General features: G+C 45.7%; 5 protein-coding genes and 2 long non-coding RNA genes across 8 annotated transcripts in view; 4 read left to right on the top strand and 3 right to left on the bottom strand.

The window, feature by feature from the left end:
* Positions 1-1,416: 1,416 nt before the first annotated feature.
* CPLX3 (complexin 3) lies at positions 1,417-9,141 on the bottom strand. The gene is made up of 3 exons (XM_007435590.3): positions 8,981-9,141; positions 4,166-4,253; positions 1,417-1,641 (listed from the first exon to the last, which is right to left on the bottom strand). The coding sequence occupies exons 1-3, from the start codon at positions 9,139-9,141 to the stop codon at positions 1,417-1,419; spliced, it is 474 nt and encodes a 157-aa protein (XP_007435652.1).
* A 16,711-nt stretch (positions 9,142-25,852) lies between these two features.
* Positions 25,853-66,595, bottom strand: CSK (C-terminal Src kinase). The gene is made up of 13 exons (XM_007435589.4): positions 66,048-66,595; positions 43,836-43,914; positions 41,679-41,792; positions 39,442-39,554; positions 38,202-38,421; positions 34,140-34,233; positions 33,955-34,020; positions 32,476-32,575; positions 31,847-31,937; positions 29,700-29,773; positions 28,297-28,492; positions 27,708-27,794; positions 25,853-27,141 (listed from the first exon to the last, which is right to left on the bottom strand). The coding sequence occupies exons 2-13, from the start codon at positions 43,848-43,850 to the stop codon at positions 26,959-26,961; spliced, it is 1,353 nt and encodes a 450-aa protein (XP_007435651.1). The 5' UTR covers positions 43,851-43,914; positions 66,048-66,595; the 3' UTR covers positions 25,853-26,958.
* Positions 40,047-47,197, top strand: LOC112541538 (uncharacterized). The gene is made up of 3 exons (XR_015797481.1): positions 40,047-40,134; positions 42,196-42,930; positions 46,105-47,197. It is a non-coding gene; the product is annotated as an uncharacterized LOC112541538 (long non-coding RNA).
* On the top strand, positions 65,860-74,538 carry LOC148214784 (uncharacterized). 2 transcript variants are annotated; one of them, XR_015797480.1, is made up of 4 exons: positions 65,860-65,995; positions 67,882-68,006; positions 69,556-69,645; positions 72,313-74,538. It is a non-coding gene; the product is annotated as an uncharacterized LOC148214784 (long non-coding RNA). The 2 variants fall into 2 exon arrangements; XR_015797479.1 differs by lacking the exon at positions 65,860-65,995 and having other exon boundaries at positions 67,367-68,006.
* A 97-nt stretch (positions 74,539-74,635) lies between these two features.
* LOC103062077 (cytochrome P450 1A5) lies at positions 74,636-81,729 on the bottom strand. The gene is made up of 7 exons (XM_015889350.3): positions 81,577-81,729; positions 79,610-80,474; positions 79,177-79,291; positions 78,083-78,172; positions 77,357-77,480; positions 75,848-75,934; positions 74,636-75,680 (listed from the first exon to the last, which is right to left on the bottom strand). Exons 2-7 carry the CDS (start codon positions 80,441-80,443, stop codon positions 75,377-75,379), a joined length of 1,554 nt encoding a protein of 517 aa, XP_015744836.2. The 5' UTR covers positions 80,444-80,474; positions 81,577-81,729; the 3' UTR covers positions 74,636-75,376.
* Positions 81,730-99,793: 18,064 nt separating this feature from the next.
* Positions 99,794-107,936, top strand: LOC103051520 (cytochrome P450 1A5-like). The gene is made up of 7 exons (XM_007436856.4): positions 99,794-99,932; positions 101,539-102,393; positions 102,968-103,094; positions 103,723-103,812; positions 103,908-104,031; positions 105,304-105,390; positions 106,602-107,936. Exons 2-7 carry the CDS (start codon positions 101,560-101,562, stop codon positions 106,888-106,890), a joined length of 1,551 nt encoding a protein of 516 aa, XP_007436918.1. The 5' UTR covers positions 99,794-99,932; positions 101,539-101,559; the 3' UTR covers positions 106,891-107,936.
* Positions 107,937-108,896: 960 nt separating this feature from the next.
* The window catches only part of EDC3 (enhancer of mRNA decapping 3), a 13,954-nt gene continuing 9,005 nt past the window's right edge, over positions 108,897-113,845 (top strand). The window contains exons 1-3 of the mRNA XM_007436857.4: positions 108,897-108,996; positions 109,883-110,060; positions 111,786-112,096. Of these exons, the coding sequence (XP_007436919.1) occupies positions 109,897-110,060; positions 111,786-112,096 (475 nt within the window). The 5' untranslated portion in view covers positions 108,897-108,996; positions 109,883-109,896. The remainder of the gene's footprint in view (positions 108,997-109,882; positions 110,061-111,785; positions 112,097-113,845) is intronic.

Genomic DNA, 113,845 nt, shown 5'->3' with positions numbered 1-113,845 from the left:
CTACGTGTGTCTTGCACACACCAAACTTTTCAGCAGGGAGGGAATTCTTTAAAAAAAAATGCTAGGGCGTGAATCAGCACTGTAATGCAAATGGAAGTGGAGATAGATTTTTTGAGTGTTTTGTTTGTACTTGTGTGTATTAATTGGACTTAAAAAAAAAACTTCATAACTTGCTTCACTTTGAAGATGCAGTTAGAAATTGCACAATTGTGACTTAGAATTTGTGTGTGTGTGTGTGAGATTCTTGGTTAATGTACAGTGATGGTGGCATTTGTCTTAGCCCTTAAGAGAAGAAACAGCCTGTGTTTAGACTCCAGAAACGCAACACAGTTTATCTTTCTGGGAGAGAATGACAGGACAAAGGAATGCATAGAGAAGCCTTGGTATTTATTCCACCAAATTTAACAGTACCATGGAAAAAAGGGAAGTATAGAAGGTCAGGGTTCATAGAAGAATACTGCATAGTCACATTACAACATACAGACTGCCACGTTTGTAACACAGGTAATTATACCCCTTTGTTCGAAGCCCGGCAGTGAGAGGTCCCAGGATGTATTGTTAGACATTGAAACAGAGCACAGAACGCCTACAGGACTTTGCCTACGGTTGATTAAGCACCCACCAATGTGACTTTCCTTGTTGCACGGCTTCAGGGGTAGGATGGGTGGGCAACCTGTGTTTTCTCCACCTGTAAAATGGGGATCGTGCAACTGGGCTTTCGGTGGTTCTGTAACTTCTGTTTAATAGTAGGAAACTACTGCAGCAGGAGGTGGGGGTGGGATTTCCCCTCCCCTCCCCACCCCACCCCCCCCAAGCCTTGGCCTGGAAGACGCGTAAGGGGCCAAACCACCTCTTTTTCAAGAATCAGAGCATCTCTTTACAATTATTCCCTTGCTTCTTCATCGTACTTCTAAAAAAAGACCGCTCCCAAAGATGTGTTTCTGTGTAAGAGGGGTATACGTGTGTGTACGTTCATTTCAGTACACAGCTAGGACTTCTCCTGGAATAATAAATGGCTCTTATCCTTCTCCACCAAGAGGTTGATAGAAGATATACTCGTGTGTGTGTGTGTGTATGTGTAAGAAAAGGAAAAAGGTTGAAGAAAGGTAGCACTTCAGGTTGGATCGTCATAAGGGAAGGGGTAAAAAATGATGGTTCTAACCTGAGACAGTTCAACACACCTCATGTTCACTGAACAGGGATGGAATAAGTAAGACGTGTTACAAGGGAGGGAAGTTTGGCTGCAAAGAAAATACTCAGCTCACACACACACACACACACACACACAAGCAAGGAAGACAAATTCATTGGGAGTCTGTTGGACCACTCTCATACGCTAGTGTCAACCTTGCACCCCACAGACCCCACCCCCCTCACACATGTCCCGAGTTGAGCCAGTCAAGAGACAGCATTGGGTCACATGACGGTGCATTTCTCAGCGGACTGCTTCAGATCATCTATGGTGGCTTGGGCTTTATCCTTCAAGGAATCTAGGTCTATGTTCTGGATGTTGGTCAGCTGTCCGATAACAGAGTCCTTCTCCTCTTCCTCCTCGTTGTCTTGCTCTATCATTTTGGCCAGCTCCTTAGGGAGCTCCACTTCACCCCCAGCTAGTTGGATCTGGTTGTCATCCATTTCATTCTAAAGAGAATAGGGTTAATTGACCATGCCAACTCAGGAGAAGCAAATCCCATTGATTTCAGTGGGTGGTAAGTCTCAGCAGAGGGCTATGGCTTTCTGAATCGGTCTGGGTTCGGAAGCTAAGCAGGGTTGGGCTTGGTTAGTATTTGGATGAGAGACCACCAGAGAATTCTTGGCCAATAGTCTAGGTGGAGTTTGGGAGGAAATTTCCCCCTCCTCCCAAAATCCCCAACAATGACAATGACAAACCACTTCTCTACTGTAGCCAAGAAAATTGCATGTATGAGTCCATACTAACCTCAGCTTTACCTCTACTTACAAATAAGTGAGAATGGGAAAGCAGCCTTGAAGGAGGTACATATGAGGTTCAGGATGAGATGCTGGAGTCTGGATTATCTAGTGAGATTCCTATTAGCTACATTCCCACAACAGTGTTCACCAGGTCAGCTAAAGGTCTAATGGCAGCATTCATACAACATGCTAAGTTGGTCAGGCTTCATCTTCTTTGTGGCTTAGTACCCTGTGCAAATCCAGGATATGGGTCAGTTCCATGATCAGATTAAGCCTGCTGCCACCACAGAAGAAGGACCAGATCGGCATGGAATAAATAATCATCTCCCTGATCTAAGATATGCTTACAAATGTCAAATGTAGGGTTGCACACAAATGACTAAATGCCAGGTATAAAAATAGCCCATTTTGTCAAATCTCAGCCTCAGGGTACCATCCAATAAATACTGTTAACTGTGTCCCAATGAAAGCAATGGAGTGGAACCAGCTGCATTTAACATAAGCTCCACTGATTTCAATAGGGCCAGTTAGGAACACAATGATGAACGTATCTGGCCTATCCTATTTATGTCTGGTCTTTAAAAAGCACCGTGGCAGCAGACAGGCAGAATGCTGGATTTCAAGTTCAACTGGAAAGGATTCAACTGGATTCAACTGGAGGCAACCAAATACGTGGTAGTATATTGCAGGTCTCTGGAGGGCCCAACTATGATCACCATCATTTTTCCTCGCAAAGCCATTGGGTAGCACCTGGTTATCTTGTATTATCTGATGAATAACTCACCAGATCAGTTCAGCCAAAAGGATTCCCTAGAGCAGTGTTTCTCACACTTGGCCACTTTAAGACATGTGGACTTCAACTCCCAGAATCCCCCAGCCAGCATGACCCAGAATCCCCAGACCCAGGCATGCTGGCTGGGGAATTCTGGGAGTTGAAGTCCATACGTCTTAAAGTGGCCAAGTTTGAGAAACCTGCCCTATATGTTATTTCCCAGAATTCCCAGCCAGGTCCCAACACATTTGTGGCCACCATCTTGACTTTTTTTAACCCTCCCTTTGCAGACTCCTCTGCGGTTGCCTTTATTCTTTATTACTCTATTCGTCTTGCAAGTGGCAACTGCTCTGAGGAATGGGGTTGACATTGTAAGGCTGAAGATCTGTTCCTAACTCTCGTCCTCTTTCTGTCGTCAACTGACAGTAGAAGACGCCCACATCAGGTTACTTTTGGAAACGGGGAAGTTATGTTTATTTCTGTTTATTTATTTCTAATATTTGCAGAGTTCCCAAGGATGGCCTTCTCCCGGTGCTCTACAGTATAAATTAAAACCATGTAATCTCCAAATAAAAATCAAGCAGGAAAAAAAAAAAATTGAAGGACACCCGCAGAATTAAATCAAAACAAACCAGACAAGGAATTGTAATAGCGGGAAACTTGTAAACAGGAGACACATGAATGCTTCAGTTTGAAGATTTGATTCAATGGCAATTTGGTTGAATTATCTCTTCAATTTAAATTGTCGAATAGAATCAGGTGCCTTTGAATCAGTCCCAATAGTCGATAAATTTTTGCACACAGGCCTGCATACAGACACACACAATATCACATACTCTTGCCCAACTGAATTGGTTAATTGTTCTGATTCGGCTAGCCAAATTGCAAATTGAACTGATTCTACCCTTTGAGTCAAATCACAAATTCAGATCAAATTGATTCAGCACTTCGAATCGAATCGTCCATTTCAAGCATATCTTGGCTGAGTCTCAGACACTTACTAAAAAGTATTAAGGCTGCAATCTTAGAGTCCTTGGAAAGATGTCCCAGCATGATATCTTCTGGGCTCACATAAATATACAAACTCACCCCGTTTCCCTCTTCAGCTCCCTAGATCCCCACTTCTCCAGGGGAAAGAAGTGCAGAGAGAGAGAGAAGCAGCTGGCTAGGGAAATGACAAGATTTCTCTAAACTTTTAAAAAGAAACGATGGGCATGTGGATTAACTGGAGGCCTTGGTAGGCTCTGGAGCCTGGCTTGCACCCATGGTTCCCCATAACCAACCACACCCTGGGTGTTATTGTTATCATCTTGGCATACCTGCTGGGAACCTAGTCTACTGTAGCATAAAACAGCATGATTTCTTCCTTCATTTGGATTGCTAAGCTTCAGTACAGTAGAGTCGTGTAGAAAAGCTCCCTAAAGGAACCAAAGCAGGATCCATTAAGGCCCCATGCCATACCTTGGGTAGTTTGTATTTGTCTCGGAAGTGGGTCCGCAGCGTAGCACGCTCCGCCTTCCGCTGGGCAAACTGGGCATCTCGCTCCATCCTGCAAATGGCATTGGGGGAAAGAAATGGATTTAAACAATGAATAGGGCCACACATCTCCCCAAAATGACCCTGGGCAACCTATAAGGGTGAAAACCACAACCATAGCTTGACAGAACCCAACCCCCAAGGCCATAAACTCAATTCAACTGATGGAATAACACAACCAGCAGAGCTCCCCTGAACACATGGCCTAAATGCTTGAAGGAACAGCCAGGTCTTCAATGCCTTATGAACGGCTAAGAGGGTCAGGGCTGTCCTACTGTCTAGAGGACAGGCACTGCCACAGAGAAGGCAGGATGCCAAGATACAACAAGATGGCATTGTTTGATGGAAGAGACCTGGAGCGTGCCCTCCCTGCTAGATCTGGTGGGGCAAGCAGAAACAAAGGGGGACAGGCAGTCCTGTAATAGCCTGGCCCTATTATTAGCGAATGTCCCCCACTTGGCAAGCTAACCTAAAACTGCCAGAGGATAACCACATGGGAACAGAAAGTCAGAAGATTTCCCAAAGCAGAACTCTCCTCCACCCATCAGCGTGTTATCCAGTCCAGCGTGAAGTTAATCAAAAGATATGGGAAAAGCCACATTAATTAAGCCACAAAACTTTGCCTAATTACTGTGAAATAATTGCTTTCTCTACTCATATTCAAACATCGTTAAAGTAAAGCTGCCATGTTGCGTGTTCCATACATATAAAAATGTGTGTGTGTGTGTGATCCAACCTGGCTTGTAAAACAGCTTCTTGTTATCATTTTACATAATCTTTACTCTACTGATATTGTGAGTATTATTTCATGTTATATATGCACAGGATTGAATCCCAGTTTCTGTGTTATTTATTCATTTATCAAATTTATTTAGCCGCCCATCTCACCAGAAGTGACTCTGGGCAATGTACGACAATCAGATAAAAGAATAATATAAAACAGTCATTATAAAAACAATCATTATAAAAAGATGATTAACAATTAAAATATTATTAAAAAGTTATATAATGCAGAGGGCCTAACCCCACATGAGGTTCATTCGTCACCCTGGACTCTTATACGTTACAATGACCACTTCCCTGACAAACCTTCATAGAAATTGTGAGCAAAATCCCAAGTTTGTAGAACCAAACAATGAAGAAATAAGAGACAAGACTCAGCCTTAGCCAGATTTAAAGAAGTTAAGTGAATCCTTAAGTGAAATTTTAATAAACTTTGTTAGTCAGAAGAGGCGCCACCAGATTCCTGATTTTTTTGCCACCATAGACTAATCTAGCTGTCTTGCTACAATGTCTAAATGAATCCTTATAACTTACATCCTGCTGATTTCCTTGAATCTGCTATGACTAAGATGGCTTTGATCCAAGATGTTAAGAAGCCAATGGCTTTGTTTACACAACGTTCTCAACCTAGTCAGGATAAAAATCTAGCAGTTGCAGTCATACACCCTAATGACCTTGATTAACCTTGATTAGATTTGTGTGTGTGTGTGTCTTTACACACCAAGTTGGTGTGATAAATTTACTGTGCAAATACTAGACAAATCCAGAAAATGACTTAATTTAGTACACAAGTTGAGCATGCTAGGTGAACACAACCATTCAAGATCTGGAGTTAGGATTCTGCCTCTAGTCCTCCAGTGGTGTATAAGACAGAAAAGCTTTAATTTTCTATATTGTCCCCCCACCCCAACATCAAAATAATCTTAATTGGTTCTGTTATGTCTCCTTTCAGTTGTATAACTCTCATTCCAAGTCCTATGGCTCAATTAATTCTCCATCCTGGAAACATTTAACAAAAGCCACTGATGACACAAGCTGTTAGACAGCAGGACTGACTAAAGAAATAATGGCTTCTTCTTTGTTGGAGGGTATTTAAGCAGAGGCTGGATAGCCATCTGTCAGGCTTCACCCAGCCAAGGCTAAAACGGAATGCTTCACAGGCAGAGATTCAAGGACGCCACTCTCACATAAATACGTTTATTGCAAAACTAAGAACAAATCCAGCAACTGCCAAGTGCAAAATGCAAGCTCTATTTATAATAGAAGCAGGGTTTAATTCTTGTGCTTCTTTCTCTTGTTCATGTAGGTCGATGTAACATGTCTTGGGGCAGAGAGCCATTGATAGATGTTACTGTAATGGACTAGTTTGGTTCCAGGCTGTTTGTTCCTAACCTTGTTGGATCTAGGTCTCACACCATCTTTCAAAGATAATGCAGTCTGGGCTAGATGGCTAGATGATCTCTAAGTCCCCTTTCAACTGTATAATTCTACAGTTCTGTGATTTAGTTTAGATGAGTCTGAGGGGCAGGACAGCACTGGTAGATTTCATGGGGAGGAGAATTAAGTACTGGCAAGCAAAACAGGAACTGCTCCACTTTATTCAATTAAATTGTTTTTATAGGTCAAAGAAGAAAGTGATAAGAAATGAGATTTTGGCCCTCTGTTAGTTCTTCAACTAAAAAGGTAAGATTAAGGGCCATTTCTAACCAATTTTGTAATGTTTATGTATCTGAGCTTATTTCTTATGCCAGCAACATTCTTACATTTATGTGAAAAAGATGTTATCAAAATTGCTTCTGTGCAAAACTCTTCAGTAACCAGTTCTCTCTCTGTGACCCAGTTTCCTAATAAAAATCACATGGAAATCTATCCAAAATTCTTCATCTACCTTCGGCCAACTTTTAGCCTAAGTGACTATTTTTTCAATATAGGCTGTAGCTTCTCCATGCGTTCTGCAAGGATAACAGGAGACAGCCATAGGCGTTTGTTCAAGTTAAAGATTGGGAGTGATGTAGTGTGAAAATGAATAGTTAAGGTATTATAAAACTCTGAGTGCTTACTGCAGAAAGTGAGTAATTCCAAAGAAGAACAATGTATTATGTGCGAAAGCAGCTTTAAATAATGTTTGTATTTCTCTTCTGCCTCCCCTTCAAAATTAGAAATAATGCAGAATATAAATAAATCTGTAGTGAGAGGTAATTTTTTCCTGAGAAAACAATCCATCTCTTGAAGGCAAAAGAGGATTAAAAGATTAGGGGTTCATGAAAATACATTACTGACATTCCCTGCTTTCTGCAACAAATGGAATATCCTGGGTTAATTTCCTTGTTTCCTCCTCTGCATATTGGAAACAACTAAAACAGGTGCAGAATCATGTTAGCTCAGTCACTGTTTAAATGGAATATCAGCTTCTACAATCTGTGTTCTACAGCCCTGTGTTCTACAGCCCTGATGCTTCCATCTGCATTTAAAGAGAGGAGGATTTGGGCTTGAACTTTGCATAAAAACTGCTTAGAGCAAGGGATTTATTTCTGCACAGATATTCCTGTGAGCTATTTTTAATTTAGCTTCAAAATTTGCTCTATTTTTGTGGTAGGCTCAGCCCTTTCCAACATCTTGTTAGAATCCATCTAACCATTCTGATCAGAAGCTTCCGAGTAACTTCCTCTCTCTGTATTTCAACTTATTTTACTTGCCTATGAAGGTGCGGATCTCAGAATCTGTTTCTGATTGGATGAGCAAGTTCAATATTTTATTCAACATAGAATATTACAGGGGAAAGATCTTCACTTCTGCGCATGTATGCATCTTCCCATTGATTCAGTCATTCTGAGCCAATAAGTCATGTTAGAGTTGGGCCAACTGACATATCCATATTCAGACTGGGCAAAACATTTGGTTCTTTCCCTGAGGTGTTCATTTAGACCATGAATGTCATGTGCCTCAACTGCCTGAGTCAAGTTCCTGATAGCTGGCTGAATCAGAATTGTTATACAGTGAACTATAGATCATATTAAGTAAAGTGAAATCATCATATCTTATTTATTTGATTATTGTGTTTAAAAGAGGAGTGAAGGGGGTTTTTTTCTCCTGCTCCTTCCTATTAATCTTCCAGAGATGCGTAGGCCTGTGATGGAGGCATTCAGAAGACTAATAGTGGCAAGATATGTCTAGTTCAAATAATGAAATGGACTCTCATCCAACAATGCTTATGCTACAATGCACCTGTCAACCTATAACCAAACTTTTCTAGACTGGTCCCCATCAGATGTATTGGAATTCACCTTTCATCCTCCATCACGGGAACGTAGCAGTAGCAAAACACAGTTCTGAGCAATTGATATTTTGCAAAATTATTATTACTCTCTATAATGGAAGGTATAGGTTGAACAATTGATATTTTGCGATCCTATGACAAGACTTCCCCAATTTGGTGTTCCTCATCATGCAAGGTATGTTTCTGAGCAATTGGTATTTATGATATTACTATTATTATTATTATCGAATATACTCTTAACTGCAAGAATGAAAATCTGTTCCCATATTATTTTTGAACTGCAAGAAGGAATGAGACTACATAGCAAGTGAGTATCTGGAGGCATCAGCAGTGAGGGCAAAAATAGTGGGGAAACTTGAGTCAGGTCACCAAGTTTTTTCAAGGATGTTCCCATTTCTGTCTCAGATATACAACATGGCAACCTTCCTCCGGATAGCCTCCTAACATGCTGGATTGCAAAACCACATCAGGATGGCCAGTCAGGTTTTCTGAGCTATGATGTCATCATTCTCAGCCAGCATATGATGACACTGTAGGTCAGAACACCTGGAGAGCACCAAATTGGGGAAGTCTAGCCTGGTGACATACTACAAGGATTGTATTTATCATAATACACACTGAAAGGGAAAGAAGGAGGAGGAGGGGAGAAGGAGGTCTCCCTTCCAATATCAGATACTTACTTTTCTTCTACCAGCTGCTTCTGATATTCTTCATATTCTTCCCTCGTCATTCCTTGGGCTTCTGCTGGGGATTTCTCCCCTTCTCCTTTGTCTTCTCCTCCTAATCCGCCAGTGAGATTCTTCAGTTGTCCACCTACCACAGACTTCACCATGAAAGCCATGGTTAGGCAAAACTAAGAGTGGCAGAAGATACAGGAGCAGAGTTAGTACCAGCGGAAGATGACAGGAAGAAGCTCAGGTGGGCCCCAGAGGAGGCTGGCTTCTTAAGCTCAGCTGCTGAACTCGGCTTAAAGCATCATAGTCTCTCGCTGTGGATGCGCCTCCTCGTTGTTCCCCATCGAGGCTAAACCGGGCTCCGGAGAGAATAGTCCAGGCTCGGCGAAACTTCAGCACCTGGAGTCCGTGGACAGCTCCGAAGATGCTCGCCCGAGTCCGACTCGCCGCCTTGCGGACTGGAGAGCTCAGTTCAGCACCGCGACGCGCGGACAGCGACCGCCGTCGATGGGCGTCTGTGAGCCGGCGTGGGGACGGGGCTCCTCCGGGAGAAAGACCCGCCCGCCCCGCAGCGGAGGGTTGTCCTTCGCCGCCCCAACCCTCTAAGTTGGTCTAACCTCGACTCCCCAAGCATGGCAGGTTTACTCCGCCCCCTGAGCCCGCCCTTCTGGCTTCCCAGCCCCACCTTCCTCCTTACTTTTATTTTTAAAAACATTAGAACATGGACGTGCCAGGATGCGGCGCGCGCCCCCCGTTGCCTCCTTCCAGCCTTTGGCAGGAAAGTAACCTCGACGTTGCCTCACCTTTTCGAAAGAGACAGATCTGGGGCTGAAACAGCTGTCCTAGGTAGCAGCCTGAGTTCATCCGACGTCTGGGTAGGTACCTACGGTTTTCACCAGCCTTGCCCAGTCTGGCACCCAATGTGCCGGATTGAAACTCCTATAATTCCCTTGGCTCAGAGTTCTGGGCATTGTCATCCAACACATCTGGAGGAGCTCGGGATGAAGAAGACGACTGATGTATGCCCACAAAAACAGATATAATGGAGAGAAAAGTGTGAAGCAATAAGGGAAAATGCCTGTGAAACCAAGCCATCGTTTGATAACACCACACAGTTGAACTTCGGCTGACTTTTCTTAAAAAAAAAAAAAAAGTAGGTGACAAATTTGATATATAAATAAAATAAATAGGTCAAAAAGATTAATTTCTGCCTCTTTAGCTGACATGCTTTTCACTTCTTTTGTTCTTTGTCTATTAAGGAATCTTTATCTAGAGTCACTAAGTTTCTAGAATAAAGAGTTTCCGGGCATCTTAAAGGCTGAGTGAGGTATTAGCTTCCATATTATAGCTGTGTTTCCACTACATGCTTACCCATAGTTAACTGTGAGTTTACTCCATTAATCCAATTTTCTGGATCTGCATGGGCACGTGGCCCATAAACTAACCTCACAAGTTGGATTTGCACAACATAGTTGGGCAAAGTGTAGTTGCTAGCTTGAGGTTCACAGCTGATACAAACACACCCACCCACCAAAACCAAGTCTCACTGGATCTAATTCTTTATTTACCCTCCTGCTTTTCAGCAAGGTTTCACTCCCAAAAGTGACTTGTAGAGCAATTAAAATCAAACACCATAGCATTAGCAAGTTTGTGATTGCAAAGCTATTTTGGATCTTGGTAATAATGGCCGGAACATTAACGTTTCTAATTTCTGGCATTCGGAAGGGAGGGAGGGAGAGAGAGAGAAGGAGAAAAGGAAGAGGAACAGGAACAAGCAGAAAGAGGAGAGGAAGGGGAGAAGGAGAAGGGGAAGGGGAAGGAGGGGAAGTTGATGCAAGGAGGTTGGCTAATAATAAACATGAATATTCACAGAAACAGGACATTCCATGGAAACACAGAAGATAGCCTCCTAGCCCCTGATTTGGTAGAGAATGATGTTATCTGACATTTCATTTCTACCACGTGTGTGTGTTGTGTTATATGCATACGTACACCAATGCTTAAGAATGATTTCCACATCTTCACCATAATAATGATGTTCCCTGTCATAAGCAGAAAGTGCTCCTCTTTGGGTCTCTGAGATGTCACCATCATTTGCTTATGAGACATCCACTGGAGAACATGCTAGAAATGAAGAGGAGGAGGAGGAGGAGGAGGAGAAGGAGAAGGAGAAGGAGAAGGAGAAGGAGAAGGAGAAGGAGAAGGAGAAGGAGAAGGAGAAGGAGAAGGAGAAGGAGAAGGAGAAAAAATGGAGAAATCCCATGTATCTGGCATAGTATAAAGTCAACTTTTGTCTTTACCAAAGCAGAAGCAAAGCAAAATCTACCAAGAGAAAAAAGCAAATCTGAGAGTGCATTTTCTAAAACAGAGTAATCTCACTAGACCCCAGCTCTTTATTTTCTCAATGGGGGGCAGGTCAGCTTTCAGATGAAATCAACCATCTTTGACAAAACTTGTCCTCTCATGTGAAATTGCATCTATGCCATGACTTTAATCCTCATGAATTCACACAGTTGATGGGTTTTTAAAAGTTGGAGAGGAATCCCTGAGAAATCACAGTGGGAATGGAGGCAGGGTGGGGGATGCAAAATAGACGAAAAGAGCATAGGAAAAGCTTAGTTGCAAAGAAGCTGAGCTTCTGGTTTAAATGGATAGTGCCCATTAGGAGCAGCTAAGCTCCTGATGTAAGGATATAATGTACTAGAATAGACATCACTATGGCAAATGAACAAATGCATTAAAAAAACCCCTATTTTTGTATGTGAATGATGTAAGTGGAGACTCTTAATGGAGACTGTTCCTACTGGCCACCTAACTGATACCACCCAAGTTCCTTATGTTCTGATGGGAAATGAATTCTGATGGGAGTCATTGGTTAGGTTCACACAATACATTAGATTAGGTTAAAACAGAGTCAGGTAATTTGTGGTTCAGCACGTTGTAGGAACCGAGCCATGGTCTTATTTATTTGTTTGTTTGTTTGTTTAATTCAATTTCTATAGCCACCTATCTCAGACAAGTGACTCTTGGTTCTTCAACCACGCCAACCCATCCTGCCATAAGACCATTTATTTGAGTGGGCATAGCATGTTGTGTGAATACAGTACATCCATTGTTGTTACCCTGGATTTATTTATTTATTTACTCATTTATTTATCGAATTTGTCGCCACCCATCTTGTTAAAAAAAAACAACTCTGTTTTTAGCTTGTTGTGTGAATGTAACCACTAAGGGCTTTTAATTATCTACGATCTGAGGATTTTAAAGGAATTGCCTTTTTAACGTAGATAAAGATAACCCAACCTGTATCCCCAGTTAGACGAATAAAGTCTCGAGTGTGCCTGAAATCATTGACCCAATGATCTATTCACCTGTAAAATGGAGGTGATGGTTATGTATTTTGTTTAGAAGGAACTAAATAGATAACAATTATCTATTTCAGAAGACTGCTAAGAATGGCTGGGGCAAGCCACAATGGCAAACTTCAAGCCTCAGTGAAAAATAATAAAAGTGAAAGGCATCACACCCCAAATTGTGGACATCATCTTTAATAGCCTTCATTCTTCTCGCTCCCTTCCAGTCCATTATTTTAATGACAGCAGTGGAAAGGAATCCATTTCTATGGGTTTGGGTCTTTCAGGGCTATGAGAGCCCCAAGAGCTGAAGCACAAGCTGGCATACAAAACCATTTGCACCCGTAGCCACTGGAAACTACTTTTCAGGTCAACAGCAAGACTCGGTTTGCTTAAGAAATGGTTTGTGTCTGAAAGGTGATTCCTTTCAAGCAGGATGTCTCTCAGCTGCTTCATCTGAATCTGCCTGATTTTTACCTCCAATTCCAATTCAAACCTTTATTGGCATTACAAACATTAAAATTCAAGGAATTAGCATATCATAAGGATAACAACAAGAAAACAATACTCAAAGGAGAGCTTGACTACATTTCCTTTTAAGGTTTTTACCTAAGTAAGGACTTCTTATGAATGTTAGCACAATTCAGCGCTACTCCTTCACTTCACCTACACTCCATCACGTGCACGCCCAGCTCTCCACATTTAGTCTCCATGGGAAGGCCAGAACTGGGGACTTTTTTGTGGCAGGGGTGTCTGCAGGGAGGAAGTCAAAAAAGTCAAGATGGCAGCCCCAACCATGCGATTGCAATGCACATACCATGAGAAAGGATGGGGCTTCGCATACATGGGTTGTGGCTGACATGTGGCTTTTTTGACTCCTCTGAGAACACCCCTGGCCTTTGGTAATATTTCCCAGGGTCATTGTTTACTTGTTGTCGTCTTATTACAATTTTGCTTCTTCCCTGAAATAGGAAGATGGGCTTCATACTTTGCATTAAGCCAGGATATGTCCCACCTTGGCTGCTTGACTGAACCAAACTTGGCTTAGTCCAGAGCGTGAATTTCCCCAATTTGTGTGCTCTTGCCATGATTGGCTCAGTCCTTTTTTGGACTATTTGGAGGGATATTTGTGCCCATTAGATGTTTATGTTCTGAAAGGTTTTGTCCTCCCACAAAACTAGAACGTCTTCTGAGCTGTTGACTTCTCCCTCTTCTCCAGATCAAATGCCTGCTTGGGAATATGATTATTGGTTCTCACCTCTGAACGTGGCTTAGAAGGAAATACAGTATGATAAAATAATGGTGCTGGTAGGTTTTTTCCCCCAATATCCCTGAATTCCTCCCTACACACACAAAAATTTCATCATCGTCATCACTGAGCCTCTTTTAGCACCCCAAAAGTTCTTCTAGGTCTCTAAGCTTAACGCATAGTTCCTCAAGAACGTGCCAGATTTTAGCTACGTAAAAGGAGGGAGAGGACATCTTTGCCCAATGCTGTGCTTTGGCGTAGAGAAGACTTGAGTTCAAATCCTGAACCCAGGAAACTCCGTTGGCTACCTTGATCAACCGTTCTTGGAAGATCTCTTGTGTTATTTTGAAATCAGTCATTCTTTCGGCATTTTCACTGCCATTTGCATATGCAAATGAACTGCGATGCATTCTCCTCCTTTCTCATCTCTTGGGTGCTGCCTAAGTGACCCTTTCAGCTTGGTCTTTAGGCCACCCCTGCCTTGACTTAGGCAAAATTGGTTGGGATTCAAGACTAGAAACATTCTTCTCCTTGGAGTGAGTACCCAGGCAGATGTATCTCAACACCCTTCCCTGGTTTGGCAATCTCCTCTCTGTTTTACTTAGCCCAGAGCATCAAGGCTTTCCCCACATCCCCCATTCCTGTGTACAAAAGGTTGTTTGTCAATCAGCTGCCCTGGCCCCTGGCTATTCCCCACGCCAGGCATTTTAGCCCCTCCTCCAAGAAGGAATCTGTTAATCGGGGCAGCTAATTACGCTTCGAGAGGTGCTCCTCTGCTCTCTGTGACCACTTGCCATGCGCCAGGCTTGCCTCTCTGTGAACACTCAGCCTTCAGGGATCTTTTCAAGTGCACTAGACAAGCTGTCATGGCGGGGGGCAGAGGGAGGAAAACATAAATCCCTCTAAGCAGGCTTGGATGAAGTCACCGCTGCCTCTTGTCATAAGCTTAGAAATGTGCATACTTCATCCCCCAACACATGGAGCAGAGAGGAAATGCAGGTCTCTACAGTGACACAAACAGGCATGGACAGACCCACAGCCCTGCAGAGCAAGTCATGTTAATAAGCACATGGAGGGGACATGTGCCTTTCCGTTGCCCATGGCTGGGAACAATTCTGAAACAGAGGCCCATGTGTGCAAACAAACTCATCAGTGCTTCTAGGTACGTTCCCAAGGCCTCCTCCTCCTCCTCCTTCAGAGGGTTATTCGGTACTTGTTCTCCTAGAAATTTAGGAAAGGAAGGTGGACACGATAACCTGGAGAAGATAGATGCCTTAGCCCATCACCGTGCCACCCAAAAACCGCAGAAGGAGGCGGGAAGATGCAGGCATCCAGGATCAGGGCACAAAGTTCTCAACTGTCAGGCAGATTGGCCTCACTCAACGTGAAGAACTAGGAAGCCCAACTGCCAAAGGAGAAAAGACAGTGGTTGATCATTTCCCCTGGCTTCCAGCAGGATGGTCCTGGTTGAACCCGGGTGCAGTGATGCCTGGCCAAGAGCTCCTCTGTGCTTTGGGGTGTTATAAGAAGGCATCGCTGTCTAAAACAAAGAGGATATGTGGCCTTCCTCTGGCTGAGCTCCTGCACACCCATCTTGCCTGGTGCTTGTCACATCCCTGGGCTTACCCATCATCTTTGCAGAAGGCAAGACCTATCTTGCTCTGCCTTCAGATGTCACAAGACAGGTTTGAACTTGGGCATCCAGGATCTAAATTGGGATGGGAAGGAATGTGGTGATGCAGACACTGGAGACTCGCAACGGGCACAGCCCCCCTCTTAGGGAACCATCATCCCACCCAGGAAATCCAGTCTTTCCTGGCTGCAACTGTGCTCCTCACCCAAGAGAAGAGAAATCATTTCTCCTTCCCAGCCATTTCTTCCAATGTTTTCCTCCTGCTTCTGCTTTGCTGAGATGATCCCAAAGGCAACAGGGCCTTCTCCTCTGCTGGGGCCAGAGTGGCAGCCTTTCAATGCCCGGAAGAAAACTTCTCCACTGCTTCTGCATCTCCAGTTCTCATCGCTTCTTAAGCCAGGCCATGGAGGGATCTATGGTTCCTGTTGTTGCTGTGATCTCAAATAAGCAGGCAGCCCCAAGACTACACCAACAATGTTGCAGCAGACCAATCACGCCGTGCAACTGGGCTGGATTTCTCAGCTGAGGTCAATGTGCTGGCCGAGCTGTGCCTGTTCTGGGGCCTCCCTTCTGCCTCGCCCTTCGCTGAGGATTAAATTCCCATTTCCTCCTTGATAAACAATCCCCATGACTTTGTCAGGAGCGGAAGAATTAATATAGCTTTTGCCACCCAGTCTCAAAGAACACAGTGCTAGTTATTTTTATAGAGTTTTGCTATCTTAGCCCAAGGCTTGGGCACAACCTGTCTGTATCTTATTTTAGATTATTCCTGTTGACAACAGTGTTTCCTTCTTGTATTTTAATCCTTACCTTCTTCCAAAGACCTTAAGGCAAAGTTCTTTTCCTCCACTGTCATGTCCCCTGCCCCACAGCCCATCTTGCAAGAGGGCAATGCCTGTCAGAGCCTCTTTTTCATCCCAAAACTGAAGTTCAAGACCAAAATCCATCAGTCACTTTGGTGTAGCGCTGGACAAGAAACCGGGAGACTGGGAGTTTTAGTTCTCACTTAGGTACCAAAGCTGGATGGGTGACTCTCTCGTTCAGCCCGATCCACCGCACGAGTTTGTTGTTGTGGGGAACGTAGGAGGAGATACTCTCCTTTGAGTTGTACAGATCAAGTAGATTTGCTTTATTTTGTTTGGCTTTTCTGAAGCCTGGGTACACGTTTGATTTGTTCACTGGTTAATTTTTTCCCCCTGTGACTTCATTGCTCCCTCTCTCCGAGGTCATAGTCTTCAGAGTAGCGCGACATGAGAATGCAGCTACTTGGAGAGAGGAAAATGGGAGGGGGGCTGCACACCCATGCCTTCACCTCAAATCTGCAAGGTAGTTTAGCCAAGAGATAGCCCCCAGCGGTGGGAAAGTGAGTGCCGTCCTTCTCTGGGCATTTGAAAGCAGGTCAAAAGTTTGAGCTTGATAATTTAACTCAGACAAGGGGCACCCTGCAACCTGGCAGATGCAATGGGGAGCTGAAACAGCAGATTGGAGACATTTCTGTAACTGAACAATTCAGTTCTGTGAGTGGAAATAATCAGATCAGGCCCCCTCCCCCATTCTGTGTGCGAGTGGGTTTGTGTGTGTCTGTGTGTCTGTGTGTGTGTAGTAATGATGGTTGTGAGGGTTTTGAACTGAGACAGAGAGCACATATATAGTCCATGGACAGGAGAAAGGGAAAGGAGAAAACTGAAAGAGATTTAAAAAAAAATAATGGGAGGAAGCATTCATGGAAAGGGAACGGATGCTGTAGAACAGGGTTCCTCAACCTTGGCAACTTTAAGATGGGTGGACTTCAAGGCTGGCTGGGGAATTCTGGGAGTTGAAGTCCACCCATCTTAAAGTTGCCAAGGTTGAGGAACCCTGCTGTAGAAGACATGGATCTGAGAGGTATAAATACAGCTCTGCATTTTGGCTGAAGAGGCATCCAGGATGTTGAATGCGGCTCATGGAAAAATCAGCACACCTCCAGTTTGGGTTTTCCACTTTCCTTCTGCCAGAAGAACGCTGCATGTACAAACCGAGTCATAGAGGGGAAAGGGGGCCTGCAGAAAGTAAGGCCTGTTTTCAGTAATGATTACAGTAGTTTATTTATAAAAGATCCACGTGGAGCAGGTGTTATGGGGGTGCAGCAGCAAATGCAGAGAGAGGCAATGCTCATTCCAAAGAAGTCTCATTAGAGTTCTTCAGAAACAATTTTTAGGGGCGGGTCACGGGCCGCTTTGCAAAACATGCTGTTGACTGTGTGCCCAGCTTGGATTCTTCAAGACCATTCTACAATATGCCTCAACTGACTTGCTCCATTAACCATCCATGCTTGTTCCGTGAACCATCCATCTATCTTTGGAATCCATTGAAACTTCCAAAGTTCTTCAAGGGCAGCCCCGGGCAGGATACATTTCAGGTAATGCAAGTGCCTGGTCTTGACATACACAAGTTTCCAAATAGACTGTGGTTGGCTTGGGTGGATGCTTGGCACACTGAACTAGTGTTGACTATACTTTGATCTGCTTTGACCCTTCTCCCCCCCCCCAAGAAAGAATGAAAGAGCAGAGGTTGACCAACCAGAAGAAGGGTCATTCTGGTCTGTTTTTATGCATTAGACTCCTAGCTGCCTTTCCTTTAATTTCTGCAGCTCCTGAAGCCGAAGGTCAGTTGAACGTTCAAGGTGTCACATGCTTATGAATTCATGAAACATTTTTAGCAATCCTTGAACTGTTGGCTCCAGCAGCGTGAAAGAGGAAAAAGGAGAGATGCCTACCTTCCACACCGGGTTGTAGTGCTACTATTGATTTTCTCTGTCCTGAAGCCAAAAGAGTTGAAGTCCTTGAAGGTCTTCAAAATCCTGGCTTCAAACCCATCTTGAACTTAAGCCCTGTCCCCACTGTGGGTAGAAACGTTGGAGGTTCTCCGGAGGGGACAGCCCAGCCCTGAGGTGAAGCCTCCATTCTGGGTGGGGCTCCAAGCCAAGTGATGTCCCCTGACTCCTGCAAGCACCAATTTGATAAACCACACATGGGTGAGTGAGACTCCTTGGTTTCATTCAGGTGCCCAAACTTTCCATATAGCACTAAAAAGGACTGGAACTTCATTTTGGTTGCTTTTTATTTTTACCTACTATAGTGCTTTTAAAAAAACAAACAATTACCTGACTGCTGAGTTTGACACTCCACCCCACCCCATTCCACTTAACCACAGAATAATCAAGGCAATGCTTATTTTTCTCCTTATTTCCACAGGCTCATCTTCATCTTGTTTCCAGCCCATGAATGAGATGGCCTTAGGTTGCCCTTAGCTATATGAGTATTATGTGTTTCCCTCCTTCTTCTGATACCATCCAAAGGCATTTTCAAGGTGTGTAAAATCTGTAGGGTTTTATTTTTTGGGGGTTAAGTGAGCCGATTGGGAAGAAGGGTGAAAAAGCGGGGCTGGAATCCACAATGGGACTGTCAAAATCATGTTGGTAGAGTTTTCTGTTGACTCAAGGAATGGAGGAGAACATTCAACTCAGCAGTGGGAAAAGACTTACGGAGCAGCCTTAGATATATATCCATAACCCTCAGTTCTTTACTGGGGAAATCCACTGCAGGTTTCTATATCTGTCAAAAGGTCTCAGCCTTGGCACAAACAGAATAATGGAGAGGACCGCTCTAGCACTCATCTTTCTCCCATCAAAAATCTGTTCCAAAAGGTGTTTCTCAAAGATAGGTCCAACCTTCCCCCACCCCCAAAACAGGTTTGGAGCTTTCCATTTTTCAAAAATATGAAGGGCAGTTCCTTTGGGCAAAAAGAGGACTTGCGTTATATAAGGGAAATTGCATCCATTTGCTGGTAAGCTGGGATGAAATGAAGCAGTTCTGTATGAATCTGTACTTTCTCCTGTATTTGGAAGCCTCTGAGAGGCAGTTCCACCTCTCCTTTGCAAATTAAACTTGGTGGGTTTCAATGTCATAATTCTCCCTGGTTTGATCCAATTCTTGCCCTGGGTTGCCTTCTTCTTGTAGAGATAAGTGGGAAAACTGAGCATCCCTGATGCTCTTGCATTGAACAGAGATGTGATCAGTCAAGGCCATCTGGAGTCTCCTGGAATGTGTCTAATCAGGGGGCAGAAACCATCACATCTGACTCAGAGGCTGTTGACAGTCACTTCCAAAAATTTCAGTGATGGCTGGGAGGCAAGATTGGGGTTGGAGAACCCCTTTAGGAGCTGCAGAACGAGATGTGGCTTATCCGTTGACCAAGAACTGAAAAATAATAAGGAAGAACCAGGACGGTGGTTTCATCTTCACGATGGGAGAAGGAAGCCTTGATTCAATTGCTCATCCTCAATAGTCCCAAATTTTGTTCTGTCATTTGCTAATAAACCCAGGTTGAATATGCTCCACCTGTATTTGCAACCCAGTTTCGCCCAAAGGCCAAATGAAACAGGTAGGCATTGTGCCCAATCCAGCAGGGTTTTTGTGACAATCCCAAGTTTAGCATTAAATTGGAAAAAGCAATTTCCCCTTACTTGACTTCATCCCTCTTGTTATAAATTTATGTTGCATCAGAGTGGTTAATAGAAAGGAAAACATACATTCATGTGACAGTACTAAAGTATATAACTTCAAAATTGATAGCAAAAGAGGGAGATAGACAGAGGGGCAGATAGGAGAGAGAAAGACCAATGGCCAGAAAACTTCAAGAAATTTGATTGGGTTGCTTGAAAACCTTTCTTGACCCTGGATCGAAAACACATATTCAAATGTTGTCGGAGCACATCTACCAATATACCATTGCTCCAAATCAGAATAGATTTCTTTTTCAAAGTGGCCTCTTCTGCTGTCTTCCATTGCACAAAATGTCCATATTTCTTGATGTCTTGATAGGTTCCAAATACTGGGGATACAGCCCTGGAAGCATACCAAGGGCACACCTAGGGCGACTGATTTAAATACAAGTCCTTGAGCATGGATGTGAATTTCTCCCAGTTTCTGAAATATTTTCCAGACTTACTTCCAGTAAATGGGATGATTAGCACAGATTAGAACAGATGCCAAAAGCATGAGAGATATGCAGGAAAAAAAACATTAGACAGCATTGAAGAAGCCTGGGGGTGGGAACCAACATTGCTGCTTGTCTTATTTTTAATCCCCCCCCAGCAAAATGTCAGTCCGATATTTTGCATCTTAAACATTTAAATCCTTGCTTGCGTGCTATTGACTGCAACTTTGAAAAATCTTCCTAATCCACTAGAGAAAGGCTGCTAAATCTTCTTCTGAGCAAGAATCACAGGGGAAGCGTTCAGATGGAATTCCTGCAGGCCCTGGACACAGGGTTGGTTCTGTGTTTTAAGAAGGGGGTGGGGGGTGGTCAACATTAAAAAAATATATGGGAAGGGTGTCACCTTAATGGTGTCAGCTCCTGGTGACAACATGGACATATTCCCACTCTCTTTATTGAAAACCTCCTCGGCTGCTCAAAAATCTGTGAATCTCTTGCTTGCTTTTTTTTATTACACTCACTATGTCACTAAGCTGTAGGTCTTGTCCAACTTCCCCTTGACCGTGGCACAATCATGTTCTGACAATGTACATCGTCCCCCTTGATCCTATGACATTAGGAACTTGAGGCCGAGTGAAACTGCATTAAGTCACCATGAGTTTGCTTTAAAGTGGCATTTTCCCCTTTAAGCCAACGCTGCTACACCACAGCTTTGAAGTGTGAGAAATCTAAAATGCTATGCCACCTATTATCTCAGAGGTGAGGTCAGCTGACCTGTTGTGCAAGTGATTGAAGGTGTGTTTTGAGAGTGTGGGAACGGAAAAACGGAACCAACCAGCTGGGCCATTTCTGTAATATTATTTGCTTTCTTAGCGAGCACTTAATTTTCTGGTTGCTTTCATACCCACCACCTTTCTCCCAAGCTTTGACACCATCTTCTCTCCAAGCATCTCACAAAGTAGAGAAGACGACCACAAATCTCTACTATTTTATTTAGGGAAGAAGAAGGAGCATAAGGGGGGTTCTCCCTCTTTAATAAAATCCTGAAATCTCCAGTATTCTGTTTAGAGACGAAGAGGGTGTGTTTGTGCGTGTATGTGTTAACCTGCTTCAATGGTATTTTGAAATGTGTTTCTACTTTCAGGGGCTGCACTGTTAGGGGTTCACCAGGCGAGGTCCAGAATGTAATGAGGAATGTTGAACCAGGCTTTTGCTGCGTATCTGCCAATTTCCCTGTACTTGTCAGTTTCAATCCACTTCCCCTTCAACAGTTAACACCACTCAAGAGGACCAAGCTAATTGTACAGGCATGTCGGGCCCTGCTTCCCTCCTCTCTGAGCCTATTTCTACATCTAGTCTTCCCATATAGTTCCTTATTCTGCATAAACTTAAGTTGGGAAAGGCCCAAAGCGTTGTTGAAGAAGGAGTCAATAGACCAGTCTAGAGAAGATCAGGCAGAGTCCTGAAGACAGGCCTTCTGCGTTCCTGCTGCTTGCCCTAGCTGGGGGACATTTCCCCCACACTGGTTGGTGGCCTGCTGAAAGGTGGGCATAACCATATCCACAAAAATCCAGATGCAGCCAAGACATTTGGGAAACTCCAGATTTATGCAGTCCAAGATGCTTATGATCTGGGACCTTCAAATCATTCTGCCTGAACAAGTCACTGTACTTTTCTTGGCAAGATTTTTGGAAGTGGTTTGCCTTCTTCTTCCTAGGGCTGAGAGAGAAGGACTGGCTCAAGGTCATCCAGTTGGTTTCGTGCCTAAGACAGGGCCAGGACTCAGTCTCCTGGTTTCTAGCCTGGTGCCTTCACTACTACACCAACAGGAATATCTACCCAACAAGATATTTCCTTGGGTTTAAACAGGCTTATTTTCAGCCAAGGAAAACTTCAGACAAATAATGTGCTGCTTCCCTAAGCTGCATTCATGTGACTGCTTGCCCACCGTGAACAGAAGAACAATTCACTCAATTATCCTTGTTTTCTGGGATCAGCCAGCACACTGAACCATAAACTCATCAAATAGACGGGGTTGCACAGATTTATGGCTCAGAGCATCACACAGACAGACTTACTCCCCGCAGCAAGTAAGCCTTGGACCTCCAGCCCAGTCATCTCAATCCAGCCAGTGGGTCTGGCTGTCCTTTCTGGAAGAAGCCAAGCGCATGCTGGCTTACATCTTGCCTCTCCAAAATGCCTGGATGCCCTACCGATTCTCACCAGGCTTAGAGGTATCCCACACCTCCGTCTGCATGGTCTCCATACAAAGAGCCCAGTCTCCCTGCGGTGTATCCAGTCAGATCCAGGAGCCCCTTGGGAAGAGGGAAACTAACAAGCAGAGAGGAAAAAGCTTCAGGTCACTGGCCATTTGATTAGCGCTGAATAATTCTCTCTAGTGGAAAGGGAGCTATTTTAATCTTCTCGGGTGGCTTGTGAGAGACGTCCTTTTGCAGAGGCAAATGAAGGTATCTTTAGAAAAAAGGCAGCCGATGCTAGCTGACATTCAGCCTCCCACTTCTCTCCTCTTTCAGTCAGCCCAATAACCTATCTGAGTCTGCAATCCTATAACCATTTGCCCTAGAGCGGTGTTTCTCAACCTTGGCCACTTTAAGCTGTGTGGACTTCAACTCCCAGAATTCCCCAGCCAGCCTGCTGGCTGGGGAATTCTGGGAGTTGAAGTCCACACAGCTTAAAGTGGCCAAGGTTGAGAAACACGGCCATAGACAATGTCTCACCTTATGTGTGAATTCTTTCTCCAACAGGAGAGAGAGAATTGTACTGTAGAATTCGTTCACAAGCAAAACTAAAACATTTCCCCAACCCCCAGAAGATGTCGGAGCAATATTTGCATCCAAGCATTGATGACTGAGTGATTGATGGTCAGCTGATTCCCTTCCATTAACAGCTAACATGTGAATCACCTGGAGGATATCCAGTAAAGTTATCCCATTTGCTACACAGGTTGACTTTCCCTCCTTCCCATTGCCCCATAAAATTGCAAGGCATGAAGATATCACCAGTGGCCTCCCTTTCAACTGCTGGAGGAAGATTTCCATTCCTTTAAGTAGCTGTAAAACTCTGTTTCATTTTACTGAAAATCAAGACAGCAAGTCTGGACTTCTCTCTCCTTTTTAATTTTTTTAAAAATAAATACACACTATGGGAAGCTAAAGTTGATTTAATTCTTTGGCCTCACCTGAGTATGATCTAACTCAGCCGTTGGGGAAAAACAATTGTAAAGTATATGCTAGTTAATGACAACACATAAAATATTAGTAGTAATAAATAAATAAGGGCAGCTCCCCCATGCTGAGCAAAGTTCCTGGGGAGTTAATAAAAATGTCCATATCTGGACTATTAATTTCATTCTTTCCTGAGGAGCAGGATGTGGAAGGCTGATTTACTGTCTGTTTGATAAGCCAAGCTCTTGGCAGGTGATTTGTCTCATAAAATGCTACTTGAGATCCTTTAAAAGGAGTTGTTGCGGGGGGGGGGGGCTCAAAAAAGCCGAGATGGGAGTCACAGTTGTGCAATTGAAGCCCCGTCCCTTTGTATAGGTGCAGAACATCCATACAGATGCAAAAGGGGTGTGTAATGGAATGTGAGAATAACCTTGAGGAACAGGACAAAGAGCCTTGACCAAAACAACGGTCAGATAAAAGAAATCTGGGTCCGGGGCAGAGATGTAATTTGAGAAAGAGACTCAGACTTGACCCTCCCTAGTTCCCTTGAAGATAAAGGGAGGGAGGGGGCAAGCACATTCAGTCTTGTAAGATTCTGTTATTGTAACCCTATAATAAAAGTAGTATTAGCATTCTTAACTTTGGTTTCCTAGTCTGGTCTACCTCAAAGGGTTGACAGGTTGGGGCCTCACTTGTGTAGTTGCAACCGCCATCTTGATTTTTTGACCTTCCTCACAGATGCCTTGAACTATTTCATGTAAGTGCCTTTAGAGGCCCTGAAGGTCCTCCTAAATTTCCCCTCCATGTTATTCTTGGCAAAAGCAGAGCTTCAGCACTCAGCTCAACTAAGTCTAAATATTGAAATGTAAGGATGACCATTCAGCCAACTCAAAAGCCTTTTTTGAACCCGTTGCATTCCAAATGCTGCTGAGTAGGCTGGTCTATGCAAATTCATACACCCCATTTATACCCCATGTATTAAAAAGTATTTAAGAAACATGTACCCATATTCCTCTTTATTTTCCCTTTGACGAGACACAACTCACAGGTTTCTTGAAAAGTTTAAATGTTGACCTTATCTACTTGATCAGCAGAACCCATGTAGGGCTTTAGGCAGAAATGTGAACCTTTTTCCTAATATCTGCAGCTTGAGTCTTTGTATCTGGAAATAGCTGGATTTGCAGTCTTCTGCAAGACACAGAAGTGTTTTACTTTTATAGACTCTTTCCCAAATGTTTTTGTACCAAATCAAACGATTGGTCTGTCTAGCTCTGTATCCACAGCCTTTCCTCACCGGCCACCCGCTGGATATGTTGGACTTAGAGCCATGAATCGTTTCCAGCAGGCTGGCTGGGGCTTATGTGAGCTGTAGTCCGACTCATTGGGAAGACACAATTAGGAAAAATTGCTGTGAAAAAATGAACCAGGATAGCAGGGGGTTTACTAGTCTGGAGGCAGAGAGCCATCTAGTGGTGCTAAGCTGAATTACAGATCGTGATCATGGTCCAGTTAATCAGGAGATTGATAGCCCCTTTTCCGACTAACAAATTTTATTAAAAGGTGTAAGCTTTGTGAACTACACCTCACTTCCATCTGGTGGGTCAGCTAAAGCCCCTCCATGCATATGATGAACTGCAGCTCATGAAAGCTGGTGCCTTTTTACAAAAGTTGTCAGAAAAGGGGCTACTGGACTCCTGATTTTTAGCCACCATCGACTAACAGGGCTCTCCTCCTCCATGGTCCATTCACATGACTCTCTTACAGGCCGAAGTGCTTGTGTGAACTGCCCAAGAGGGTGGCTTAGGACTCATGCTCACAGTCTTTTCTTAGCTGGAGAGAGAGCCGTTTTTTTTCTTTATCCTTGAATGTTAAGTATAATCAGCTTCTTCCTTCTCTGTGAACTACCCACCCTCTCAAACCTGCAAGGGTTCTGAGACATGAACAACAGAAGAGGCTGAGGCTTTATGAACAGAACTCGCCATCTATTTCAGGAGATGTCTCGATAATTATAAAAGGCTCATCTGGTCAGGCAAATTCTTAAAAAACAAAAAACGACTAACGTAGATACATAATTGAGCAATCTACAAAAAAGCAAGCATGAGCCAGCAGGGTGACGCAGCTCTGAAAAAGACAAATGTGATTGTTAGGTCACAAGAATCATTCCATTTTATTCCAGATTGTCAAACTTTGTGGGAGCTCCAGTTCTAGCTGCTGTATCTCAGTGAAACAGGATTAAGAGGAGGACCACAGAGACGGTTTTACGTCTAGAAAATGAACCCCACGGGAGGAAGACCGATGGATCTGGGGGAGAGCCCACAGAAGCGCACGGTAGCTTTCCTTAGGGCTGTATTTAGTCCCTCCCGTTTCCACACACATCCAGGCTGTGGCTTAAATAAAACCAAATGGAAAAAAGCCTCCGTATTTTTCACGAACCCGAAAAAAAAAGGTTGAGCGTCGAGACAACGAAGTTACATCTTCATATGGAATGGTTTTCTTTTCCTTTAATACAGTTTAATCTCACAGTTGGCAGCATAATATGAGCATAGAGACATGACTGGAAAGGGGTTCTGGAGGCAGCATGCAAACACTGTTTTAAGCAAGAACTAGAGAAAAGCAGCCACCCACGCTTCTGGGTGGCTCTGCATTTTTGAGGACAACCTCTGCCTTGGTTGGTCAAGACCTGGGTCAGGTTGGCACGGTTCCCTGGGCATGCAGATGTTTCATTTTTTCTTCTTTTTTTTTAAAAAAAAACCATTTTATTCATTACATTAAAAATAAGATCTGTAACTTGAGTAAAACCCAGCCAAACAGCTGATTTCTGGTGCAGTTTGAAATAATAATAGTTAAAAAAAACCCTGAAAACTAAAAAAAAAAAGGAAACAAAACCCAATTATTATTATTATTGTTTTTTTTTTTTTAAAAAAGCATATTTAGAAGGAAGAGGACGCTGGACTGTGGACTGTGGATTCCAGCACTCGTGGGTGTTTTGAGAAAGTTAAGAAAGTCGCTTCCTTTCCCCAAGAAAGCTTGCGCCTTTGCTCTCTGTCCTACCACTGTTTTGGCCTGGTGCGCCCTTCTTCTTTCTCCCTACGAGGCCAGAAAATGCACGTTGGGTTCCAGAGGGAAGCTGAAAAGGGTGGGAAGGAGGAGGCAGGGGGAGGTAAAGGAAGGGGGTCCCATGAGAAGGAAGAGGAAGCCAAAAACGTTGGAGAACATGCCACTAAAATATTGTACGATTCTCCCTCCCGGTGAAGCGGATTTTTAAGGGGCAAGGAGGGAGGCTGAGCGCCGGCGGGTTTGTTCGCACTTGTGCATCTTCCGGCGGTTCGGCTGAGAAAGATACAAGTCTTCCTTGGGAGAAAGAAACTACATTCCCCACCCACCCACTGGGCATGTGTGGGTATGTCCAATGTCCAATACGTTTCTCTAAGTACAGTCCCTTGAGTGGAGAAATTTGGGTTCCTGAACAAAAATCGGCTTCGCTCCGGGCCTCGCCCAGCCCAGCCCCGCCCCACCCCCTGAGGTCTGTGCACAGGGGAGATGGAGGCGAGGGCGTGTCCGGAAGAAGCCCCGCCCTCCTGTCGACTTCACAGGTAGAGCTCACTGGTTTTGATATGCTCTAGCTGTTCCCGTAGTTGGTGGAAGGACGGTCGGTGGGTGGGATCCAAAGTCCAGCATTTTTTCATCACCTCGTAGACAATCTGGGGGCAACCGTCGGGAGCATCCATCTTGTACCCCTTTTCCACACGAGGAACCACGTCCTTCAGAGGCTGCGGGCGGAGAGGGAAAAAGCAACGCTTTTAAGGAGGGCGCGACTCTGGGGTAGAACGCGGGGAATGGGCGCACTTGGGAATAATGGAAGCTGCTGGTTCTCATGATCTGGGCTTCACCCCGGAATCTTCCCCACTCTGAGAAATGGGTTTGAAGATATTCCCAGTTTGGCTAAGGATGCTTTAAAGGCCTTTTCGTAATGTTTCTGGCACTGGGGCGGTGCTGGTTTCTAAGCTAGCCACCTCTACTGTCCCTGCCCATCCCTGACATCACTACGCAGGAGAACCGGGCAATGTTTGAAATTCAATTGCAAAAAAGAAAAAAAAAGAGGCTTCAAAGCAAGGCAGGCCAGCAAAGGCCTTCCCTGCACTCCCCAAAGGAACTGTGTCTTTCCCAGGAAAAGCACAATGTTCTTTTTCCCATGTGCTCTTGGCTCTTCTGCCCCATCCTTTGTGGTTTCCTTTTCCCCCAGAGATAACCTCACTGAAAAAGATGTCTAGCCAAACAGAAGGACTGCAATGGTGGTTGGGGGCAAACAGGGTGGGGCCGCTGAGCCTTCACTTACAATTCTTGGATAAGGCACTCGCCCAAAGGAATAGATTTCCCAGAGAAGAATCCCGAAGCTCCATACGTCTGATTTGGTAGAAAATTTCTGCCAAGATTAAAAGAAAACACAGGCACAGAGGCATCATCAGAAGACCTGGGTCAAGCACTGGTGAGATGTTCCACCAACTGAGTAAGAGGACAATGCTCGGTCTCTGGCCTCCTCAGTTGAGAACTGAGGTTGGCTTGGGCTTAAAGCCACCAAATTCACTAGCACCCGGGCATCCAACCCCATACTTGTGATATGAGAAAGGACTCTATATTTGCTCTAATGGTGGCTCAGGAAGAGCAACCCTTTGCAGGCAGAGCCAAAACAAGGAACTGGGATCAACTTACTGGGCTATGTGAGATGGACAAACCCACCCTTGGAGTGACAGACCCTACAGCATTAAGACATTGAATTAAGAATGGGATGAGCTTGACCACGCTGCAGGAGGAAAAGGATTTCAGCTGAGGGAAGGACCAAATATCATCGGTCCTTGTAGGCCTTATCAAGTCCTACTTGGATCAGCCCTAACTTAGTCATCACCCACTCCCAGGTCCCCGCTCACCTTTTCTCTAAGTGCTTCTGGTGCTGTCCATTTCACCGGGAGCTTGCCTGTGTCCTGGGTGGAAGAAGCTTCCTTTGTCAGCCCAAAGTCACTGACTTTAGCAATATTGTCCTCCGAGACCAACACATTCCTTGCTGCCAAGTCTCGATGAACAAAGTTGTTGGCTTCCAGGTACGCCATGGCTTCGCAGACATCTCTATGGGCCAAGAGCAAGCAAGGGGGCAGGTTCAGGAAAAGGGGGGCATGCCTCCACCCCACAAGGCCACTGAGAAGCCATCACCTTCCAACCACGAACTTCAATAAGCCATTTTTGTAGAAACACCCCCGCCCAAGCATTTTCTTTACAAAAAGGCAATAGAAGGATAAAGGGATCACAATCTGACTTGCCAGCAAAGGCTCGGTTGCTGTCAGACTTCCCACAAGACATGGCAATAAATCTCTGCTTTCAACTCAGCTCCAAGTTAACTAACTAGCCAACACCAGAAGCTCTGTGGGCTTGACATGGTTAGATGAGTTGCTTTACTGAAGGCAAGACCAAAGACGAATATACACAAAACAGGAATTGTGACCGATATATACATCAGTCTCAGAGTTTAAATCTTTGTCCTCCTATCCTTTTGAGTCAATGGATATTTGGCTGCTCATTTCCTAGCCTTGAGAATAGGAAACATCTGCTCCATGTTGACATAACAACTCTGTAGGGCCTGCTTCTCTGCTTGCCAGCTTCAAACTTTACAGTTGCCAACTTCCACACTTTCCATTTCTTTTGGCAAATTTCCACACAACAGCTTCCCTTATTTTCATGCCAAGTAGATTCTGCTGCAGGTGAATAAATCTCGCATGGCATTTTATTGGCAACATGGATGAACATTTTATTTTCATTTTATGCATGCATGTATGCATATGTGTCTGTCTGTCTGTCTGTCTGTCTCTATACAGTCTTACTTCCAAGGATTTTGGGCAGTCTACCAGTTTGAAAGACAACCTGCTTTTAATCTGTTTCTGCATCAGTATTCAAACGTTGGCGTAAAACTTCTGCACCATTTGCAAGCACTTCTGAAAATAATTTTTCCTAGAGTTTGCTTTTTTGCAGGCAGGTTTCTTAAACAGATACATTTTTAAAAACCGGAGAACGACATGGAGCAATTCAGAGAGGCCCAGATCTGAGCAAGAACTACGTTAGGGTTCGCTTATTAGCAAATTGAAAATGAGTTGGCTCCGATTAAACATAAGCCAAATGGAATTTCTCTTCCACCCCTAGACAGCAACTTCACCCTCCCACACACAGTTTTAAGAAAGTGTAGTGACAGCATTGAAGCTAGACCTCAAGTTAGAAAGGAGATGCAACATTACAACTGAAATGTAGGATCTGAACACGGAAGCTGTCAAGTCTCCATACTTACAAGGAGAATTTCAGCAAGCAGTCACCTCCCAGCACAGATCTTCCTCGGGAACGAAGGTAATCAACCAAGCTTCCCTGCCGGAAGATTGAGAGAAAGGGTTATGATGACAAGAAGTGATGGGGAGTGTGTCTGAAACACAAAGGAATTAAGCGTTAAGGAAGTGACACCAACATTTCTTCCTGTTTTAACAATGATTGAAGGCACTACCCTGAGCTCTGTTCAAAGATTTCCCCCAAAATTATCTAAGGCAGTCCAGGAAGACCACCTGTCTTCAAATCCCATCGAATTCCACGTCAAACTCACCCCAGGACTACACCCCTATTATATCTGCAACTTGGCCAAAAGGAGTGGTTGAACAGGGTAGAAGCCCGAAAGAATGCAATGAATGGCACTCCCCAGTAGATGGCGCTCTCCTCTTTGTGTAGGACGCAGTTACATGTGCACACATGGGCACACGCCTGCACACACACCCATGCACGCAAGCAAAGAGAAAACAATATGTTTTCAAAACAGCAGTTTATTCCAGCAGTAAATAGCGTTTAATTGTGGATATTAACTGCTGGGGCAGTTCAAGGAGATGAATGGGAAAGGGAGGAAGGAAAGAGAAGGGAAGGGAGGGAGGGAGGAAGGAAATTGTTAACCCTAAGGGTTGCTTGGAAGCATTACAAGAAGTAAAAGAATTCTAGTGAAACAATGCTGGTTGCAACACTGTATGTGGGAAAGAGAAGTGGAAATAAGACAGACTTCTGCTCCAATTCTGGGAAGCAGAAGAGTGGGAGAAGAAAAAGAAAAAGATGCTTATCAGTGCTTTCTTCTCCATTTCTGAGGCCAAGAGAATTTGATTCCAAAGACCTTAAAGGCTGAAGAGTTAACAGCCCTGGGATCTTCTGCCCATTCATATTTAACTCTTGAGTTGCATCAAAGTGGGCTTTATGCAAAATAGCAGCTCAGAGAGGTAGAAACACATTATGAAGTCACACCTTGGTTCTCCTCCCATTATTCTTGTTTAGCAACCTCAGCTAAAGAGGGTACTTTTAAATGTATTTTTGCCAGATACTTGTATATTAGCTTTCTACCCAGGAGCTCAGATCAGTATACATGGTCCTTCTCTTTTATTCTCCCAACAATTCTGCAAAGCGAACTAAACTGAGAGACAAGGGATGGGTCCAAAGCTAAACAAGAGTTGACCCTAGGCTCTCCCAACCCTCTCGCCCAAATTGGATATCTTCAGATGTCCAAATTTCAACCCCCAGAATGCTATAGCCAGCTTGGCCATTGCTAAACATTCTGGAGTTGGAAGACCCTGTAACTGGAGGGTATCCAGGTTGGGAAATACTGGCTCTCATTCTTTTTAGCTGCTCTTAGATCATCAAAGTGGACTTTAAAGAAGCAGGATAGGAAGAATATTGATGCTTTTGAACTTGGTGTTGAAGAAGACTCCTGAGAATACCATGGGCAGCCAAGAAAATAAACCAATGGATCATCAAACAAATCAACTCAGAGTTCTCACTTGAGGCACAAATGACCAGGCTCAAATGATCCTACTTCAGACACATTATGTGAAGATCTAGCTCTCTGGAAAGGCTCTAATGCTGGAAAGGTGGAAAGAAAGAGAAGAAGAGGATGACCAGCAACAAGATGGATGGACTCAGTTACAGTGATGATGCGGGAACCATTGGAAGACCTGAAGGACCAGGTTGGGGACAGATCATCACGGAGAAAATGTCAATGTGGTCACTAAGAGTCAACACCCACTTGATGGCACAAAATCAATTAATCAACATGAAGACCTAGCTCTCTTGAAAAGTCTATAATGCTGGGAAAGATGGAAGGAAAGAGAAGAGGAGGATGATCAGCAGCAAGGTGGATAGACTCAGTTACAGTGGCAATGAGTGCACTGTTGGAAGACCCAAAAGACCAGATTAGGGACGCAGTGTCCTAGAGAAAATCTATCTATGTGATCACTGAAGAGTCAACACTGACTTGATGCAACATAATCAATCAACCAATCAAAAGATCATCAGAAATTGGAAACCGATTTGTAAGGAGGCAACCTTCCTGTGATGCACAAGGCTGCCACTGCTATGAATTTCAGCAATGTCCAGCTTCCAGACCAAGCTTCCTTTGAAAGGACAGCAAGTCCTTACCTTTGCCATATATTCTGTGACTATGTAGAGACCCCCTTTCTCCTCCACGATCACACCCAACATCTGGACCAAATTGCTGTGCCGGAGCTGTCTGCAATGACACAGTGGGGAGAAGATTAAAGAGGGGTCAGCCAGAGTCTCCACTTGTAAATGTAGGACTTCATGCAAGGGGCACCATGCCCACCACTGGTGTCAAAAGAAACCCTACTTTCACACAACATGGCTTCTGAGATTCGCCCCTCCCGTGTTTGACATGCCCTGAAGAGTTTGTGTCCCAAATGCTTTGAGGATTGTTTCTCCTAACTTCTCTTGGAGTATAACAGCAGTTCACAAAGTCCTGCTTTGGGTTCTAGTTTATATGGAAACCTAGAAGGAGGACGACTTTTTTGGTAGTGGTCCCAGAGTTTTGAAAGTCTCTTCTATGGACTCTTGATCTTGCCTCCTCCTGAATGACATTTCAGGAGCAAGTAAAAATATGTCTCCACTGCTAAGTTTCTAAGCCAATGCTTCTGTTAGAAGCCAGGTTAGCACAGGCTGAACAACAGATACTCTTCACTCTCTGCCATTTTTCTCTGCAACCAGATGTTAATCCAGATTAAGTTCCCCTCGTCAAGGAGTCAGGGACTCACGTCATCACCGAAGCTTCAGCCAAGAAGGCTTGCGCTGTAGCGTCATTTTTGATGCACTTCACAGCAACCTTGTTCCCATGGTAATCACCCAGCATCACATCTGCAAAAGAGAGTGACAGGCTGAAAGAAGTGGATGGGATCAACTCAGACAAACTCAAGATCTTCCACCTGGAGCAGGAAAAACATCTATTCCAACTGCATCGTAGTTTGAAAAGCTCTAAACCAAAGGACTCTGATAAAGTTGATCCCCAACCAGCCTTCACTTTGCTCTATTAACCTTGCTTGGCGAGAAAGAACACAAATCATAGAATTTAAGGGTATTGAAGGACCTTGGATGTTCCTTTCTTTTAAGACAATGCATAACTGGAGGATCCAGAGTGACCTGTGTTCCCTGAAAGCCCCTGCAAAGTGCATTAACTTTGTTTCTTCTAAAGCAGTGTTTCTCAACCTTGGCGACTTGAAGACGTGTGGACTTCAACTCCCAGAATTCCCCAGTCAGCATATGCCAGTCCACACATCTTCAAGTCACCAAGGTTGAGAAACACTGTTCTAAAGATGGGGATGCCCTTCTCAGAACCAAGCAATGAGTCATTGCTTACCAATGAACTAGTTTCCCAGGCCAGGTAGATGGCTAGTGATCTGTCTCAAGAAGATGCGTCACTTTGCCTTGACCCAAGTTAGCATCCTGCAGGGAGATGTCTCGCTTTGCTCCCATCAAATGTGCCACTAACCATGGTTTATGCATGGAGAAACTGGAATTTCCCAGCAAAGCATAAAAGATCGTCCATGGTGGCTTTGCATCCAAAGGTGTTTTGACTGAAGCCACGTGGCCTTTTGAAGATGAAGAACGTCGTACTAATTCCTAATATGACCAATACTATGTAGAGGGAGAGTTAATCATACAAAGACCTGGCTGTTTTAAAGAGCTTTTGGGGCATGATGGAATGGGTGTTTGCCTCAAGAGTCAGAGGTGGCACTGGCTGGAGGAGAACACGTGCTGAGTTTTATTCTGTGTTACCTGTTGCTTTGTCACTCTTTTATTCTGTATTATCTGTTCCTGTGTTTGTTATCTGTTGCTCTATTTGACTTTGTCAGCTGCTAACATCGCTTTGGTTGAAGTGGCCCAGATGTTAGAAAAAATAAATACTCAAGCTAGATTGAAAGAATTTAATTTTAATTCTGTTTTAAATTCCTACTGAGCCCTGGCTTCAGATCTCTTTCAAATTACATTTGAAGGCTGAACGTGGCTCTTGGTCTCAGCTAGCTGTGCCTTAAAAGAAAGCGGGATGACAGCTGTTCAAGGAGTAGACCAGCATTACAGTTCGCTCTTCCTTCCACATGGGCTTCCACAAGCCCCCAACATCTCACCCTCACCATCCCAAGGAGAATTCTTATCAGCCACATCCAGCAGCTGAGATGTCCTCCAAGCCTGAAGTCCCACAAAGAGAAACCAAGGGGACGCCTTCCTGACCCACTCACCTCCAAACTCTCCCTTCCCAATGATCTGTAGCAGCTTCAAGTCTTTCATGTTGAGGGACCATCCGCCTGGAAGGACAAGCAGATGAAGCCAGAAGCAGGAGGAGGAGGAGGAAGAAGAGGAGGAGGAGTAGGAACAGGAGCACGCGTCAACCAAGCAGCCCACTCAGCTCCTGTGCAGTACTTACTCCGTGAGAATTCGTCTTGCGCTGCCACAGTGCCCTCCATGACTTTCGGCTTCATGAGTCGAGTGCAAAGCCCGTCAGCGTCCGAGGTGTAGTGCTGCCGAGGAGAGAACGTTGATAGATTTCTCTTTTGGAAAATCACTTCACTGAATGTACATGTCCCCCCTAACGCTTGGGACAAGGTGGTTCTGACTGCCCCCGTGGCATTCAATGAAGCTATAGGTTAATTAATTAGCCCATCAGGTCTTATGCCTTATTATGAAGGACACAACGCACTTAGGGCTATGGGAATTAAGAGGCTGAAATGGTACAAGAGGTGACAGTGAACATTTGGGAAGTGCAGTGTGGCAGAGGGTGCACCGACCAGATTCCGGCTCTCTAGCAGGCTGTTGAGAGTCGTATGGATGTGAAAAGTTTAGTGGATTTTTGCTGATTTAGAGAAAGCAAACAGGCTTGAATTATGGATGTTTTGCAAAATATGGAGTTGAAGGTTGAGTTGCTGAATGCAGAAAGAGCAGTACAGGATAGGAACAAAACACGTCTGAGAATAAAGGAATTGCTTAGTGAAGGGTTCAACCCTGCACAGGGATGTGGGGTATCCCCTTGGTTGTTGGATCAATAAATGTATGAAGGAGACTCGCAGTGGCATTAGAGCTATACTGGTTGGAGACATGAACATGCAAGTATTTTTGAATGCAGATGGGGCCACGTTGTTGGCTGAGAACCTGGAGGGTTTGCAGCAAATGCTAGACAGATTGTATCATGCAACAAGGTGCAGGGATCTCAAATTCAATCTGTCAAAAACTAAGGCTGTTGCATTTGACAGGGAAATGGAGGGTCCAACTGCAAATTGTAGACAAGGGGCAAAAACATGGAGCAAGCTGATAGATTTATGTACCTTGACGGAATGTTTACTGAAGTTGAAAAAACAGGTGGGAAAAAAGGGAGGATGTTTCGATTGCACAGCTGCACATCTTGACTTTTTTGACTCCCCCCCCAACATGGACATCCCTGCCCCCGCAGTCTCATTCCTAGCACCTTCCCCGCGGTTCTTTCACAGGGCCATGAAGATGCTTTGTTCACATGAGCATCTTGAATTAAAATGAGTATAATTTTGCGTACTGCTCCTATGAGATTTTCCTGTGATCAGGCTACCATTTCTTAAAATCCAGCCTGGTCATTTGGCTAGAGCGGGAGGGGGGGTGTCTCGTTTTCTTTGACCCGCTTAGGTGGCCTTGTCTATGGATCTTGGCTACTAGAAACTGACCCGCTTTATCCCAGGGGCTCGGGGTATCTGCGTGTGGCTACTACACGCCAATAAGCAAGTAATATATACATTGTGCAAACACCCTCAGTGCCACTAGCGACCTGTTAAAAAGGACGCACACACAAACGCACGTTTGAGACAGGACAAAACAACTTCTGGCACCTTGGCTCCTTATAAGGTTCCTAGTTCGTGTTTGGCCAGAGCACCTTTAGAAGACAGACGCCCCAACGCAGCTTGCAGGGTGCCAAGTCGCAACGGTGCGGCAGCCGTCCCAATGACGCTGCGGCCCACCAGGGGGCAGTATGACGCCAGGCCCGGCTCCCAGTGGCTCTGTTCGGGAGCCCAGAGGAGAAATGGGGAACTCGCTCGTCCACAAGTATGATCCCCAAGGGAATCACTTGCTTGTCTGTCACTACTGAGCGATGCTTCCGCTCCCTCTGCCCCAGCTGAGCTGCTGAGTGCAAAACGGGCACCCAGCTCCACACGCCTCGCTTTGCAAGGAGGCACTTTCGGAATTGCTCAGAAGCGTCTTCCTGTCTCTGCTGAGTGATGCGAGAGGCAGGAAGCCCTGAGCATGCTTGAGCTGTGCAGCCTGTGACCACACAGGGCGGGGCGAGGGAACTGTCGGGGTTGGTCAGTTGGGTGGCTCCCAGCTGGTGCATTCTCTAACTCTACTTTTTCCAACCGAGTGCCCCGCAAAAGGGTTGGGAAGCCGTTTCTCAGAGGGAGAATTCTTGCCCCGGTGTGCTTGGAGGGCGTAAGGCTGGAGAAGAAGGCCCTGCCGGGAGCCAACTCTCCAGCGGCGAGGCAGAGGGAATGACCAGCAAGTCCCTAGATCTATTCTGGAAAGACCCCTCCTTTCTCCAGGATCTGACAAAGAGCGGAGTCTTCCTTGGATCAGCTCGCCTCTGAACGCTGGGGTCTTGCTGGGCTGAGAGCAAAGCAAAGAAGGATCCATCAGGGTCCAGGGTCCTGGAGAGACTGCCTGCTCCAAAGTAAACGGTCCACTTCTTACAGACCAGAAGGAGAAGGTCATCTTGGTGCCTTGTCTAGAGAGGGACATGGCTGAGGACGAGAAGGGAGAGGACCTTTCCATATGGTAGAGCAGTGTTTCTCAACGTTGGCCGCTTTAAGATGTGTGGACTTCAACTCCCAGAATTCCCCAGCCAGCCATGAAACACTGGTAGAGGAACTTGGTGCAGTCTCTTTTGAACCAGTTCTGCTCCAGCAGCCTTACCGATTTCGTTCTGCCATCGGCTCCCCTGAGTAGCGATGCGACCGTTAAAAGCTCAGGTGTGCCTCCTGCGATGTGCACGTAATACGCACATCGGGGATGGCCTCTCGACAGCAAAGGGAACCCACAGCAATTCCTAAGGGCTTGGGATACCCCAGGCAGGGAGCCACACACCGTATTTTAAAGGGGGCAGGGGGGGAGGGAGAATACTGCCACTGATGCAAATGAGCCGCTGGGAAAATTTAAAAGGCAGATTTCTTTTTTCCCCCATATGAATACAGGGCTACGTTGCTAGGGAAAGAGCTTAACCCTAAGAGCCATTGAATAGGTGCAGAGAGACTTCTGTATGTTGGTCAGTAATTAATTCATCCCCCCGCTTTTTCCCCATGGCTGGGAATTTACAATGAGCTTTGATCAACAAGTGCAGCTGTGAAACTACAGGTAGTCCCCAGGTTAAGAATGCCCATTTTAAGGACAACCCGTAGTTAAGAACGAAGCCTACTGTAGCAAAACTCGAGTTAAATACACAACTATTCAAGTTAAAAACACAATGGTTCGAGTTCATTACACAATACTAGTTATACATTATTATACAATAACACTGTTCTGACTTATGTATAAATTCGACTTAAGGACAGACCTTGGGAACGGAACTTGTTCTTAAACTGGGGGCTACCTGTTCTTTTTTAGCTAGAGCAGTGCTTCCAACCTTGGCAACTTGAAGATGTGTGGACTTCAACTCCCAGAATTCCCCAGCCAGCATATGTGGAGTTCAACTCCCAGAATTCATGCATGCTGGCTGAGGAATTTTGGGAACTGAAGTCCACACATCTGAGGTTGTGAAACGCTGAAGGTGACTCTCCAGCAGGAAAGAGAGCGCAAATGCACAGGGGATGAAGCTTCCCATGGGATACAAGAACTCTCTAAACTATTATTTTACAAAGCCGGGTTGACTCCTCTAAAGCTAAAAAGAGCTACTTGTAGTCATCCTGCTCAGGATTAGCCTAAAATGAGGATGCTCTGATTCACTGTCAAGTAGACGCATGAAATATTTTGTACAGGTTCAATCTTTCGTATAAAGGACCTTGAATAGGAGGTAATTCGTCCACCTAATTCAGGTTGCCATAAACTCACTGCAAACCACAGGCTTGTGGGAATACAGCATTCCACCCAATGGAGGCATCTTTCTATAGCCCGGCCAGTGACAGGCTCTCAACTTCAGTTTCTAAGCCGTAAGGCCAGGATCGCCAGGACTCCACACCAAGGAAACTTAGGGACATCCGTGGGGGGGTGGGAGTGTCAAAACAGGCAAAGGGTGGGGGTGGCGACGGGATCAAAGCCACTCACACAAAGGGAGGGGACTTTGATTGCAATGCTGCACCTCCCACCTTGCAGATTTTGACCCTTCTGGAGATGCCCTGACCCAGCCCAAAATGGTAATGTGACTGAGATGAACCAGTGGAGAAGAACATCCAGGCACACCTCTATAAACGATGCAGCCAGGAGAGACCCACGTTGCTGCTCCTCACCCCAGTTCTCCCTGCCGACCTTGGCCCAGCCTCACCTCCACGAGTTGCATGAGGTTTTCAAAGTAGACCTCTTCGTCAATGCTCAGCTTGCTGGAGGAGTAGATGATGCGGTAATGTTCCACCTTGCCTTCACAGCTGACGCAGAGGGTGTAATCCCCCGGGTAGTTGGTGCTCTCGCGCACGAGGAAGAGACCCGTCTCCGGCGGGTACAGCAGCCGCTCAGCTTGCTCACGCGTGATCTTCCCGTGAAACCAGCTGAGAAGGGGAAAAGAGACCAAGAGGAGGACAGTCAGAACGTACTGAAGCAAGGCGGTCTGCACTCTTACCCGCGTGACTGTGATCCCAGCATTTTCCATGGGCAGAACACAGATTTCTTAGACCTATCTGCTCAATGATGTCCATCTAAACCATGTTTCTCAACCTCAGCAACGTTAAGATGTGTGGACTTCAACTCCCAGAATTCCCCAGCCAGCATGCATGAATTCTGGGAATTGAAGTCCACACGTTTTAAGTTGCCACGTTCGAAAAACACTGATCTCACTCAACTAAGGCAAGCATAAGCCAAGTGGCTAGCTTTGCACAAGACCTTAAGCTTGCTAAAAACTCTACAGATGTTTTAGTGGCAAGGCCAGCCTCTTCGATGAGATGATGATTTAATATATTGCAGGAGACCAAAACATAGGCTAATATAGTAACCCGGTTCAGGCAAATTTTGTGAATGGGGCGTGGAGATGTTCTGCTAAGACCATCTACCCGAGCTAGATTTTTTGCTTTCATACATCATTCCCACATCGTACCTAAGCCATGGTTTGTCTCATAAACATCTTCTGAATATGCTACAGCTGGCATAGTTCACACAACAGGCCGAGTCCAAAGCTAACTAGGGTTTAGCAGAAAGTGTAAATGCAGTGAGAAATTTTTTCTTCCCCTCCTAATCTGCAAAGCTGGCCCAAGATCTGGGAGCTCCTACAGCATCTGCTGTTTGGGCACTTACCTTTATAAAATATTTAAAAGGTAATACATAAACAAATAGGCTTAGGCAAATAAACAAACACGCAATATATAAATTGTGAAATAAAAGGAGCAGACTGCTCCCCAGTTTGTGCCTGGAAAATAAACCCAAGCACAGCTTCTGGATTTTTTTTTAAAAAAAAGAGGAAGGGGAAAAAAAAGAACAATGAGAACTAGAAACTTATTTCTTTATGGAAGTCCCACAATTCACGCATCCGCACCCAGCATTGGCAAAGCGGGCCAGCGTTTTCTATCTATACTTACGGCATGAGGCTAAGTTTGATTCCGGCTTTCACCCCTTCTCGTTTCTGAACATAGTTGGCCGGGATGATACCCTCCCGGCCCACTTTATTTTTTGCTTTGTACCAGTTGGGGTCCTGGAGAGAAGGGAGGGAAGCATCGTTAGCAGGGACCCCAGACTCCCGTGAAGGTTTCACACGTCCCCCCGTAAGCCAAACCAGAGACCATCAACCCTCCTCCACTGAACTCCCCATTTCTCCGTGGTAGATGCCACAGTCTTGACTCCGCAATTCCCTCCTCGTCCCGTGGGCTTGAAAGGAGGAATGGGGAAAAAAAAAAAAAAAACTCAATCAATGGCCAAGTTGAGGTGGGACGGTCCTGGTCCAGCAGCAAATGAGGCCAAAGTCCAAATCAAGGCACAAACTCAGCGCTGCTGCCTTCCCTGTGCTATTTCATCACATCTTCCCTCCCTGCAAATACCCTTGAACCGGTCTCTGCTGATAACCACGGAGCGTATTGTAAAACTACAGAGTGAATTGTTCAGGTGGGGTGGGGGGACTCTGGGGAGGGGAAAATTAGCTGTTCCCCTCCCAAGGATAAAGTCCTTTTTCAAAAATGCCCTCTGTGAAGCCTTGAAGGTGTTCAAACTCGGCGACCTGAAGAGAGGTAGACTTCAACTCCCCGAATTCCCCAGTGCGGGTAAACCCAGAGATACTGGTGAGTCTTTTCTCAACACCGGGCCCCAGAGAAAGCAGACGGTCGCTTAGCTATTCCTAGCAAATACAGATGACAAATCTGGCACTGGATTTGACCCAGTGGCTTACTTTTAAAAAGAAGGCTGAATAGTGTTCATGGTTAATTAAAACCTATATCCTCTGAAGGGAGAGAAGTCATGCTGCCGTTGGGGGACCCTTTTCAACTTCGCTTCTGCAACTCATCTTGTAGAAGGAGTGTCCTCTGACCCAGCCCCCCAGCAACAAGTTTTGGGGACATGTCCTACGCTCCAGCTTTGTCTATGAGAGAGACCTCCATGCAGCCGTGGAGACTGCCAGTATGCAATGTAGAAAGAGGCAAAAAATGGACCCAGGGGCGTCTTGAGACGGTAATTTCCCCGCAGTGCCGGGTTCCTGATGCCCTCTCCAGGGAGATATGCAAGGTACCTAAAGGGTAGAGTGTTTTCTACCACTGTGATAAACTCAACAGAAATATGAGTCATTGAAAGCTTGTCATACAGTCGTATTTGGCAAAACTCTAATTGGGTTGGGTTTGCCCAGGCTGTCTTTCTTTAATATCTCCTGTCTCCATCACAGTTTAATTGTAATGCATAAAGAGTGATATTGTGCAGAGGAAGCTGTCTGGGAAGATACAACAGAGAGGGGTGATGCAAGCGTTTTAATTAAAAAAATACATATTCTCAAAGAGTTGGCATTAAGCAATGGAACCGCCTGCCTCCTGGAGTTGGAGGGGCTCCATCATGGAAGGTGTTCAAGAAAAGACTGGACAACCATTTGTCCTAGGATTCTGTGGTTGCAGACTGCAGCAAAGTCCTATCCGCCCTCGTTAGCAGTCTGTTACTGTAATGGTATGTGGGAATGCCCTCGCGAGACGATGCTGCCTAGGGAATGGTCAGATAAGAGAGGGCACAGCCCACAGATGCATAATGGGCAGAGAAAGAAACTCAGAAAGGAACCTCCCTAGCAAGATTCTGTTAATGTAGCCTTACAATAAAACAGAAGTAGTTCACGTGGTTGTGTTTCCTGTCTGGTCTAACTGGGAAGGCTGACATCAGTCTTGCGAGTCTGACAGTAACAATCTCCCACCATCTCTTTTACAGCCTGAGAAGTCAGGGAGGTTCCTTTCTGAGTTTCTTTCTCTGCCCGTTATGCAGTTGTGGGCTATGCCCTCTCTTATCTGACTGTTCCCTAGGCAGCATCTCTTCCCCCCGTCTCCCAAGGTCATTCCCACATCCCATTCCAGTTACAAGCCAGGATGGCATCAGAATGATGGCACATCGTGACCTCATTGTACAAAGGACACAGTGATGTCATTTGCCCAATGATATCACCTGTGGTCATTTGTGGCAAGTAACCCACACGTGTCATGACAGCATGACGCAAACCCCAAGACATTGGCAGTTGAGTTCAGCCTCAGGAGGCAAGCACGCAAGGACGAGTTTTGCATTCACCGTGCCGTTAGGGTTTTTCCATCACCGTGGCTAGTTGCAGACACTGATGAGCATTCAGTTGGGCCAGGACAGTTACCTTGGTGACAGAGATGATGGTGAGAACGTCTCCTTTGCTGAAGGGGAGATCCTGATCAGCCGTGCCATGAAAGTTGTACTTGGCAATACATTCTGTGCCAGAGGGCCAGACCGCCTTTTGGAGAGAACAAGGACAATGTTATCATTTGGATCCTGCTTCATGCCATCATAAAAAGCAAAAGCTGTACGAGGAAACAGGCAAAGATCTTTCTATATAACAGTGTTTCTCAACCTTGGCCGCTTGGAGACGTGTGAACTTCAACTCCCAGAATTCCCTAGCCATCTGGCTGAGGAATTCTGGGAGTTGAAGTCCACACGTCTCCAAGTGGCCAAGGTTGAGAAACACTGCTACATAGCAAGTCCTTTTTTAGCTGTGAGGAATTTCATTCAACTTCTGAGTCCCCTGCTTCCCCATCCAACAGCAATCATTAGTTGGCAATCATTCCAGTTATTCACCAACCATCCAGCCCAGCTCTGGAAAGATGAGTTTCCTATAACCCAGGAATTATTTTACCTAGAATTGCATCTTGAAGAGGAGAAGAAAACTTGGAGAAGATGGCTGTTGCCCTGTTCAAAAAATCACAGGACAAGATCGGTGGCTTTGCCATCAGAGCAGAGCTGCTAATGGAGTTAAACTGTACTATGGACAGCAAGCAGAAAGCAAGTATTTTTAAGATGCCTATGAAGGAGCGAGGGACTTCCAAAGGGTGCTTTCTGTCAAGTTTTTAAAGCTCTGTATATATTTTAAAAACCCTAAAAATTGGGTGCAAGTCTAGGCATACTTTTCTGAGATTTACCACATGATGGGACAGCCCCAAGAGGGCCCTGTTACTGGGGAGGTCCTGATGGACTAAAACTCAGTCTTCTCTAAGATGTTGTTCCTCCAAATTTATGGGCTACAATTTCCATCATTCTCAAGTTGAATCATCTTGAAGAAGGTTGCTTCAATTAGATGATGCAACTTGACTTCTCGGGCGGGGGGTGGAGATAGCACTATGGGAAGAACAAATGGTATCTAAATTTTGTTCCTGATGCAGGATGCTCAGCAAACCGCACCCTGCTTTTGAACGGGTGCATCTGCAAAGCTGGTCGGTTGGTTCAGGATGTTATGAAGCAGTTGGAACCCCTCAACGAGCTATGTTTGCAGAGCATCTGTTTTCCAACTGCAGGGTGTGCCCCAAATCTTGTTAGCCCATTCTGGATCCCCTCAATTCTCTGACGTCTATCTGAGCAGACGTGAAATATCTCACAAGGTTAGTAGAGGCGCTGCACCCCCCCAAAAAACTTCCAAATATGGTGGTGGGGGGGGGGGTTGAGAATCAGTTATCGTGCTTGCAACGAGAGTTATCAGTACAGTTCAGGGCACCCCCCAAAAGGTAAACGGTCTGCAATAGGCTTTGTTTATTAGTTTTTGGCTTGTCAAAAGCTCTTTATCCTCTGAAGATAAGTTTGCACCACAAAATAATCTGAAAATGAAGACAGGGAAAGGAGTCCAACCATTGTAGACAATGGTCTGCCTCTAGCCCAGTGTTTCTCAACCTTGGCAACTTTAAGATGTGTGGACTTCAACTCCCAGAATTCCCCAGCCAGCATGCATGAATTCTGGGAGTTGAAGTCCACACATCTTAAAGTTGCCAAGGTTGAAAAACCCTGTTCTAGCCACTCGATCACCTGTATTTTTAAACTGGGGGACTCAAAGCTGAATCTAACACACCTTGCAAGGAAATCACGTGAACTGTCATTGAGCTACAGTTCCTTCCCTTTCTTGCTTAATTAAAATAGCACTTCTTAAAGATCCTTCTTCAAAAAATAAGAATAGCAACCATCATGTAAAAGCTGCTTTGGAGACCCAAACACACATGCCTAAAAATAATGGCCTATAAAGATAAAAAGCAGTTACCCAACGCCTGATTACCAGTTAAACACTTCATGAAAATACAACTACAAAACCCAACTCAGAAATGCCAGCCAAGTTCCAACCAACCATCGTCAACCAGTCAGGATCCCAGAGAACCTGCATGAGAGGATGGGGAAATTTAAAACATCTCCCAGAAAAAGGCAGAGGCAAATCATTGCCCCCCCCCCCCAAATGGCGTGAACCTGTCAAATTGAAATCGAGGAAAGTAATGATTTTTCTGCTCCCCATCTTGGTCCTTACCTGCATTCCTGACATTTTTCTCGGGGGGTTCCGGGGACTGGATCTCACAAGAAGGACACCTCACTTGGTACCATGAGACCTGGATGAGAAAGACTTTTTAAGCTCATGTATTGGATTCACCCAAGCCTTTGCTCCTTTCTCACCAACAACATGCATGCCGGAGAGTAAATTTGTACCTGTTTCCTCTCCAGTTTCTGCAACGCTGCACTTTTTTGAACGTATTGCAACACAGTGTGACATCCCCAATGACTCCTGCCATTTGAATTATTTTACTTTGCATTCCGGCAAGGGAGAGTTTTTTCAGTGGCGTAGCCTGAAGGCAGACCTTTGGGTTCATCTCCACTCCAAGTAAGCCTCATCTCCTGACTGACCCATGGCTAAAAAAATGCATCCTCAAACTGAGCCAGAATCAGCTGGGAATTTGGGCTGGACAACATGGTTCTCCTCTTTGCTCAGATTCTCCTAAATGAGGGGGCATTAAGGATCAATCTGGACATTTCAGGTGGAAAATGTAAACCTGTTTATCAGGAGTGAGGCTCCTTGAGGTCAAAAACGTAGCGGGCATCTCTCAGTCTGCAATGGAAGTCCTCCACCAGAAGTCAGCTTTTTTACTGATTCGCCTGTTGAATTTAGAATTCTAATCTGCCCCAAAAGCCACATTCTCGTGATGTATTAAACAGCTGCAACGTTAAACGTTTCCAAAAAGAGAAAATGAATAGGGAAACTGCAGTAAAATGCAATACTGGAGCTACAGGCTACAAGAAGTCGGAGGACCTCCAGAAAATTACAGAATTTCCTGTTTCTTTGGGAAATCTGGCAATTAAAACAAGGATGAAACAAGAATAAAGGGAGGGCCAGTGCAGGTTAGAACCGAAGAAATCGCAGCTTAGAATAAGAAGAGCCTTTTTGCTACACAAAAGCTTAGATGATCCTTGCAACGTTTAGAAGCGTTTGGGTTAAAACATAGATTTTTTTTAAAGAAGGTCCCTGGAAGCAACGGGATGGGGCACCTTTTCAGACAACTGAAAGGTTTTACATCAATAAGGTAAAGGGATTTCCAAAATACAGATAATTTCTGCTTGCTGAGATGGGGGCTCTCTATCCAGTCTCCTGCATTAAAAATACAAGCATGCCTCTCCAGAGTGCATCTGAGCATGGACAAGCTACCTTCCTCCTTGCTTTTTCTCCCTTCAATATTCCACTGGAAACAATGGACCCCAAGCACGGCAGTCTCTGCACATTCCTTCTTTTCGGTAATGTTTTGTATACCTTTCTTATGTTTTATGTATTTATATATATTTATTGTTTTAATGCTTTGTGTGAGCCGCCCAGAGTCCCCCACTGGGGGGAGATGGGTGGAGAGAAATTTAATTAATTAATTAATTAATTAATTAATAAAAAGTAAGAGGCTGGCTTTAGCAGGACGAGGTTGGCACATTCCTGCACCACGTCACAATCCAGCAAGACAAAACCAACCGTGCATCTCGGCAAACCCCCATCGCTCCCCAAAATCAAAAACGAGAATCGTGGCTCCTTCCTGCTCCAATTTTAGCAGGACCACGGACCACCCCAGCCACTTTTTCCCCGCTTTCGGAAAGCAGAGCCACTAAAGGTGTCTCCGTTGTTTTCTCTCTCTCTCTCTAAGAACCGTTTCCAAGCGTCCCTCAACCTGTGTTTCACTGTAAACCGCTGATGGATGGACGCCTTCGGGAAACGCCGCGGTTCCATTAGCGTGGCATCGATCAGGGGGGGTCAAAAAGCAGGCAAGGAGGATGGCTCTTGAGCAAACCTGCCACGGCAGAAGTGTTCTGCTGCGGTTGCTAGTAAGCCTCTGTTTGCAAAATATTAAAGAAAAAAAAACAGGGCTATGGAAATGTTTACCAACCTGCAATCTAAATTCAAACATAGGCTAAATTGTTCACACGGATGCAGTCCAGGGCAGAGTTTCTCAACCTGGGCAACTTGAAGACGGGTGGACTTCAATTCCCAGAATTCCCCAGCCAGCTGTGCTGGCTGGGGAATTCTGGGAGTTGAAGTCCACCCGTCTTCAAGTTGCCCAGGTTGAGAAATCCTGCTCTAGAGAGATGCCAAAGCTGGAGAAAACGTCATCAACCCTGCCTTGGCCCTTCCCTCCTGTGCTCAACCCTCAGCTGCCCCGAACGACAGAGCCAGGAAGTGAGCGGGCCCCCCTCTTTCCCTTCAACTCCCCAGAGATCAACCTTCTGCCCCTGCAGAAGCTAACTTTAGCAACTCCTAATTCCAATCTCAGAGTGAAGCCCCAGCAGCTGCTAATAATAGGAGCAAGACCTCGGAGGCTGGGCTCGGGCATGGACTGCCGCGGGCACAATCCTTGCCCCAGCTAAACACAGAAGCAGGTTGGCAGAGACGCCTGGTTAGGGGGCAGAAGAATGACTCCCATTCCAGAAGACCGCTGGGGCTCGGAGGCTTACACCCTGATCAGCTTTCCAGGCGATGACCCCGGGCCAAGCCGGATTCTAAAAGCATGCCTTTCTGAAGATCTTTGGAAATTTACCCTGGATAAACGAAACGAATTTGCCTTTGCTGGGTAACTTTTCTTTATGCTTAAAGAAAAATTCTGGTGGCGGGTTTGTTCTCTGTATTTCAGTCTTAAAATGTTTAATGAAGATGAATGGGGAAAAAATGCACGGGCGGGTTGGCCAAGGGGAAGAAGAAATGGGCTAGTGGGGAAGGCCCCAGGCTAGAAAGCAGGAGGCAGTGAGTTCTAGTCCTGCCTTAGGCAGGAAAGGCGGCTGGGTGACTCTGGGCCGGTCCCTCTCTCTCAGCCCAGCCCACCTCACAGGATGGTTGTTGTGGGGAAAATAGGAGGAGGAAGGAATATTAGGGATGCTTGCCGCCTTGAGTTATTTATAAAAATAAGAAAGGCGGGATAAAAAAATCGGAAAAGAAGAAAAAAAAGTTTTCTTTTTTCTCTCTCTTTCCACTTTTCTTTGTCTTTTCCTCATTTTCTATGGTTTGTATTACTCTTTTACCTTTGGATTTGTCAACTTTAATAAACTTATTACCAAAAAAGAAAAAACAGTAAATGCCCCCGGAGAACAGGGGAAATGAGTCCCTCAAAATATGCTCAGCAGGCAACTTGAAATGGATGCAAATAAATCCCAAACATTAAAGGGGCCCAATCGTTCAAAAACAATATGATGCCTAATTATGGACATTATAAAAATGCTCATCATTGTTCTTCCAACCTACTCCCGCAGAGGCATGTATATTTCTCCGACATAAAATCATCTGAAAAAACATTACAATCTAAAATTGCACATTTCCATCGCTTGCTATTTGCAATTGTCGTCATCACCATCATCATTTGAATGAATGAATGAATGAATGAATGAATGAATGAAAAGGTTTTCCAAAGAGAAGAAAATCTCCCCACTGACAATTATTGGGGCCGTTATAACCTTCACCTTGAACATCCAACCAAGCATCCTAAACTATTATTTCTTTTTGGTCTAAAACACTCCTTAGATGTCTATGAAGCAGTGGACAGATTTCCATACTGAATCATGCTTCCTCCACACACAAATCCAGACCAATATGGAGCCCCAATGTCAAAATTCCATCTTTCTCTACGCTCTCATCCTGAGCTGCTTTTTTTCCTTGTAAGGGGACAATTGCCCCTTGGCAGTTTTTGGAAGTCCTTTTGGAAACAAACAAAAAAATGACATATGCAGAGCAGGAGGAAAACAAACATTCAAGTCCAACGTATTTCACAGGTGGGCAAATATTTATAAAGAAGAATTTATTCTAGAGTGATGTTTTCCAAACTGGGCAAGTTCTAGAGGGGTGGACTTCAATTCCCAGAATCCCTGTCACCGCAGAAGCATCACTGAGACTTCTGGGAGTTGAAATCCACCCCTTAGTGTGGCTAAGTTTGGAAACACTAATATATTAAGGCATATTTTTCATGTAGGTTTAATCATCCACAGCCAATCAGCGAATAAGTAATTTCTTTGGATATTAATTCTTCTCCACTGGTTTTCCATTCTTCTTCCTGGCCTCCCTAGACAGCACTTCAATGTTCAGCCCTCGCTGGAGTTAATATAACTCCCCTTCCTCTTCCACCTCCTCATCTGCAGTATTGTTGTTTTGTTGGGGGGGTTTTGGGGGGGTTGCACATCTCAGACCTTAGGATTTTTCAACCACCACCTTCTCCATCAAAGATGATATTGTTTTGGTTCCTGAAAGATTTTCCCTTCTGGAAGCAGATTCACTGTAGAGGGTCAGGCAAGGTCACCTCTGACTGACTGGAAGATTCACCAAACAGCCATCTGGTCATTTAAATTCAGAGAGGCATAAGCTGAATTTAAGATATTGGGCTGCAAATATCTCAACTGCCAGTAGATGGAGATGGCAGCAAAGCATTGGCACGTTCTGGGTCTCCTTACTGTCCCCTAGTGGTTGTTTGGAAGGTTGCAGCCTAGTCTTCAAAGAGCAGAGGGGTCCCTAGGCAAGGCTGCAGGGGTCTTGTCAAGCCCACTAGTGTTTGCAAGCTGTCCTGCATCAGTCCATGAACAAGCATAGCTTTGTTCCCTCTCCGGGAGCTGTGCGGATGTATGAGGTCACTCAGAAGCGGCATCCCTCTCAGCTCGAGAGCAAAAAAGGCGTAGGTGGTCATGGCAAAACTTAGCAAAAATGCTAGCAAGTGCTTGGAGTGGGCCCAGGGGTGGGGGGCAGCCTTCATCCACTCCCTTGGGAGACAATCACCCTTCCTCTCCACATTTTACCCTTAGCCCATCTAAACACAGTTATCTATTCTACATCATGCCTGATCATCTCCAGATCTTTTGGATGCAGAAGAGGTTCTTTCCCAGAACATATATCCTTTTATTCTCCTTCTAAATAGAGATGCTCCGATAGAGATCTTTTAATCTTCTGCCTGCAAAGGAAATCCTCTCCTGCTAAGCTCCAGAATGCTCTTCCTTGGCCTTTGTAGGCCCAGTTGCGTTGGGATTTCATGGGCATATTGGAAGCTTCCCTCTACAAGGGCTGGCCCTTTGTTCCATACAGGCCAGGGCAATTTACTCTGACTGGCAGCTGTGTTTTTCCAAGTTCTTTGGAAACTGCAGCACTCAACTTAGAAGCTTTTCTCTGCAACCGACAGAAGCATGAGCCATGGCCATCTAAGAAACTGTTGGCCCCCAGGGCTTTCCTTAAGCTCCAAAGCATGTTTCACCCATGCTTTTATTTAGATATATAAATATACACATAAAAATATATACAGACCCAGGCAGAAACTCACTTTTTTTCAACCAAGGACCTCCAATCAACATCTGGACAGCATTTGCAAGGAGCCACCAAGAGGGGGAAGTTTAGACGGCAAGACAGAGCAGATCCTCAACTATCTGAGCAAGAGGCCAGAAGGAAGCAGATAAGTGTGGGCTGCTACCACAGGGGGAAGAGGAAGCAAAGACCATTGAGCACAAGGTAAAGAGGAAGAGGAGAAGGATCTGCCCCACTGTAGGTCACAGAGTCGTTCCCACTACAACCTTACAAGCATTTGGAGCTGGGGCCTGGTTGTTATCCAGGCACCTGGTTTCTGTTTTAAATGGGGAAAGCACACTTCTAGACCTCAAGACAATGGGAAAGAAGGTCTGAATGCCACGCCTTTTGAAGAAGGTCATGTTGGAGAGGCTTTCCATGAGGGTAGAAGATGCTCTCATATCACGGACTGGAGTAGCTGTCCTTCACTGGTTGCCCTCCAGATGCTTTGGAACTGCAATTCCCAGCATTCTTGGCACGGCACAATGCCATTTTGTCTTTATGAATCCCTCGGCCAGGCAAGGTAGTTGGAGAAACAATGACTCACTCAAAATCCCAGGAGAAAGTAAAGCTGACGTTAAATCGTTAAGCAAATTAATGTTTTAATGCTTATCTGTTGCATTGCTCTGAAAGCTGGCCACCTGCTGTGTGCTGGACATGTTGAAATAATAAAACAGAACACAAGAGGCCTCTTTTCTCTTTGTCAAAAATTCAACTTCTGATCACAATTTTGAGGAAGGTGGGAAAGTAGAGGCACAGCTGCTTAGCTGACCTTAAAAACAAAAAGGTCTTTGCTCATTTACAGCTCAGAATCACAGACCAATCAGCTTGCCTTGGTTTCCTGACCAAGCAGAGTACAAATACCAAAGAAAGAACAATGCATATAAGGTAGCATTACAGAACTAAGGAAGTAGCAGCAGCCAGGGAGGGAAAAAAAACCAAAACCATACAGTACATGCCTGGTTTAGCCAGAAATTTAGAACTAAGGGTTCTTGGTATTTTAAAAGTACAATTGTACATTCCTAGGAAAAAGAAACAAAGTGACTCAACTTTTGTAGGATTTTTTGGGGGGGGGAAATTATTAAAAGAGAAGGCAGAGTTCTGAAAACACACTAAGCAAGATAATCTGTGGCCATACCAAATACAGGAAACGTGAGAATAATAGTATGCAAAAAATAAATCTTACTTCCCTGGTTTTAAAACATCATTTCTTATCCCTCCTCTCTGTTGCACATCTCTCCGCCTCAGGTGTGTAGGTGCATGAGTGTTCAAAGATGTGCCCGCCTACACATATGAGAGAGAGTTACCTGGCGAAAATAGCATTGGAACGTGGTGGTGCTTGGATATGTTGACATTTGCTTTATTAAAATTGCTAATCGTCCGTTCTATTTTGTAAGGTGCCCAGAGCGGGTTTTCTGCACAGGAAAGGGGTTGAAAATGCTTTCAGCAAATTCAAGGGAGGGAGGGAGGGAGGGAGGGAGGGAGGGAGGAAGGAAGGAAGGAAGGAAGGAAGGAAGGAAGGAAGGAAGGAAGGAAGGAAGGAAGGAAGGAAGGAAGGAGCACTTAACCATCCACAGAATACGTGCGCAGTATCGACAAGGGCACTTTTCCCCCCTGGCACGATCTGAGCATCCAAGGTGCATTTTTAAGAAGGAGCGCGGACCCTTTGGAATTCAGCTCCAACTGACTTTCGCCGTTCCGCTCCTGCCAAGCCCTGTGCCCACGCAGCTCCCCAAAGACAAGGAACTCTCAAGTTGCTAATACGGCTATGAAATAAAGTCCTCACCCACTTGCCGCTTGGCCACACGGCTCACACAGAGACGGTACAGAGGTTCGGCTGCTGCTTCACGCCCACTGGTGCTCAGCCAGCCTTCCGCCTAGCTGTACGTGCAAATTTAACACCTCAAGCACCCAGCCCTAGCAAACCCCTCAGTTCCAACCCCATGCATTCACTACAGATCAAGAAAAGGCTTTAATGATCCTCCTGCCGCTAATGCATTTGAACGCTTCTAATGATCCCTGGAGAAAAGTTGAGCTTTGAATTGGAAGTGGGATGGGAGAAGGGGTGGCAAAAGCCAAAAATTGCTATGTGGAATTTTCAGAATTCCAGCTGGCCCTTGTCCAAGACATCCCATTCTTCTGCTTCCCGGCCCTGCCCTTCCCAATGCTCAGTAGTTTATCCGTGGGGAAGTCGTGGGGATCCATGGCTCTCAGCCTTGAGATGGTGGGACTACCTCTGAAGACCATCTGCAGGAAGACTGGGGGGCTTCCTTGTGCAGGTGGTTGGCCGCTGGGAGAACAATGCTGGATAAGATGGGCCAAGAGTCTGATCCAGCAGGGCACGGCTTCTGTTCTTATCATCCTCACCCCCTTTAGTTATGTTCTTCTAGATGATTTATGGGTTTGAAGACAGAAAGAGTAGCTGATGGAAAGAAGGAAATTATGATGTAACCTTAGAGAAAGGGTAAAACGCATTTATCACCGCTGTCAAAAAGATCAGAAGCTGCTTCTTCATAATCTTTTCTTTTCTTTCCTTTTTCTTTCTCTTCCTTTTTCTATTTTTTTTTCTTACTTATTCACTATTCTTCCTTATTTTCTTTGTTGCTTCTCTAATGTTTGCATTGTTTTTATCTGGTTAAAAATGACTTCAATAAAAAATGATAGTAAAACAAAAAGTTCTCCTAGAAGTTTTTGGGCTACATTTATAAACCAGAGGATTCATCTGCTGTTTCTTGGGGGGGGGCATTTAGTTCAACTCCCCAGCTGAATTTGCTAATAAAGCAGAAATGATCAGCATTATCCCCGCACTGCCTCCATACTGGCACATTACCAAGCCCTAATGCAGTGTTTTTCAACCTTGGCAACTGGAAGATGTGTGGACTTCAGCTCCCAGAATTCCCCAGCCAGCATGGCTGGCTGGGGAATTCTGGGAGTTGAAGTCCACACATCTTCAAGTGGCCACAGTTGAGAACCACTGTTGTAAATACAGTAACCAAGTCTGTTTTTGCAAAGTGCAAGTTGAAGAGAGAGAGAGAAAGAGAGAGATGCAGGGCTGTAAAACTGTTGATCGGATATGGATTTTTCAGCCAGGGAGTTTTTTCAAGAAAATAACTAAACCTTTGTTGACATGAGAAAAGTGTATCCGGCCAATGTGTTTCCACCACACTTTTGAATGTGGTTACAAGCCTCGCCCCGAGACCCAGGAAATGCAAAACACGACAGCCGTACCAAAAGCCCCATTCGCTCCCGACTGCCTACATGTATAGAACAAACGCCTGGTTTGCATTTCATACGGCTTATATCAGGAATGGCAATTCCATTTTAGCAATGAAATGCCACTGTAAAAAAAGCAGAGGATTTCTTTTTCCCCCCCGAAAGCATTTGCTGCTTTGGCTTGGTGGACACAACACGCAAATTGGGTCTGGTGCTTTGCGGTTCAGTGTGCTGGGACCATTCACTCCAGGAATCACAACCGGGGTGGTGCATCAGGCCCTCGCAAGTCATAATGGTCTCCATTTGCTTGCAGAGAGCAATTCAGAAGAACGCCACTCTTCTGTCAATAACCTGGGCTGAGCTCATGAAGCATGTGTGGACCCAGCCAGTCTCTTCTTGGCATGTGTCAACAACACTGGTAGGCATCTGACACACTACCCATGGTTCACCCCTTTGGGGGTAGGGCTTGCTTTTCAAAGATGGTTTCTCACCTGGCATTAGGAGCACCTTTTGCCACAGCTCGCAATTGTGAGTTGTGGCATCAAACCATACTTCCAGGAAAGAGAAGGGAGAGAAGAGGAAATGAGTAATCGGATGGCGAGCTGGAGTTGTTAAACCAAACAACCACATCTCTAGTAAGTGTTAGTCTTCCACAGGTGACTGGCCAGAGGTCTCAGGAAAACTTTAATCTGAATTCCAGACGGCCACTCCCAGTCCATAAGGGTTCTCCTACCCGTGGTATGTTGACTAAAGCCATAATGGTTAGGCTCGCGTAGCCATACACCATGGCTTAGAAGCACCACATCCTAAGTCAAAACCAAACATTATGGCTATCTCTCAGATGGCTAGGAAGTTGCTTTGCACCAAACAGTGATGGGAATTCATGTATCATTTGGGAGCCCCAGACAGGAGTGAAGAGGCCTTCTTCTGCCTGGGGCTTTCCAGAGATGGGGTAGGCTTCAGTTCTCAACACCCTCAGCCACCATGGCCTACAGCAAGGGACTGTAGGAGCTTGTTGTCTAAAATATCAGCAGGAAACCAAGCAGGAGGTCTATCAATAGGTCTATCTTCTTGACCTAATATCATGCAGGATCTTCTCCTCTGCACTCCAGGAAGATGAAGGATAACCAACATATCTTTCCATTCATGCTACATCCTCATTTGATACAATAGTCTCTCTGTTCTCTGGGCATCAAGCTTGGAGGCACTCTCCTCACATCTCCACATGCACACACACGCACACACACATCAGTCAGGCTGATGGCAAAGACAATCCCCAGAGGAGATCCCTGGAGATCCTGCCTGCTTTTTGACCACAACAGCATTGAATTTCACAGGCCTCGTTCTTTCTTCTAATATCACCCTCCTTCTGAGCTCCAGGCCACAGGGACTTTTCTCTCTCACCCCAAGGAACCCGAAAATCCCCACTGCTTTTTCTTCTGCAGCTATTTTTGTGTTTTTGTTTGGGGAGTTAAGAGTGAATTTTGCCTCTTAGAAGAGCCCAGCCCCAACAGAAAAATCAGCCCAATTGCTGGAAGTGGGGTTCAGGGCTTCTATGGGACAAAAAGTGTGCCTGAACTCTCTTCCAAGATCCTTAATCTCCAGATCTCTCAACAATGCAGAAAAGGGGCTGATAGTATTTGCCCCATGTGCTCTGGGGACCACAGGTGGGGTGAGGGGGACTCAGCGCACCCAACACCATAGAATCCTTGTACAAATGGTGAACCAACTCATGGAGAATCATGTATAATTCTGGTTGATGCATCACAAAAAGACTATTGTGGGGCTAGGTAGAGTACCAAGGGGGCAGCCAAAATTAAAACAAAGCAGGAAAACTCACATTTGGGGCTTTTCAGTTTAAGTAAAAAAAAGAAAAAGATGAGTAAGTAGAAGGGGGAGGATGCAATCAAGGCGTATAGAACCATGTTTGATGTAGAAAAGGAGCTAGAATGAGTTTTCCCCCCTTTCTCGTCATACTGAAACCTGGGCCTCTCAGTGACATGGTAGGGGGGCTGGGGGTGAGATTCAAGACCAAGGAAAGGAAGTCATTCATCACACAGCTAAACGGTGGAACTCATTGCCACCTGATGTGGTAAACTCAGAAGTGGAAGTGAACCAGAGGAATTTCACTTGCTGTTGGGGAGGCCTTCATGCTGGTTTCTAGCAAGCCACTGCCAGAGCAGAACGGTGCCCTAGAGAAACCTTTGATTTCCTGCATTTTTGGGGACGGGGGGCTGTTCAGGGGAAGGAACGACAAACCTAAAACTCTGTCACCTGCTTCAGGGGTCTATTGGATAACCTTCCCCCAAACTTTCTCTCCCGGGGTTCTCCTGGTGATGGCACTGTACGGTTTTTAATTGTTTTTAATATTTGTATCAGTGTTCTCAACCTTGGCAACTTGAAGATGTGTGGACGTCCACTCCCAGAACTCCTTAGCTCAGCATCATGGGCCTGCCACGTTCACAGGGCACTCACACCGCAGAAGGGCGCACTGCCGTTCCAAAGCCAAGGAACTGCCTGCTGTGTGTGCAAACATGGGTGCCAAGCTGGACAAGGTGGTAGCCTGCCCCCCCGCCCCCCGCCAACAGGCCATTTCGGTCCAAGAGGGGATCTCCAATTCTATCCTACTGGGCTGGGGCTGGAGAGATAACACCACCGTCGGCAGATAGGAAAAATAAGATCTGGCCCCACTGCAGAATTTCGAATACGCTCCCTCCCCCGGGATGATCCAAGCTCTATCAAACTTTTTAAGTTATGGAAAAAGTAAGACCCAATGCTGGGAAAAAAAAGATTGTTCAATAAGGATTATTTGGGGCCTTGTACAGAGTTTGGCTCCAAATCTAACCCAACAAAAAATGGGCTTGCAATCATTTTTTACTTCTCTGCTTATCTAAGTCAGTGTGTCTTAAGGTGTGGTCCGAGGTCCTCTGGGGGTCCCACGAAATCAAAATTATATGCCAGATGTTGAAGATATTTGCAAACATTTAAAACAATGTCCGCCTTCTCATTATTATTTTCTATTTGTTAAAAAATGCAGGAGTTTTTCATGAAAAAAATATTTTATTTATATTAATACCGAATGGGTTTAATACTGCTATTTTTACAGGATTCAATAAATCAATATTCTACGCATGCATCCATTTTAAATTTTAATACGGTCAATATCCATCAATGTAACCCATACAAACCAAAGCTCTTTTGGGGTCCTCCGTAATTTTTAAAAGTGGGAAGGGGTCCTAAGAGCAAAAAGTTTAAGAAACACTGATTTAAGTCAACAAAAGATGGGGGTGGGCAAGGTTTCTGCAAATGTGAAGTTCCCATAAGCTAGCCAACACCTCCCTCTCAAATAGCTGGTCCGGTTCTGGCTGAACCATGATTCAGATATGGCAAATTAAATTCAGTATTAGAATGGAAGAAATTATTTTTCAAGGAAAAAAAAGTCACGTTGAGAGAGTCCTGGTGGCCTCTGTTCAATCTAGGGTGGATGAACTTCTTTTGTACCTGGCCTTGGGAGCCCTACAAGGAAGTAAGAGAGCTGGGTGTTTGGGTTCCTCATGTCTCGGAGACATTTCCTAATTACATTTAGGCTCCATCTAATTGGGAAATAATCTAATAGCTCATAAACGGATTAGAAAAGAAGGCGTAGACCCGGATACAAAGCTCAGAAAATTTACTGTCTAGCCAAAGAGTACATTGCTGAGATGCTGAGCGAGGAAGCGTATCATCCTTTTGCACTGAATATGTACATCAGTGTTTCTCAACCTTAGCAACTTGGAGATATGTGGACCAACTCCCAGAATTCCCCAGCCAGCCATGCTGGCTGGGGAGTTCTGGAAGTTGAAGTCCACATATCTCCAAGTTGCTAAGGTTGAGAAACACTGATGTACAGGGTGTTTTCACTATGAAGCCTCCAACATCTAACCCATAATCTAAAATCTGCCCATTCAAAATCACTGCCAATTTCCCCACATTGATACAGGCCACTCTAGCATCAAATTTGCCCAACTCCCTCATAGTTATTCCATGGAATAATATTCATTAATTCTTTAAAGGAATATTTCAATGTTCCAGGTCAAGGTAGCCTTATCTAAATCATAGTCCAAAACATGTTGTGTAGTGGCCCCAACTCTGTCATACCCTAGTTGCACAAATTTCAACCCCCAAACTTCTGGGCAAGGACCACACTGATGGGGGATTCTGGGAATTGAAATCCAAACATTTCCTGAGCATTGAGGTTGGAGAAGCCTACTCTAGACTGTTGGTATAAATATGAATCTGAACTCAGCCATCCATGATCTAATCCAATGTTTCTCAACCTCAGCAATTTTAACATACATGGACTTCAACTCCCAGAATTCCCCAGCCAGATATGCTGGGAAATTCTGGGAGTTGAAGTCCATACATCTTAAAGTTACTGAGGTTGAGAAACATTGATCTAATCTGTCCTCTGAATTCAGCCATCTATAATCTAAGGCTTTCCAGTTTGGGCTCATTTTAGTCCATTTTACCTAAAGGATTTTTAGCTTCCAAAATGCCACCAGAGATCAACAAGGTGACATTGTTTCACTGTCCATTTCCTTGATGGTAGGACTGAAGCCCTCCTGAATCTGCCCAAAAAGATATGCAAGGAAGCCGCAAGGAGAAAAGAGAATCTGACCGCCCCAATGAGTAAAGACCAGCCTTTGAGGAAGATCTGCAGAAACATCTCAAGAATCCAGCAAGAATTTCTTCATTCTGCCTGCATGGATCACTACCAAGCAGCAACAACTGCAACAACAAAGCAGAACAAAAACCTCAAACACCCACTTTCAACATTTTTGGACATGCTGGAGCATGAGTCAAAAATGGGACGGGGTACTAAGCCGTCTGGATGGTCCGGTTCCATATTTTTGCAACGCTCGCCTTACCACCCACACCGCGAAAAAGACAGTATAGGTTGCCTTGGTGCCTAAAGGGCCTCCCCACTATCTCCATTCCCAAGGTCAATGTTCATTTGAGACATGCAACACCAGCACTCAGTCTTAAATGTGGCCCTGTCCTTCCCAAGGAGACTCCATTCCAGCCCAGAATTTTCAGCTCTTTCCATCAGCATAGGGCAGCTCTTCAGCTGTTTAAGGAACTCTGCCTTGGGGGGGTTGGAAGGATGTTGGCTGAAGGTATTTTTAAAATTTAATTACATTTAATTTTACTTGATTTTATTTTTTATTTCTGGTACTTCTGTCATGTTGACTGGTCCTCCCTGGATGCTCCTACAACCCTGCCATTTGCCCTGGGGCTCAGAAAACAGCTGATTAGCACACCAAATCAGAACATGCCCGTTTCTATAGGCATTGGATTCATCAAAAGAAAATCAACCACTACATCACCCTGATTTGGGTTCATGTTCACATTGGCTTGTGAAATCATCCCAAACCTTCTGCACCTTCTCTCGCAATTGGGAGTCTCGAGTATTTTTCATTTTTTAAAAGTTGGTCCCTGTATCTTCTCTCTCTCTCCCCCTCTCATTCTTTCTGGATTTCTGTCTCTTCTCCAGCTGTTATGAGTGCTAGAATATAGCAATAATATTTCTGTATAAACTTCCCAGCTGCAGCAAGTCACACATTTTATGGACAGTGAGGTTCACCAAAGGCTACTTGTCACCAGTTTATCATTGCCATAAATGGAACAACATGCTGAAGGACACATCTGTACAAAACAGGAAGGTGATCTATATTAGCTGTTGGCCTAATCCTGCTCTTTTTTGGTCTTCGGCCCTGAACTATTTACCAGTGAATGTTCCCTTTGCAACAGCCACATGGGTTCTCTCTTTTTTATCTGCGTTGGTATTTGCTCATTCTGAACCATTAACACGTCACTACTGGAGTTTCTCTGAATGTTTGATTTAAACCGTTCCCTTTTTAGTACTTGTACATACTTCCTTTCTTAACAGAAAGGGACTGATTCTGAATGAGTGCACCTCCTACAACTGCTAGTATCTACAGATCACAACAGCCTGATGTAAGTAATGGTCAAATCTGCAATACTTTCCTTGTTCTTAGCAATGAGCTCCTACTTGCTTAGTATAGGGTTAGTTCCTCTTTTTAGGGGTCAGTTTTAGATCATTCTCACTTCTGCTCTTGGGCTGGTCTTCTAAAAGCCACATGAGAAGATGTTTGACCCTAGACTAGCAAAGGCAAACTATTGAAAAATAGTTCCCCTGATAACACAGAAAGCTATGGAGCGCTGTTGGAGACCAGGATCTCTAATGGGGGGTTTCTTCCACCTTAACTGGAGACACCAAGGAATAATTTGTTATTTCTCAACAAATGTAGGATGACCTACAATAATATGAGAGGGAGAAGAGATATAAAATATTTTGCCCCATTTGTCATCCAAATGCATTCATAAGAAGAGCTACTGCTTTAATTGGACAGATTTCCATAATAAATAAGAGAAGTTGCCTTCAAGAAAGTTGGGGAAGTGTGTGTGGGCGAACCCACTGACATCTTTTCCTTACACACTTCAACATCAATTTTATGGGCAACTTCCATTTTTACAATAGGAATAGTTTTTGCTGGTTATTGACATGACTTAAAGATGGCCTGAGAACATGAGTTCATGGAAAGCATGGGCCACAAGGAATCACTTTTGGGTTATCTATCGTGCTTTCAGGTAAACATCCAACCTGAATTCGAGGAAGCTTTCAAACCATGTCTAGATTCTCAGCCACCAAACTTGTCTGTTTTGGGAAGAAAAGTACTGATGTGGTTTGGAAATTTCTCATCCTTGTATTCCTGGACTGTGATTCCTTCCTGGGTAATTGAAAGCTAATGAAAGCTTCCATGGCCAACGTTATTCTTCCTACTATGTGCATATGAGGGCAGCTGAGGGCTTAAGCAAAGAGAATCCAAGGCAGTCCTGGGAATTAAGGTGGGTCAATTTAACTCAACACAGAAAAGACCCAATTAAAGTTGTTGATCTGCTGAGGTGCACTGTGATCCTCAAAAACCTACTTGATTTTTATTTATCAGAATCATTAACCACCATGGGCTGGCTTCACTGGGAATGCTGTGTTATATAAAATGAGCCAAGTTAATAAAATCCATGCTCCATGTTATGGCATGAACTGCTGTTGGGATTAAACAAGCCTCCTCCTGCTTACGGCTGAGGGGAGAAATCTAAATGCATTTGTTTACTATGGCCTTCTAACTATTTTCATTTTAATTGTTTTAAACCGAATTAATAATTAATGATTTAATAACATCTTAAATAGTACTTTTATTTTAATTGTATTTTTGTGAGCCTCCCAGAGCTGCTAAGGAAGTGGGTGGTATACAGACACTTGTACAAATAAATGAAATCATCAATCCGTTCGTCTCGTAAGATCTCCAAAATTCCTTCTTGTTTTTTGCTATAAAAGACCCAGACAGCTACCACTTGAGAAACTGGTTTAAATTAAGCTTCCCAGGTTATAATTCACCTTCTCCAAATAAGAACATCAGAGGAGCTCAGCTGGGTGAGACTAAAGGCTTAGGGAGCCAGGCATCTGATTCCCAGAATGATCTAGCCAGCGTGAAATACATTTATCCTTTTGAACAAAAATATTCAGTCATCAAAAAACACAATGGCAGACTTCACGCCTCTTCCTAAGCCACAGTTTAACCAATGTTTGATCAACAAGCCACAATGGCTGGGTTCACGCTACACCACTGACCCTGGATGATGAACTACAGTGGCTGGATTCACACCCTGTGATCTGAACCGAAAAGAGCTATGTGAAGGTCGAGGGCAACGCGTGAAGCCAATCGGCGTCAACCAACCGAGGAGCAACAACTGGACCCAAAGATCCCATGGAGAGAACCCTTGCTGTGCTTGTTGGTGGCCCGGCTCCAAAACACCTTTGCCCATGTTGGGTCGTGATACCACACGCCTCTAAGACACTGCCTTAAGAGCAAGGCCCTGTTGCGTCATGATTGCCCGAGCCATGCCAGCTAAACCAGGATGGAGCTAACTAATTTGGGAAGGGCCAGTTGCCTCCCTTAATCTGGCTGCTTGCCATGCACACGAGAACAAAGACCTCCTCCAGTATCTCAGCAGGATGCAAACAAAAGCTTTCCACCAACAGTGCAAAACAAACACCACGAGTGTGAAGCTGCAAAAGTGCTGGTTTCACAGAAACGGCTTGCTGCAGAGAGCCTCTTGGACGCCGCTGCTCGCAATGAATTTTATTGGGCTCGGATGACATCATGAGCAATTGTACCAGCTAGCCACAGGGGGAAAAAATGACATATCAGAGCTTTATCCGAGGGAGAGCCCAGGATGTAATTAATTCCAAAGAGGGTTAGAAGAGCTATGCCCAAATGAACTCTTAGCTTGGCAAAAAAAGTCACGGCCTTGCAAACCACCCATCTGAGCGACCTTCATGGATGCAGGCAAGGCCCAGCTTTCGTTGGAAGCATCGCAAACCACAGCCAAGATCCTCTTCTGGCATTAGATAGGAATTAAGTCATTCAAAAGGAAGATTATTCTTTAAAAGAATGTGGTATAGACAACCAAATTCAGCCAGGGGGTTCAGAAAGACAGTGAAACCTTGTTGAAACAGACTAGCTAGGGGAGATGGTTCTGGGAGTAGAGTAGCGTTTCTCAACCTCCGCAACTTTAAGACATGTGGACTTCAATTCCCAGAATTCCCCAGCCAGCCATGCTGGCTAGGGAATTCTGGGAGTTGGAGTCGACATGTCTTAAAGTTGTTGAGGTTGAGAAACGCTGGAGTAGAGGCAGAAGAAACTCTTGCCAATGATCAAACCCTGATGGAGAGACCAAAGATGCGACTAACACTGGTACCCGAGGCCAAGAGAAGTGATGAAACACTCATGCTGCTGCCCTGGGAATTCATCTTAAATAATCATCATAATTGATTAAATTTGTCTGATGAAGAATGAAGGTGAAGGATGTGGCACTGGCCTTCAGAGTTCCACTTTGATCTCCACATCTTTGTCTTTCAAAGGCTTTCCCAGAGTGACGATGTAATGACCTTGGTTAGAAAGTTGCCCTGCTAGCCGCATCCTTGTTTGATCGGAGCCTCGTCCCAGGGAGAACCATTCATGTTCTTTGCCAGCATCTTAATGCCTTTTTTCTTTGGTGAATTCAAGTCAGTGTTGACTCCTGGTGACCGCCTGGACAGGTCCCTGCAGTTTTCTTGGCAAGAGTTTGGAAGTGGTTTGCCATTGCCTCCTTCCTAGAGTTGAGAAAGTGACTGGCCCAAGGTCACCCAGTTGACTTTATGTCTAAGATGGGACTAGAACTGTTGGTCTCCTGGTTTCTAGGCTGGTGCCTTCACCACTACACCAAACTGGCTCTCAAAAAAATATTGGCAACTGCCTGGACTAGTCCCTGCAGTTTTCTTGGCAAGATTTCAAAAGTGGTTTGCCATTGCGTCCTTCCTAGGGCTGAGAGAGAGTAACTGGCCCAAGGTCACCCAGCTGGCTTTGTGCCTAAGGCAGGACTAAAACTCATGGTCTCCTGGTTTCTAGCCTGGTGCCTTCACCACTACACCAAACTGGCTCTCTACTTGCCAGATATTATTAGCTCTGCATTTTTCTCCTTGGAATCCTCCAGATACCATAGATGGAACTCCCCCAATTCCCAACCAGCATGGCTAATTGTGAGCCCGGGGCTTCATCCCAGTCAGAGGGTGCCCAACCAGGGGAAGCTACTCTCAATGGCTATTATCAATTTTGATTTACTCTTAAAAAAAGGACCACATTGGAGAACTGCAGGGTTTGAACAGAGGGAGGGAGGGAGGGAGAAACATGATTCTGCTGATTTCCTTTCAGAGAACTAGCCTTCTTTTCTTCCACCTTCATATAAATCGGTGTTTCTCCTCCACCTGGCTGGGGAATTCTGGGAGCTGAAGTCCACACAGTGGAAAGCTCCTGAGGTAGAGAAGCACTGATATAAATTATTCAAGGAGGCCAGCCCAGCCAAATGAATGCCATCTAAAAAGCCACTGCTTGAATCTCTCAAAACCCATCTTACTAATGCTTGTGGGAAACAGGAAGCAAGCTGCATTAAAAAAAAAAAAGGCAACATCAGCAGATGTGCGAGTTAGGGGTGTGTGTGAGAGATTCTGTATGGTAAGACACAGGGCCATTGATGCTTATTCATTCATTGCTTGATTATATTTATATCCCATCTTTCTTCTAAGGAATACCAAGTGATGCTCAACCCATTATCACTGGTCAAAACAGAGCAGATGTTTACAGGCTGAAGGCCTCGAAGTAAATCTCCAACAGTGTTTCTCGACCTTGGCCGCTTGAAGATGGGTGGACTTCAACTCCCAGAATTCCCCAGCCAGGTTGAGGAGAGCTGGCTGGGGAATTCTGGGAGTTGAAGTCCACCCATCTTCAAGTGGCCAAGGTTGAAAAACACTGTTCTAACATCACTGAGTAGAGCTGACAAAGATTTCTGTCACGATCCCAAAGACTCCATGGATGGAGACGGTCCTCTGCTAAATGGACCATGAGTCTGATTCTCCGCTTGGATTTTGTGGCCCCCTAAGCCACTCTAATAAGCCACAAGTGGTAGGGGTTACAAAGCACTGAATGAAGGCACCTCAGTATGCTTCAGCATGGGCACAAAATAAGGACTGGCAAAGAGGAGACTAAAGAATGCAATCGGTGTTCAGCATCCTCAGAAATGGTCTAAAAAATAACCTTTCTTCAACAAGACACACGAGGCAATTTGCTTTTTGCCCAGCAAAGGAGAGGTCCGGAAAAGCACCGGATCTTATTCTTACACAAATGATGCCCAGCACTGAGGGTGCAAGAATGGCTGACACGCCGCTCTGAAATTCTCTCTCCTTGCACTTTTCTGAAACTCTGAGTTTTTGCAGGCTCGGAATATTTTTATTCCAATACATTTCTGGTGGCCTGATGTTGGGGGCAAGTGTTTGCCCTAGATCCCTCAGGTGCAGCAGGTCACAAATACCATTCGATAACAGTCCCTGAGGTGAGATGGGCGGCTGCATAAATTTAATAAATAAATGAATAAACCAAGCCTTGCTGCTTCCCTACAATAGGCAGATGGAGACATCAAGCATCTCCAACTTCTGATTTGTAATTTCCTTTTAGGGCTAGGAAAGATCTGTTCTTCCTTCTGATCCTTTCTGTGACCCTTAAAAGTCTTTTCTGGGCGGTAGAAAAATATGACTTAAAGTACTGTGCATGTCTGAGGAGGTGCTAGTAATTTGATCGTGGTCTATCCACCAGCATAAAATACTATTCAGTGTTAAAAGACAGCCATCTCATTGTCATGGTAGTCTAGCCTAATCTAATGATTCAAGCAATGAGCATTCTTGAAATATCCCTCCATTGCCCATTTTGTGTTTTACTTTCTTCTGATCGTACCCTGTTTTCCTTGGTATGATTCGCTTAGCTGCTCTGATGTCAGAGCAGGGTCAGACTCCCTGCCAATCCAAAGCTAGCCCGCTAACTGCTTTCATTTCTCAATACATATCCAGCAGTCTAAGCCCACTTATGCAGCAGTGAGGAATGCTGGGAGTTGTAGTTCACAACACCTGGAGGGCTATCCAAAGTCAATAGAACTCTGGGAGCCTGGGCAAATCCCACCATAACCTAGCAAGGAGAATCTATTTTCCTTATATGCTGTATATTCATTCCAACATGTCATTTTGGGTTGCTGGTAAAAAGAAAAAAGAAAGGACCTTATGCCCGACCTGGCCAGGATTTACACAAAAACATGGTTCACCCTGAACACTTACCACTGTCGACCCTGTAGGAGGAGAGCTGTGTGAGTCTCCGGTAGCCAAAAATCAAAAGAAATCAGGTCGCACCTTTTCCAACTAATGCATTTTATGAATGAGCTTCTTGTGATAGCTTCCGCCTTTCAATAAAATGTGTTAGTCGGAAAAGGTGCTACCAGATTCCTGATGTACCGCAACTGGTTTAACTAGCTGCTGCTGGATGTTTCAACCAGCCTGGTCTCCCCTAAACCAGTGTTTCTCCACCTTAGCCACTTTAAGATAGGTGGACTTCAACTCCCAGAATTCCCCAGCCAGGCTGGCTGGGGAATTCTGGGAGTTGAAGTCCACCTATCTTAAAGTGGCTAAGGTGGAGACACACTGCCCTAAACGCTCCATCTTCAGCTATTTTCAGTTTAATTCTCATAATCTGTCAGCTCCCCCCAAAGCCTCCCTCTGTTCTTGCGTTTGTCATCCATCTGGACGGCCTGGCAAGATGCAGGCTGGGGAATTCTGGGAGTTGAAGTCCACCTAACTTAAAGTGGCCCTCAGCGCTCCATCTTTAGCTATTTTCAGTTTAGTTCACCTAATCATGCACTCCCCCCAAAGCTCCCTCCGTTCTTGCAGTTGCCATCCATCTGGACGGCCTGGCGACAAGGCGCTGAATGAGCGCACCGCCCCTCGTCCAGTTGCTACCATATGACTCACGGATGGCGGCCAGAGGAGAAAGGAAAGATCGCAACCAGGGGCCATCAATAGCTTTCTTGTCTCCCTGCACTGTGAATCCAAACCAATCCTGCCCAGCTGATGAGCACAGTAGCGCCACTGTCCGCCCACGTTGGGGAAGGTGAGCGCCACGGTCCCCCGTCCACACAAAGGCCAAAGGGCCTGCTATCACACCATCCGCACGGCCTTGGCTTCCACCACCATCAACCCCAGCTTTCTCCATTTCTCCTCCAAGCTTGCTCCAGCTCAGAAAAATAGAAGACCATGTGGGAGGGCAAACACCAGGGGGATGTCCCTCCAGGGGAGCTTGCGGGCTTACCCCCTGAAGGCCAAGGTGTGTTACCCTCCCAAACCACGTCTGAGATCTTTGCCCCAAGCCTCAACGCTGTTGGGACGCTGTTGGCCTCAAGAAGAGCCAGTGGACCACGGGGTGCCTTCCCACGGACCTTGCGATCCTCTGGAGCTGCTTCAATTAAGTTTCACTTCTTCCGAGGAAGACAGGAGGAGGGGGAAGCCTCCTTGGCCACCACAGCTTTGTCACCACTGTCAGGGCAAGGTTCTTGCTCCCTAAAAGGACCACTTTCAGGTCCGGCGGCCACTCCTCTGCCCCTCAAAGGCCTCTCCTCTCTCTCATCCCACGCTCTGCTGCCTGTGGCTTCCACTTGGAAACCAGCCCCCCAATGGGACTTCGCAGGAGGAAGAGGGGAACACCCGAGATCACACAGCCAGCCAGAGGGTTGCCCCCCTCCCCTGCAACACCTCTTTCTTTCGCACCCTCCGGCCCCTCTGCCGTCCGATCCACATGCAGGCGGAAGAAGGCGCTCGGAAGGGAAGTGACAGGCCTAGCCTCGGATTCCCCAAAGATGTAAATGAACAGCAGGGCGCCCTGTTTCCTGGTAGCACCGAAGATGCGGCCAGATCCTAGCGACCTCCAAGGGAGGGGGGGGGCGTAAGCTGGGCATTGGAAGGTCCCTTGACAGGCCTGCCCAGCGGATAGATGGAATGCAACCCTCTCGCTCCACGGCGACTCCCGAGGGACTAGCCGCTTAAATGGATTCTCCCCAGAGCTTCCACTTCGGAGAAAAGGCGGAGGGGGAGGAGGAGGAGGAGAAAGGGGCGCCCCTCCAAGCTCGTCTTTCTCCCCAAACAGAACAGACTTCGGGGGAAATTCACCCTAAAAGTACGCTCAATGGGGAGGAGGTGGAAAGGGACGGGGAGTCTCCGTTACTCACCGCTCTGCCTCCGCTTTCCGACCCGGGGCGGGGGGAGCGGGGGTTCGCCGGATTGTCCTGATCCGAGCGGGCTGCTGCGGTTATTCCATGCAGCGCGGGGGGGCGCGGGTGACCCTCGGGTCTCGAGCCGCAGGGCCGACGATCGAGGCTCCCAGGCCGGGGAGGTACAAAAGGGGTGGGATCAGGGAGGAGAGAGAAGGGGGCGAACAGGCGGGCGCGGGACCCGAGGCGGGGCAGGGGAAGGTAGGGAGGGGGGCGGAGAAAAGGAAACAATGTAGCCGCCGCGGCCGCTGCGAAGGTTCCAATTTCGAACGTTGCCGGCTCGCCTCTGGAACGTTGGCGCCGCCCGGGTTCCGAGCGCCTGCGGTGGCCGCGAGCTGGAGGCGGCCGGCGGCGGGGGCGCAGCGGCGGGATCTGGGGAAGCGGCGGCGGCGGCGGCCTCTCTCTGCTTCCCGTCTCTCTCTCGACCCAGCCCCGCCGCTCGGGAGCTCGCCTGGCCTGCTGCTGGCTACAGGGAACGAAGCACCGAGCAGCCCGCCCGCAGCCCTACGGCGCCTGCGCTGCCGGAGCTCGGCCCAATCTTTCTTTCTCGCTTACCTTCCCCCGCCTTTTCCCCGTTCCCCTCCCAGCGGCGGCGGCGGCGGCGAACTGGGTGAAGGGATCGCGCCACCTTCTGGCTAGCTCGCGCCAGCAGCCGCTCGCTCTCCTCCGGGCTTCCTGCTGGGTGGCTTCTCGGGGCCTCGTTCTCACGGCGGAGGGGCGACTCGTGTACCGCGCGGGCGGCGGAGCGGCTCTGCGCCATCCGGAAACGCGTTGGGGCGGCGTGTGCGGCGAAACCTGGCAAGGACAGAGGCGCCTCGCCGCCCAAGGGGCAGAGCGAAGCGTTGGTTCTGCGGATGTCGGTGGACTACAACCCCCAGCAGCCCCAGCCAGCGTGGGAAGGGAGGATTGCTGTGCGCGATGGGGAAATCTGCTAACTGGCGCGTCATCTTTATGGGGCCCTGAAAATTGGAGAAAATAATTCCGCATCAACATTTCCTGGGGTCTATTAACCCGAGCACATACCATCTGAATTAACAGGAGGTGGCTGACCTGGCTGGGGATTATGGGGATCCTAGTAGAACCACTCTAGGGAGCGTGTGTTTGGAGAGGGTTTATCTAAAGCAGTGTTATTCAGACTTGGCCAGGTCGAGATGGGTGGACTTCCACTCCCAGAATTCCCCAGCCAGCCATGCTGGCTGGGGAATTCTGGGAGTGGAAGTCCACCCATCTCAACCTGGCCAAGTCTGAATAACACTGATCTAAAGTGATGTCAAAACTGCAACTCTGGGCACCTCCTCTTTAAGCCAGTGGCTTTTCTTGCACTGCAGCAGGTGGGTTTACTCGATAGAGTCAAGATCGGGGCTTTTTTCAATCCTAGTCTGTTTTCGTGGCCCATTTTATGCAAGAGAAACACTGACCGGTGTCCAGACGGCCTTGAACCCACTTTGAAAGGAACGGAGAGCCAGCAGGATGTTAGACCTTCCCTTGTTTTGTCCTAAAGTCCCCATTTTAGCAATGGGGCTGCAAATATTCTATCCGGTTTCTATCTAGGATCAATAAAAGCCACCATCAGCAGCTATATCAAAGGGGTACTCTTGGCTGGGGGGGGAGCAAACTTCAGCCCACTAAGTCAAAAAATGTTTAAAAATAAAAAAAAACAGGTAATAGCACCAATAGCTTATCTATCTATCTATCCATCCATCCATCCATCCATCCATCTTTTTTAAGTCAAAATGCAGGAGTCAGCGGATTTTTATTATATATTAGATTCATACCCCACCTTTTTTTTCAGGAGCTAAACACGGCGTGCACAGCATTCTCTGTCCGTTCTCTCCATGGGGCCTGCCCTATGGAACAGCCTCCTCCTGAGATTTGGACAGGCCTGACCTGCTTGGCTTTGAAGATCTTTCTCCCCAGGTATTAGGGCTGGATATTAGGCAAGTCCAGGATATAACTCCCGTTTTTGTGAATGGGTTATACGCGGCTTTGCTTTTTTCTTGGTATTGGACTATTTTAACTTTGGTTAGGGCAGCATTTCTCAACCTCAGCAACTTTAAGATGTGTGGACTTCAACTCCCAGAATTCCCCAGCCAGCACGCAGGCTGGGGAATTCTGGGAGCTGAAGTCCACACGTCTTAAAATTTGCTGAGGTTGAGAAACACTGCGTTCTGAGTTGTTGTTTTTTTTATAGTTATTATTGATTTGTACATAACCCAGAGTTATGTACAGTGGAACCTCGGTTTACGAACTTAATTCGTTCTGTGACTCTGGTCGCACCCCAAATTGGTCGCAACCTGAAGGAAATTTCCCCATAAGGTTCAATGTAATTACCATTAATCCGTTCTGGCGTGGAGGACAGAGAGGCGGCTATTGCTTGGAGGGAGAGTCCCCCTCCCTACGACCACGTGTCAGGGGCGGAAAATGGCTGTGGACCACATGTCAGGGGCGGAAAAATGGCCGCGGACCACGTGTCAGGGGCGGAAAAATGGCCGCGGACCACGTGTCGGGTGGAAAATGGCCGCGGACCACGTGCCAGGGGCGGAAAATGGCCGCGGACCACGTGTCAGGGGCGGAAAATGGCCGCAGACCACATGTCGGGCGGAAAAATGGCCGCGGACCACATGTCAGGGGCGGAAAAATGGCCGTGGACCGTGTCACGGGAGGGAAAATGGCCACGTATCCTGTTCGTACCCCGAGGCGGAGTTCGCAAACCGAGGTAAATTTTTGCAGCCGGAGCTGGTCGTAACCCGAAAAGTTCGTTAACAGAGGCGTTCGTAACCTGAGGTACCACTGTATGTAAGACCAGCGGCCATATACGTTTTCTACATAAATAATTTTTTCCCAAGGACCATTCTCTGAGGCTGGTGGAGCTAAGAGAATAGGACTGGCCCAAAGTCACCAAGGGAAATGTGGTAGCTGGAGGGGGACCTGAACCACCAAACCACAACATTGTACTGGCTCTCAAAGATTTGTGAGAACTGGTAGGTTTTGACCATCTATTAACAGTCCTCCGTGCAGGACAGTCCATTGCCTTCCGTCATGTCCTTTAATAGGACAGAGTGGGGTAAGCAGAAACATCTTTGCCCACATTTAATTCAAATTCGTGGGAGGGGGGAAGACTTTGGAGAAGCCTCTGGGTAGTGTTTCCCAACCTGTGGACTTCAACTCCTAGAATTCTTAGCAATGGCCATGCTGGCTGAGGAATTCTGGGAGTTGAAGTCCGTGTCTTAAAGTTGCTCGGGTTGGGAAACGCTGCTCTATGGCGTTCCAGGATGGTTGAGCACCAGTTGGGCTGGGTTTGGGGCCAGATTATGCCCAGGAGTGACCTCCCTCTGCAATCTTTGAATGCGAGCAAAGAGGGAGACTTTACAGAATTTAACCAGAAGGAATTTAACCTAAATCAAGCACCTACTGCAGAAGAAGTCTACCAGATTTTTGTTTTCCTATAATTTTCATTCCTCGAAAGGAAAACGTTGAAGCCAAGCCTCTGCATCCTGCCTCAGGAGCTGCCATGGAATTCTTCCAGGCCTGGAGGATTTCTCTTGTGAGCTAGCTGGTGAGTCAACCCCTAAACATCTACCTGTCATTGAGCAATTGCAAGGCCATTTCCTTCCCATTATATTTTTAGCTGCAGTAATTTTGTTTTCTAGATGTATTAATAGAAAATGCTACCTTTATTAACAGCCTTGACCAACAATGACCGCTGCATTTCCACAGGCCCAAAGCATACAGATTTCATTTCTCACTGCCGCAAACAGTCTTCTTTCATCAAGATACTTGGCCATTTTGGAAAACTCAGTTCATTTTATAGGTAGTCATTAATTTACGATCATCTGTTTAACAACCAAAGTTACAACGGTGCTGAAGAAAGTGACTTACAACCAGTCCTCGCACTTACGACCATTGCAGTGTCCCTGCGGTCAGGTAATCAAAATTTGGGTGGTTGGCAGCTGGCACGCATTTATAACAGTTGCAGCATCCCTGGGTCATGTGGTCACCATTTGTGACCTTCCTAGGGGGCTTCTAACAAGCAAAGTCAATGGCAGAAGCCAGGTTTGCTTAACGATTATGACAAAAAAGGTCATAAAATCAGGCACAACTCACTTAATGACCACATCACTTAGTGACAGTTCTGGTCCCAATTGTGGTTGTAAGTCGAGGACTGCCTGTAGCCCAGTCATTTAATGCAAGAGCTTTGTAAACAGCAAAGCCTCTTTTTCTTCCTCTTGCTGATGGGAGAGAAGAAGTTTGCTTATCAATGGGGGTGGGGTGGGGGAGACATCATTTTTTCTCCAGGGAATGTATCTGGGGAGAAGGCTTGCTAATATTATTTAGAATAGTTGCACCTATTTTGCAGTTGAAAGGGGGCGGGGGAAATCCACTGTTGAAAAATCACTCTTTTGCAGTCAATTTTCAGCAGCACATTCTAGAGGACAGGGGGAACCCTGGAAGGGCCACAAATAGGGTTGGGGGTATCTGTAGACATTTGCTATGAACATTTTTGATAAGAGCCAGTGGGGGTGGGGGGAAGGTGCTGGACTGAGTTCTGGTCCTCCCTGCTAGAACTGGTGACTTTTGGGCCAGTGGCTTGCTCATGGGGGGAGGGGGGGGTCCTGCAGGAAATAGGAAGAAGGAGCTTTATATGTTCCACCTTGAATTGTACAACATAAAGTTGGGATATAAACCTAATAATAAACTGGGTAAGTCTCGCTGAGCTGAACCAGATTCGTTTCTGAATGGATGTGCTGCCCAGGTCAAGTATCAGCTGGGACTGGAGACCCTTTTGCAGGAAGCTTTGGGCTCTGCTCTAGAAAACCCACATGCCCACACACATTATTTGCCATAAACACAAGGCACATCCAGGATACGAAACAGCCATGATTTGTTCAGTTCTATAGTCAATGCAGAGATTCCGCCATACGGATGCAACAAAGGTCAAAACTGCTTGTTCCGATCATCTGGTTTAGTTAGTTCACTTAAGCCTGCTGGACATGATCAACGTGTCTTCCCCTTTTCAAGACGAATAGCTTTTGCAGCTGCGTTTATTATTATCTTTAATTAAATTGGAAATAACCCTGTTGGCTAGCAAAATAAGAGGCTGAAGAGATGCCAGCATCTCTGGCAAGAAGAGATCCTGATGTTAAGTGCCAAAAGAAGGAGTGTGTGTTTGTGCATGTCTGTGTGGGCAAAACAATGGAATTGGTCTGGATTTTGTCCCCATTCTGTCTTAAAAAAATCAATGTAACTTACTTCCCCCTTAGATTTATGCAAAATTAATCAGTGCATTCGTTGTCCTAAGTCAGCTTGGATTTATTTGTTAAGCATGACTAAGAAGGCTGTATAAATTAATAATAATAATAAATATTTAATTTGGCAGTGACAAATGGTAGGGCCAGATTCACTTAGACTAATGAAATAAACAATCCTCCTTGGAGTCGGAGGGAAAATGATGCCACAGCACCTCCTACAGCACCCTTGGCAGTCACACCTTGGCTTCATCCCTGGTGGCATTTGGGCAGCCGTAAAGACCTTGTGCACTGCTGTGTCCAAAATGGGAGGTGCCCTGTGCCCTCTACATCTCACCACACACCTTTTCCTCCGCTGCGGTTGTCTCTGCTCAGAATTACATCTGCCCCAGTTGGAAGGAAGGAAGGAAGGAAGGAAGGAAGGAAGGAAGGAAGGAAGGAAGGAAGGAAGGAAGGAAGAAAGATATATATGTATATGTATATATTCATTCACTCAGTGCTTTTTCATGAGCAGAAGAGAACAGGTATAGTTATGGAGCTCTTTGCATAATTCTTGGGAGGAGAGAAGGAGAGGGGGAGGGAGAAGAAGAGGAGATGATGATGGAGAAGGAGAAGAAAAAAAGGGAAGAAAAATGATGAATAAAAGAGGGAGGAAGGGGTAATGGGAAGAGGAGGAGGAGAAAAAAGAGGAAGGGGAAGGAAAAGAGAGAAAAAAGGGGAAGAAGAAGGGGAAGACAGAAAAGGAAGAAGGCAAATGATTTTTGAGACTCTGTAATTGTGATATTTAGGTCAGCCTAATCTTCCTCCTTTGAAATTTAGAATTGTACACTGGATCTATCAGTATATGTATTATTTCAAACGCCGATTTAGGCAGTTACCTGGGCTGATATACAATAGGCGGTGTCATTAATGCTTTCTCAGATCAGAATAGTTTTTACTGGTCTGTTTGTTAGATTTCTATCCCACCTTTCTTGCAGGAGCTCCAAGCAGCGTACCTGACACTCCTCCTCCCTCCCATCCCTGCAATATTCACCCTGCAAGGGAGGTCGGGCTGGGGGACTCCATCCAGCCCAGCTTTGCTGACTCTGGGGGCCAAGCAGCGCGTCGCCCTTGCAAATCCCATGTTGCAGCGTCCGATTTGGATCAGGGCCGTGTGGTTGAGCAGACCGTCTGGAGTCCAGGTCATCCGAAGAATGTTGGCTTGCGGAAGGCTGCTGCAAATTCCCCATCAGTAGCCCTCACCGTTTCCAAAAATGAATAGATTCATTTATTTATTAGTTGACAGAGTTGACTGGCCTCTCTGACCAGCACCAATTAATGGGGGTGCACCCTCAGTGCAGTATTCCCTTCTCAATTTTACCTGTTCTCTTTTTAAATAGTGTTTGAAGGCCGTTTTTTGAAGTGATTTATTTGCAATGCTTGCATTCTAATCCCTTTCAGCTTCGCCATCATTTTCCCCTGCTGTTTATTCATTGTATTGGATGGTTTTTCGGCTTTTAATTTATAACTTCGCCAACCACCTGGAAAACTTTGGGGATTGTGCCAATAAGAAGTTTAATAAATAATTTGAATGGCTATCTGGGTACTGTTGCAACAGAGTGAATCTGGCCTGGCCTGTTGAAGGTCGATGCTTATATTTATGCATAACAAAAGAAATGATGTGACTAAATTCTATGAACTGCTTGCACCCAGAAGCCTCTGGCCTGGACTCATGTCCCCAGCCATCCCTCCCAAGTTTGCATGTGTGTGTGCGCGCACACACCTTTGGGTAGCTGTATAGGTGACTGGAAAGACCAGTTTGATGCCCCTGGCCTTAAACCTTTCTTAAAAATTTGCGTGCACAGAGGCAATCTCTCTGCTCCTTTCCAGCCTGGGGACAAACTACTGACCACCGTACTTACTTCATTTCATTCTTGCATCATTTGATTGCCCTTGGATGACCTGACCTCACAATTACAATGCCACCTCTTGCAGGAAAATGTGTCGTTCTGGGGCAGAGGGTATGTTCTGCATGGCAGCGATCTTGGGTTCAGTCCTTAACTTCTTGGCATCTCCAGGCAGAGCTGCCAAAGGCTCATCTGTGGGTGAGTGAATGACCATGCTAACCAGGTTAGTATCAAGGAAATGCAGCTATTTTTATGCAAAAGCCCTCTGTACCCGATCAGTTCCAAAGCCTGTCAAGAAAGCCGGTTCTCACCGGTTGAGAAGGAAGAGGAAGAGACACCCACAAAGTTCTGCCCACTTTGGATTCTAGTTTGATCCGTCCCATGCGTGTGGTCTTCACTAAATTGTGGTCCCTTCAGACACGTGGAGAGAATACAGCAAATCCACAACTTCCAACTTAGGTTGTACTAATGTATATTAAACAGTGGTCAAGAGCAGGATTAGACCATGTCCTATGTTCTTATGTGACATTACAGGAGTATAGTTTCTTGGGCCCCTCCAGAGTTGCTCCTTGTCCTCCAAATTTAAGCTTGAAGCTGAATGAACTGCCATGCCCCCAGCCACCAGCCTGTGGCGCTGTTGATCCAGGCTGGCAACCCCGGAATTTGGAATCCAGACAGCCTGTTGGTCCTCCGAGGCACTTGATGTTAAAGAGGGAGGCTAACAATGCCGCTTTTATTCTGAAAGAAAAGCAGGAGCTGAAAGGTGAGAGGAGATAGATGTGCCCATTAAGAGCTGGTTTTGTGTAACTCCTCATTCCTCATGCTCTGCTGGGGAAAACAAATGGGGGAGAAAAGGCCCCTGGGAAGAAATAAGCCATAGCGGCGTCACTGGCAACTCTCTCAGGGAGCAGGCAGAACTGCGTAAGGAAGAGAAGCAGAAACCATCCAATAAAGGAGTATTTATCTGAACCAGGCCTGGTTTCATGAGAATTCTTCTGAATTGGGGTTTGGACCTTGTAGACTTGACACTGCTCTAGTTTTTTGCCCCTTTTGCCCTCTTTAGGTAGCCCCAGAGAGCGTTGACGTCCCTACCCCAAGAACGAGGGAGCCTTGGGACACGAGGGGACAAAAAGTGTGTGTCTGATTTAATTGTTTCTCAGACTTCAAACCAAGATGCTTCTAACATCCCCTCCTGATTTCCAAGAATGCTTCTGGGCCGTCTAAGCAGGAGAGCCAATAGCCATGTTCAGAGGGGACGATGGGAGGTGCAGTCCAGCCCCTTTAGAGGCCACCGGGGCCAGAAAGTCTACCTTAAAGAAAAGTGTGGGTTTTTACAACGTCTTCCTCCTCCTAAAATTCCCTTCCTGACTTCCGATCCTCCCTCTCTCGTAGATAAACTCTTGAACGTCTCAAATCCTCTTGTACCGTATCAAGTTTTATTTTCTGACAGTCGGCCACCAAGCAGTTACATAAGAAAGAAGCTGGTGCTCATCTAGTAACAGCAGGCCTCCTTTCCAATTTTGACTTGGACAAAGGCCAGAGTCATTACTCAACCCGCCGTTCAGTTTCTGTGTCGATGTGCATCCGTGCAAAGTCCCACATACCTTACCAGCCTGGCTGTTGAATCAACCCAGTTACCTCCGGAACTGGAAAGGTAAATTACAGCAGAAATAAAACAGCTTGGTTCCTTTGTTTTGGTGACCTGATTGTTCCAAACCCATCATGGCCAAGATAGTGGAGAATGCTTCCCTTAGAAGTTTGGAAATCAAAGGAAGGTTGGTTTTCCCTTTCTTAAGAGGAAGGCTTTCTATCAGAACAGTTTGGGGCGTTTTGGTTTAGGAAAAAAAAGACTAGGGGTGGAAGGAATCGAGGTTTAGAAAATACGCCTGAAATCCAGGTCATTCAATGAAGTTGAATAGTGGGAATACAAGGATTCCACAAAGAAAGGGTTTTTTTCACCTAGTATATAGTTGTAGCAATACAAATCACAGCCACGACATCTATCCTGATGGCCAAGACCTTGGTTAGGTTTAAACATGGCTACTAACTTTGGTTAGGTTCATACACAGCTTTTCCCCAGACAGACTATACAAAAATATACCTAAAAGACTGAGATTCCTTCAACGGGCTGGCTGGCAATTTGTCCTTTCTGCAATTAATCCATCCTTGCTGGAAAACGCTGTTTCACTTGGACGTGCTCGCATCGCCTGTGCATCATGGAGAGGCTATAGAGAGGGGTCAGGTCCACTGTCACCCCATCAGGAACGCTGAATTGCATTTCTTGCAGCAAAGTGGTCAAAAAAAGGAAGATCTCCCTTCGAGCGATGGCTTCTCCGATGCACCGCCGTCTCCCCATACCGAACAACAGGATTTTCTCACTTTCATCCTTGTTGATTTCTTTCCCATTGGCTGTGAGAAAACGCTCGGGAATGAAGGCAGAGGGGTCTTCCCAAAGATTCCTAGAAAGGGGATGCATGAAATGAAACATCTGGGTTTGCTGGCTTGAGTTCACACGTTACACCAACCCTTAATACGGTTGCTTGATTTGGGCTTAGCAGGAATCCAGAGAGTTCACACACCATGCTTAAACAAACTGTGGTTGAACCCATGAGCACTCACTACTTACTCATCGTGATTGACTTGCCACTGATTGATAAAGATGCAGAGGTCCTTTGGAATGAAATAGCCGTTCAAGACGGTATCTCTGGTGGTGCTGAAAAGAAAGAGAGAAAATATAAGTTTATTTTTCAAAGCCAGCAAGGAGTGTGCCAGGCTGGGAAAAAGGAAGATGGGTCTCAAGTGTGCTTAACGGTTATGGAATGGAGGTGAATTTCCAAACCAGAAATTTCTAAATATGATTATTAGAGGATATGGTCTAGTGAAGTGTTTCTCAACCTGGGCAGCTTTAAGACTTGTGGACTTCAACTCCCAGAATTCCCCAGCCAGCAAAATTGCCCAGGTTGAGAAACACTGGTTTTGTGGATCTAGAGTGGCCTTTATGGAGTGGAACAAGGTAGCCTGGCTTCTGGAATTCTTTCCAACCCCTGGAACAAAAATGGTGTTCTTATACAAATGTTGGACAAATTCGTAATGTCCTCCCCACATTGCAGACTATAAATCCCACGCCTTCAAAGAAACTGGTCATACTGATACAGTCGGGACTCAACAGAGTTATCATCATCCAAGGTTGGTGCACAGGAGTTATGGACATCATATCTAGACCTTTTCTGTCTTTAGAAAGTGACTAGAAGAAACACCCATTACATTTCCAACATTTCTGTTCACAGTCACAAGAACTAGGAGCATGCTCCTGTTTTGGGGGGAGTGGGGAGGGGAGTGGAACAAGGTAGCCTGCAGACCCCGGCTTCTGGAATTCTTTCCAACCCCTGGAACAAAAATGGTCAGTAGAGGCATTTCTTCTGTGGAACAAAGTAGCCTGTTGCATCTTTTGGGGGGTTGTTTGAATGGGTGCTCTGAGAAGCCTGGGGTGGACTGCATACTGTCCACTCCAGGTCACGTGACCAGGAGGGACAGGGAGGGGCTTAGAATGGAGGAGTTGATATCAGGCCTAGCCCAAGGAACTCCAAGAGACAATGCCAATTCAGTCCAGCTATGTTTATTAGCTACAACCTCTAGCAAGAATCTTCCCAGACTAAAACCCCAGCTCCCAAAGTCCTCCAGCCACAACAGTGTGAATTCCTCAGGGAGGTGCCAATCTTATCCTCTTGTTCCTCCCACACGGTTCTGGCAAGCTAAGAAAATGTTTATCTCCCTGAGCCTGGCCTTCATAATTCCATTCCATCACAGTTGCCATCATTATAAGCCCATGGTTCAAATCTCTCTCCCATGAAGATGCCCTTGGGGGATGGTTTTCTTGGTAGCCCCCACCCTGATCTTTTATGGTCCTCTCCCCCCACACCAAATTGGGTCCCGTTCTGTTCAGCTTTTGGAAGACTGAAAGACAGTCCTTGCCTTGCCCACTCTGTACACCGTTTCTTCCTAACGTTTTGTTGGAATGCTGAATGTTCCATACCAAGTCATGAGAATCCATGAATGGTGAGAATCCAGCCTGACTCAATGTGGTTTCAGGGACTTGCTTGGACTCATATCTTTCTCTCTGGAATTTGGGACTTACCAGTGGGGGATTGTAAATGGCACAAAGGAAGTGTGCCTGAATATTTCGAGGATAAACGCTTCTGTGTAAGGTAACAAGGATCGATCAGACAATCGTGGCTTCCGTTCTCTGCCAATGGTCACATCTAGAATGCAGAGGGGAAAAATCAGGGATCTCCCCCTTCCTATGGAAAGACCCTATCTCTAAAGCTAAAGAGCAGTGTTTCTCAACCTGAGCAACTTTAAGGTGTGTGGACTTCAACTCCCGGAATTCCCCAGCCAGCATGGCTGGCTGGGGAATTCCGGGAGTTGAAGTCCGCACATCTTAAAGTTGCTCAGGTTGAGAAACACTGTTGTAGAGGGAATAGGGAATGGCCTTGAAGGATAGGAGGAAAAGCCACTGCTAAAGCAATGGTCAGATAAGAGGGGCTTGAGCCCAGGCCAAGAAACTAATTTGAGAAAATGTTTCAGATGAGCCCCTCCCTAGTTCACACAAAGATTGGTTTCTTCATCTGGCCTACCTTGTAGGATTGACAAAGGCTGTGTTTGGTGTGACTTAAGTAATAGTCTGGGTGGTCTTTGTTCCCCCAATGGCTGTGCATAAATTTGCAAAGCCACCGTGTTGTTTTGCTCAACAAAGAGTCCATTGGAGTTGGGGGGCTAATACATTCAAATAAATAAATAAACCATGGGAAAAATAACTCCCGGTTCCAGATTGGTTATCTTGCAGGGGACGAAAGGAACTTACCTAGTTCTTCCTGAATCTTCTTCTGAATTTCGGGATAAGTGATGAGATACATAAGGGACCAGGACAACCCCACAGTCACTGTGCCGAAACCTGTCACAACACACACACACACAAAAAGAGGGTGTTGCAGATCAGAAACAACTTCGTCTTGCACCGTGTCTCACTTGCTTTTGCCAGATGCTTCCACAAATTCCTTTTCTCAGGGACAGAAGAGTGAAAGAACTCAAGGTCCATCAAATCCAGACCAGGCAAGGAATCCTTGCAACTAAGGACCCTGCTGCATCAGTCCAAAGGACAGTTGTGTCACACTATCCCACAGCAGCCATTCAGAAGCCAATGAAAATGTGATGGTCTGTGGGAATGACCTGGGGAGACAGGAGGGAGAGCGCAGGCCGGACAACCGGCGCGTAAAGGGTGTCTCAGCCCACAGAGGGAGGGAGGGCGTGGGAAGCATCTCAGAAGGGACCCTCCCCAGTTTTCTGGAGAGTAAAAGGAAAGGTGGGGAGAAATACTTTCAGTCTTGCAAGATTCTGTTAATGTAACCGATAAAGATAGAGCTAGGACTTCTGGTTGTGCTTCTTGTCCGGACTACTTTGCAGGGCTAACATCAATCTTGCACAATTGAAAGTATTTCTCCCCACCTTTCCTTTTAGTCTCCGGAAAACTGAGGAGGGTCCCTTCTGAGATGCTTCCCATGCCCTCCCTCCTTCTGCGGGCTGAGACATTCTTTACGTGCCAGTTGTCCGGCCTGCACTCTCCCTCCTGTCTCCCCAGGTCATTCCCACAGACCATTACAGAAAAGCTGTTAAGTAGGATATAGAAATGATATCTGTAGCTGCAGAATCTGTAGTTCAACCACTAGTATTCAGTGACAGAAAACATGGAAATTCTGCTGATTTTATCTATAATACTTGTCCTCCAGGGGGTTGATTTTGATTAGGCCAGTGTTTCTCAACCTTAGCAACTTTGAGTGGACTTCAACTCCCAGAACTCCCCAGCCAGCTGGCTGGGGAATTCTGAGAGCTGAGGTCCACTCATCTTAAAGTTGCCCAGGTTGAGAAACACTGGATTAGACCCTCAGGTGAAGACCTTACCAGCCCCAAAAATGTCATTGACAAGATTCACAATTTTTCCAGATGGAAGCTGAATTTTCACTTTCTGCTTTTGACTTTCCTCAATCAGAGAATCAGTGATGTCGCGGATGTGGTCCTGAAAGAGAAGATCAACAATATTTGTGATGGCTTTGCAATCGCCACATAAGATTCAACATCAAGAACGGCCAGCTTTTGTTTTAGGAAGCCCAGGTTGATAGACAATGAACAGAAGAATCATTTTTTCATAGAAGAGAAGATGAAGCAAAGGTTTGATTTCTTATTGAAAAAACCCCCAGTACAACTGGTTTTTCATCAGATTTTGACTGGAATTTGTATTAAGAGTATAGAACAGGTTAACTTTGATCATAGGGGTGAATTTATCAAACCCCAATGATGTCAGAATTGGTATACCTAGAAGGGTGTAATTTCTTACCTTTCTGAAGCTCTCATAATGCTCTTTAACATTCTTCTGCAGGAAGTGAGTAAACTGCTTATTGAACATCTTATACATTTTCAGGCTGCTGTTTGGAAGATACCGAAGAGCAGGGATGAAATCAGCAAGGCTTCCCGAGGCTGTGGTTTCCAGAAACACTTCGTTGTTGTCCACAATGCTAATGAGTTCCTCATCATTGTAGTCATAACGCTTGCCAAAACATAGGGCTAAAACCACATTGGCCACAGAGATCACAAGGTACTGGTAGGGGTCAAGACGGTTCTTTGCAAGCATCACCTCCTGCAGTTTTGTAATCAGATGGTTGACCTCCTTGGAGACATGATCTTCCAAGAGGCAAGTGGAGAAGGAGGTGGGACTGGGTGAGGAAGCAAAGGTTTTCAAGGCATTCTGGGCCAGTTTCCGGCGAGCGAACCACACCTCTCCAGAATCTCTGCTAAAACCCAGGCTCTGGCCATCTGCCACATGGCGGAAGCTGTAAAGGTCAGGGCGTCCCCTGAAGTCTTCTCCTTGCCTCACTAATGCTTGCTTGATAGTCTCCAACCCACTCAGCACCAATACTGGCTTTGTCCCGATGTGGATCATCATGATATCTCCGTAGGTCTGCCTCATTTGAGTCAAACTGAGGTGGAGGTTCTTCCTCACTTCCAGCATGTTGCCAATCAAGGGATAGCCCCATGGTCCAGGGATTCTCTTTAGGCCTGGGGGAATCTGTTCCTGGAAGGACCGGAGGGCAATGAAGAGGAGACAGAAAACAGCCAGGGCAATTAGGACCTCTGTAGTTGAAACTGAACCCAGGATTCCCGTGAGCCACATGGCAAACCTGGATACTGTGGTCTTCAAAACTCTATTGAAATTAGAGAAAAGATGGGGCAGGAGGTACAATTAGGAAGGCAAAAGCAGTAATAGAGTCTAGGGCTGTTCCAAGAGTCACTTTGGAGAATCAGTTCCAAAGTGAACACTGATGGATTTGACTGAAATACTAAATCAAAGCAAAACTCAAATCGGATATCTCTGCACCTCTTTATCTTCATCTCCCCTCCTGGGCAGCTTTTCCCAAATCAATTCAATCCCAATGACTTGAACTGGATTGGATTGACATGAAGCCATGGATTGAATCTGATTGACTTCTCAAACTTAACTGATAGGAATTGGTGGCCTGCATTTGCCCAGGCATCTTGGAGATCCCAAAAGGAGGAATCAGGGCATGGAGAAATACAAGATTTGTGGAGAGGGACAGATTTGGGGGAGAAGTGGGGCAAAGGCCTTTCTGAAGAATTTGCAGATCAAATGAGGAAGAACTCCCATGAGCCATATTCAGTCACAAACATTGGTACGTTAGTATTGCCAATTTTCATAGCTATCAAATTCTTTCACCAGAGACACGTAGCCAAGCCTTTTTCTTCCTTTTCTAGGGAGGATCTCACCTATCCTATACCGTATGCTGTAAAATAGGAAGCACCCCATTGATCTTCTAGTGACTTGGAGAAGGACAAAATGCAGCATCTTCCAATGGAAGAAAGAGAATGCAGCGCTTTCATAGCTCAAGAAAATAAATCTCTCTGTCTTCACAAGAGACTGAAACCCAGATCATTGTTTGTAGGTTTGCCACCTGATTGCCTGCAACAAGATTGCCCAACCTGAATTCCCAAAATAACATGTTCCCTTCCTCCCCCATCCTGGAAACTTTGGGTGCAACCTCCCAAAAATTGTTATTCAATTGTAAGGTTTAACTCTGAAATGATTTTACCTGCAGAGTAATCGTGTGAACTGTGTTTAATTCATATCCTCGTAATTAACTTAAACCACATTGGAGGGTTTTCCTGATTTCTGGCTACCTTTGCTTTGGGGAGTAGGCTTCCCCCTTCCCCATCCCAACACCATTCAAAAGTTAAAGGCAGCCCACATTCCAGAAAAAAAGTCATTTCTTGGCCTCCGACAATAAATACCTGGTAATATTAGGCGGACTAAGAACTAGTAGTGATGCCAACGCAGTCTACAATTGAAAGTTCTTTCCCAAATGCCTTTAGCTCTTTCTCTCACAAGCCATTGTATCTTGAGAAGGTGCTTTATGCTCTCCAGCCTGGGAAATGATTATTTAACCTACAAACATCTGTCTATAGCCAAGTCCAGCTGGAGAAAATCCAATGAAAATACTCCAGTTCATGGTATTGGGCTAAAACCAGGTAATAAATAATGTGCTTCTTGATTACCAAGATCATTCCAGATTTTTTTCTGGTAATGTGGAGAAGGAGGCTGGATTTCTCTTTTGCATTCAACCATTGTTTACATAGGGCTTATCTAATAAAGTCCAGTTGGCTGGGTTTGCACAACACGTGAATCCGTAAGGCCTGATGCTGAGCCAAAAGCAAACAAGGTCCAAGGTGGCTCACAGTGCTGTGTGAACCTGTCAACCCTTCAGACTAGGAAAACCAAAGTCATGCTTGCTAATACTCCTTTTATTATAAGTTTAGAGCAACAGAACCTTGCAAGTCTGAATGCGTTTTCCCCTCCCTCCCTTTATCTTCAAGAGAACTAGGGAGGGCCAACTCTGAGTCTCTTTCTCAAATGACATTTCTGCTTCGGACTCAGATTTCTTCGATCTGACCATGGTCTTGGCCGCAGCTCTTCCTCCTGTTCCTCATGGTTATTCCTTCTTCCCATTACAGAACCATGCCAGAGTGAGTTGCCGTCAATGTGGTATTTGATGACTTCCATTTCCAGCCAGCCAGCTGCTGGTCTTCTTCAAGGAAACTCAGACAAAGAATGATGTTAGTTTGTTTGCTGAAGTGGAGAGATTGTCCCTTCTTAAGGATTCAGAAGAATGAAAAAGAACTGCCTAATGGTAGAGCCAGCTCCAGTTATGTTCCTGGGCAACAATCTTTCCCCTGATTCAGAAGTGGTTCTGGACCTTGGTGGACCATTGGGGTAATCATCACCTGGTCAAGAAGAGACAGAATCTGCTGGCCAGGCAGGATAAAATCAGGTTAAAGATTATCCAAGTTTGCGTGAGAAGCCTTTGGGAGCAACTTCATGCCGCTCTTCAGAGCCAAAGAAGAGAAAACAGACAGGGATAAGGGAAAGAAAAGTTCAGGGTATCTGAAATTGGGCTGTAAAGAACAGCCTGGAAGGAGGAATGTGCTTTTGTGAAGTGACTCATTGAATGACCAGAGCCTTTCAAAGGCTGCAGGAGCAGAGCATTAATTGGAGTTCCCCCTCATGATTCCCTCCATTGCGTTTGCCTACTGAACTCAACGGTGAGCTGGAAAAGGGGGAAAACCACAAAACATTGAAATCTCTTTTGGAAGATTTATACATTGCGATTCATTGTACTGACTTGAATGAACAATATTGTTGCAACTGAGCCTTTCAGATCTTGACTTTTGGTAGGGGCCTCTCCATGTCTGAGGCCCAGGGAATTGGACCCCATGGCTTCCTTCCCCCACCAAGGCCATGGAAATGACTTATCCTTACAAGAGGTTTGTTGTGGTCAGTCCTTAGGAGAAGAGTTCACTGCTGGTCCCAACTACAAATGGGTGTCCAGACGGGCTCTCATAGCGGAATCAGGTTCTGTGGAGAACTGTGATTGAAGGGAGTTTGTCAGATCTTGTAACCTTGGTGTGGTGGTGTCTGCATTTGAGGGACCGAGCCACATAATGTGATCTAACCCCTGTATGCTTTGCTGCTCCTCTTGCTATTGAAACACACAAAAGAAAAAAAGAAGAATTTGTATGGATTTTATCACTCACAGCCTTATGTAAATGCTTGGATCGTACTGAGTAATTCATTCGTTTGTACTGAAGTCAGTTTGCCTGCCTTTGAAAGAGGAAAACATCTGCAGAAGATTATGCAGGTCGCGGAGCATCAAATGTCTCTATAATCCTCTTGTTCAGGTCCCTTTTTCAGACCGTTGTATAAATGACAGGGAAGGGGTGTCTTCCTCCCCCCCTCTTGCAACAACAATCTTTTTGCAAACATAAGAGTTTGAGCTCACAATGCCCATTTTTATTGTGATCCTTAGTTTCTAGACCATGGGCACATACTGAAAAAAATAGTAGCAGCTCCATAAAATAATGAGTTTATCTAAGCAAAATCAAGATGTGAGAAAATTTCTAGCCAAAAGGCCTTCCCTATAGTCACAGACCACATCATAAGCACTCATCTCTGGGAATTAGCTGAATTCCTCAATTTCTTCCTATAAAAAATCCATACTACATGCATGCAATCCTATTTTTTAAGTTAGTTGTAACTTTAAATGCACACCAGCATGAACACCAGAACAGTTTTCTATTGACATGGATAAACTGGATATTCCAATTCGCTGTTTTACACAGTCCTACCCTCTTCCTATACTCTTGACCAACTTAATTGTAGTAAGTTCATATAATTTTACAGCCATTAAACTGGGGAGGATCTGGTTCATGCTTGGCTTGGAGACCTATCAAGACATCCTGAAGACTTTAGTTTAAATTGGAGAGTTGAAAAAAATACCCTAGGAGAAGGCAGTGGCAATCCATTTCTGTTCTGCTGCCAAAGGAAACTTCACAAATGCGTTCATGAATTCACTAAGAGCTGAGCTTGGCTTGAGAGGAACTTTAACCTTATCTTGTATAAATAATAACCAAAAAGGCTATTATTCTGAAGACTCTCTGTTAAATCTTTTATAAACAAAGGAAGTTCTAAAGCACCTAGGGCTGCAAGCCAAAACAGAGATGTCAAAAGCTGTTTTGACTAAAGACACTGCCACTCATTGTCAAATACCGTTTATATTATATTTCCTGAAATGCTGGGATAAGACTTGGTAAACCAGTCGCCTTTGATCTCAGGAGCCCAAACTGTGCGATCTGTTTTGGAGGTGGCTATCATCCAAATTTTTCTCACCCACTGGTCTCCCAGGTGTGGAATCACTCCTGTTCCCATCAGCCCCAGCAATGGTGGCTAATGGTTAGAGAGGAAGTGTGCTCCAGTAGTCCAGTCATTTTTGGAGAATCCAAGGCTCGGGGGTTGCTGGGCCTCCAGAAGACACTCAGCTTCTGGAGCCCTCAAATGTCCTACAGCATTGGAGAGACTCCTGAATGGCTGGATGGTTGACACCAGTATTGGAAGAGGAAGGGAGAGAAGTACAAATATTAATTAAAGTATTTATTTCAGATCTTCCTCCCAGGAATCCAAAGTGGCTGACGTCATATTGTGACCATAACAACAGCTTAACCATTTTGTAATGCTATGTTGTATTGACTAGGATTGTGCTATTCTGTTATTATTGTACTTCTTAAAATATTTAAAACATTGATTCCCCACTTTTCTTCAATGTGTCTGGAGCCGATACAACACATTTGCTCAATAGATAACTGAGCCAAAACCACTTTAAAATACATTTACTTATTTATGTGTGTGTGTATTTATGCCACCCAACAGCTGAACCTCTCTGGGAACACACTAAAACACATTTTAAAAACCCAACAATTTGAATAAAAGCATGTACAATCCAGTCAAATGCAAAATAAAAACACCATATAAACTAGGCAGCAGCAAGGCGCACAAACCCTAAAACGATATGATTTTTTAAAAAAGAGAATTCAAAGTCAATGGAAAATGTAAATGGAAAGGTCTTCATCCGATGCTGAAATGATGCTAATGTGAGTGCCAGTTGGGCCTCTTAGGGGAAGGTATGCCATAAATGGGGGGCTACCATAGAAAAGCTCTCCTGCTTGGAGAGGCCCACTTTGCCTCCTTTGGGGAGGGGGCCTGGAGGAGAGTGCTGTTAGACAACCTTAAAGTCTGGCGATGTAGTAATATGTGAGAAAGACCTTGAAAAACAGGGTGAAGAGATGCTGCCTAGGGAACGGTCAGATAAGAGAGGGCATAGCCCACAATTGCATAATGGGTGGAGAAAGAGGCTCAGAAGGGACCCTCCCTAACTTCTTGGGCTGTAAAGGAGATGATGGGAGATTTGTACTTTCAGACTTGCAAGATTCTGTTAATGTAGCTTTACAATAAAGTAGAATTAGCTCATCTGGTTGTGTTTCCTGTCTGGTCAACCTGGGAAGGCTGATAGGTAGATAAACGTGGGAGAAGCCGCTCCTTCAGGTAACCCGATCTTAAGCCATTGAGGCCTTAAAAGTCAAAAACAGCACTGTGAATTGGGTCGGGAAGTGGACTGGCAGCCAATGTAGATGGCAAAGTACTGGCATAAAACATTCATATCAGCCAGTCCTGATGAACTGTCTCAGGTTTTGAACTTGGATAGTGGGTTAGACTTCCAAGAATACCCTGGACAGCCAAGAAAACAAACTGATTGATCCTCAAAAAAATCAACCCAGAGTTCTCACTTGAGGCATGAAGGACCAGGGTCAAATGATCCTACTTCAGACACATTTTGTGAAGACCCAGCTCTCTGGAGAAGGCTCTAATGCTGGGAAAGGTGGAAGGGAAGAGAAGAAGAGGCGGACCAGCAGCAAGGTGGATGGGCTCAGTTACACGGGCAATGGGGGCACTGTTGGAAGACCTGAAGGACCAGGTTAGGGTCAGATCTTCATGGAGAAGATCTATCTATGTGGATGCTGAGAGTCCATACCAACTTGATGGCACATAATCGATTAATCAATTACTGAGTTTTAATAGAAGAGCATATGTGGAGATGGGGATCCCTTTTTGTCTAGGGGATTGTAATTAAAATGTCGGTGTTGGGGGAGGAACCTGCTAAGGTATAATGGAGAAGGAGGCAGGAGAAAGGGGAAAAACAAGAAAGAAATGGTGGGCATGCAATTCCATAGATTTAGCCAGGGAGCAGAATCACTTCAGAAACCATGTTCTGGGAGGTGAAAAGGTTTATTCCAATCTCCCTCTACCTTTGCCAAGTCATATTGTCATGTCTGAGATTGCCAAACCCAACTGAAGTTACATCTGTCCTTGTCCCCATGTTAACGATTGCCCAGGGTTGCGTGCAAAGCAAGTTGGCCAATATTCAACAGGTCCTCCACTGCAAACACAGGGAGAAGGGAAGAAGCCCAGAGGGCATGGAAGTTCACTCAATCAGAGATCTCCGCTTGCTAGACCCTTGGGCTCTGCGTGGACAGAAAGGAGCCCTACATCAGCCAGTGAGGGGTTAGACCACAGCACTGTCCCAATAGCCCATGACCTGTTGGCTTCTTGTGAACCCAACACCTCTGAGAATCCCCAGGTTGAAGCAGGCTGAGACAATCCTTCCAGTCTTCAGCTGAAGGAACTCTCTGTGGTTCATTTAGAGCAGTGTTTCTCAACTTTGGCCACTTCAAGATGTGCGGACTTGGGAGTTGAAGTCCACACATCTTCAAGTGGCCAAGGTTGAGAAACTCTGATTTAGAACATCGCTTCAGGAGAGGTTCTCTGACCAAAAGTCTTTTCCAGCTGAAATTAATAGGCTTTTTCTCCTCATGAAAAGATGCGTGAAGATCACGTTTCTTAAGTTTTTGGACTGCAACAGTGGGCTGCTTTATAGAAGTGGGGTAGATACTAACTCTCACCTAGGAATGAGAAATTCCATAGAGGAAGCGTTGGCGATATCGAGAGGAAAGAGGATGGTTTTAATAGAGAAGAGAGATGTTATAATGGCTGTTTTTCATTTGGGCTGTCTTCTTTCTTCCTATTTATGCTTTCATCTGTTTTAGCCTAGTATTATATTTTGTAAGCTGCCCATGGTCCACTGGAGTGGACAGCTACATTACAGTTAATAAATTCATCATAATCACCCATTAACAAAGCAACTAGGAGATAAACGTGGCTTGAGTCCAACACAAGAAGACGGTGCGTTTAAATGTCTCAGACAGACACCCCCCTAATTCCCAGGAGTATAAGAAAGGGAGGAGGAGGCAAAGCATAATCAGACTTGCAATCTTCTGCTACAATAGTCCATCTTAATAAAAGTAGTTCTAAACTTCCCTGGAGTCTGTTTCTCGGTCTGGTCTTCACTGCGAGGCTGACAGCACTAATGTGCTTCAGGCCATGTCTCTTAGTGTGCACGCTGTCTGTTCTTCTTGCCAGAGATAGCCGGCCTGTTACGCTGCAAGGCTTAAGGTGCAACTGTCCCTTTCATTTACTAAAACACCCTCTGGATCCCATCGAGGCCCAGGGACATTCCTCCGAGATCAAAATAGGGCAGTCTAGGGCTATTAGGCATTGCCCCCACCTTCCCAGAAAAGAGGACAACCCCCCCCCCCCCCCCAGCGATGGTGCAGAAATCACTGGAACTGAATGAAAAGAACACAGAGGAGAATCCCAAATCCCAACCCACACCCCCTTCCCTGTTTCAGAATTTTATGATGCCATTTTCAAATCCATCTATTTCTATGTGTGGGGGGAGAAAAAGGGGCACAGGGAAACGCACGCTTAAGGAAAATACGCCCAGGATACATCCAGGGCAGAAAATGTTTCTCTACACTCCTACGATGGCAAGACTAGGCGGCTGGGAAGAAGTGTGCAGGGGCCCGCCAACGTGCGCCTTCAAGGGCGCCCCAAAATTGGCCAGGGTCTGTCTTTTGGCCACACACGCAAAGGGCGGCTGGAAAGGGACGACTTGTCACTCATAGATTCGCCAGAGAAACAGCTACTGCCGCCGCCGCGGTCTTAATCAAGAGGGCTGAACCACTCCCTAGAACCGGAGGCTGCCGAGACCACGCTGCACCCCTGAAGCCAAAAAGAGCCGAAACGTGAAGCCATGTGTCTGGGAACATTTTTTTCACATGCAAATACAGCTCCCCCTCACATTCATTGAGAAAATATTCGTGACAAAGCAGGCTGGGAACGAAACGCCGTGCCCAGGCCAGGCTGGGCTAGGAACTGTCCTCCTGGCTGCGAGAGCCTTGCGTGCCAGGCAGCTGCAGTTCCCATGCCCTTCCTGGACACGCCCTGCTGATCTCGGTCTAAAAACTTTGCCTCCTCGAAAGACTGCTCGGCTTGCAAAAACAGGCAGCAGGAAAAGTGGCCAGCTTCTGGCCAGCGAACACGACCCGGCGCCCACCCGCCTTCCCTTAGCCAATTCGTAATTCTTTTCTTGGAGGCCCCAGGTGGGAAGACAGCTGAAGCAGCTGTTCCTTTAGCACCCCCAAGGAAGCCAGGATCGAAGATAGGGGTGACATGGGGAGGTGGTCCCCTTGTTTCATTCGACTTTCAAAATGGGAATCAGGGTGTCCGCAGGGTGAGGTCGAAAGAGTCAAGAGGGCACCTTACCCTCCCCCTGTTTTTCAGCTTCCATTGTGCTGGGGTGGTGGCCATTTTGACTTCTTTGACCGCCCCCTGCCAACAGCAGGATTTGGAAGGGGGAGCCAGGTGGTAACCAGGCTTTCAGGTTGCATAAAATAAAGATAACTCTCTCAACACAGCTTGTCATCTGATCTGTCTTGCGACAATGCAGAAGTGGCTTGTCACTGCCTTCTTTGGAACGTGTTTTCTGATTTCCCATGAATCTGGCATTCCTTGTGGCCTCCCATCCTGACATTAACCCAAGGGAACTCTATTTTGCTTTGAAGCTCAAAGTAAGTTAGCAAAGGGCTACTGAGAGGGAACAGAAGCAGTGTTTCTCAACCTTGGGAACTTTAAGATGTGTGGACTTCAACTCCCAGAATTCCCCAGCCAGCCTGGCTGGGGAATTCTGGGAGTTGAAGTCCACACATCTTAAAGTTCCCAAGGTTGAGAAACACTGTCCTAGTGTTTTAAAGAATACTTCCAGCTCTTGAAAACACTTGGAGAGGATGGAGGAAAAGGGAATAGAGTAACAGCTTCTTATTTCTTTGACCTTAGCTATGGGCCAAGCTCAGGCAGGGCCCAAGGAACTGTTGGAGGATTATTGGAGTTCAGTGAGATTTTACTCCTGAATCAGGTTGCCAAGAACTGCAGCTTCTACCGGCGTTTAGACCTGCTCAGCCTCCCGGCTTTGCTTCCACGTTTCATTCTCTCACCCAACCCTCTTGGACTGTTCTTTTCCCTCGGATGAGACCTTCTCTCTGACTCTTGAAGAACAGCCCGTATCTCTGATGCTTTCTTTTCCCCAAATTTCATTCGTTCACACTGGGCAGGGAGGACACAAAACGTCATGGGTACAATTTTTTGGAACCCCCACCCCCGTGCAAGATGCTTTAGCAATGCAAGCCCTCCATGGACAACAGCTTTTCTCCAACGGTGGTTCTGTGGCTCCTCCTTAGGTGGAAAGCCCTTCCTTGCTCCTCCTGTTGTTGGTCACATGCACAGCCCTTCTCATGGGGTGTCCAAACGCCAAAGGGACCCCCAGCACCATCCTTTCTCCCCCAGGGCCCTGTTTGTATTTGCACAGGAAACTCACTGAACTGTCGCCCAACAGCTTCTCACGCACACCGGGTGATCTTTCGCCTTCAGGGAAACTAAAACTGTCACCCTCCAGTCTAAAAACTGGGAAGATGATAACCTTTAACCTCCAGCCACTTCATGCACATGCATACCCAAGCCCACCCCAACCCAAAGAACTCTTCCCTGCCTTGACCGAGGGTTGTTATCTCCTCTAAGGCACAAGCCATTCAAACTTCCACTCCAGATAATCATAAAGTTTGCTTTTAAAAATGGGGAGCGGGCTTTGACATGACTTTCCTCTTCCTGTTGGCGAAACACAACTGAGCGCTTTGCAACGCTAAACAACAATCATAACAGCAAAGCAATTTGACAGGTGCGTGTTTGGGGGGCGGCTTTTTATTTTTTAAAAAGGGGGCATCAAAATATTGGGGGGAAAACTTTCATCGGGAACCACTCCAAAATCAAAAGCCACATACAGGCAACCGATGGGGAGAAATTGTATACACCACTACATTTGTAATCTTAATAAGAGACTAATCTTTACCCCTCTCTAGTCAATATTTCTGCCAAAGAGAGAAATTGGGAAAAGAGAATGATAGCTTACAAATTTAAAATACCGGTGTAATGGCACAAAGCAATTATAGTTAATGTTTCTTGAAAGGCAAGTCCTTCTCCTTCCATGGTGTCACAAGAAAAGTTAAGTTGCTTATTTATTAATTACCTTGACTTACAAGCTACTCCATTCCAAAGACTGAGAAGTATCAGTCTAACAGGATTAACACTGATTGATTGATTATGTGCTGTTATGTCGGTGTCTGCTCTTAGCAACCCCATAGATGGATGTTCTGCAGGAAACAGGATGAAAAACTAAACCTCTCCTAGCAATATTATTCTTTCAGATGGATGTACCGCCACTTGGGGGTAGCCTGATCCACGCTCCATGCCAAATCTCTTGCTGAAGAGACAGGCTTCCACAAATCTTTGGAAATCTAATAGCCAATAGGCTATTGGATTTACAGGCGACCCAGGGATGGGCAGGGAGACCGTTCCTAAGGAAATGTCAGATGGGCAGCGGGGTTTAAAATGACCTCATGTGCCTACAGAAAGACAGATGCCCAGTTTTAAATGAGATCTTAAATGGATTGTAAAGTTAATAGCAAACTATACCTGCGAACATACAGGTGTAAAAGAAAGCTGATTTGGAAAGCAGTAATGAAGTGGTCTGGATGGGGTTTCAAAAAGACGTTATAGATATTCTGTCCTACCAAAGTAGGTAAGCTGTGAAGGCTGCTTTGAGTCAAGTTTGATTCCCTGGACCTGTCTGGATAACGACGTGGAAACGGGGCGTCATTTCCTCTTTCGGGAGCGGATTTGTAACTTCGCAGTCTAATCCACGGCCTTGGCTTTTCTAGTGGCCTCCCATCCAAATCCAAACTATGTCAGCCTAAAGCAGTTAGTGGCTGCCCCGGGAAGAGAAACGTTTGAGGTCCATTGCGTGTGGTGAAGGAAAGGGTGGAGGTGGGTCTGGATCCGAGCGGTTCATCTGGTTGCAGATCTCGCCTCCTTTCTCCAAAAGTCCACGCGTGACTTGGAGAAGGCAAATTCCTTAACTTTTCTTTTTCCGCAACCATTGTCATAACGTGATGGAAGCCAAATGGCACTTAAGTCGTTGGCTTGTCTCGGATGACTCTGTGACTTGTGGAAACACAGCTATTAGGAATGAGAGGCTACAGTTTGGGGCTTAGTGTGGCTAGTTCAGCCAATTGTGGCTTACTCAAGCCAACTATGGCTAGCATGCTATGTGAATCTAGCTTTTTGGCTTGCCAAATTAAACCGTCAAGACCCCACAGGGTCTAAGCTGAGCTGCTAGAAAAACCAAACATTATTGCTTCCACACTATTTAACTCAAGCCCAATGCCAGCAAATGCCACTTGCAAATTCACTCCGGTGTCACTGTGAAGAGCTATGTCATTTCCAGAAACTTCCTGGTGGTCTACTACATGTTCTGCTCCTGGAGTAAGGGAGGGCAAAGAAAATCCCATTAAACTCACTGGAACATATTGGCTACATTCACGCAACCACATTTGGACCTGATAACCAGAAATGAAACCATTTTCTGGGTTTGATGTTGAATCATCAATTTGCCAACCAGATTGGGTTTGCAAAACATTTAAATCGCATTTAACACTCACCAAGCTTAGTGCGATTGTGAATGCAACTGCAACAGTTAAGTGTGTTATATGAAACCCCAGTGTGTGTGTACAGGTGTTTTTGTGTGTCAAACTTTTCCCAAATGCTGGCTACCACGGCCTGTATGTGATCTAGATGTCTCCTCTTTTTTTAATAAGCTGAAATCTAACAAGATTTCAGAAAGTGCGTACAATTAAATCTGACAAGATGTTGTAGATAATCAGGGGAAACTTGTTCATGACCACCAAAATTATCCAAGTGTTTGGTCATTGCTCTCAAGATGCTGCTGTTCTTGTGTGAAAGCCCCACAGTTTTGCTAGTCTGTTAATTTTTAAAGTAATTTGACTCAGTTGTCCAGTTGTCAGCCAGCTGGGTGATGTTGGGCCAGTCCCTTTCTCTCAGCCCAGCCTAGCTCGCAGGGTTGTTGTTTGGGGAAAATAGGAGGCAGGCATGTTAGGTACGCAGAGTCTTTCACATGCATGTGAAAATCATGGAAATTGCATTGTCTTTTTAAAATAAATTGACCTACACTATTTGATTTTAGATATTTTTATTAGAACATGCATTTTGGTAAAAGTTTTTCTTGGTTTCGCTCTTGCATTTTCCTTTGTAAAGCAACATAAACAATTCAAGTTTTTTATCCTGATGAACCTCCTTCAGATTTGCCCCCTTTTCAGGTCGGCCCTTTATTTTTTCCCAAGAAGATAGGGTCACCATAGTAAGACCACATGAAACAAATACGTATCGTCCTTCCAAACTCTGCTATCACAACCAGCTGCCTCATTCTACTTCACGGTAGAGCCGGCCACCTCTCTGCACGTTCATGCAAGATGGAGACTGCTAATCCTGCTCTAATCTAGTACTTAGATTTAGGAGATCAGATTTAGGAACCCTTTGAAGCTAGATCTCTACCCGGGCTTAGCTGCTGAATAGAATGGGGTGTACAGCTGAACAAACATCCCTAAGATCTGGGTGCCACTGCTCCTCTTCTGAGTTGTCTCGCAAGCTCTGCCAAAACCTGAGAAGCTTGGTGTTCCTGGGGACCGTAAGGTCAGATATATTATGTGGCCTTGCGTGCCAGACTGCTGTGGAGTCTCACGCACCTGAACACACCCTGTTGGGTGCACCTGCTTCCTTTAGCACTGGATGGAAAGCACGCAAGGGCTCTTCCACCAGGCTGAAGCAACAGACTGCTCCGGGCACCAGTCTTCCCTTGAGGAGAGCTGCTACCTCAATCCTTCAGCCAGAATACAGAGGACTCTTATTTGCTGATTAGTTGGATCGACTGATTATTAAATTTATATGCTGCCCATCTCCCCAGAGGGTAACTCTGGGGGAGCACGGGAGGAGATGAAGAAATCTCCTTGGTCCCCTGGGGTTGCGAGAGATCAGGAAGGACTCTCTGGGGTTCATTAATGTCTTGGGCTTGAAGGCGCCCGTTTATTTATTTATTTGTTTAGTATGTATGTATTTATTTATTGGTCACATTTTTATAGCCGCCCATCGTGCACAAAGCAGGTCTTTGTTTCTCAATTTATTGTTGCATGCATGCATCCATGCATGCATGCGTGTGTGTGTGTGTGTGTGTGTGTGTGTGTATATATATATATATATATATATATATATATATGCAAATATAACAACCCGAAGATAGGATAAAGTACAACCAAAAGTATAGCAGTGCTAACAAAATCAGGAAAAAATACATAGAATAATGAATAAGTGAGTGACATTTGTAGAAACTAGAAGTGGATCCATAAAACATTAATACAGAACTAGCTTAGTCCTTTAATGTATTGTTAAATCTAACCATACAGACGATCTATTACTCCATCTTCTCAGTACAATACGTTCTTCTGATACAATGATATTTATGGAATACACTTAGATTCTTAGTATTCTAGCCACACTTTTGGTGCTGCTCCCCTCCCGATGGCTTGGAGTGGCACGCCACGAAAATAAAGTTAAAAACAATTGAGCAAACAGAACATAATGTAAACGGTCATGGTGCAATTTAAGAGAGCAAAGGCCAGACTTCACATCCCCAAATATTTTTTTCAGAACCAGGTTTTCCCTTCTCTGCAGAAACTCATCAGGGAGGTTGTGGTCTGTAAATATGGGGGCAAATTATTCCACTGGGAGGGAGCACCACTGGGAAGGCCTTGCCATGAAGTCCTTGGGGATGGAACTCCACGGTGGGCAGGATCCTCACTCTTTTACCTATACGCTTGCGGATAAGCCCATCCGCGGATAAACTGGCTCTCGAACTTTTAACCAAAACAGCAGGGAAAATGCAACCGACCCACATTTTTTAGATTTTGGTTAAAAGTTCAAGAGTCGGTTTATCCACGGATGAGCTTATCTGCGAATATATATGGGAAATACGGGTACTTTTAAAAAGTATTACCATATATACTCACGGATAAGCTGAATCCAATTTGGGGGGTGCATTTTGGCACCTAAAATTCTCGTCTTCTCCGCAAGTTTATGCAGTAAATTGGATATGGAGAGAGCATCCCCCGTGGCATTTCAAGTATTCACTGACAGCAGATGAGAGGGCCAGTTTGGGCTGTTTTTACCAGAAGGGATGAAATGTTCTCCCATGAAGAAAAGGATTGGTACAGAGTAGAGCCATGACTGAAGCTGAAACCCACCGGTGCCTAGTTTTCCTGCCAGCCTGTTGGATGCAACAGATTTCAAAAGATTTTATCTCGTGTGGCTAATCAAAATCAGAATTATTGCATGACAAAATTGGCAGTATTTAATTTTGCCTAGCTTTGCTTGCGCGGCCGGGTTGAGGAACCCTTGTCCCAAAAAAGGTCTATCTATGTGGTGGCTAAGAGTCAACGCCAATTTGAGGGCACGAAGTCAATTGTGTGCTTTTAGGTGATTGGTGCAGGCTCTAAATTCGGGTGTCCCCTGTGGGAATTGATTCTGATTGTTAGAAAATGGCGGCTAACCAGAAGTGTCCATTTTTTGCATCCTTACCTAGGGCTGGGAAAGACCCAGTTATTGTTGTGATGATGATGAAGAAGAAGAAGAGGAGGATGAAAATGATGGTGATGATGACGATGATGATATCACTCTTATTTTAATAGGCCAGCTAACAGAATGGAGTCCCATTTAGTCCCAGCCTAAAACATTTTGGAAAGAGCTGTTGATTTGGGGACCAGGTGTAGGGAGACGGAGGGGGTTAGCATTAAGTTTTCATCCCTATCCTTGGCCCTTCTCCATGCATCATGGTAAGCTATGGTTTAACAACAGTTTATTGAACAAACCACACTTGGGGGGCTTGGCATAATACTTTACAGCAGTGTTTCTCAACTTTGGCAACTTGAAGATGTGTGAAGTCCACACGTCTTCAAGTTGCCAAGGTTGAGAAACACTGCTTTACGGGATAAACTCTGGCTAACAGACCACTATGGCTGGCTTGCTCACCCTGCTGAGCCAGAAGCATTTAAACAAGGGTGTGAATTGGCATATTGGGTTAATCTAGTTTGAGACTTATCCTCTGCAGACCCTCTGCATGACTTTTTAGTTGGGGAGGGGGCTGTCTTGCTAAAGCAAGGGGGGAAGCAGCCATAATAAGCTAAGATTAGCATTGTTTTATTTTTGGTTGTACTTCATCACATCTTCTGGTTGCTCTAAAAAGGAAGGAAGGAGGGAGGGAGGGAGGGAGGGAGGAAGGAAGGAAGGAGGGAAGGAAGAGGGAGGGAGGGAGGAAGGAAGGAAGGAGGAGTGATTGGGAGGGAAGGAAGGAAGGAAGAGGGAGGGAGGGAGAGAGGGAGGGAGGAAGGAAGGAAGGAGGAGTGATTGGGAGAGAGGGAAGGAGAGGAAGGGAGGGAGGAAGACAAAGGGAAAAATAGGGAGGGGAGGGGAGGGGAGGGGGAGAGAGAAAGAGAGAAGGAAGGAAGGAAGGAAGGAAGGAAGGAAGGAAGGAAGGAAGGAAGGAAGGAAGGAAGAAAGAAAGAAAGAAAGAAAGAAAGAAAGAAAGAAAGAAAGAAAGAAAGAAAGAAAGAAAGAAAGAAAGAAAGAGGGAGGGAGGGAGGGAGGGAGGGAGGATTTAGCCTTGGGAAGTAACTCAAATCACAAGGAGCCGAGCTTTCGATGCCATCTAGTCGGGTTCGCACCCCCCCACGCCCCCCGCGCCCGCTGCCGGGATGCCAAGGGGCCAGGCAGAATCGCCCGGTGAGCTCATCGGCGCAGGCAGAAGTGCGTGTCAAGGACGACCCAGCCCGGAGTCCCCGCCCCGGCCGCTTTCACAGGCTTCGCTCCGCACGCGAGGAAGGGATTGCTGCAACCCGCGCCGCGCACGCCAGCCCGCCGCCTCTGCCGGGAAGGCAGGCGCCCCCCGCCCCGCTTCCTGCTCCCGGGCGGGGACGCGAGGGGCACGGCGCTGCCCCCCCCGCGCAGCCCGCCCCTCGCGTGCCTGCCTGGAGCGGACGGGGCGGCGCGGCCCCTTCTCACGCCATCCTCTCCCCCGGCTCGGCCCTGCGCCCCCCGCGCCCCCCTGCGGGAGGGGGGCAAGACCGCCGGGGGGCAGCTCGGCCCCCCTCGCCTGCCAGTCTCGGCTCTCCGCAAGCCACTTCATCGGTTTGCCGGATCGCTTTGCCTTTTCCAAACACTGGTACCTCCAAGGCGCGCCCAGCTCTGAGACGCTGGCTCCTCCAATTTTCTCCCCAACAACAGCCCTGCGAGGTAGACCCGGTAGCAAAGTCCCCGCCCCCCGCCCAGGGGACTGAGGGGAGACTTGGACATATGTCTCCTCTGTTCTTGTCCACTGCTTTAACCACTAGGCCATACTAGTTCCAGAAGGCGAAGGATTAAATAAACCCATAGCAAACATGAATTCATGCCAAAAATAAATGACTGCGTGTGGCAAAGGTCTAAGTCAAGAGAGAGGCTAAAGATATCAAACACTGTAAGAGTGAAAATCAGTGATTTACCTGGAAGCTGAACCAACAAAGGATGGGATGTCCCGTAGTCATGAAAAGATTTTAATTCTCTCCTGCAGGTCGTGGGAGATGCATTTATTTATACGCCAGAGGCCAAGTGAGGTCAAGCCACAGGCAAAGCCCTGATGTGGTTTGCCAATTTGTGGCTTAGCATATCACATGAGCCCAGCCAACCCTGGCTTGTTCAGTAAATCATGGCTTGGTGCGAACACAGCTGGTGCCATTCATGCTTGGCTGACGTGGAAGAAAGTGGCCTTCGGCATGTCGGGTAGCCAGAAGATGCTGCTAGAATGGGTAGGGGGAATAAGAGCCCCCTGGGGGCCTTGACATGCCTTCCTGGATGCCCCCCCCCCTTCATTTAATTCCCTCTTCTGTGCTTACACCAGCGTTTTTCAAACTTGGCAAGTTTAAAGATGTGTGGACTTCAGCTCCCAGAATTCCCCAGCCAGCGTGCTAAATATTCATGCAATCAGTCACTCAGTCAGTCAATCAATCAATCAATCAATCAATCAATCAATCAATCAATCAATCATAAGTTAAAATATGGTCTGAAATAGGTCATGCAAGCATGTTTGCTGGGAGAGCCACAGGATTTCCAATTCAGTTTCAGGCCCCTGGACTTGGGGCTGGGGTGGTGTGTGTGTGCTGCTCCCGGCCTGGGACCTGCGTGCCACCGCACGGGTGCCCTCTTGCTAAGGAAGTTCAAGACCCTCCTCTTCCTGGCCCTGCTGCTCTGCTGGCTTCCCACTTTTGTTTCCCCGGAAAAGACACCAGGCACGCGGGGCAAGGGCTGGCGCTGGGGCTTCTCACGCAAAGCTGAGCAAGCATCTACCCTCCCCTGTCATCCTCCCCCCCCCCCCCGCTTTGCTGCAGGGCTGGACAACAGAGGGCTGCAGCAGCCTACCCCAGGGGTCAATCTTCTCAGAAATCTAAGCATGACAAATGGGATCTTTAAGAACCAGGAAAGATAAGGCATGGGGATGTGGCTGGCTGGCTGGCTGGGTGGGGATCTTTCTAAGGCTGGGTATGGACAACGTGATAAGAACAGCTAAACTGAACGAAACAGGCAGCTGTGGCTTTGCACAACGGTCACACTGGAAACTGGGTAATTTGAGGCTCAGGTTCTGGCCTTCGAATGCGGTGAGGTGAATCATCACTTTCATTTGATTTTTGGGGGTGCTTCCAACCACATTACAGTTTATAGTCCCAGATATGATTGTCCAAACTAGTGTTTCTCAACCTTGGCAACTTGAAGATGTGTGGACTTCAATTCCCAGAATTCCCCAGCCAGCTGTGCTGGCTGGGGAATTCTGGGAGTTGAAGTCCACACATCTTCAAGTTGCCAAGGTTGAGAAACACTAGTCCAAACACTGGCTATTCTGTGCACCCAACAAGGGTGCTTTCTTATCCTTGCTTCGTCGTATGAATTCTTACCTCCCGTTCTCTTTTAGTGCCTCGCAGGAACCAAACGTCTCCCATGATCCCAACCACGGTGATTTCTTAACCCTAATTGATGGTTTAGTGGGCTGGGCCAAGACAACCTGAGAGAGCATGCTGAAATCTGGAGCTCTGAAGGTTTCCGCAGGCTTGCAATCCCAGCCTCATCCAGCCAAGCCGGTTGGGGATGATGGGAATTGTGATCCAATGCCCTTTCAGGCACCTGGTTGAGGAAGGCTGGCCAAAATGTTATTTGGAGAACAGAGCTAGATCATCATCATTCACAAAACAACCTGCAGAAGCTCACCCAGTTGATTTTCTGCAGGACCAAATTCACAAGATATGAGGGAGGTTAGGCTGAGATGGGACTGGAGAAACTCCCCTGGATTTCCCTGCTCCTAGCTCACCCACTGAACCATTTCCTAGCCCTGGCAGGGGGACAACGCTAGACAGGATCCCCATGGAACTTTCTTCTGAACCGATCTCCCGGATCATCCCCCCTAGAGATCGGTGGGATGGATATCAATGGGATCGAGAAAGAATCCAGTTCAGAAAAGGCGACCTCCTGAAGCCTACGCTCTCTCACCCATTGGCTAAACTGGCTGGGGCTGTCGGCAGCCACTTTTGACAGATGCCCCGGCCGGGGCGCCCGGAGGCGCCGGATCCGCCCGATGGACGGGGCCAAGGTTGCGCCTTCCCCGGTCTACTCGGTGCGGCTCCGCACGAGCGCAGCAAGGTGGAACGGGGCGCTGGGCGGGCGCAGCAATGCTGAGGAGCCCGCCATCCTGGCAGGCAGGTTTAGAGGCGAAACGGAGCCTGCCAACCCCACTGAATTGCCTGCGGTTTACTCCCAGGTGAGCAGGGACCGCGCGTCAGGGGCGAGAGAGGGGGACCTGCCAGATGCCTTTGCCGGCGGGGGATGAACGGGAGGCGGAATCCAACCCGCTAAAAATGGGATGTGCGAACAGTAGCGTTATCTCGAGACAGAGAAAGAGAGAGAGAGAGCGCGATCTTTCAGGCAAAGTCCCCGGGAAGCGCCCGGAGAACAGAAGCTGCCTTTACTTGAGACTAAACCCACTGACGACCATGAGAATTGCGCCCGTGCACGCCCAGCGCTGCACCGTTCCAAACACACCCCAGACACGCGTCTCTCGTCCGGGCGAGACCCGACCTGGGTCTTCAGAAGAACCGCTGCTGTCACGTGACGCGAAAGCTCCCGGCCAATGAGCGCCCGAGGAGGGGCATATAAAGCTGGGGAGAAGCGGAGTTCTGCGCTGTGCTTTGATACCGGGCATCCTCGCCTGAGCAGCTGGGCAAAGCGGAGCGGCGTCGGATTGAAACCCTTCCCGGGGCAAGGCGAGCGAATCCAGAGCAACTCGGGGGTCCGCGCCCATATTTCCCCCATTTTTCAACGCGGAGTGTGGGTGAGTATCCTCCTGAAAAGCAGTTTAGACTTCATCCAGAAACATTTTCCTGGTAAGTCTGCAAGGAAAGCGATGTTAAAAGGCTCCCGGCCAGGATCGCTCATTTTATGAAGTCTGGCTTCTGTGCGTCTCTCTGCAGATGGTGATCTAGGACCGGCACCTGTTATAAAACAGCTGAAACGGTCTTTCTGAAGGTTAAGGTGTGTCTCTATCAATGTGTTGGTGTAAGACTCCTGAACATGTGCAGACAACCTTTCAGATGCCACGTGGAACTACCGTGGTTGTGCCAAATGCAACTGGGGAGGGGGAGAATCCTGGTTACTTATTTATCTGGCAGCATCAGAAATCTGTCTGAATCCAGACAAACTCTGCCTTGCACCCCCTTCTTCTTAAGAAAAAGATGGTGAGATCTGCTGCAGGCTAGACAATAAAACTTCCCCTGTGCTGAAGTTCCCTTGGCAACTTGTATCCTAACACATCAGGGGCACGTGAGATTGGGGAGCTTGACATAGACCAGGGGTCCCCAAAACTCTTCAGCTCACTGACCCCTTCTTGAAGTTTCAGATTGTTCATCAACCCCCTGACATTTATTATATGACAATAATTTAATAAATATGACTTTAACAACAACAATATGGATAGTCCCATAGACCCTTGGGGGTTTGATACCAACCACTTTGGGGAACTCTGATAGACAAAAAGCAGTATTAAGAATATATGAGAAATACACACATCTCTCTGCTGGACAAGAGTACTCCATGTAAGTATGACCCAGGTAGTCATCTTCCTGGGGAGGACGCATCAACCAGGGAAATCACATGTTCCCAGTATTCAAACCATGAGCTGCTGATGTGAGAATGCAATTCCTCACCAGCTGCAATGGCACTGATGATAGTGCCATTGATGGTGGGACCTCACCTTTCTTCTTTCTTGCCCCATTAAAATGTCCTATCGATGGTGGACTCCTGTCCTCCTTGGGCGGTTGTACATCTTCCTGGTGTTGAAGGAACTATCTTAGCTAATCTGGGGAAATATGTCTCCAGGAGGAATTCATAATAGTGATCTTCATAATAGTGATAAACATATTTAAAACCGTTTCTCCGCTTCAAAATTTAGAACATAGTTCCCTTTTCCCCATATTCTGCCCTTATTAATCAGTAAATCCAGAAATCATCAGTTCATTTTTATCTATTTTCCACAAAAAGTCCATGAAGGGTTTTCAATCTTTTATAAAAGTAGCAGTTCTTCTCTCCCTAATCAAACAAGTCAGTTTAGCCATGTCTGCAAATTCAGCCATCTTCACCATCCCTTCCTCCGTTATAGTTACCATATTTCTGTATAGTGTTTCTCAACCTCGGCAGCTTGAAGATGTGTGGACTTCAACTCCCAGAATTCCCCAGCCAGCATGCTGGCTGGGGAATTCTGGGAGTTGAAGCCCACGTATCTTCAAGTTGCCGAGGCTGAGAAACACTGTTCTATATTATTCAATTTTTGTGTATATAATAACCTTGCTGCTGTTACTATATAAAATAAATCGGCAGTTCGGTTGGCTGTAGAATTCTGGGATTCATCCTATTCCTTTCTTCTCTCCTTCTCTGCTCACCAGGGGACCATAACATTTAGGAAGATGAAGTCTGTATTGATAGGAAGCCAACGCATTGTCTCTGTCTCAGAAATCCTCATCAGCACGGCTGTTTTCTGTCTATTGCTGGTTATACTCAAAGCCTGGCAACGGATCCCACCAGGATTAAGGAAGCTACGAGGGCCAAGGGGGTATCCCTTTATTGGGAATATCTTGGACCTGGGGAAGAATCCCCATCTGGCTTTGACACAGATGAGCCAGAAGTATGGTGACATCATGCTAATTCATCTTGGTACAAGACCAGTGCTGGTGTTGAGTGGGTTGGAAACTATCAAGCAAGCTCTAGTCAAACAAGGGAGTGACTTTGTGGGACGCCCAGATCTCCACAGCTTCAAGTTCATTGGTAATGGCGAGACCTTCACCTTTGGTAGGAATTCTGAGGAAAGCTGGCGAGTTCGCCGAAGGCTGGCCCAAAATGCTCTCAAGACCTTTGCAATGTCAATCAGTCCAAACTCATCGACTTGCCTGCTGGAGGAACACATCTCCAAAGAGGCAGAATATCTTGTCATGAAATTCCAAGATCTGATGAAAGAGAAGGAGAGTTTTGACCCTTCACAATATGTGGTGATCTCTGTAGTCAATGTTATCTGTGCCATGTGTTTTGGGAAGCATTACAACCATGAGGATCAAGAACTGCTTAGCATAGTGGACATAAACAATGATTTTGGTGCAGTGGCCGCTTCCGGGAACCCAGCTGATTTCTTCCCGATCCTCCAATATCTTCCTAGCCGCAGCATAGAAACCTTCAAGGATTTGAACCAGCGATTCAACATGCTGGTGGAGAATCTGGTTAAAGAACATTATGTGAGCTTTGACAAGGTGTGTCATTAGGCATTAGGACTATATCCAGTCTCTTGGGCATCAAACAAGGCTTGGAGGGGGCATATTTGGTGCTAACGCCTTAGATCATTGTTTCTCAACCTTGGCAGCTTGAAGATGTGTGGACTTCAATGCCCAGAATTCCCCAGCCAGCATGCTGGCTGGGGCATTCTGTAGTTGAAGTCCACGCATCTTCAAGTTGCCGAGGTTGAGAAACACTGCCTTAGATTGATCACCTCTCGTTTACTGAGTTAACCACAATGGCTGAGTTTGCTCAATGCACTAAACAAACCAAAGTAGCCACATCATGGCTTGATGTGATACGTGAATTCCAACCTTGTGGTTTGTAATAGATCTGACTCAGCCCAGCCAATCCTGTCTGGGAGTTGAAGCCCATCCTGTCATATTCAACAAACCACTGTTAACAATACTGAGGGAGAAGGGTACATCATGATCTAGTTGCAGAAAGGTGGTTGGCATGTGCTCATCTAAGTAACGAGGCTCATTGTGTGAAACGGAGAGTTGTGTGTGCTGGAAGTTGGTATCATGTCTGTCCTTTTGGTCTGCATTCCAGAACAACATCCGAGATATCACTGACTCCCTCATCAGCTTCTGCCAGGATAAAAAACCGGGTTCAGATGCCAACGATTCCCTTAAGGATCAGAACATTGTCGGGATCGTCAATGAACTCTTTGGAGCTGGTAAGAAACCTTTATCCTAAAAGCTCCTGATTCTTCTTCCTCTTGAGCATTTCAGTACCATCCATGTAGCCATCAAGACTCATCTCTGATCCACATTTCACCCCGATGTACAAGCCAGGCCCCATAACTCCACGCTTCTCAGCCATTATCTTCCCTGGTTTCCTGGCCAAGGCATAGTTGACAGATGGGGAGGAGAAACGTCATCTTCCTCCTCCTTGGTAGTATTGCAAATGATACTGAAACTCTTAACTTGGGATGCTGTGGATATTTCTCCAACAGAGTCCTCCACATTCAATTTATCCACATGAATTGGAGACTCTTTAAATGCTGTTTGGTTATATGATTGCAGGCTGAAACCCTTTGGTGACTTGCAAAAACCATGCCATTCCCTCAAACCGCCTCCTGGCCACGCTTGATTTGGTTCTGCAAACTGAGCTAAGTCCCAGTGGCTCAGCAACATGTCTGCAGCCAGCCAGCATCAAAATGCTTTATGGCTTAGCATTTTATATGAATCAGGCATGCTCATGGTTAAAGGAAAGCATGGTTTAACATCATACAGGGAACCCAGACATAATCTCCTGTTCTGCATTTAAGGCTTAAATGCTTTTTTCTCTTTATATCCGTCCAGGATTTGATACTGTGACTACTGGTCTGGCCTGGTGCCTTCTGTATCTGGTGACTTACCCAAAAACCCAGAGGAAAATTCAAGAAGAACTTGGTAAATCCAGATCTGTTTACTTTTAAAAGTCCCTTTTCAAGTCTGGCCTTCAATCACTCTTCTTTTATTCTTTCTCTCTTCCTCCTGACCCACAGACCAAATCATTGGCAGAGAAAGGGCACCCAAGCTGTCTGACTGTGCCGTGCTCCCTTACTCAGAAGCTTTTATCTTTGAGATGTTCAGACATTCATCCTACGTTCCCTTCACAATCCCCCATTGGTAAGGCTGGGCTGGCTGAACAGTAGCTTATGTTAGATAATCAGAGGTCAATGTGACAAAGGGAGATGGCAGGGAATCCAGGGTTATCTGAGGTACCTTGAGGTACCACCAAGGCTTTCAGGTTTTTTCAGAGCATTTGTTCAGTCTTGGAACAGGTGACTAGATTTTTGTGCCTCTAAAACACTCTTCCATAAGCTCCAGATGTCTTGGACTTCAACCTCCATAATTACTAGCCAGTATAACCTAGGTTTATGCTGGCAGAAGGTGATGTTGAAAACAGTGGATCATAGGAGGTTGGAAAATTTGCTAAAAGCAGTCAGGTATTTAATAGAAATATCCTGAAGGCTCAGGAGGGATAGAGCAGTTGACCTTACCCTACCCCAAATTTATTGTGGTTTACACTCTTAGTCTTCACCTTCCTTGAAATCTTATAAATGTCCTTGATAAGGTCTGTGTCACTTTTGGGTCATTCAGAGTGGGTACAACATTGGTACTCAACAGCCATGTAAATTCTCCATAATTTGAATTTCACAGAAACTTTGAAACATGAATATGGCCGCAGTCCTAACCTTGCTATTTATCTAAAGTAAATATTATTCAATTCAACAAAACTCAGAGTAAGTATAGATCTAATTCATATAGCCTATGGAGGAAGCCCTTAAGGCTATTTGATAATGCAACAACTTGTCCCAACTTAAACCCAAAATATTTGGTTAATGGTAATGAAACCATTATTCAGTTAAGCATAAATATTCAACACGTTGAACTAACACAGCTACTATGGTTTGTTTGGTTCGCCTCCATTGTTTGCTTTAGCTGAATGTTGTGGGTGAACTCAGCTAATTGTGGTATATTCAGTAAGCTAGATTTCAACAAACTATGCCTTAGTGCAGCACTTCTCAACCTTAGCAACTTTAAGAGGTGTGGACTTCAACTCCCAGAATTCCCCCAGCCAGCATGGTGGATGGGGAATTCTGGGAGTTGAAGTCCATATGTCCTAAAGTTGCTAAGGTTGAGAAACACTGCCTTAGTGTGATATGTGAACACAGCCCCATGATGACTCTTGGTAACTGAAAAGATTATTAATGATTAGCAAGAGATAGTCGTTTGTCAACTGCTAGGTCAGCTATGTGCTTAACTTCCACATTAAAAAAAAATAGTTAAATTTATTGAATTTTATTAAAAGAACTGATTTTCAGATAAATACAGTATGCGTGTGGTTCTATGAGTAATAGCCTGTTACCTTGGTACGAATATTTTTTTTCTCTTTAGCACCACTAGGAACACAGTACTGAACGGTTTCTATATTCCTCAAGATACCTGTGTGTTTGTCAACCAGTGGCAAGTCAACCATGATCTGTAAGTGTTGCTAAGAATAGCTCCTTAACAGATTGCCAACAGGAGCAAAAGTAGAATTCTTCATGCAGTCCATTAAAATCTGTGCTACGTTTAGGGCCATGCAGTGCTCCAGATTTCACTCCCAAGAGGAGAAGGTCTGACACAGCTGCTTTAAAGAGTTGCAGCGAAGGGCTACAATTGCACCCTGCACATTTGAAGGACCTATCTTTGTGGAACTGAATCTGAGGCCTTGCACAGCCTTATAGCTGCCTTCCAGATGGGGAGCAGGCAGTCTTTTTCCATCTGAGTGCCACATCTTTACTGGTGGGTGGTATGCTGAGGAAGGGATACAGCCAGGTCAAGCAAATAAGTGGGGCCAGAAAAATGGAAATAAATAAATATATAGAATCAAGGCCATGATATAAAATGTTAAATATGAATGTTAGATTTAACTTATGGTTTCAAAATTAAGCCTTAAAATTACCTTCTTTTTCATAAAAATAAATATTTGGGACTGAATATTAGTGGCAAATGTAATGAGGGCTTTGGAGACTTCCTAAAAGCCTTTTGGGGGGTGGGTGGGGGTGGGTATGCTATCTGTTCCTCCCCATGTTTCCCAACCTTGGCAACTTCCAGGTGTGTGGACTTCAATTCCCAGAATTTTCATCAATGGCCATGCTGGCTGTGGAATTCTGGGATTTGAAGTCCACCCATCTGGAAATTGTCATGCTTGGGAAACAGTGTTCTAGATCAATAGCAGCCAGTGATTTGTACTGAGGCATTTATTTGCTTTTTAGTTTCCTCCTCTCAACAGCCATGAGATTATTTAAATTTGGAGGAATTGTGGGAGTATGCTGAGTTAATAAGAAGTGTGTGTAATACACTCATAAAAGATCTATCTGATCACCAAATCCATTTTGCAATTTGAAGATCTGGCTGAAAGGGGAGACTGGATGAAATCTTCACTTGGTAGAATCCATATAGTTTACTACAGAAGGAGCAGATTGGCAATTTTGGAAGTCATATTTCAACACAGATTTATTTATTTATATTTATTTATATATCAAATTTGTCACCACCCATCTCGTTAAAAAACGACTCTGGGCAGTTTACAAAGTAGATGTAGTTGTTTTAATCTGGCTAGGCAAAGGACATCTGAACGCCTGCTTTCTCCTAATCTGCCTTGAGGGTTGTATAAAAAGAGAATCTAGAATGTGTGTTTGCTCTTTCAGGAAACTTTGGAACGAGCCCTCTGTTTTCAACCCTGAACGATTTCTTGCTACTGACGGGACAGGAATAAACCGTGAGGAGTGTGAAAAGGTTATGATTTTTGGCTTGGGCAAAAGGCAGTGCATTGGACAGAGCATTGCAAAAAAGGAGATTTTTCTGTTTCTGACCACCTTGGTGCAAAAGCTGGAATTCACCCTGTCTGGCCCAGAGATGGTGGATATGACTCCCCAGTATGGTCTGACCATGAAATTCAAAAAATGTGAACACTTCCGGGTCAAACCGCGTTTCTAGCGCGTGAAAGGCTGACTCTTGCCCAGGAAGGGGGACGGGAGGTTACTTACTCTGATAGGATTTATTGTTTGCTTTGGAGTGGCTCAGCCACTCAAGTCGTGCTTGAGCAAAAGCCAATGTTACTAGCTTGCTGTAAAGAAAAATGGGGGATTTATAGCTCTGGGGGATCTTGTGAAGTCTTTAATCAATACAGAGCATCCTTTGCTTGAAGGGTCTCAGAGCATATGCTGATCTAAACAGGCACTGAATTTGAACCTGTGAATAATCCTTTAATGTGTGACTGGACAGTCCACACTGATCAGACATGTTCTTCTAGCATGGAGTTATTCAGTGAGGTGTACAGAAAAATCATAGCATGTAGAGCTGAGAAGCACATCAGATGCCCAGTGATGTATTGTTACAGTTTGGAGGTCTTGCCTGAAAAGCCACCCCAAAGCATTTTTAAAATTCTGGGCTTGTATCAGAACACGGACAGGATGACCATGATCTTTGCAAGGTGACAGGGATGGGATCTGGATCTAGATCTTTGCAAGAGGACAGGGACGGGATCTGGATCTGGAAAGTAGGCATGGCTAGGGCTACCTACAAGGTGGAATACCAAACACGGTCATGCACTTGATTTCACCGGCCACTTGCTTGGTGACTTTGAACTAGCCACTAACTCTTATCTTAATCTACCTCAGAGGCATATTGGGGAAATTGCAGGAAATCGTATGTATACTCCTTGGAATTCTTAGAGGAAATGAAATAAACATACAACAAAAATGAACTAAACATGGTCATTTTAAGTACGGTGACTGGGAAATTAAGCTTGATAAAGGTGCTTCAAATTATTAAATGGCCTTTGTGTCTCAATCATCTGCTTAAGAGCCACTGATTCTGCAGAATGCTTTTGCCTGATGTATTCTGTCCAATTCGTTTGGGGATGAGGAAGACGTATGTGTCAAATCCCAGAGTAGAAATTAAAACTTGGGTGGCCCAGAGAGTCTCTGTTAAGTATTATGTATATACAGCAATGAAAAATAAATAAAAATGTCTTTCTATGAGATGGGACATTTATCATTGTAACCAACAGCTCTTTTACAGGAAACATCTGAGAATACCTTAAAGGAATACAAACCTTTGGGAAAATAGTAACAAAAATAGAACCTGTTGCTTTTCTAAATAATACATTGGGGATTTACATTTACACTTTTTCGCACGTGCACTGATGTTTTGCTAAGTTCCAAAGGAGCTTCCCCAGGAAGTTTTGGCTGATTGACACTGTGACATTTCAAGATCTGTACCATACTACACATTACATTTTAAGCTATGTAGAATTATCTCAGGGGAATTGGGCTGTCAAATCCAGACAATGGCCCAGGAAGGAGAAACACAGCTCAAACTCCACCACCATCTACTGTTTGTCTGGATTTCGGCAGTCAATTGAAGCAACTGCCAAGATTAAAGCACCCATTTTATTCCTATTCTGCAAAAAACCAAAAAACCCTAACCTCTATGTTTTTTTCCTGCTATCCAACCAAAAAGGATGCTAAGTGCCTGCCCGAATTCTTGGCTTCTTTCTAATCATGGTTTCCTGAATACATTGCAATTGGCAAGGGTTGCCCAATAAACCTCAAACAAGCCAAAGTGAGAAGCTAAATAACACTCCTAAGGAGAAAAAACACCACCTGAGATGGGGACGCTGTTGAAACAGCAACCAGGTTGGACTACAACTCGCAGCAGAGTCCAGGATTATGGTCTAGCTCAGGGTTTCTCAACCTTAGCGACTTTAAGTCGTGTGTACTTCAACTCCCAGAATTCCCCAGCCAGCACTCTGGGAGTTGGTCCACTCATCTTAAAGCGTTCCCCCCTCTCTCTAATGCGCACGCCTAAGCGAGCGAGCCCGTTCCACCCGCCCTCCATCGCGCGCATGCGCCCCCGGGTAGCTTCCCACGGAGGCCACCGGCTCTCTGCCTCATCCCTAGAGAGACTCAAGGAGAGCCGGAAGCGGAAGTGACGTTTTGCTTCCCTCGTTGGGAGACGTTTCCGGAGCGAAGGCGCCTGAAGAGAGGAGGAGAGCGAAGCGAAGGCTGTGGGGTGCAGTTCCTCGGCTTCTCTGCCCAGGTGTGGAAGCGGCAGTGGGAGACCTGCCGGGGACCGCGGGTGCCCCTCTCTGTCTCTCCGTGTCGGTTGCTGGGCGAGGGCTGCGGTTGCCCCGTCGCTCTCCCGCCTGGGGGCGTTCAGGCCAGGCGGGGAGGCGCGAGGGGAGCCTCCCCCGTAGCCCTCTTTCGCTCGGCCCCGCCCCCTTTGAAAGGGGAGTGGCGTCACGGCCCCGCCCCCTCAAGTTGAGTTCGTGGACCAGAATCAAGGACCTCGTGGAGGAGAAGCTGCGGTGCTGGCCCCGAGGGGGAGACCCGGGTTCGAGTCCCCACTCAGCCGCCGTTGCCGTGAGGTCCGGGGTGTCGCTCTCCCTCCCTCCCAGGCTCCGCTAAGCTTAATGGGGAGGCTCCTCGCGCTAACGGCCCGATGGGTAGCCCGGGTTAAGAGAGTGACCGCTCCAAGTTATTCGGTGGGCTCTGGGTTCCAGTGCAGGGTTTCTCAACCTCGGCAAGTTTAAGACTTCGGCTCGCAGAACTCCCCGGCCAGCACGTCTGTCAGAAAGATAGACTGACAGGCGGATGGACAGACAGATGGACTGGTGGATGGACAAATGGACGGACAGACTGACAGGCAGATGAACAGACTGACAGGCAGACGGATGGACAGGCAGACGCGCTGGCTGGGGAATTTTGGGAGCCGAAGTCCACGCGTCTTAAATTTGCTGAAGTTGAGAAAACCTGCACTGGACCCCAGAGCCCACCGAATAACTTGGAGTGGTCGCTCTCTTAACCCGGCCTGCTCACTGGGCTGTTAGGGAGTGGATAAAATATTTATCTTTACAGGCAACGTATTTCAAGAATTCTTTCAGCGCCATATACGTTAGGTCATCGTCTCTTTAAATTTTTTGCAGCGATCAGGGAAAACATGGCTACAGATTGGCTTGGAAGCATTGTCTCAATCAGTTGTGGAGACAGCTTGGGCGTCTATCAGGGAAGAGTGTCTGCTGTGGATCAAGCTAGCCAGACCATTTCACTAACACGGCCTTTCCATAACGGAGTCAAATGTTTGGTACCGGAGGTTACCTTCAGGTAAATGCTCCTCCACCATTCTTTGTTTAGGCTTGAAAACTGAATGTTACCGCTGTTTCTGAAAATATACTGTGAGCAGGTATACTGCAGATTCTTGCTACGTGTAGTTTATGCTTCATTTTTTGGGATTTCTACCTGATGTCAAATTAAGTTGCTGTCTTCTTTGCAGCATCTGATGATAAAATGGACGTGTTATTTGGAAAGCTGGAAGCATCTTTTGAAAGTTCGGGACATACCATTTGGGAATCTGGACAATAGAAAACTACCTGATCCCCGGTTCTTGGGTTGTTAAGGGATCTTTTTGTAGATACTTGTAAAAAAAAGCAACAGCTTGGAAGTCTGCCAATTCTTAAACCTGTGAGCAGAAGAGTGGCTTGTAGGAGCACTTGAACATTGTGGTTTACCACTGCTAGTTTCAGAGAAAAGGTTTCACAGACTTTTTTTTTCCACGTATCACATTTATATTGTAGGGAAGGATATATATAATTGTTTGTTTATTTAAACCATTTATATAGCGTCCTATCTCACCAACACGACCCAAGTGTTAAAACAAACAAAAAAACCAAATCATACATGAATAATCAAAAAAGTCCATACAATGTCACATGCCTGGATTCAAAACCCATACCAAATCACTGAAACCCTCAGCCAGTGGGGCTTGCTTAACCTCCTGGCCCAGATTCCTGTGGGACATCCAGACCTCTGGGGGGATGCGGTTCCCCAGGGCAACCATAGTGACAGATGTTTTGGAGGGGATGTGTAGGGAGCCATGGAGATGACCTTGGAGCTGGGAAATGTTGGAGCAACAGCAGGTGCAGAAGAATCATGTGTTAAACTTGGGGGAGGAAGAGTATGCGAAAGAGACTCAGACTGCTCTCCACTGACTCCCTCCTAAGAGGGAGGGGAGGGAAAATGTAGGCTGATTTGCAAGATTCTGTTAATATAGCTTATTTGTTTATTTAAAAATTTATAGGGCCGCCCATTTCATATACCTGGCTCTGGGCAGCTAATGTTAAAAACAGAATAAAAACAGTAAAAAAAAAAACATAAAATAACACAGCAGCTGAGAACACTCAGTTAACCCAATGAAGACCAAGAAATGGGCTCACCCATACTATCGGCCTCAGGTTTGATGGAAAAGCCAGGTTTTCAGTGCCTTGCAGAGTCGGGGCCAGTCTAATTTCTGGGGGAATGATGTTCCACAGGGTGAGTGTCATGGCAGGAAAGGCTGTCTTCCTGGGCCCCATCAGATGGCACTCTCTCATGGACAGGACCTGGAGCATGCCTGTCCTACTGGATCTTGCGTGAAGTATACTTCTAGTTGAACTCCTGGTCTGGTCTACCTTGTCGGGTTGATGGGATTGTTTCTTTAAGTTCTAATAACCCCGTGTTTTGGAAGCATGGCACTTGCCTCATTTCTGAATACGTGCTGATGTATATTTATTGCTTTTTGTACTAATCACTTCTAAGTGACTGAAGTGTTAGTAAATAGGGATTACTGGCAGAGGTTCTTCTGAGAGTGCAAACTCTGACAGCTAAACTATGAACCAGGATGATTTACGTTCTGGTACAGCACTCTTCCCCGACCTGAAGTGCTCAAGATGTGTTGCCCTTCATTTTCTATCCCATGCTGGCTAGAAGTGAGCAGGACAGGGCAGAGAAAGCCGATGAGAAGCAGGCACTAGGGCACAATAACGTTGTCTCTGCTCCTCTTCCTTTGTTTAGGGCTGGCGATATTACTGAGCTGAAGATCCTGGAGATTCCAGGCCTTGGCGATAACGGACAATGTGGAGACTTTCAGCACACTGACCTTGGCATTCCTAATCTTGAGGGTCCAGGTGGTACCAGTCAGAACGGCACTGGCAAATTGCTCAAGAAACCTAGCAGTGCTCCCCAGAATATCCCCCGGAGAACTGATGTGAAAATCCAGGATGTTGCTATTTCTCCGCAACAGCACCCATGTTCTAAGAGCTACATGGATCGACACATGGAATCCTTGAATCAATCAAAAAACTTCCGCCGTAGGCACAACTCGTGTGAGTCTCTTAGGACTTCTTTTGGGTTGTCTCACTTGTCCCCTATTGGTGTAGTTCTGGTTATGGTCTGTAACTGGAATTTTTGCGACCATGCTCTGCCTGCTTCCTCTAAGAGATCATGAGCTTGGGCCAGTAGGCTAGAAGGTGACCGTATTTATGCATATAAGAAGATGTGATGATTGGTTCCAAAACTGTGTGCTGATATCCAAAATGGATGTTAGTATTGGTTCCCCTATTGTCTCCTGTAGTCAAGTCAGGATTTGGGGGGGTTAGAGACCTGCCTCTCAGAATATCTGACACACCCAGTGGCAAATTATAGACTGAGGTTCAGGGTTTCATGTCATGTCTGTGTCTGTCTTTCACGGTGCCCTGAAAAATAATTGGGGTTAAAAGGTCCTGAGCGGGAGACGGTGGGGAAGACACTGGTGGCTGTGGGATGGGCAAGGAGAAAAAACAGCAGAGGGGGTCACAAACTAAAGCTTACTGACTTCTACCATAGCACCCATGGCCATGTTGAGCAATCTGTGGATGGAGAAGTCTCAGGCATAATTCTTTAGCTCCATGTTTAGAAAATTGGCATGACCACTTGCTTTTTTTATTAACAAGCAAATCTCTTTTTGTATTCTTAGTAGATTGGTCCCTTGGTCAATCTGACAGCGGTGAAATCCTTGATATACAGAATCTATCCAGGCAGGTTTAAGGAGCTTTTATGGCATCAACAGATTGGCCACAGAATCTGGTTACCCCTTGCCTTATGAGCAGATACCCATTTCAGAGTATTTCTGCTTGCAGGGCTGTTCAGTGTGCAGTGGCTTAAGTGAGATATTAATAGTTTATGCTCAACCACAAGGCTGAGGAACAGAGATGGCAAGCTTGCCAGAGGAATACTGTTCAGCTTTAGAACTTAGTAACCATCCCTGTGGTTCTGTACTTACAAATCAGTCTATTTTATTCTCATCTCCATGATTGTAAATATTCTGGGTGTTGCTGTGCCACTACAAATAATAACGATAGGTGTTTTAATATCTTCCTCTGCAGATTTGCCTAGCTTTAAAGGCTAAATGTTACTACTTTTAATTTAACTTGCCTGATCTAAGCTGACTTTGCAGGCGAGAATGTTGAACGTTTGAAAAAGCGTGTGTGTGAGATGATGGGGTAATGGAGAAGAGTCATAATTTATGTTTAATGGCAGATGATATTACATAATGTTACATGAAGTAATATTACTAGGTACCCTCAAAGCTTATGTAATAATATGTAGTAATGTGTTTATAAGTCTTTAGTTCCCAGGAACAGAACAACCTTGTATGTTGGAAAGCCAGTGCCATTTGGAATAGGCAATAGTGAACTAGATGGATAAACAATATGACATATCTAGAAACTCTCTTTTCAGAATAAATCAATATTAGGTGAATAGAAACTACACAGCCTCTTGACTGGGTTGCCCAGTTGCAATTTTTTTTAAGATGGGAATTTTGGAGAGGACTTGTAATGGGGTATATAAGCATCTTCGGGGTGCTCCACCAGTTTCTTTGGCATCAGTATCTGAACTGTATGGCATTGGCTGGAACTTTGAACAAGTGAATAAGATGACGGAGGATCTCATGAGGAAGATGCTACTTCACTGAGCTGTTGGAGGTGATGGTGGTCTTTAACTACCCTGTGGTGTGCGAGCCGAAGTCAGGGCAGAGCACTCTCTTTATAACACTGGATATAAAAGGCGTTGATAAACAGTAGCCTTGGTGGTGG

Source organism: Python bivittatus, unplaced genomic scaffold (genome assembly GCF_059951505.1).
Source record: "Python bivittatus isolate LINGU-HERP-01145 unplaced genomic scaffold, Pbiv_v1 ctg000530_np1212, whole genome shotgun sequence".
In the NCBI taxonomy this organism is placed as follows: domain Eukaryota; kingdom Metazoa; phylum Chordata; class Lepidosauria; order Squamata; family Pythonidae; genus Python; species Python bivittatus.
This window is presented reverse-complemented; position numbering and strand designations above follow the sequence as displayed.

Coding starts and splice junctions, on each gene's coding strand:
- CPLX3 (XM_007435590.3), bottom strand. CDS start 9,141: ATGGCTTTCATGGTGAAGTCTGTGGTAGGTGGACAACTGAAGAATCTC. Junction 4,254..8,980: donor AAGCAGCTGGTAGAAGAAAA/GTAAGTATCTGA, acceptor TGCCATTTGCAG/GATGGAGCGAGATGCCCAGT. Junction 1,642..4,165: donor ACAAATACAAACTACCCAAG/GTATGGCATGGG, acceptor TATTCTCTTTAG/AATGAAATGGATGACAACCA.
- CSK (XM_007435589.4), bottom strand. Junction 34,021..34,139: donor GCAAGACGAATTCTCACGGA/GTAAGTACTGCA, acceptor TTGTCCTTCCAG/GCGGATGGTCCCTCAACATG. Junction 27,142..27,707: donor GAGTGCCTTATCCAAGAATT/GTAAGTGAAGGC, acceptor CTCCGCCCGCAG/CCTCTGAAGGACGTGGTTCC.
- LOC103062077 (XM_015889350.3), bottom strand. CDS start 80,443: ATGTGGCTCACGGGAATCCTGGGTTCAGTTTCAACTACAGAGGTCCTA. Junction 79,292..79,609: donor ATTATGAGAGCTTCAGAAAG/GTAAGAAATTAC, acceptor CTTCTCTTTCAG/GACCACATCCGCGACATCAC. Junction 75,681..75,847: donor TGGCAAGTCAATCACGATGA/GTAAGTAGTGAG, acceptor TCCCCTTTCTAG/GAATCTTTGGGAAGACCCCT.
- LOC103051520 (XM_007436856.4), top strand. CDS start 101,560: ATGAAGTCTGTATTGATAGGAAGCCAACGCATTGTCTCTGTCTCAGAA. Junction 103,095..103,722: donor CAATGAACTCTTTGGAGCTG/GTAAGAAACCTT, acceptor ATATCCGTCCAG/GATTTGATACTGTGACTACT. Junction 105,391..106,601: donor TGGCAAGTCAACCATGATCT/GTAAGTGTTGCT, acceptor TTGCTCTTTCAG/GAAACTTTGGAACGAGCCCT.